Source organism: Scomber japonicus, chromosome 17 (genome assembly GCF_027409825.1).
Source record: "Scomber japonicus isolate fScoJap1 chromosome 17, fScoJap1.pri, whole genome shotgun sequence".
In the NCBI taxonomy this organism is placed as follows: domain Eukaryota; kingdom Metazoa; phylum Chordata; class Actinopteri; order Scombriformes; family Scombridae; genus Scomber; species Scomber japonicus.
In genome coordinates this window covers 23,287,194-23,399,795 of record NC_070594.1, presented here as the reverse complement: position 1 = coordinate 23,399,795, position 112,602 = coordinate 23,287,194, and the positions used below count along the sequence as shown (strand labels likewise).

General features: G+C 39.7%; 1 protein-coding gene across 1 annotated transcript; it reads right to left on the bottom strand.

The window, feature by feature from the left end:
• Positions 1-45,004: 45,004 nt before the first annotated feature.
• jag2b (jagged canonical Notch ligand 2b) lies at positions 45,005-92,944 on the bottom strand. Its single transcript, XM_053336523.1, has 26 exons — positions 92,710-92,944; positions 91,644-91,964; positions 72,581-72,635; positions 67,566-67,823; positions 66,212-66,272; positions 62,963-63,093; positions 60,619-60,738; positions 60,287-60,400; positions 59,815-59,928; positions 57,535-57,648; positions 57,084-57,130; positions 56,797-56,970; positions 53,070-53,232; positions 52,809-52,970; positions 51,963-52,076; positions 51,744-51,857; positions 51,414-51,527; positions 50,474-50,590; positions 49,635-49,662; positions 48,880-48,965; positions 47,669-47,782; positions 47,360-47,475; positions 46,910-47,167; positions 46,652-46,783; positions 45,712-45,862; positions 45,005-45,528 (listed from the first exon to the last, which is right to left on the bottom strand). The coding sequence occupies exons 1-26, from the start codon at positions 92,776-92,778 to the stop codon at positions 45,005-45,007; spliced, it is 3,771 nt and encodes a 1,256-aa protein (XP_053192498.1). The 5' UTR covers positions 92,779-92,944.
• Between the last annotated feature and the right edge of the window lie 19,658 nt (positions 92,945-112,602).

Below are 112,602 nucleotides of genomic sequence, written 5' to 3'. Positions count from 1 at the left end.
GGACAGTCAGGGATTTTGGGGCCCATGAAAAGATATCACATTGGGCCCCACCACCACACACTGGTCATGGCAACCATGCACAATTTCTGTAACCACATCTCTGCCTGTGCAGGCTTGTAAATCTCTTGTAGTCCAATACTAACTGTACAATACAGAGGCTTTGGATGGTTAATTTGGGCCAGAAACAAGGACAAATTAGTTTAATGAGAACATTGTAAATAAAATATTCTATCAAACTATTATTGTCCATTAATGATGATAAATTAATCTAAAAAATAACTAACTTTTCACCCCAATACGGCGTCCCTGTACAAAAACAACAAAGTTACAAAGTGTTACACAATAAAAACAACAGTTACAAAGTATCATTCAATAAAAACAACAAAGTGACAAAGTGTTACACAATAAAATCAACAAACAACAACAACAAAGTTACACAGTGTTACACAATAAAAACAACAAAGTGACAAAGTGTATTGCAATGAAAACAACAGTGACAAAGTGTTACGCAATAAAAACAACAAAGTGACAGTGTTACACAATAAAAACAACAAACAACAACAACAAAGTGACAAAGTGTTACGCAATAAAAACAACAAAGTTACAAAGTGTTACACAATAAAAACATCAAAGTTACAAAGTGTATTGCAATGAAAACAACAGTGACAAAGTGTTACGCAATAAAAACAACAAAGTTACAAAGTGTTACATAATGAAAACAACAGTTACAAAGTATCATTCAATAAAAACAACAAAGTTACAAAGTGTTACACAATGAAAACAACAAAGTTACAAAGTGTTACACATTGAAAACAACAGTTACACATTTTCATACATGTAAAACAACAATAACAATACAATACAATACAATACACAATAAAAAACAACAAAGTTACAGTGTTACACAATAAAAACAACAAAGTTAAAAAGTAGTAACACAAATACCAGCTGTTAAAAAAAAGGTGGACAGTAAAGTAGTTTTTGTGTGATAAACTAAGATAGTGGTCCCATACACACAAGTCACTCACTACTGTGGCTGCAGTTAACTTGTGTATTTCTTGTGCTGACGTTTCAGCAAACAAACCTCCACCAAAGCAAGGGCAAGTGCTTTTAGAGCAACATGTCCAACTAAATAAAGGCTTTCAATATAATTTCTCTCCTTTTTTGCCTAAGAGTGTCTGTAGAATGTTTTCTGTTCTGTAATGTTTTTTCATCTTAAAGAGCACTTAACATTTGCAGGAATGACTGCATGTTAAACTACAGAAGCACCTAATGTAACCCTCATTTTTCTTTAATGTTGTTTGATAATTAGGACTTAAAGATTACCTCCAGACACGTATTAAGACATGTAAAAATACTCTGCTTGAAATAACAGCACGAGTCTGACAGGGTTCAGCTCTTTCTTTCTCACTAAAAAGTCCATCATGCATGAATATGTAAATCTATTTACATTAAAAAGCTTAACTCGTGGACACAAGTCTTCTGCTTCACTGTATTTCATTGGAGGCTTCGAATTTCCACATCACACATTTGTACGTTGAATATTAAACCAGGATTTGCTTCATAGTACCAGGCTGCTGCTGCAGAGTCATGCTGACTGAATTTTTTTTTAAAAAGAGTTAATTATGAGTCAGCTAAGAAGAGCTTATCTGATCTCTTTCAAGATTTCAGATGTTCTCTTTGTCTCCTAATATAATTATCTCAACTGTAAACAATCCAACAATATACTTGAATTACTCCAATTAAAACCAGGACTTAGAATCATGTGCATGTATATATGAGTCTCATGTTGTTTGTACAGGTCTTTCAGTGTGTAAATAGTAAATTCTCATCTTCATTATGAGACTGGAATATTTAAAGTCAGTGCAACAGTACATTTCCTCTCAAAGACAGACATGACATCAGACTATAAATAATATTCACAGTCTCACAATCTTTCATCAAATACTATTATACAACACAGCATCAGACGATTAGACACTGAAGAAAACAGTTTCTATTCATTGCTGTACATTGAAGACAATATGAGGTGCTTTCCCTTGTGCAGTTTCCTGTGAACAACAAAACGAGGTGCAGCTGAAAACCACAGATACGTCCTTCCTCAAATCACACAAGATGAGATGCATCTTGTGCCAAATAAAATGGACCGCATGCAGGCTCTTGCTGGTTGAGACTCTGGTATCTCTTCTGACTGTACATCTTTGATTTTGAGTGGCTGATGTCTGTATAATTAGATATTTTTTGTGTTAATCCTGAGTTGTCTTACAATGAATTGTTATTTTAATTGTCCTGTGTATATTGTCCTGTGTAATTGTAAGGTGTATTTTTATGCTGTTTTTATGCAACAGTGACACCATTAATGCATTATTGACCATGGCCTGTGAATGTCTGCAGTCACTGAGCAGCAGAGCGGAAGTTTGACCCCTACTTTTCTCTGAACTCATTAGAACAGAGAGTACAGAGAGGAAGCTGCTGATGATTCTGCAGCCAAGGAGGCAGCAAACAAACAATGGCTGTGTCCAAAATCACTCCCTCTTTAGTATATAGTGCACTACATTTACCCTCTGCTATTTGATTTAAGTGTCAGAATGATGAGTGTGTAAATATACCCACTATATTGAACCCTCAAATATTCCACCATGGAATGGAAAAGTAGTGTCCATGATATGTACAATAATGTCTGCTAACAATCCCACAATGCAATGCTCCACATTTTAAAGATGTGAAAGCTACTGCTTATTATGTAGGGAGTAGTGAATGAGTGAATAAGGGAGTGATTTCAGACACAGCTAATGTTTCAAGACCTATAAATCAATGTCAGTTTATTCAGTTAACACCACTTCATAATCAGAGTTCTATTGGAGGGTAAAGCCATTTAAAGGATAGTTTCACAATTTTTCAAGGCTGTCTTAAAATAACAATTAGGTGCCCAAGCAAACACTGAGAGATGTTTTTTCTTGCTTTAATCATGTCTCCTGTTCATAATGACCATTAGTCAGTGTTCATGTGGATATCTGACTTTTCAAGACAGACTTGAAAAAATTGTCAACCTGTCCTTTAAAGTCTAGTTGTCCATTGGCTGCATCATTGCAAATAATATCAAAATAAATTGTAGTAATACAGTATGTTTTTAGTAGTTTTAATACCTCTCTGCAGATAAGCACACTTATCTCTATTCTCTCTCTATTATAAATTTGGCTCACTTTTAAAAAGGCTTCTTTTCTTTCCAAGTGTACAAGCCCGAACCTAAAAACACCCACAATATAAAACAGAGAAAAGCATCAAAGTCTTAGATGTAACAATGGAACCAAATCATGTTTGATGAATGACTTAATTTTTCCAAAAGCGACTGATGGAAATCTGCACTAACAACAACGACAAAACAAAATGTAAATGGTAACCAAACTGAATGATGATGATTCACCTGCTTTTACTGCAGGCTTGAAGTGTGTTTGCCTAAAAGCAAAATGGCACATGTTGTTGAGGTCACACAATGCATATTGAGTATATTTATAAAAAGACATACACTTTGTTGGCATTCACTAACTCCTGCATGTTTACATCTTGTATTGTATACTGAGCTTCATTAATGTTCTCAAGCTCTATCAAATAATTGAATAAATACATAAATAATTTGTCTCTACATCCCACTGAAATAAACACTGCACTAAGTGCACTAAGTGCACCATGGCACTCCTACATCATCATGTCAATTTGGTTTTGCTGATCAGCCACTTAAATGGAGCCTCTGCTGTTGATGTACCAGCTCCCTGCAAACTTTGATGCTACAATGACGTAAATCGGTCGGTTCGTCAGTCTTGCAGATCAGATGTAATATCATGAAAAATGATGCAAGAAAATTAACAACTGCTGCAATAAAAGAAGTAATATAGAACATAATGTTCCATTTATTAAGACTGATACCTGGAATACTTTCTCTAGATTCAATCCTCTCTCCACAGCTGCTCTCCCAGGAGGCAGAAGGATGGAGTATGTCTGTGTATGTGTGTCTAAAAAGAACATTTTCATCTTTAAAAAAAAAAAAAAAAAACATCTTTTCCCAGTCATGGACCACCACCACCACACCTGCCGTGATAATCATTCGAAATTGCGATGCGCTCATTTCTCCCCTCTTAAAATCCAATTTACAGCAATTACATTTTGTGGCTGTGCAGTCTATCAGTGCTTCAGAAGCTCATTTGACATTACAAGGTAATGGACTACAGTCTTTACATTATGATCAAACCTAGGTGAGTGCACCACAGGTTACAAAGGGCAGATTGTGCCTGAAGATGCAGCTATGGCTTTACCCATCTCAGTCATTTGGTTTATGGGGAGCTGAAGGAGCAATTTGTCCTTAAAATTGAGCTTTTAACCCTTGGTTGTTATAATGGAACATAACCAACGAGCATCACCCACATTTGGTTCCAGTCATTTCATAACCTTGCCACTTTGCTGCTGAAAGCAGAAATAATTGTTTGGTACCTGAGGTGTATTATATCTCCTTCTATCTTACTTGGTAATGAATCACCCCAGTGAAGGCACTGGAGGGGGTTTAGTGAGCTTTGGGGCGATCACCTTCTTTTATTTGCCGAGTCGGTGGCTCAAGAACTAATCTGCAGGGGTCTGGGCTATGAGCTACACATTGCTTGTTTTTCACATTAGTGTGCAAACAAGTGTAAAAAGATAGAAATCCCAGTTAAGATTTGCATTGATCAGCAGGTATTTTGACAGATTTTGTAAAGAAGTTGTGTCTATAAAGAAATTCAAAATGAGAGAAGGTGTGAAGAAAAATACATTTTTTAGTGGAGTGTAACTTGTCTACTTTCTTCCTGTAATGTAGAGAACATATGCTTCTTTTCCACTACCAAATTATATAATAATCGGTCAAAAGTTACCCAGTCAAACAAACTAATCTAAAGTGGATTTGTATTAAAGTGCAAATCTGTATTTTTTTAAATATAAATATAAATTACACATATACATGCATGAAACTGAATACTTATATTTGTACTGTACTGTTGTATTTTGTGTGTTTCTCTACTTTGTGTTATAAGGAATGTTTGGTTACAGCTGCATTTACTAACGTTACTTTCCACAGCAGAAGGATAAATTACTACTCTGCAGTTCTCGGCCATATCACTTCATCTTCATCAGCAGATGGACTTTGCTCAGTTGAGAAGGAATTGTAGATACAGGGATTCAAATTTCCTTTTGAGCTCTGACTTCTCCCTCCATGAAAGCTAAGGATGAAATTTGTCAGCTGCAGTTTCCCAAGGCGAGAATGAACTTTGAACCTTTTGAGACACCATATACAAGTTCTGAAAGTGCTCAAACATCTGAAAATGTCTATATCTATAATTTCATCACAACTGAGCAAACTAACACATATTAGTCTTGTATTATAACATGATGGTGGAGTGAAACTTTAGTTTACATTCTGATCTGCCTTTAAGTGAACCTATATGTGGAGCATTTCAAATGATGATGAAATAAAGTTCTTACTTTCACTTCTATTGACCACTGCTGACATGGACACTTCTGTGATTGCAATGATTATATTATAAATGCAGTGTTGATGTGAATATATGATGGTGGGAAGATTCTTTTTTCTTTTTTTTCAGTGCGGAAACAGCTGGCACAGAGAAAGGAGAAGTCCTGAGTGCCCTGGGAGAGATGGACCCATCTGTAAGAGGAACATAGAAGGTTATGCCCACTCTTAAATTTGTTACCCCAAAGAATCTGCCCTCCACTTCACTGTTGCTTTCTCTGCAGCTAACATGTTACATTAACTTATAGCTTGTATACATGAGTAAAGCTGGACTATAAGCTCCACTATATGCTTCAGGTCATGTGATCACATATGTAAGCATCATATTCTGTGCAAAACTAATCTCAGCGCCTTTACTGTATACAAACACACACACACACACACACACACACACACACACACACACACACACTAATGCATGTTTTCTCATAACGCTGAGCATCAAAACAGGGAATTAAAACTCCCAGGCAGGCAGGATCTGCTGAAGGTCAGAGGTTCATGTTGACCTCTGCGGCATGGCACAGGGCAACATCACATGCTGGCAGCTTTGTAGAAGTGAGAGTGGGAAGTTGTTGTTCTTACTGTGGCAACCTGGCACATGAGGTGACACTGAGGGCAACTGCTGTGCATTTTGGGTAGCTGGCTTCACACGCTGACCACTGTGGGAAAAATGTATTTACTGTCATGTAATTGTGGTGGAGAAGAAGAGTCAGGGAGAATGAATTGATTGAGCTGGTGTTGATAGCATTATGGTTTAAGGTAGAATGATGCTGTGTGGCCAGTTAGACTTAAAAGAGGACTGAAAATACTTTTAGTTAATCGCAACTTATCCTCTTAAAAGGCCTGTTTGCCTTCTTCAACTAGAGTACTTCCACTGACTCTGAACTAAAATAGAATAGATCCTAGTTGATCATCTGATGAAAAGCCTTAATTAATCTACTGACAGAAAATGCACCAACTATTAAATCATTCTATCAGCGACTATAGTAATAATGGAATTATCATTTTAGTCAATTTAGTCATTTTTTTAATGGTTAAAAGGTTTTTTTCTTTTCTATGACTGATAAACACCATGTTCACCAGTTTGTCACTAACTTTGTCTGTCTGTCTTGTCTGTTGGTCTCGTAGCACACACTGGGTTTATCCAAGCAACAACTTTTAATGAAAAAGCTCTGATGAGTGGAGCATTTAGCAGCTAAAGAATCAGAGATTTCTCTCAGGAGTTAGTGGAGAACAAAACACAGCTAAAAGGAGAGAGAGTTTTGGTTTTAGATTTGTCAGATGGCCAGAAAGAAACACAAGTCCAAATGCATGGTCATATTGCTCCAGCTGGTTCTGCTAAAACCAAAACAATGAGCTAAAAGACACTAAAACCCTTCATAGAGCTGATTATTCTCTGTGGGTTTGTCGCTATGGGTAACATATCAAATCACGTCACATTCATATAAAAGTATTGATTAGTGCACATTGCAGCATGATGATAGTGTCAAACAGCTTGAATCAGCATAGAAAAAACAGTAATGACGGAAAGCTTTGCTAAGCCGAACATTTGCACACAGCTGCAGACGGCTACACACTGAAAAGTGATTTTACCCTCAAAAACAAAAACAACAAGCAATAAAAAGCAAAGAGGATACATAAATCTGGTAGAGACAGAGCAATACGAAGAAGAGAGAGAGAGAGAGAGAGAGAGAGAGAGAGAGAGAGAGAGAGAGAGAGAGAGAGAGAGAGAGAGAGAGAGAGAGAGAGAGAGAGAGAGAGAGAGAGAGAGAGAGAGAGAGAGAGAGAGAGAGAGAGAGAGAGAGAGAGAGAGAGAGAGAGAGAGAGAGGAAGAACTCTTTCAATCAGAGGAGTCAAGGCCAGACAAGACTGGAATCTACAGCTGGTTCATGACTGAATCTATGAGTCTTCTGTGTTTTATTCATTCAAATGGATAAAGGACACATAAAACAAGAAGTATTTTGCTGGTTAGATGAACTAGAGAGCTCAGTGCCAAATAATCTTTTCTCAATGAAATATTCACCCAAAAGCTTTCTGGTTTCTGTCCATCTTTAGGATTTGCATTTATATCAGTGAAGAATTGTAGCTGTTTTCATGAGATTTTGAGGAATCAACACAATGGGTTAATAATGTGCTTCAAGTTCAAACGTATATCAAGAATTGGCATGTGATGCATGCACAAATAAAGTTATATTATGAATATGTTGTCATTGAAAGACAACTGGAACAAAGTCCCATCTCACTTATCAACCACGTTGGTTGGCTTGGTTTCAGCAGATCTGTGCTACGCTGTTCATATTCTGAGACTTATAAATAAAATGTCAATATGCCACTGTGTTATTTTAAATGTAGGAATGTTAAATGTTATATCCAGCATTCAAAAACAATAAGCGGATGTTGTTGGCTAAAAGCTCCTCACAAGCTCCTAGTTTCTAGTTGACTGATTGCACCTGCATCAGTGTTTGGCAGCAGCAGTGTCTGTCTTCATGGCACAAAGCTGCAAAGGGACAATGCACAGGAGACATAACAAGTTTGTTTTTGTACTAAAAGGGACATGCTGTGTCTTTTGTTTTTTGTGATATTATTTGTGATATTTTTTACAAATATATATGTAGAAATGTTCCTGTAAGTCAAAAATCAGGGCTTTAACCTGGTCAGAATATAATTACAATATTACCTCTACAGTATTCCTCCTCACTATAATGTCAGATTGTTTGCACATGTCCAAAAAGGCCGTCCAGTCCATGAACAAGCAGTGGAACAAACAACACTGGTTGTTCATGTGGTCCACTTTCATATGTCAGATTGGACTCGTGCTCAGATGTACAGATGTATTTGAGAGATATGAGGAACATTCTGTCTCACTTACTGCTGGAATGCTTATTAAATCCCAAAGGTCTGTCCCGTACCCGACGAAGGTCCTGATGAAGGCAAATACCTGATGATGGTTGGACAGACAGAAATGTTGTTAGGTAATAAATATTCCAGCAGTAAGTGAGACAGTGTGTGGGAGTTCTTCTCATTGTTTTCATAGTGCATCAGATGCACCTGTCTCCATGGCCGGATCTATCATATGGGCAATCTGGGCAAGTTCCCCAGGGGCCCCTGAGCAGAAAGGGGCCTTCCATGATGGGAGAAAAAATATGTGTGTGCTTTTTTTTTGTTAAGCTCCACAGAAATACAACACAAGGCTTGATCCATTCTTTTGATGATGATAATTATTGTCACTTTTTGAAACCTAGTATGTCCTAAATAAAATATGGAGTTTCATGACAGCAGTGCAATTATCCAGTTATTGTCAAGAAAATAAAATGCCATGATTTGTCAATTTGACGGTAGGGGCCACTGTGATTACGTTGTATTAATGAGAGTGTGGGTAAAAAATTATAAAGTTGGGGGAATTGGACAGGGCCGGCAGCACAAAGTCAAGCAGGGCACATGAGCCCCTAATGGCACTAATCCAGCCTTTTGTACAGATTTTTGTATTGTTTTTATTTCTTCATAAACAGACATAATCTGACCTCTGGAATCGGTGGCAGTCTGCTGAGGGGCAGCATCCAATGGCCAATCAGGACAGAGTGGGCTCATCGGGAGGGGGGCGCTTAAAGAGACAGGAGCTAAAAAACAACCTTATCCAAGAACTTCCACAGTATTTTCCCCATACTGTAACTTTTTCAGTGTTCAGCGTTCATCCTTTAGCTAACACTCAAACTGTTAACACTGAAAATACTGTGTGTGAAACTGTTAGCATGGATCACTGGATTGATCACAAATGATTAGACATCAATAATCAGCCATCTATGGATCATTTTCACCTAATTTTCCCAAAACTTAATACACAACTTTTTAGTATTCTGCTTAATTTATGTATTATTTTCAGATCTCAATATCCCAAATATGTTATGTCTAACATCAGGCATTTTGGAGCTACTTGCAGACGGACTCAACGTTCTTTTGGCAGCAGTGTGGAGCAGACTGTGTGGCTGCCGCTAGACTGAAGGGTTTTTGATGTAGAGTTAGAGAATAACAGAAGAAAATGTCAAAGGAAGTAATAATGGAGCAAGACGACGGGTCTGAAAGACAAAACGGAGGAGTGTGTGTGCGGGAAACTGCAGGTGTGTGTATGAGAGGAGGGTTGTAATGTGGTGTGTGTCAGTTCTTTGGGGCTTTTTTTTTGCGGCTGCTGGTTTCCTGTAATAGGCTGAAGAGGTTATTTATTGCTGGAGAGAGCCGTACCTCGCATTCTCTCTCGGTACATGTTGTGATGTGGGAGTAATGCTCTACCGAAAAGCAATTAAAACCATCCGGGGGGAGAGAAGAAAAAAAAAAAAAAAAGCCCGCACCATTATTCAAGTTTGAATTCAGGAAAATGTTTTTCGGCTTTTTGAGTTCATGGTAAACAGGCTCGGCTGGTTTTGTTAGATCATTCTGGCTCCATGTGCATTGGCAGAAAATCAATGACGTCATTTCATCTTTAACTCTATGTGCTGTTCATCTCCTTTTCAGGAAAGTCACATCTGTCCATCTCCTTCTTTCCATTTCCAGTGAAAGACTTTAATGAGAGTTGGTACCTAAGCAACACAGTCTTCTGGGTTCAGATCAGATCCACCTGAAGCACAGATGTATTTTCCTCTATTACACAAGCTATCCTGTTTGTTTGCCTTTCCCTCTGAGAAAAGCTGTTTAATGGTTTTTAATTTGTTAATGAGATAGGTTTTTTTGCATGATTTGATAGATTAAAAGCTTGCTGGCCACAGTTGAGTCTGTTTCATACTCGAGTTAACACAAGACATGATTCAGCAGCTTCAAACAAACAACATATCATATTATCAATGTATTCTGTTCATGTCCTCATGTTCCAAAGGTGTAATATGGTCACTGGTGCATTTTTAGACCCCTGACCTGACACTGAATATGAACAGCTTATTACCAGACTGACTACACTGTCATAAATTAACCTCTGCTCATGACTAGAAAGTGCCACTATAACACACTCCTCAAAAACAGTTAAAAAAAAAAAAAATCAAGATAGTGATTTGTAGAGCCATTCAAAATGCTGAAGTATTGTCTGAAATGGAAGTGAAACCCTTCAATTTCTACCTAAATGACACTCTGTGCCTCTGTCCAATATGAATGAGCTGCTGTGTCATAAAAGTCATTCAATTCAAAGATTCGAGACAGAGAAATGTAGCTGTTAAACAGTTGGACTGTTTAACTCTGTCAGCACCTCCTCACTGTGTAAGTACAATGGAGGTTAAATCTTTATTTGTAAATTATAAACTTTTTAAAAAAAATTGATAATAATATATATTAGCTGATTAAGGCTCAGCAATGTGGCTACAAAATTAAAAAATAATCTCCATGTTTTCCATGCTCGGGGTCAATTCCTCATTTTAATAGTTTAGCTGTAGCAGCTAGCATCTACATTACCTTTTGATTAAAAATACTTCATAAAAATAAAACTACTGACTTTTATGCATATTCTAATATTTTACACAGTCAAAAGTGAACATTTTAATTTTTGTGAGATCACCCAGCCAATACAACTGATTAAAAAAAAGCACAAAATAAAATCCTTACAAATAAACAAAGACAGAATTGGGAACAAGCAGTGACGTGCGGTCAGGGGAGGCAGGTGAGGCCGTGCCTCACCTTAAAAATGAAAAAAATAATAAATGGTTATATTTGTCCAGTGATTTGCACTATAACGTTATTTTCTATCTAACTTTACCAGTTTCGGATTATTTTTAATTCAAAATCGCTGAATTTTCACATGTACTGATCAAACACTGAAAAGAGACGGGCGGTGAGGCAGCAGCGAGACGAGCCTCACCATGGATTGCGCAATGACTCGGTTTACTGCGCTGGCATGCTATGCAGTGAGACAGTACAGCTGTACAGCTGTCTCTCTGTATGTCGCTATTAACTTGTTCAAACACTTTTACTATATGAACTAAATTTCCATAGTTTAGCTGATGATATAATGTACAGTGTTTGTAGTGTGTTTCGTGTACTGAGCAGCATAAAACGGCTGCAAAAAGTCACTAAGTGAGGCACGCAGTTCTCCGGCCTCATGGCAGGGGGCGCTCCTGATCCCAGTGATTCTTATTACGACTCATTAGCTGCAGAATAAGTGACAGTGAGCTACAAGTATGGAAGATTACATAGCAAAATTAAAACAGTTTTGTAAACTGGATTTTCAAGCGAAGCAGGAGGTCATAATTAAAGGAAGACCAACGCCGGAGCTAAAGGGTTTGCTTCAGACCGTGAGACAGAAGACCCGCTCTTTTCAGACGGAGTGGTACACACGAAAAGGCTGGCTGTGTGGATGTCCAGCAAGAAACCGCCTTTTCTGCTTTTCCTGCCTTCTTTTCTCAACTTCTGACAATGTCTGGACTCAGATGGGATATTGTGACCTGAAAAATTTGCAAAGAAGCCTCATCAAACATGAGCGATCAGCCACTCACATTCAAAGCCAGATTATGCTAAAAACTTTCGGGATGTCTAGGATAGACTTGGCTTTGGACGAACAGCACAACATCAGCATCCACAACGCTAAGGTAAAGGAGAACCGAGAGATTCTAAAAGATCTCATCAATGCCACCTGCTTCCTTGCCAAACAGCAGCTGGCTTTTCGTGGAAATGATGAAAGTACAGGCTCTGCTAATCGTGGCAACTATGTGGAACTCTTACATGCTTTTGCTGAGAAAGATGACAGGCTAGCTAGACATTTGGCGACATCCACTGTATTTTCTGGCTTGTCAAATAGAATTCAAAACGATTTAATCGAAGCAGTCGCTGATGTCATTAGAAATGACATTAAAAAGGAGATCAGTGCAACCCCATTTGTTGCTGTAGAAGTAGACGAGACCACAGATGTCACAAACCAAGCTCAGATTTCTGTCATATTGCGGTATGTGGCTAACACTGAAACAGACTGTGAGGTAAAGGAGGCATTTTTGGGTTTTGATGACGTGAGTGAGAACAGACGTGCTCCTGCCATCGCTGCATATGTCCTGAGAGTGTTGGAGAAGTATGACTGTGTTGAAAAGCTTGTAGCTCAGACATATGATGGGGCCGCTGTGATGGCCTCAGAGCTTAATGGCGTGCAAGCTAAAATTAAAGAAAAAGTGCCCGAAGCCATGTTTACCCACTGTTACGCACACAAGCTGAATTTTGCATTGCATTCAGCAAAGTGCATGCCCGAGTGTCACATATTTTTTAAGGGCGTATTCACACCTGCCTTGTTTGGTTCGGACCAAACCAAAAAATCGCTGGTGCGGACCTTTTGGGCTGGTGTGAACACAAACCATCAAACTCTGGAGCGGACCAAACAGTCGGACCGAGACCCAGTCGGAGAGGTGGTCTCGGTTCGCTTCCAAACGGACCCTGGAACCTGGAGCTTTTTGTCCAATGATTGAACGATCTTTGCACACATGTGGGTTTGTTGACAAATTCTGGTCCACTTGCGAAAAGCGCAATGTGAACAGGAACCGCACCAAACCAAAAAAGAAACATTGTATTTTCTTTGTATATTAAATAAGCAGACCAAAGGACTTTCCTGGTGTGAATATGCCCTAAAACAGCTGAGGGACTAGCGTAATTTTTCAGCAAGTCCACAAAGCGCACTCACTTGCTGGATGATGTTGTCAAGCGCCGTTTACCAAGAGCAGCTCCTACAAGATGGAGCTCTAACTCCAGGCTGCTGCAGACAATAAGCATGCACCAAAGTGATCTGCGAGCGTTATTTCAGATCATTACAGAAAATCCTGACAGCTGGGATAATGACACGCAGATGATGGCAGCAGGATACGATCGCTGGCTGTCAAAAGCATCAACCTGCTTTCTCCTTATGGTATATGAGGACATTTTCAATGAAACAAACACACTTTTTAGAGTGCTCCAAAACAAAGTGATGGACATTGAATATTGTCTTGCATGCATCCGCGACACCGTTGCAGCTCTTGAGCGCATGAGACTGGAGGTCGACAGTTTCTATGACCGATTTGAGAAGAAATGCAGTGCACTTGGCCTGACAGATGGTGGAGCCAGAGAAGAACAAAAACGACTGTTCAGTAACATTCTGGAGAACACAAGCCATCAAATGAAGGCCAGGTTTGATCATTTTGGGGAGCTGGCTTTCCTTGGTTTGGTGGATTGTGCAAAATTCAGTGAAATGTCACAACATTTTGATGACACGAAACTGCAGAGCCTGTCAAAATATGCCAAATTTTTTGACTTTGTGAGACTAAAGGCGGATCTCGTTGGACTGTATAGCTCACAAACAGTGAGGGATGAATGCAAGTCTCCTGGACAGCTTCTCAGCTTTTTGGCCCAGAAGGATCTCATTCAAACTGTTCCTGAGGCCACAAAGTTGCTCCAGCTAGTGCTAACTGTTCCAGCTACTACAGCATCAGTGGAGCGGTCATTCTCAGCACTGAAAAGACTGAAAACATACAGTCGGAACAGGACTGATCAAGGACGACTTTCTTCCCTGGCACTTCATTTATAAGTAAAGGTAAGACCATAATAACGTTTTTTAAATTAAATGTGTTTTTTTGTGTGCTACAGTTTGTATGTGTAAAGAAAGCTGATATGAGATTTTAAACATAACCTGTTAACTGTTGCCAATCAAATGGTGAATAAGCTACTCTGTAGGGTTCATATGTTTGTAAATCTGATTGTGATGAAGTCAGTGCCTCACCAGACATGAACCTCACCGCACAACACTGGGAACAAGATATGTACAGAGCAAAGTATTTAGAGTAAGTGACTCAAATGATGACACAAAGCCACCACACAGCCACCACACATTGTGAAGACGTTCTATGCACTCTCACGGGTCACGTTGTGGTTGTATTCACTAAATGAGTCAGTCTTTTTCTTTTTTTAATTAGCATCCGCTGTAGTCATTCCTGTTTGATAAACAAGAACTAGTAGAGGTACTTCTCTGAGAGGGAGCAGAGCAGAACTAAAATAGTGCCCGCTGTAAAAGAACTTTCAAAAAATATATAAGCACTATGAAAAGAAACGGTTGATGACGTCCTTATACTTGAGTTATCCACTACGGAAGAGGACCTGTCATCATTTCCAAGCAGTAAAATGTATTTGTGAATGTATTTCTAATCTATCAGTGTGACTAACTCCCTGAAAAAGTTTCTGCAGCACTTGTATGGCTTTTTTCTTTTCTTTTTTTTCTTTAGTCCTTTCATATCTAACACAGCAAGTCAAAGCAGAAACATGATTTTGCTTTGTATGATGTCAACTACAAGTCCATGGAGTTTTTATGGTCCTACTCCTGAATGAATAATGATGATTTTAACAATTTATATAGTTTTATTTTATTTACTTATGGTCATTATGCTGACTGCAAGTGTACTGACAGTCTTTTTATAGATTGTATAATGTATTATTTGTCCTGAAATCTTCAACTTAATATGTTTGTAATACAGTATAACGTGATAATTGACACTGGAGACAATTATGAGCCTGTTATCAAGTTTGCTCATATTGTGGTATATTGTAGCATTAATTACTGTAAACCTTTCATAAATATTGTAGTTTGAAAATCATCACTTTACCTTTATACTTGTGATGTAACATACTGGAGTCACATTTAATCAGGTAACATATTTTAGATCCTAAAAACATACATCATGGCCTATATTGAATGGATTGAGAAAAAAAAACATTTTTAAATTATTTTTTCATTAATATTTGAAACATGATCATATGCTGTAGATGAGTGTATAAATACACTATTTAATCATCAATAAGCATCAGTAGTGTCAGAATGTGTTTAATGGCTTTTTCTTTATGGGGCAAGTAACCATATTTAGCCCTCCCCCTGCCTCCATGTGGAGTTGTAGAGTCATGTGGGTTTCTCTCAGCCAATCAGGGGAGATCAAGCTATCTGACAGATATTGACATCAAGGCATCTGACCAATCAGCAGTGGTCTGGAGCACCTCAAACACAGTCATCTTGCAGAAATCATAAATATTGCTTTTTTGAACCTGGCTTCTCCCACAGCTATAGTAATAACATCATAACTAAACATGGTAAGTTCATGTAACTCACAAATTATTTGGTTGAATAGTTGTGTTAAAGATTGAGATTGTTGTTATTTGCATAGCATTTGTAAAAATTAGCTTAATGTTTGGCTGAAAACTAAATGCACCATTTTTGATCATATGCCCCGTTCACCTAGACTAGCATGAATGGCACAAGTGTCCATTTTTAGACATATGCCTTATGAATGTATGTTTTTTATTATAGTTAAATGGCATACACAGGTGCTTATTGTTAGTGTGAGGCCTAGTACTGTGTGAATTTTAATGACTGAATATTGGTTTGTGATAAAACAAAATTATGAGCAAATATAAGTGGTACTAACAGTAATTATAATTGTATTTTCTGTTTTTACTGTGTTTATATATTTTCTATGTCAATACTCTTTTTTCCCATTAGATCTACATTACACTGTTACTGTTTTACTCAACAAATAAATCAGAGTTGGTTTATTATTGACTTAAAAGCATATTCCTTTTGCAGCTGTCTGCTCGGCTCTTTTATGGGAAGAGGGATACCGTTGTTGTTCCCGTAAACCCTGCCATCAGCGATGATGATAGCTCAGAGGAAGAAGACAATGATGTGGCAGATCCTGACCTCCTTCCACTCACCCACAACCTGGACATTGATGGCCCTTCTGCCAAAAGGAAGTGTGTGCGGCCTGCAGTGGAGGTGCTTGTAGATGAGGACTTGGATGAAAATGAGGACCTGGGCGAAAATTATGAAAATCAAGAGCCGGCACTAACAGCAAAGAGGCCAGCCAACAAAACGAAGCCAGAACCCCGGCGAACCCTCTGGAAGAAGGTTGACCTGGACAACCCACCCCTGCCTGAATACCAGCACATTCCCCCTCACTTCATCCAAAGTCCATTTGATTATTTCAGCAGGTACTTCAGTCACGAAGTAATCTCGCACATAACATATCAAACCAATTTATATGCCACCCAGATGAACATCAACACCACCTTTGCCACAACTGAGGATGAAATTATGAACTTTGTGGCTATACTCATCTACATGGGGATTGCTGAGCTGCCCTCCGTTGATGATTACTGGGCAATGGAGACCAGGGTCTCGCAAGTTGCAAACCTGATGTCATCCAAGCGCTTCAAGTTATTGAAGAGGCTTGTCCACTTCAATAACAATGCTCAGATCCCTGGTAACAATGATCGCTTCTTCAAAGTCCGGCCATTGTTCAACTATCTGGTTACTGCCTTCAGAAAAGAGCCAGAGACCCCCAAGCAGTCTGTTGATGAGGTGATGGTTGCCTACAAAGGCAAGACTGCTGGCAACCTGAGGCAGTACATAAAATCCAAGCCAGACAAATGGGGTTTTAAATTATTTGCCAGGGCTTCTCAGGATGGCTTCATTCATGACTTGATCCTATACCAAGGGCAGACTACACTTGAGGCCCACGGTGTCCCACTGACACCTGAACAACAAGCCATGGGTGTCACCAGCCAGACAGTCTCTGTCTTGGCAAGCACCATGTCCTCCTCCAGCCCAAAAACCATCTTTGCAGACAATTACTTTAGTGGCCAAGATATTGTGCGATACCTCAAGAGCAAGAACTGCAGGTACACAGGAACAGCCAGGGACAACAGGACTGGCAATGCTCCTCTCAGGCCCATCAAAGAGATGATGAAGAAGGCTGTCCCTCGTGGTACCTGTGACTACATCACTAGTGATGATGGGATCCTGATTGTCAGGTGGAAAGACAACAAGGTTGTCACTCTGATGTCAACAGACATGGGGGTAGAGCCTTGGTCCTCAGTCTACAGGTACTGCAGTGACACCAAGAGAAAGGAACAAGTGAGCTGTCCATATCTCATCAAGAGCTATAATGCAAACATGGGAGGGATTGACAAGAGTGACATGCTGGTCCACCTCTACCGCACTCCCTTGAGAGCCAAGAGATGGTACATGCGGCTCTTTGCATACGCCATTGATGTCAGCCTCACTAATGCCTGGATAATGTATAGGCGTGACAGCAAGGCTCTTGGTGTGAATGATGGCCTGTCACTGAAGAACTTCAGGATCCAGGTGTTCAAGACGGCCAGTAGCTCAAAGTCAATGACATCTCGACCCCGCAGGAGCTCAGCACCACTGCAAGGCAGTTCCAGCACCTCTGCTGATATTCCCAAGCCTATCCGGGGACACCGCAGTCACGTGCCACACTACTCTGTGCGGTTTGATGTGTCACTGTTCCATGCCCCTGTCTACAGCAACAGCCGCCAGACCTGCAAGCAATGCAGCAGGAAGGGTAACATCATGAGGTCAAACCTTGTCTGCAGGGTATGCCAGCTCCATCTGTGCGTCAATGCTGAGCGCAACTGCTTTGTCAAGTACCATGAAGCAGTTGCCTAAGTGACTGAAATGGCCTGAACTGGACTGACACGAGAAGAAATGAGTTCATTATGCAATGTTCCTAAATGGTCTATGACAGTGGCCAGTATTTGTTCCTCAGGAGAAAACATTTTCTTATAGTTCTTATACATGCACTTTTTTACAACAAAACAAAATGTTTTTTTATTTTTAACCATGAATTATTTTGTGTTCATCAAGTATTTATTTCTTTGCCAATTTTATTATTTCTTATTTGCCAATATTTTGACTGTTACTGTTGTAACAAGTGGTATTGCTATCGGTTCCAGAAACGGTTCTGAACTGAATGTTATGTGTATGTGTATTTGTTGAATGTGTTTTTCTTGTATGACAGTCAAGCTAGTATCAGTACCTCAAGACAGAGATGTCTCTAAATAAATGTTCCTTGCAGTTTGTGTGTGTTTTTCTCATATTTTTTCAAACACACTCTAGGTAATTTCTTTTACCGTAGACGGGCAAGTGCTCATATATGGTAACTTCATTGACCTTAATTTGCAATGCAAAGATGAAAAAAATTGATAACATTTTTTTTTTTACAAATGTCCTGTAACATCCACCATTAGCATTCTGAGGTTAAAACTTAGAATTTCCAAATATTTCAATGAGTGCCCTATAAAGGGTTAACACAAGTCATGATTCAGCAGCTTCGAACAAACAACATATATTATCAATGTATTCTGTTCATGTCCTCATGTTCAAAAGGTGTAATATGGTCACTGGTGCACTTTTAGACCCCTGACCTGACACTGAATATGAACAGCTTATTATCAGACTGAAACTGCCACAGAGCAAAGTATTTAGAGTAAATGACTCAAATGATGACACAGAGCCACCACACAGCCACCACACATTGTGAAGACGTTTTGTATGTGTAGGGACCGGCTCACGTTGTGGTTGTATTCACTAAATGAGTCAGTCTTTCTTTTTTTCCCTTTTTTTTAAATTAGCATCCGCTGTAGTCATTCCTGTTTGATAAACAAGAACTAGTAGAGGTACTTCTCTGAGAGGGAGCAGAGCAGAACTAAAATAGTGCCCGCTGTAAAAGAACTTTCAAAAAATATATAAGCACTATGAAAAGAAACAGTTGATGACATCCTTATACTTGAGTTATCCACTACGGAAGAGGACCTGTCAGTCACTTGTCACCAAGCAGTAAAATGTATTTGTGAATGTATTTCTAATCTATCAGTGTGACTAACTCCCTGAAAAAGTTTCTGCAGCACTTGTATGGCTTTTTTCTTTTCTTTTTTTTCCTTTAGTCCTTTCATATCTAACACAGCAAGTCAAAGCAGAAACATGATTTTGCTTTGTATGATGTCAACTACAAGTCTATGGAGTTTTTATGGTCCTACTCCTGAATGAATAATGATGATTTTAACAATTTATATAGTTTTATTTTATTTACTTACTTATGGTCATTATGCTGACTGCAAGTGTACTGACAGTCTTTTTATAGATTGTATAATGTATTATTTGTCCTGAAATCTTCAACTTAATATGTTTGTAATACAGTATAACGTGATAATTGACACTGGAGACAATTATGAGCCTGTTATCAAGTTTGCTCATATTGTGGTATATTGTAGCATTAATTACTGTAAACCTTTCATAAATATTGTAGTTTGAAAATCATCACTTTACCTTTATACTTGTGATGTAACATACTGGAGTCACATTTAATCAGGTTTATTTAAAACATATTTTAGATCCTAAAAACATACATCATGGCCTATATTGAATGGATTGAGAAAAAAAAAACATTTTAAATTATTTTTTCATTAATATTTGAAACATGATCATATGCTGTAGATGAGTGTATAAATAGACTATTTAATCATCAATAAGCATCCGTAGCCTATTATTTAAACTGAGATCATAATTTTGCCATGCTGTTCATCACACTTATGGCATGATAGTTATTACATGTTTTTATGTAGCATGACAGTGCGCCCTAGTGGTACATTTCCTCACTAACACCAACTAAGGACCACAGTAATAATGATGAGGTCGACTTTCCAGCTGTTATTCTTTGTCTCATCATACAAACTGCAATCCTCTGTATATGTGCATCAAAATATTTAACCACACAAGGGTATTTTTGTCTAAGTGGGAGAGCATTTTTCACTGATGATAAATGACATTTCTGTCTGTGTTAGGGCAGCCACAAAGTGACTGAGTATTATGTTTTATGACACATTTTTATGTATTTTATAATTCGAAAATTTTATTAAAGTAGAAAACCTTCAATTCAGACTAGTATCCATCATGCTGCACCACACTCCATTTATTTTAATTCACTACTAAAACTTTACAGGCAGAAAACTGCTGTCGCACCAGCTTTCTGCTACATTAACTCTTCAGTCACGCTCTTATTTTGAAGGGAGACGATGCCTTGTTTCAGCTTGCCAAAGTGCAACACAGAAAGTTTTACTGTTGCCTGCAGTTCCAGATCTGCATGTTTAATGTTAATCTTGACAAAAAACAAACTAACTTTGACAATACATATTTTTGGGAGTAAAGTGGTGAATGTGGTTGACCCTCTAATAATAAAGGACTGTTCTGTATTTAATCAGAATTCAAAAGGAAAATGTTGCCTGGCTCCAGATGTCTGAATCACTGCCAAATTCTCTATTTTTTCAGCACTTTAAATAAAATGAATGAATAATAAAGTGAAAATGGTGAATCAGTCAGTGATTGGTTCTTGATTGAAATTTTTTTTTAAAAGAAGAAGTTTAAAATGAACACAAGCTATCCTGGGTGTTTGCCTTTCCCTCTGAGAAAAGCCGTTTAATGGTTTTTAATTTGTTTATGAGATGTTTTTTTGCATGATTTGATAGATTTAAAAGCTTGCTGGCCACAGTTGAGTCTGTTTCATACTCAAGTTAATGGAAGACACAATTCAGCAGCTTCAAACACACAACATCATATTATCCATGTATTCTAAATAATTTTACTGCCAGGTTTAAAATGAATACTTAAAAAAACTGAAATAGAACTATTCAAAAACAATTGTAAGAAAAATAAATACATGATTTTTATTCTGCATGTGGGGCGCACACACACACACACACACGCATGCACACGCACGTACGCACACACAGGACGTTGATACAAAGGGAGGAGTTCAGTGAACTGTAAAAACACTAATGGGATCCCTGACAATTTCATGAACTAATGAGGCTGATGGAAATGACAGCTCTCTGTCATCAGACACCCACACACTCCCCGTCCTTTAATTATCCCCCCCGCCCACCCACCCACCCCTGCCCGCCGACTGGACGCTCTCTCCTCACATCTGCTGCTGGTCCCCTCCATTTTCAGCTGCAGTCCTCAACAATCCTCTCATATGCCGAATCAGTATTTTATCACTTGACTTGAACTAAAAGAGGATGGTTTTTATGTTTATTGCATAAAGCAGCTCAGCTCTTCTGATGCTTTTGATTGTCAGTTCATTTTGGTGCTTTATCTTTTGACAGTGTACCTGTTTCTAGCCTATATGAGGCCACATACAACTGCAGGAACACACTGTTGTTGCTCTTCTAAGACATTTATGTAGCAGGAATAACTATAAAAATTCAAGTTTCCCCAAAATAGCTGAAATTATTCTTTTTTTTTTATTTAATTGTTTTATTTTGAAAAAGTGAGAGAATAGTGAAGACTGCCTACACAGCACACATTTCCTTAGATGAACTTTATGTCTAAATATTGTTTATTTTCTCAGTCTGAACCCAAAATGTACAATAATATAACCAAAAAACATCAAGTCACTACATTTGGGAAGCAGAATCCAAGAGAATATTTGACATTTTACTGACTTAAATACCTTATTTTGATTAATTTGGTGCTGATCAACCAATTAATCAATTTATAGATTCATTCACTGGTTTGGATCTGAGCCATAACATCATATAGACCTTTCATGATACAGTGTTTAGTGTGATGTTTGGAGCAAGCATTGAATACATACAACATGCTTTACATCAACTGAAATGCATCAGTCAGATTTCTTTCTTGATCACACTCTCAGCCTTTAAACCAGCTGGGAGATTTCATCTGCTGCTGTCACCTGTTTGATTTCCATGTTTTTAACCACCTGCCTGTTCTGATTACAACAACAACACATGGCACAGAGACGGGCCTGCTGTGGGTGCATAGGCGTGCCTTAGTGCGCTTTATTCCCCCTCTGAGGCTTAAACTGCAGGTGCACAACTTAATGGAAACCTAATTACATTTCTCATCTGTTCAGTAAACAACATTTAGTTTAAAATATTTCACAGGGGCTCTACCTGTCTCTAGTTTTTTTTAAACTTCTATAGGTCAAATAGGGAAATCACACACAGGTCTCACTACAAGGCTGTTGGATGATTGTATATCACTGCTGGTTAACAGTTAACCTCCCTCCACCTCCATTTGTTGTTTCATGCTACATCCCTAAATAGGCGTGAACTAAGGAGGTCAGAAATGTATGATGCTGAAGTCGCCAGCGTGGCTCTGACCACTACAGCAACATCACTGTTACATTGTGTTGAAGTGTCACCGACTGACTGCAGCTGTTGATTTATTGCTGAGCCACAAAGGGAATTCCTTTGTATCCCGGCATTAAAGCCAGGAATGTTGGACGCTCCATTAATTAGGCAGGTTGTTGTTGCAGCTTTTGCATAGGGACATTGGTAATGATTAAGCAACCCTGCAGCCACACACACACACACACACACACACACACACACACACACACACTCAAAGTATAACAGCCTTTTCTCATCTTTAGTTTTTTAATATAATATACAATGATATTATATTCATATTATTTCCATTAGAAACAAACTGGTGTATTTTGATCATCACAAAACCACTTCCGTCATTGTTCAAGCAAAAAGGTCAAATACTGTCAGGTGTGAAGATTTGATGCTTTTCTTTATAATATGTGAAAGTAAATTAGAAGTCTTTAGGTTTTGGACTGTTGGTCGGAAAAATATTGCAATTTGAAGACATTATTAAAAGGTACAGTGTGTAGAATTTAGGCATCAAGCGTAATTGGATGGATCTACATAGCGAGCGAGGGGGAGGGGGGGGGGTCCTCGTCAACAGAGCCCATCATGTTGCACCACTATGTTTCTACAGTTGCCCAGAATGGACAAACCAAACACTGAGCCCAGAGAGGACCTGTCACATTTGTTTGCACATTTTTCGTGAGTATTCAGTATGTTGTAATCTGCAAACTCACTGCTATAGATGCTACTAAATCTTACATGCTGGTCCTTTGAAGGCAACTCTTCCTTCTTTGTGAAAAAAACTGTAGGAACAATAGTTCAACAGTAGGGTTCAGTATAATCACGTGCAGCTGCAACATATTCTAGCACAGAGCCAAGTGCATGCCATGTAAATGAAATATAATGCCTCTTAACACACTGTCTACAGTACATCTCTCTCTCTCACACACACACACACACACACACACACACACACACACACACACACACACACACACACACACACACACACACACACACACACACACACACACACACACACACATATCAGTACATGACTACATGTTGACAGTGATCTCTATCTTCCCATTAGTATTTTTCACAGCTGTTTGCTCCTCAGTGTGTGATGATTAGTAGTAGTGGTGTTGGCCAGCCTGCCATTATCTGGCATTTGCTGGACAATGGAGGTATAGTCTAATGTAAACTGTGATAGTGAGCACATAAACTAACCTAATACGTTAAGTGATATCCACTATCCACAAAGTAGAGCCTTAAAGGATGGATTGACAATTTTTCAAAGGAGTCCAAATGATCATTGAATCAGGTTTTACAAATTGTAGAAATGACTCCAGTTCAAAAGATCCATTCCTAATGTAGGTATGTGTATTGTATTATGTATATAAATGGTAAATATGAGGCTTTAACAGTCTGAGTTAGTCAAATCAAGTCTTTTTAGTATAAAATTCATGCTGCAGTGAAGGAATAGAAATAGAAACTAAAAAGGATTGTTTGGAAAATATCATCTTGGCTTGATTAACTAAGACTGCTAAAGCCCCATATAGGCTTCAGTTACTTAAAAATTGTGAACTTGTCCTTTTATACTTTAGACTAATGTACGGACTGCCCATATATAGTGCTTCAAAGCATGGTTATTCTTATTCACCCCCACACACACAAAGACACTCATCAATGGTAGTGGAACTACTAAACAAGTTGTTGGCCTAGGCATCAGGAGACATTGGGGTTCATTCAAGGTAAATAATTGGCAGGTTGATTGATGATACAATTAATTGTTAGTTGTAGCTCTAGCATTGAGGGAATGATTGAAGACAGGCACATTACTGTTGTACAATACAGCTAACAGAAACTACAAAGCATGCTTGATTACTAATTTATATGTGCAGCAGCATTACTACTTGTGTTAAGGATTTAGAAATGAAACATACATAAAACATAAATGTGTTGAGTGATCACATTATGTTCCATCATTTGTATCTATTGTGTGATTGTATTTGCATGTATTTTGTGGCATGGACTACTCTTTTCTTGTGATGGATTGGTATACTCTGATTGGCTAAACTGCCACAGGTTTTGTTAAAGATTACTTAGGTTTTGCTCTTTTACTTTGTCATTTTCATTAGATAGCAGTTACTGATCCATTGCAGTCATTCAAAAGCATTGTATCTGTTTATTTATCCACACTAGTCTTAGATCCAAGCACTATGGTCCCGACTGAAATATCTCAACAAATATTGGAAGGATTACAATTAAATTGGGTACAGATATCCACAGTTAGGGTTAGGGTTAAGGAATGAATCCAAATAACCCCTTGACTTTTCCTCTAGTGCCACCATGAGGTTGATATTTATGGTTTTAGGTGAAATGTCTCAACACGTATCGCGTGGATTGCCATAAAATTTGATACACACCCTCACTTTAATAACTTAATGATCCTTTAATACCTCTTTCAGTGCCATATTCAGGTCAAAAGTTGCTATCAAGTTGTTATTTAAATAGCATTTTATCATGTGGACAGGAGCATTTATCTCAAAGCAAACCCCTAATCGCCCTAATGAGAGAATCCAATAGTCAGGTTTCCTTTTAAACCATCTATTCTGCATCACCAAACACTCACAATCACATCAATATCTTCACTACAGCCCAAAAAACACAGATATTACCATATTTTAAAATGTTATCTCAGGTCGCTGATTAAAAATAAAATCGGCTTCAGATGAGAGAGACCCTTGGCTTCTTGCCTCCTCTTCTCTTTCTTCTCTCCTCTGTGCGTAGTAGAAATCCCTCCCTGTGGCTGTAAACTTACTGACCCTCTTTGCTGCAGCGGTGCTCATCTCTGCTTTGACTCCTTCTGTGGAGAAAGACAAAAAAAATCAATAAGCAAGGGTCAAAACAGGCACTGAAGGAGGAAGGAGTATTGGTAACACCATAAAACCATCAGCACAGGATTTATTGAGAATACAATCATGGTCTCAGCAACAAAGTATTGTGCATTGTGTTTGTGTGTTAGCTTTAATATAAGTAAATGTATTAGCCTGATACTGAATAATAATGATAATTCTGATGTCATACATTAAATAGCTTGATTAAAACAGGTAGATGTTGAGGAAAAAAGATGCAGAAAGACTTGAACTGCATTTAGTTTCATTAACATTTTGAACATACTGAACACACACAAACATGCTTGACACACACACACACACACACACACACACACACACACACACACACACACACACACACACACACACACACACAAAGAAACGTCTGCTAGGTCTAATGTGAAGACATAAGCCTTTTCTCCTTTCCACACATGCCTCTCACCTCTCAGCACTCTCAGCCCTCATCATGAATGTGCCGCCACCGAGTATCTTTGGCTCCGCGCCTGCTGGTGTCCATGCCGTGCTCGAACTCCTTATCAGGTGTCAGATGTGGACTTTGGTGTCACTGAAGGCCTGTTCATTTCCCTTCACACCCTGCTTTTTGAGCTTTATTACACGGACCAAAGCATGGCGCTCGTCACTAATCACCAGAGGAAGTGGATCAGGTTTGTCATCACAGTATATAGGTTTAAAATGCATTTAGATTTAGAAATGTGGGAGGTTTATTTTAATCAGTTTTCCCATTCCCTGTTTTTGTTTTGTACTTATTTTACTTTTTCTACACTTCGATCGCAGTGTGACCTCGACTTCCTCCTCGTAATGACTTCAGATTGTTTGCACATGCCATCCGTTTCATAGTCTTTGTTGCTAAAGTTCTTCCACGGGTTGTTTGTGTTGTCCAGTCGCATATTTCAGATAGGAATCGGGCTTGAACATGTACAGATGCATTTACAAAGTTTCCATTTCAAGTTTCTATTTTGAGTAAAGATAGAGAAAAAGAGTTTGTAGCCTCCGGGTCACCAGAGTCTGAACTGAACTGGGCTGCATAAAGCACGAACTTACGCAAAGATAAACCAGTAGAGACCCTGAGGGAAAATATAGACCTGGAATTGTGCATGATGTGTCACCTTTAGGCGCTGTAATGCTGGTAGGTGGGCAGCTGCAATGCTTTGCTTTTGAGGCTAATGCTAGTGTGGTTCAGCTGCACTGTCCTGAACTGTCTGCCGAGTTTGGAAAGTCCCATAGCCAACCGTGGGAATACAGGACATGAAAGCCAGGATAAGTGAATGAACAGCTCAACATTATTGGCAATTAGTGGCTGATAAGTAGGCAGGAAAAGCAGCAGACAGTGTGAATGTCACCAGAGAGCTTGGAGATAAACAGACATACGTCTTCTGAGAACATGAGGATCAAGTGCTGATGCTCTTGAAGAATGGGTAGAAGGGGTGCATGGGGTCACGTACAAGTAAAAAGAACCAGAAGACAAAAAGACAAATAAAAAGACAACTGTGGACAAATAAATATATGCTGCACACACAAAAGGTTAGTAGTCTTTGATATAAAAACACTGATAAAATTGGAGAATATCCAGTGGAGTTGTAGATAATTGATGCAGCTCAAATACCTGGTGCTTATTTGGAAATATCTAAACATTCCTTGGAACCAGAAGTTCTAACATTGTCACTGCCGATCAGCTCATGACTGACAAGTGCTGGGATAAAAAGTCTTCAAATGTCTTCTATATGGCACAAAACACATTAAAGACAGACATATGTCCTACTGTATTTAAAATATATTGAGAGTGAAAGTGATGGAAGATTGTGGAACTGTACAGAAGCCTGCCTGTGGAGGGCAACAGAGCCTCAAGTTTAAACCCGTATTTGACCCCCTTCTATAGAACCTTTTTTATTATGACTGTATGAGTAATATGAAATTTTATTGGACCTATGACAACTCTGTCTTTCATCCAGCTGAATGCATGACTTCGTATGAGCGGAAGATGAATGGAGTTCGCTTTTGCAAGAACGGCTCTGTGAATAACAAATCTTCACTTCCTCTGAGGATTTGTCAAGGTGTTCTAACTGCCAATGTGGCTTACAGTAGATGGATGACAGACTTAGTGCTCACATTGTTTAGAAGTTGTTTTTCTGTGTTACTGTTCTCATTAACTGTATTGGAGGGTTTGTCGAGCTATTTTTATTAAGAGCAGATTCATTTTGAATAATAACATCGACACGTAAACGTCATTGAGGCTGGAAATCGTGATCATCTAGTGGAATTTTCTCCCTCCCTTTGATGTTTCTCCAAGGGTGACTATTTATACAGCCACCACCACTTGTTGTCTGGAAAGTGCAAGCCTCTGCTGCTCTGTAGATCCCTGCTGTACACAAGCATATAAACACGGCCGAGCTCACAACGCTGCCCTCCTTATCGACAGGAACCCAAAGTTCCTCCAGTGGAAATGTCTTTGTTCCCCCTCGGCTGCCACACAATGAGCGCGACTCTCTGGAGTCGGCTGAAGGCACTGCTAGCGAAGGCCTTTACTCATTCCACACATAGCACAGCGAAGGCGCTGACCTTGGCAAGAAGCTATTAAAATTGTTCTCCAAGCGAACACGCATATGAAAAGTCACCTTGGCAGTGGCACATGAAAACACTCTCTCTTGGGTGCAACAAAACACGTTTCAGGAATAGCTTCAAGCTTAAAAACAAAAAGGCGGTTCAGTAGAAAGATCAGAAGTACTAACAGTATCTATTCATCCATCTATCTACAGTATGTATTCCTCTGCTGACCACATAGAGTGGCATCCACCTATGATATCATACTGTATCATATCTACAGTATCTATCATTTCATATCCACCAATCTATCTCCCTCTATATGGTTTCCTTTCTATCTATTTATCATGCAGTAACTACGACTACTACGTTTTGACCCTTGCAATGACTACAGTATTTACCTCTCTATTGACTAGGAATAGACCAATTACAAATGCTGGTTTCCGCCCTCAGTTGAATTCATTTAGTCATGGCGAGTTGCTGACTCAATTTTTTTTATGCCACAGAGATCTCTGCTCTCATGTTACCAAATTAATCTGATGAGTTCCAAGCAGTGGAGTATACTATTTTTTTTTTAAGATGAATCAGTTAATTGTTTGGTCCATAAAATGTCTGAACATGGCGAAAAATGTTCATCATTGTTCCCAAAGCCCAACCCTAACCTCAAATATTTTCTTTGGTCCCAACCAACAGTCCACAACCCAAATATTCTGAGTTTACTATGATAGAACGCTAAAAATCAGTTATCAAAAGAGTTGGTGATTCAATTATTACTGGGCAACTCATCAATTAACCAATTGTTGCATCTCTATCCAGTATTGTGAATCAAATCTGTCTACCACATCTATCAATCTACTCATCCATCTACCATATTGTATCTCACATATAGACAGATACATCCAACTATCGACCGTATTATACCGATATGGACTGTACGGTATGGATGCAAATAATTATTTTCATTATCAATAAATCTGACAATTATTTTCTCAATTCATTGATTAGTTGTTTGGACCATAAAATGTCAGATAATGGTGAAAAATGTTGGTCACTGTTTCCCAAAGCCCAATGACATCCTCAAATGTCTTATTTTGTCCTGACCAACTTTCCACAAGACATTCAGTTTACTAAGGAAAAAAAGAAGAGCAAAATATTCATATTTGAGAAGTCAGAATCAAAGTATTTGGATTTCTTTCGTTAAAAAATACTTTAAATTATTAATTGTTTATCAAAATAGTTAGTGATCAATTTAAGAGTTGGCAACTGATTTATTACACTAACCAGCTGCAGCTCTACTGTATTGTATCTATTTATCAACCATACATCTACATATCCACCATATTGTATCTATTTATCCATCCTCTTTATCTATAGTTTCTTCTGCAGTATGGCATGACTGAGCGTTTGTTCGGACTTGTATGACCCTCCACCAAATACAAGGCTGCATAGCTGCATGACAGATTCAGCGACTCAGGCCCTAGAGAATGTTTAACCTCCTACATACAGTACAGTATCAGCACAGTCAGAAACACACGCACACAGATTTTCCCTAATGACTTGCCTCACGGCAGCAGTCAGTCGGAGCTCCACAAAGGATGAAATCCTGTTACAGCTGGCTTTTCATGATGCCTTTAACAGCATTACACTCCCCTCTCAAGTCTAGATCCAATTTCCCTATCAAACGAGGTACAACACACAGACAGAGCTACACTGTGACAAGTCTGCCTGCCTTTAATGTCGACAAAAAAACAAAAAAAAACAAAGTATGTTTTTCTTTATCTGGATCTCCAGTGGCCGGACTCTCTGAGTAGATGGGGACAGGAACTTAGTCAGACAGACGGGGGAGAAGGAGGGGGGAGCATTGGGTGAGTGGATAACTCATTTGACTCTGGTGTGATGTTTACGTGTTTGTTCTCGTAATAGCAGTAAAATGATGAGGACAATCCTCCTGAGTGAGAACGTTTTGTCACCTCATCTGTTCAATTAGTATGTGTAAGATCAGGGCTTGGGTTCCGTTGAGAGAACTGCATGTGAATAAGAAAAAATATGTTAAACGTGAAGATTTCACCTGGAATGAAAGAGTTAAAAGGACAAAACACTTTAAAACACTTTAATCATGCTTTAAGTACATCAACTGACAGTTTAATTTATCATGTCAAGTTTTATTACACGAAATGCAGCTGGTTCCAGCTTCTCAAACATGAGCCATTTTTTTACTGTTTGTTTTTTCCTCAAGTGCTTTGCCACAATTATCGAATGAAAGTCCAGATTCTCAACACACTGTGTGCAACTATCAAATTTGTCCTCTGGAAACATTAAATGCATTTCTTGTTGCTTGACCCAGTGCAGCAACCTTGGTGCACCTTGGTAACCAAAGTTACAACACTTTTCTAATGGTTTGTATTACTCTGAAGCACCTTTACCAACATGTTCATTGTGAAAATCCTCATGCAAAATTCTGCATCCAGTTACCATAACCTTGCACACATAACTGATACATATAATCTGGCATTGTATTAATGTCTCAAGAACTGATGACAGGTGAATCTCAGGGACTCAGCAGGGGCTTCTGAAACCAGCAGAATTTTTGGCATTTTTGTTCAAATATTTACTGAAACAATTATTTGATTATCCAAATACTTGCCTTGTAATTTTCAGTCAATAAATCAATCTATGAATTGAAATATTGTTGAAGCTCTAATACAGGAGCATCCGCAACTGGTCAGGAACCTTGGTTACATGTCATTGCCCATCTACTTCTCAACATCTTCCTATTTGGCTATCAAGAAAGAGGAAGAGATACCAACTCCATTACCAATTTAAAGCACCAACAATTGTAATACAATAATATTACATAATATAATAATTCAATTTAAAGCCACTGAGCTGGGGAAAGTGGTTGAAATCAATGTCTAAATATCAATAACAACTTTTTTCAATATCAATATAACTTACATTATGACAAATGTATCCACTATTAACCATTATACAAAAGTCTTTTGTAGTACTGGTACATGTAATATTTTTGGTTGATTTGGACATCAAAATTTTGAAAAGTGATGAGTTTGATCATATCTCAATGAGATTCCTTGTAAAAAATCATTAAATGTTAAGACTGAATTATAATTGTCCAACAGATGTTTTACTGTTGCTGCTAATAATAAACTATAAACTGAGGAACATGGGAGTAAAATTAGAGATCCCTTAGATTCTTTTTGATTCTACCTATTCTATGCTGTTTATCATTAATGAACCTACATCAACAAATGCTATTGACCAAGTTTCAATCAAGTATCCACCAACAAAAACCTCAGTTATCTGCAGTTAGATGCATTTTTCTTCCACAAGCCCCCAGCATCTAATAATTATCGAAATAGCAAAATCTGTTTTTCTGAGAGCCAGTGATCTTTCAGGGGAGTTGGGTCTACAGCAGGTCACATTACCCCACCCATCTGGTCCCAGCAGCAAAGAAACCGTCTGTCTGTTGGCGAGGTAGCTGTAGCATCGGCCACATGTTCATCTGCAGGATAAAAGGCCTTCCTTATCAAGTCAGCTGTCACATCAGGCACCTTGCCAAGCAGTAACATCCATCCACTCGCTATTCCCAGCTGTGTCCTTAATGCTCAATGCCAACGTAAAGTCCTCTCATGACCTCCTACGACCTCAGTTTAGATATTTCCTCCAGGATCTGATGCCTACAAACACAAATGCACAAAATCTGGACTAATCAGTTTGAACAAAAGTCAAATTCATGAGGATCTCTAATGGGTCCTTACACGAAGGAATGAAAGTAGCTGTAATCAAAACCAAGGCCCATGATCCAATAAAGCCTTAATGAATGAAAGGGATCACTGGCCTTAAAGAAGGCAATCAATAGTCTTCACATGTGACATTCCCTGTAACTTTCCATTATCCTTTTACTTAGTCATTGTAATTGAATTGATTGACTACAGATGGAGTTGACCCCTGATCAGCTGTCAAAGGTCATGTCTGTCAAGTGTCAAGTTGAGAAAATTGATTAAAGGATCGGATGGATTTCTGATTAATTGATTTTTTTTCTTCGGAAGAGGAATCTCTTTCACCACCTCCCCTAAAACACAGAATGAGGTAACATTTAAAACATTAATCAGCTGGTGAATGCATTGCTTTTTGAAGTCAGGACCTTAATATATTTTGTGATAAAGTTTGAAATAAAAGTGCCTTACATAAAACATAAAGGGCATCCAGATGGAATGCAGAAGCAAAACAAGGCACTATAAAATGACATTTAAATACAATTAAGTGTTAAATTGGAATTAAAAATAAGATAAAATAGAATGAGACATATCACATGAGTAAAGGCTACATTGCAGTGTGACATATGAATCAAAAACCTGATATTTGATAGAAAAAGAGGCAGCAGCAAACAGAAATGTCTTCAACCTTCCAGACATTTGGAGCTTAACAGAAAGCAAACCTGTCCCAGATGATCTGAGAGTGTAGCAGATGATTAAAAATGTATATTGGCACTAAACCATTCAGTGCTTTACAAACCAACAGTAGTATTTAAAAGAAACATTCTTTTACAGACAGGAAGCCAGTGTGAAGATCTGAGAAGTGGAGTGATATGAGCCACTTTCTTGGTCTTAGTGACTCAAGCAGCAACGTTCTGAGTCAGCTGCAGTTGTCCAATTGAATTTTTTTAGGGATACGTGTGAAGACGCTGTCACAGTACTGTACTGACTTTTAATCATTCTGCCTTGGCTCCAAAAAACATTACTTCTGTGTTATCTTTGTTTAATTGAAGAAAATTCTGCCACACCCAATTGTCGATTTGTTCAATAGACTTACTCAGCACTGGACCAGAGCCCCCTGTTGACATGGTGTGTATCGTCAGCATAACTATGGTAACATATTTTGTTTGAGCTAAACACAACAAGCGCCAAAGAGTCGATATGGGTTTCGGTAAAATTCTAATGGGCCTTTTTGTCAATTCTTTGTCAGTGTATAGACCATGAAATTAATTGAAAAACAATCAGCAGATTCATTGTTCATTGATGTTCATTGATAATAACAATAATACATAATGTAATCTATGAGCCAATGCTGGTTAACTAAACATTTAAGAAATACTGTAAGACTGTGTAAGAGAAACACTGGAAGTTCAATCAAGCATTTTGCTCCTAATAAAATGCCCTTGAGCAGGGCATCAAGCCCATACACGCTGCAGTTAAGCTGCTAATAAAAAGACAATTCTGGGCATGACTGCATTAAACTGTTAAAATGTGAACAAAGCTGCTTCTGGAAAACATTTCTTCCATGTTCTCTTTATTGTGGAATCAAGTTGCATTAACTGTGTGGATCAGAGCAATAGAAGAGACATCAGGCAAACTTAAAGCATATATCCTCACTCACTTTCTCTCCAACATTAGTTTTTGAACATAATGGCTCACCTTTAATTGACATGGCTTAAGGCAACATATTTCTGTGACAAGCCCAAACCAACAAAGGAATGTATGATGTTACAAAATCACTCATTCATTATTTGCCGATTCATTATGAGTCAAGTGAGTCAAGGCCGAGTCACACAGTGGGGGTGCTGTTATAAAAAAAAATCAAACTCAATGGCTTACATAGACCATTCTAAAAAAAAATGACTATTTTACTTTATAAACTTGACTAGCATTCACACGACTATGGACATTTACCATACAATTTCCACTGAAAGTTGCTTGCTCTGGAGCTTTTAATGGTATCACAAGGTCTTTGATCAAATTTCCATCAAATTTCCATAGTACTAGATTCATGGTCCATTTTAGTAGTTGTTCCTGACCAGGGATGCCAGTTTTGGTTAATTTTGTTTTGACAACCAAAAACAGGTAACTAACTAATTCATTTTAAAGAAAGGTTTAAGAAAATATAGCTTTCATTTGTGAGAGCTACCCAGCAGTCGGTGGTTAGAGCTAGCTTGTCTGCCCTGCTTAGCTTGACTTTTCACTCATACTTCTTCATTTTAAAGTGTTTTCAATGCGTTTAATCACATTAGCTCTCGATGGTATAATGTACTTGGGCTTGAGGTATTGAACTAGCTCTTTCAATCCCTTGCCCTCCACCACCTTGATGGGCAGCATATCAGTCTCAATCATTCGGCACACCAACTGCTCACTCAGAGACCCTCATGGCACCGAAATTTGGCACCAACTAATCCAATGTGACAAATGTGAAGTAACGCTAAGGGTTCAGTACTCAAAACTATAGACCAACATGTGTAACCGGTTGAAAAAATATTCTTGGCAGTTAACCAATTAACGGTTAACCATAGACATCCCTATTCCTGACCTTTGCATGATCTTTCAACCAACATGAACAAGTTCATGTGTGATTTCCAACCAGTCTTCCAAATTAAATGACAAAATACATGTTGACCTCCAGAACCAAACTATAAGTGCTTTCTGATCTAATGCCCCATTTCAATGGGAAGATGAAATTAAAATGTGTTCTGATCTTAAATGTTTATGGTTTGGATAGGTTCAAGCTAAATCAAGTTGGTTAGGGTTAGGGAAACATCACAGTTTGGGTTAAGATTGACACTTCATTGTCACGGTTACAATAATAGCAACTTTGTGAAGGAATAATCACGGTCACGTATGAAAGAAACAGCAGTTCTCAATGAAAGGAAAGTACAATGTTTTGTTACCCATCCATTCATTACAGGCATATTAAATCTCTTATACACGTTTTTTATCCATCAGTTTTTGCAGTGTATATATTTTTATTTTGTGACATATAAGAAAATGCTTGGGACATAATGGGTTTGTGGTTTGTGGCTTATTGTAAAGCACTTCGTCATTGCTTCCTTGGAAAACTAGGCAAATGTACACAATGTTACACTAATATTATCACCAATGGAGTTAAAGAGCAAAAAAAAGTCCAATAAACATAAGGTTTCCATGGCAGTCTGTCAAAATCAAAACAGCAACAAATTATGCTGCTATGACAATCCGCCTACATGTCAACTACAAAACAAGATGGAGCAAGTTGTCCATTTTCTTTGGAATATTTTAAGCTGAGTTAGCAAACAGACTCCAAAGACGGCAATGTTTCTTTCAAACATTCGAAAGCGAATTTCAGTGTTTCCGTGGTAATGGAACAGTACATTTCTTATATACTGGTCTGTTTTTGATTGAGGATGTGAAAATATACCAATACCAGTTCACCCAATAACAAAATACTTATATCCATAATAAAGATATGAGTGTACCTCTACAGTACATCTACAGCATGTAATGAAATCAGTGGCCTGTGGTAACTAGATAAATGACAAACAGCAAATATTTCCAGATATGAGTACAGTAGAGGTGTAAACCACAGAACGGGAGCCAAATGTGATTAAATTCTTCAATGTGTTATGAAGGCTCATATTTCTTTGAGTTGTGATATTTCTGTAATGCCTAGTTCAATAAATTGTTAACAGAGATAGTGAAATGTGACAACCTATGCTATGTGTAAAAAAAACATGACGTTGATACAGTCACAATGACACCAGTATGACAGCTAAATAATTATATGAAGGGGTACAGTGCACTATAACAGCCATGTTTGCATCTCTAAAGTCAACATACATTATTAGATATCTGGTTTACAGCATGCTGATAGGAAAAACCCTAAAACAAGACAAATAACAAGGAAAATATGCTGCAAAAGTGTTAGATAAACACACTGCTTTAAGGTGGAATATGTCATGCAATTCAGATGTTAGACTTTCTGACTTGATTTCATTTAAGCATTCATTTGTGCATTATTGTATTTGTATTTTTGTGTGAATTTGGCTATAATTTTGTTTGCTGTAGTAGTAATAGTTGTTTCATTTTTGTTATTCAGCTTATCAAAGTTTCGGCTATTGAAGTGTAATTTTTCAGCACTAATCAATGTCATCATTGCTTTTACAGCAACAAATCCTGCATAGAGTACCTTTAAGTGTTTTGTGTATTATGTTATGCATGAATTGCTATATCAACAGTACCACCTGCACTCATCTCACAGAGTAGACACAGAAATACCTGAGGTGAAATGCACTATGTTATTGCACTCAACCATGTAATTCAATAAAAAGAGAGATTTGTGAGACATCTTTCAATGTGCAGAAACTTTTTATTTATTTTTTTAATTAGCACGGTCCCTTAAGGCAATATAAAATGTTAGAAACCTGGTTTAGAGTATGCTAATAGGAAAACATCCATAACAAGAGCAACAAATTTGGGGAAACATGCTTCAAAATAAAAAATATATACTAAACTATACACTATACTAACCCTAACCCTATAAATCAACAGCCTGAGAGCACTATAATGCACCTGCCAATTCACAACCAGTGGAGAAATAAGCTCAGCCACCACTACATTTGCAATGGTGTCACAATTAATACAAAATACAAATGCTGACCACAATAGAGAAGCAATAAAACTGCTAAAATAGGCAGCAGAGACAGAAGCACAACTGCCAGAGAGCAACAGTCATTGTTAGCTACAGACATTAGCTCACTGATATTTCCGAGCCCATAAACACGACAGAGCACGGCCAAGACATTAACTTTGACATTGAAGAGAGCACAAGCAGCGTTACTTACATTTAGAGAAGTAGGTGAAGTGAAGTGAAGTGAAGCAGCTCAGCGGGTAGTAAATCCACCAGGACAGGCAACACAATGGATAGTAAGCTACCTAACAGCACATTAGCATACTTTTAAGAAGCAGTGTTTGCAGCATTAATACTTTTTGCTGTAATTTTACAGAATAATTAGCAAGGAGTTAGCATAGCAGCACAATAGAGTGGAGAGGAGTCTGACAGTTTAAACAGGCCGCCCTTTAACAAAGGGTGCGTTTGTTTTATTAGTTGCCGGAGTTCAGTGTGTCACATGTGAGGGTAGCGGTTACCTTTATGACCTGGCTAATAGGCAAGCTACATCAAATTTAACAAAGAAAATGACACACCTTCATAAGCAGGGTTCTGTCCTAACTGAAGACCATATTTGTAGTTTTTACAAATAGTTTTTGTACTGTTGGCAAAGAATGAATTTGTGTTTTTGCAATGATTCAATGATAAATTGATGAATTACCAACTATTCATTATTTTGATAATTTATTATTCTATTGGAGTCATTCTAGTACCAGCTATCAAATATAAATATGTTCTGCTTTCGATCTAGGAAACTGAAGATCTTGTTGAGTTGGTCAGGACAAAAGAAGACATCTTTTTGAGCTTTTGAAACAGTGATTTTTCATAATCTTCTATACAAGCAACTAGTCAATTAATCAAGAGTAATAAACAGATTAACTAATAATGATGAAAATACTATATGAATGCACATAAATGAAAAAACAATGCAATATTTACCTTCATATTGCAGATAATGTGACTATCTCAGAGTTACTGCACACTATACAGTATATGACAGTGTTTCCAGGAACACAGATGTCGCTCTATCACTTCACACAAGATACATTTTTCATTGTTTTTTTTGTTTTTTTTTGTTCTATACATACTGTAACATGTTACAGAGTAGTTCCTGAGGGTATTTTACACTCCCTAATGTCACTCAGGCTGGGAGAGGTGCAAATTGACCTTGCATATCACTGTGCAGGGTGTTGGGTTGCACTGCACACTGTCACTTGAGCGTGTACAAACAGACATGCATGGAATATGTAGCAGCGCACATAGCGAGGAAAACTACACCTTTAGATCTCAAAAAGGCCCAGTTTCAAACACACCATCCTTCCATGTGTTTGAATGTAAACATAGGCTATTTATATGTGTGTGTGTGTGTGTGTGTGTGTGTGTGTGTGTGTGTGTGTGTGTGTGTGTGTGTGTGTGGGTGTGTGTGTGTGTATTATATGCAGAATATACAGTATGAGCTTCATGAATATGTGTACGTGTACAAGTGTGCATGCATGGACAAGAATTCCTGAAAGTAGATACAAATGAGTTTGTTTACCCTCCTTTCCACTTTGACCTTTCTTGGTGTTTTGCAAAATCCAACCTGTGAGTTTTGAATGACTGGCTATGAGCTCCTTGTGTTATTGCAAGATGGGAGGGGACAAAATCCCACCCTGTTAAAGGTGACATTTACATCTTTATTTAACATCAATATGTCATTTTTAGGTTAATTTTGATTATTTGGAATAATTTCCCTGAAATCATGGTAGAAATGATTTGTAATGTCTATTTAAGAAGCGATATTTACTGTTCCATGTATCATATTACTGTTATGTATATCTGATATAAGAACAATCACAATAAATGGCATTAACTGTACAATTTAAAGCTTTACATAGTTTCTTAGGGAACCCAAAACCCCAACATCTATTAAAAATAAAGTAGCCACCCCACTTGCTACTGTAGGTATGGTCATGACTATTGTTAAGGGTTACATTTACATGCATATGTTCTGATGATAAATATTAAATTAACATTCATTCAATCCTGTAAACACAATGCTATCTGCACCCTCTCCACACATTATCTGCAGATATAAATATGCATTTCTACATTTATCTCTATGTTTTCTTTGCTTTCCAGTTATTCTTCATGGTGCAACATCTCAGCTTATCGACACAGATCATTTAAGTGTTTATTTAGAAACACACACACACACACACACACACACACACACACACACACACACACACAGACACTCACTAAGCAGTTGTCCCAGAAAACCTGTCATGACATTGTTTCACTCCCCCCTCCTGCACCAGCCACCAACCATACCCTCCCCTCTGCCAAGTTAGTGCCCACCCCTGCAGCGCCAGCCAACACCCCGCTCCTCCAGCACACACACACACACACACACACACACACACACACACACACAGCCAGTACACCGTGGCTTGTTCCACTGCTTCAGTGAGCCCACAGTACCAGCTGCAGCCCGCTGTCCACCAGCACGTACAAGCCTGATGTCCCATAAGGGGTCTGTTTGGTGAGTGTGTATGTGTGTGTGTATGTGTGTGTGTGTGTGTGTGTGTGTGTGTGTGTGTGGTTAAAGCGACAGAGGGCTTAGCCTAAAATCCTGTCACCCAGCTGCTTCCACTGTCAGATGGTCCCAAAGACCCACATCAACAGATGTACAGAGCAGCCACAGAGAGCAGGGGAACACACAAAACACCATCTCACTCAGTCAGTGTACCGCAGTCTGCTTGTGTGTGCAGGAAATGCACGCGTACCAAAGACACTGCAGCTTTTTCTCCGCTTCGATCAAACAAATGAAGTCGTCACATCCTCTACGTTTCTACCTGTTTACCCCCAATCTCCCCCCACCCTCGCCGTGAATGCTTTCAGCCATTTCGAGGTCAGCGTAGTAGTACTACGTGTTTACAAATGCAGTGTACCGAGATGTCCTTGGCTGTTGTGAGGAGCCACTTCTGGAATCTGGTGTCAGTTTACTGATGCAGTCTGGGATCAGTGGGTGGGTGGCGGGGATGCTGACAGGCACAAAGGCAACTTGGCATCACACCTCACCGACTCCCTCACCAAGGAATATATAAATAAATAAATGGTTTTATCTTTCGTGATTAGATGTAGCAGGGGAACTGAAAACCTAAATGTTAACTTAAGATACATGATTGATGGGGCTTAAAATAAAAATAGGTTAAATGTATGTCAAGTCAAATCAAAGAACGTGTTTCATTACCCGAATCAAAGACTGTAAAACCTCTTAAAAGCAAATTTGAGGTTTGACACGCAATTAAGTAAGGATTTTGGAATGTGAGAGGAAACTAGAGCAACCACAGGAAACCACAGATGAAAGCAAGTAGGAAATGCTAGCACCATAAACCAACGCCAAGATATCAACTTTAATCTATCCTGCTTGACGAACATAGTCTTCACCATACGTTTTTTTAAACTTTTGTCGGAGGCGTTTTGTGAAATGAATAAAAATATCAAACCTTACACTAATTGTCTTTGTGTGTAAACCCAAAAATCTCTTTAACTCACTTGAAATTGACTGAAAATACCTCTAACTCTTGATCCAGGACTCTGCACTCTATGACCAAAAGTATGTAGACACCCAAACATTTCTCCTCCACTCTTCTGTGAAGGCTTCCCATCAGATTTTGGAACCTGGCTGCGGGGATTTGTTCCCATTCAACCACAAGCACAATAATGAGGTCATCCACTAACGTTGGTTGATAAGGCCTGACTCGCAGTCAGCGTTTCCACTAATCCCAAAGGTGTTGGATGTGGTTGAGGTCAGGACTCTGTGCAGGCCAGTCAAGTCCTTCCACACATTTAATTGAGGACTTTGAACCAAAAAACACAGAGTAGATTCCCAAATGGTAACCCCAGACAAATAATCACACTTTTGTTTAAATGATCATTGTAAACTACAGTATATTTCCTTTATTGGAACTAGGGGTCCAGCCCAAATTACCAAAAACAACCTAATACCAAAAGAACATAACTTATTGTACAGCATATCCAAATAATTTGGTTCAGAATAAGAAGCAGCACAACAAAATTAACTTAATTTCTAAATAGTATAGCCTTTGGTGCCACAATCTGACCAGTTAAATCACCAATAAATGTTGGACACTTAATATTATAACTATCATTAGTCAGGGACTGGACCTCCATCCTATATGAGCAGTGACACCTGTTATATTAATGTGGATATGAGACCAGACCAGAAGTATTTCTACAGGGACAAAACATAATATTCATTTTCATTATATCTCTATCAGTATCAAATGATGCTCAGACTATATGACGAGGCCTTCTTACTGCAAATCATTTTACAGTCATCATCATATGCAGTTAATATCCGTAAATGTTATCAGCTCCTCTCCCCTCCACCACTTCCACAATGCTGTGTAAGTCGATCCGGTCTTTCCGACAAGGGAAGGTCCCATTAGCGCCAGTCAGGAGCACCCATGGGAGCCAGAGGGAAAAATGTCCCTCCCCACTCCACCCGGCATCAGAACATTACTCATGAAACATTCACATCTTTATGTGGCCAGGATGATCACGCCAGCCTCTCATTGGAGGAGACCAGATCGGCCCAGAACAGGAGATGAGGTTCTTATTGGTGTGGTGGGAGGGAGAATGATGGCAGGACGGCGGGGAGGCTGGCGAGGTTATTGGATCGATCGATCCAGCCCGTCCTCGGCCCACAAAGACGAGGGCAAGGGCACGTACTGCAGGCTTTCACAGGTTTGTTATTCTTTAAGAGGTTGAGAGTTCAATATGAGATTTGATGTGTGGACACATATAAGACTCAACATTAATACATTTATAAGAAAGCTATTAAGCTGAGTAGAGCTACATTTCACTGCCCTTTCACTTTTACTGTGCAGGAAAAGTGTTTAAAGAGTCATTTCACTCAAATTCCCACTTTTTTTCACTTAGTAGTCTTGGTGGTTTTGCTTTGTTACCTCTTTACTTACTAGTCAGGTTTAGAGTTTATTTTAAAGGTGACATACCATGCACATATTCAGGTCCATATCTTTATTCTGGGAGTTGGAATATCTTTGCAGTTCAAAAACTCCTTATTCATGTTTCACTGGCTCTTTCTGTAGCCCCACAGTTCAGCCTCTGTCTGAAACAGGCCGTTTTAGCTGCTGTCTCTTTAAGACCCACCTCCTGATGAGCCCACTCTGTTTTGATTGGCCAACTGTCCCTTGGCAGATTTCTGGAGGCTCGTGAGGCCTGACCAGAAGTTGTAGGATTATTATCAATTATAATATGTGAGTGGATAATGTGAACGGCCCATAGAACAACTTTAGCAACCAAGGCTATGGAAAGGACAGTTGTTTGGGCATCTGCATGAACAATGTAACATCATCATGAGGAGGAAGTAGTGGTAACTTTTCAAATTAAGTGTTTAGAGCAGGCTTAAGTGCTGGATTTTGACTTGCAGGTAGCATTTTTACATAGGTTCACCTCAAGTTTTAGAAGTGTAAAAGTACAATATAAAAGTAACCAAAAAAAGCATATGTGCGTTTCAGGATTCAACTGATTACAACTAAGGCAATTCTTGGATTTGTTTTATTGCTGAATTATTGCTCTCCTACAAGTCAGAACAGTTTCAGATCTTCAGGCAGAACTCTGGCCCTTTATGAGTCCTGGCTCAAGGCTTTTAAGCTATAGAAGTGTGAACCACTCAAACACTAACCCTGTCTGAAGAGGCCTGCACAATCTTAAAACTTACCTTTTTAAAGCAGCCTTTTATTTATTACTTACTCCAAAGTTATATGTTTTCAGTTCCACAATGTTTCATATGTTTTATTATTTGATTGTATTTTCTATTCCTGTAATTGCTGAATTTAACTGAAGTGTATTGATGAATTGTTTTAACTTTTGCCTTTTCCTATATAAAGCACTACATATAAGGTTCTTTTGATAGGGTGCTTTATAAATAAAGTTTATTATTAAAATTAGTATTACAATAGAGGTGAATGGAGTTTCATTTTTGCACCACCGCTCAATTTTTAAACCTTAAAAAACACTTAAAAATACTTACTTACTTACTAAAATAATGCTTAGTTTGAACATATACTATTCCAGGACATCTGAGCAAGTATCACCTGCTTATGAAGGCTGTGTGACATGGTTGAAAGCTCCAGAACAAGTCATTCAGTGGAACTCGAGTTAAAATTCTTGTGTGAATTGAGATTTCTTCTCATAATGCCTGTCATAATGTTTTAGTATGGATGTCCAGCACACCAGCCTCGGGTTGGCTGATGCTTCTTGTAGATTACCATGTCAGCAGTGACAATGCTCCCCCCCCCCCCCCCCCCCCATAGTTACTGTACTGTAAACCAAATATTACAAGCATGATCAAGATGTGTCAAAACTGCTTTAATAAATAACTGGGATGATTATTTAGAACAATGAAACATCCACTAAAAGAATGAAAACCGTTTCTATTTGTACAAAATGAACTTATGTCCCTTGTAGAATAAAATGTATACAATATGCAGTATTCAGCTTTTAACACCAGCAGTGATGCATCTTTAATTCTTTATTTTGCTGTGTCCCATTTACAGAAAATATGATGGTGTAAAATTGTGAGACAAGTCATTTTGAACTGAGTTGGTAACTTAAAATAAACAACAACAAAACAAAAGAAAACAAAAACACACCTGCATGAGGCACCTGAAAAGGAAAAAGGAGGGTTTGTGACAGGTCTAGAAATGGTCGCGGGGAAAACTTTTTTTTTTTTTTAAGGCTGTAACGTTGGCAGCTTTTACAACACTGCCCCAAAAAAAGCTGCTGTTGAATCTTTGACTCAATCATGATTGATCAACCAAAACTGATGCTCCTAATAGAAAGTTAAAAAAAAGATTAAAGCATAAAAGGGTAACTAATAATTGGATCAAATATGGTAGAAATAGACAGCTATGCCACTTTCTATGGTCAAAAACACCCCCAATTTGTTCCATTACAGCAGGTGGCAAAACAGCAACATATTTGAAAGTTTAGGCATACAGAGAGCAGGGCAGCAGCAACCTGACTTTTGTAATACATCTTATCCCCCCTGATACCGTTCTCGGAATGGATTTATTCGCAAAAAACACAGATTTTGACTGTCTAGCCACTGCCGTTTGAGACAAATGTGCTTAATTTAACCAAGCTGATAGAAGAAATACACAATTTCAAGCATGAAAAGAGCTGAAGACTGGAGCCCAGATCTATTAAATGTTGGTGTGAAGACTGTTTAATCATTAAAATTGTGCCTAAGGGCAAAAATGTGCATCACAGATTTACTTTAGCGTAACTAAAAAGCGCTAGAGGAATAGTCACAACTGTGAGTGATGTGACTCCCTGTCCCATTTATAAACCCTTCAGAAATTCCTTTGTAGGTGGTACCTCATTGTGAAGGTTTCTTAACTGTGAAACTTTGGATATGAAGTGTTATAAAACCTGCCTATTTCGACTGGCATAAATAAAAGGAATGGCATTGTAAAAAAAATAAAAATAATATTAATCATAATAACAATAATAATAATAATAATAATAATAATAATAATAATAATAATAAAAAATGTGTGACTTGTCTTTAAGTTACTTATTTCAAATATACACAGCGACTCCTTTAGTATTTACACATATGTACAGAGTATTCATTTCTGTTTTGATCAAATACCTTGAATGGCGTTGCTGTGAAATTGAACTCTTTAAATGTACACTTATATCCCTTTGAGATTTGAGAACAAGGAGGTCAAACTGGGCAGCGCGACTTGGAGCCTCCACGGGGCTCTTAGAAAGGCACTTGCTACCAACTCAAATACTGCAAAAAATCCTCAAACAGAGCTTTCAGCCGAGACAACTGAGAGACAGGAGAAGAAAAAAATAAAATAAATGGAAGGCCACATAGTAGGCACTGGGGTCTCTGTCCCCCTCTCCCCTCCAGGCCAATTGTTTTGGTAAGGCTGGCGCATGACGGCCACAGGTATCGGTGGGCAAAGCCGGAAAGAGACAGAGCGATGGGAGGGTTTTTGTCTGTTACTGTGGCTGCAACAGTCCATTTCCCTCAAAACCCTTCCTCTACTGTCCCTTTATTTTGTATCTGCCCCCACCCCCCCACCCCCCTCTCTCTGCACAGACACTGAACAGGAGCCCGCTGACAATTTTAACAAAATCATAATCATCTGTAAACAAACAAAATCTTTATACAGGTTGTCTTTTTTTTCTCCTTTTCGATGATTCATCGTTTCTTAAATGGTACAATTCCATAAACACAAAAAACTGTGGAGAGCTTCTTTTGCCTCCTGAAAAAAATGTTACATTTCAGCTCCTTCTGTACATAATTAAAGAAAAATAAGTGAACAGAAGAAAGAAAAGAAAAAAAAAAAAGGATGTTCACTGTGCTCTAGCCTCCTGAATTTAAAAAAATTCATTTCAGGTGACAGTAACGAAAACATGAAAACAAAGCAAAGAATGGCTTATTAAAGCACAAAGCCTTTTTTTTTCTTTCCAAAAGTAGTCCAAAAAAAAAAAAAAAAAAAGAAAAAAGAGTAGCGACAGCCTTGCAGCTTTTATCGCTTCCACATCGCAAGTCCTTTATTTTAATTTCTTATACACAATGGTCTCCTAGGTCTTTTTGACCAGTCAAGACGGCACTGACATTTTTCCAGCGGTTGTCTTTGGGGCTGTAGCCTGGGGTCCGGTGGGGCGCTTTGAGGGGTGAACTGGAGCTGTGCATGGTACAGATCACTCCCCCACTGGACTGCACTGCAGTCTGAGAGTACTTATAAACTGGCTGCTTTCCTGCCTCTGCTCCACCACTCTCCTCCTCGAGCTCAAGCTCGCCTTCCGTCTCCTCCTCCTCCTCCCCTTCACCACACGTCCGATAGGAGGGGTCCATGAGCTTTTTGCGCTCCTGTTCGGCCTCCCTGTTGCTTTCTTTCAGCTGCTGTTGCTGCTGACGTCCCACAATGAGCCGCAGCGGCTCCCACTGGTTGTTCACACTGTCGTCGGCAGCAGATCGCACGTTCCTCTCACGCTCTTTTCTCCGTTTACGCGTCCACCAAACACATACGATGATGCAGAAGAGAAAGAGCAAGCAGAAGACAACACATAGTAGAGGCACCAGGTAATCTGTAAAAATCAAGATGTACAGGAGGAGAGGTTAGGGAGGGAGAAATATAACTTCCATAACATGTACACTATGACTATGACACATTTTTTTATTGCACATTAGCTTGTAGTAAGTCACTAATCAGGAACTGAAAGAGGCCCATGATTAATTCTTGCAGGACACCTTTATTAAATATTACTCACCCACTGAAGGGGGCATGACTTGTGTTTCCACTTTGACCTCAATGACTGCCAGCATTATGGTGCTGTTGTGCCGCTTCGACAAGGTGCCCACTATAGTTTTGGCTGTCTCCTGGATTAGGTTGTGGTCTGGTAGGTCCTCTGGCTGGAAAGACTAAGAACCACATCAGAGAAGAAGGAGGAGATGAGACATAACATCCAGGATAAGGCATTGAGTTGACTCCCAACATCAGAACATGCTATTACATCTTATTCATCTCTATTGTTTCAGCTGTGTATGCTTTGCTTATGTCTACAGAGCCAGTCACGCAATTAAAAAAGGAGAAACAAAAGACTACACTACAAGTTCAGCAGAAGTCCATCAAAGGCATAGTCTGAGTATGAAATACATGTGTTAATCTTCCTGCCAATCATTTGCAGATTAAATACGGAGCTGGTGTCAATATGCTTGGCTTAACACAAAGAATGGATGCAGCTAGCCTGGCTTCGTCAAAAGTTGTCAAAACTTCCAGTATCTGTAAAGCTCAGCAATAAATATGTTGTATCTTGTTTGTTTAATATGTAAACAAGTAGGAATGTGAAAATGTTTTGTGTGCCATTCAAAAGAATGAGCTACATTCTTTAACAGTTTCCCCTTGCTACCAATTTTTTTGTTAAGCTAGGCTAACAGTTTCCCCCTACTAGCAGATGTTGCGCTAAGCTAACTGCTCCAGCTCCTTTTTTGGCGCACAGACACGCATTAGACATCAATCTTCTCATCTAAGCCTGAGCAAGAATGGGAATAAATGTATTTTCCAAAGTGTCAAACTATGTCCCAACTAACTAAAACTGTGCCAACCAAACTGGGATGAAAAACTTCCTGCAACACTGTATTTTTTTAGATTAAATTGAGTAGTGTTTGGTGATACTGCATAAGAGTACAAAGTTTGAATCATTCACTTACTATAGCCACTTCTACAGCATCTTGATTGGAATGAGAAAGGTCACAGAGCAGGAGAAGGGCGTGGTCTTTTGCCAAGCCTCGGGTGTCAGGAAGATACCTCAGCTCAAAGCAGATATTCTCCACGGTTGTTCCCTGAGGACAAACACACAAACACACACATATCTATTACTGATCAGCAATAATATGAAAAGCACTCGTGGACAACTGACAAGACTGCAAGACTGGAACAAAAATAAACAGTGCGAAGAGATGACTCACAGGTGGTACTTTGTCTCTGTTGAAAACAAGTGTTATGCGGCCACAACTGTTGTCCAGATGCCCACTGTTTGGCTGGCACTTGGTGGTTGCTTGTGGGGGTGCGGTTCTGGCCATGGAGCAAACCCCCCAGTGATGGCAAGGAGGAGAAAAGCATGTGAGGTAGCTGTGCTCCATACACTGCCGTCCAGCCGGGCAGGAATGCTGTCTCTGGTCCTGGCTTGATGATTGGAGTCGACAGAGACGACGACCACAGACCACCTGGTGTCACAGAGGCCAAAATAGTCACATGTAACCTCACATAACATTTATGATTGCATTATCCTGCATGTGTCATTATCTCCTCTATCTGAGCAATGTTACGGCTCAATTGTTGTTTTTCTTCACTCAGACAATAAACTGTGTGTATGTGAAGAGCATCAGATATTTACTGGTTTAGAAGTGCCATCTTACCTTTGAACAGTCCACTTTGCCGTTGATGCAATGGCAGCTGTTGCACTCCTCCTCCCAGCGGCTGCCGTGGGGAAGCTGCAGCCCAGCGTAATGACAAGTCTTCCCTATGCCTATGACTACAAAGAGAAACAGAAGAGACATGTTGGACTTTTGTGGCAGGAAGTCTGCAGTAATAATGGTGAATCAATTCTGAAATTCTTTAATGAGACAGTGAGTCCAAATTTCTATACAAAAACCACAGGATGGAATGAATTAATGAGTAAGTCTGAAGACTTGAATGAGCAAGGCAGAGGATAGAGATGTATTTACACTCTTGGCATCGGGTTCCTGTTCTTCCAAGCGGACAAATGCAGCGGAAACCATTGATCTCGTCCACACAGGTGGCTCCGTAGGCACAGGGTGAAGACTGGCATTCGTTTATGTCTGTGAGAGGAAGATTTGAGTTTAGAGAGATAGATTTACCGTTTTTAGCGTATGACCATTTATAGCTAAGTAATTCCTACTTGCGACCCCTTGTCACTAGTTGCACATGTGGAGTAGGTTTCTAAAGTCATGACGGGATAAAACACCTTAAATTTGAGAACAAATGAGCCACATTTTCTTTGGTAGTACTATTTTTTCTTTCCATTTTGTTCCTTCTTCTGTATTTTGTCAATCGTCTCATCATCCTTTTGATTTCTTGTGATCCCTTTGGTTTAACCTGACGCTCAAAATGGTCACACAGAACCATCTGAGACATTGTCCATGGGAAAAGGGCACGTTTTCACCCAATCACCTGCCAAGTCTTTTTTCAGTCCATCATCGAAGAAATCAACTTAAAGCCTGAGAAGAAGGATTCCCCTGGTGATCTTGCCAATCCAGTTGCATCGCAAAGTAACCTTTGGTCCAGTTTGGGCAAAAATAAAATCACTAAACCAATTAGTGGATGAAACCAGGTGCTGTACGGCTTTAATCACATCTAATTTCTTCAATACATGAATAAGAAAATTGTAAGTGTTTATCTACCACACCCATCTATTTGCACAGCTCTTTGAACAACTCTCTCCTCATCGAAATCACAGGGAACCGCGCTCATTGTCATCCTAGATTTCACACGAGCGCAGTCTGGATGAGAATACTCAAATTCGAGCTTGACAGAAAAGGTGAATGCTATCCGGCCAAAACAAAAGAGCAGAGAAGAAGAATTTGAGGGTCACTGGGTAATTTGTCTTCCGTATGTTTGTGTGACTGCTTGAGTATGGAGGAGGGACGACCTCTGACCCCTGAGGCGTTAAAGGACCTAGAAAAAGGGAGAGGGCGGTGTCCCGGTCTCGCATTTGTCAATGTGTCCATCTCCTTCTCGCCCCCCCCCCAACCCATTTTCCTTTGCTCCATCCTTCCCTCCACCTATCCATCCTCTTATAATCATAAAAGGTTCCCATGGCTACGTTGTGGTTAGGGTTAGGTGAAGCGGGATTTTGATTTGGAATGTTTTTTTGGGGTGTGTTATACAACAAAGTATACCTCGTGTCATTACTCACTTATTCGACAGTCTGGTCCGGCAAATCCTGGAGCGCACTCACAGCGGAACCAGTTGACTCCATCCACGCATATACCGCCGTTGTAACTGAGAAAAAGAAAGAAAGAAAAGACCAAAAAAAAAAAACGATTAGATGAGGCTGTACAAGAACCACATCCTTTCCAGCTGCAACAAAGCACATTGTGTGTGTATGTGTGTGTGTGTATGTGTGTGTGTGTGTATGTGAGTGTATGTGGGAGCGGGGGGTCACAAAGCTCAATTCAACTCATCAATATAAGCCTCCACCTTTCAGATGCTAATAGGCGTGTCCAGTCCCTCCCCTCCCCTCCTCATGCCTCTCTTCCATTACTCCTCAAAGCCAAACCGCTCCCCCCCAGGTCGCACAGGAAGAATGGACACGTATGCCCCCCCCCTCCATTTCCCTCCTGCCACTCCACCCCCCACCTGCATTCACCATGGGGTAGGTGGAACTCTTGTCCTCCTCCCCCCTAAAACTCCTACTCCCTTCTCTGTCCTATTCAATATCCAAACCTCCTCCCTATAAGAGATGCCCCCTTTAAGGCTTGATTTAAGGACAACTTCCACTGCCTTTAGCGGCCCTTCACCCGTCCACCCCCCCCCCCCCCCGTCCCTCACCTCGAGCCAGCGAGGTCTGTGTGAAGTGTGTAGAGGAGGGAGGCAGGGAGATGCTGGATAAAAGAGGGGGAAAGGTTTGGCTACGCCACAGGAGTGTGTGAGGCAGGAAGCGGTACATACCATGGATGAGGGTTGCAGTCGTTTGTATCTGTTGAAAAGAACAAAAAAAAAAAAAAAAGACATTTAGTGTTGAGCTGTTACAGTGCCATAGATGTGTGATTTTTCAATTGCCTAACTTAAATTTAAATTATTTAAGAGAACATATTAACTGTTAACTTAAAAAAACCTAATACAAGTTTCCATTTTGCTACTTTTTAATGTTACCTGCCTTTAACCCATCATTCATACAGTGCATGCTCAGATGTTGGTGAATTCCTTTAGTTAGATAAGTGTTCACATAACATGTTGAACCTTTGACATCTGTAGATTTTCTCAGTATTTTCTATTAAAATGAACATACATTCCTATTTTATTACATCTAGCCAAGATAGGAAACTGGTAATATAAGGCTTTAAATAATCACATACTGAATGGACCACTCAGCTTTGGCCTGATTAGAAAATGATGATGGTTGTCACAACATTTACTAAGTCTCTGATTTATAATCATACTGCAGTCACATAACAGAAAAATAAATCCTGGACAAATACAGGAATTTACCGAACTTGTGATACTGTGAGAAAAGCTCCTGATCTTGGTGATACACAGTCAGAATCAACACACACTCTTAAAAGTAATCGCAGAATATGACAAGAATGAAAATGACTCAAACTAGTCAATAAGGAAAACAAACTTTTCCTCTGTCACAATGTTGAAGTTGCGTTTTCAGAGAGAGTTTGAGGAGCTGACTCTAACTGATGATCACTGTTACATCACATCAAACACAGAAGATGTGGGCCTTAAAAGGCATCATAAGCAGATAGCTGAGGGAGATTTTTGTGTTACATAGAGAAACCTACTTTGGTCACAGGTGGGGCCTTCCCAGCCCTCTTTGCAGATGCAGGTGAAGGTGTCTCCTCCTCCCACACACGTTCCACCGTTCAAACAAGGACTGGAGGCGCATGTGCTGTTCTTGGCTGTGGGAAGAGAGAGGAGGAGGATCACAGAGGTGCACCATCAAAAATAGCTTACACATCCACATACCAAACTGACACAATAAATCTAATATGATAATGTTCATACTTTTTGCAGCAACAACATGATACTGTAACCATACCTGACCTTTTAATTTAGATAGGAAGAGTAATTTATTAATCTCAAACGAAAATAAATATATTAATACCTGAGGGCAGACACCTGTTTGAAATAGTGATAGTTACAGCTGCATGGCAGTGTGTTTCTCAGGAACTGATCTAAAAGCCTAATTCAATCTGTATGAGTATGATTGAATATGAACTATTACTGACTATTATTCTGGATTTCAGTGGAGTTTTAGTCTGAATTAGTCCGGTCACAGATCTCTGAAATCTTGTTCAGTGATTCAAACAAGTCTGGTGCTGTGCCAGCCGATGAGTGTTTCAGCCAGCTGGAGAATTAGTTGCAGCAAGATATTGAAACTGAACACAATGTCAGATGATTTGTCAAATCACCGACTGTGATAGAAAGCTTGTATTCTGAAATTAATTTATGGTTTTATATTAAGTGTGCAGGTGTTCATCATCGATAAATCATCAATGTGGATTTCTGTGATGAATGTACGACTGCACTCTCTCTTTTGAATTACCTAAATTAAAGTTAAATGCCCAGAGGCTTTTGATTCCAACCTGCCAAAAAAGTATTAAGAAACACTACAATAATTTTTAGGAATCTTCCTACAGTAATAAAGTATTTTACACCAAGCAACTCCTGCAACAAGCATGGGCACCTACAATCTTAATATACGCCATCCCGAGGTCTCACCTGTGTTGCATGTGTTTCCTCCCCACCCAGGTGGGCAGGCACAGCGGAAGGCATCCCCATGGTCGTAGCAGGTTCCTCCATTACTGCAGGTGGTTGCGTCACACTGGCTCTCACCTGACCGGGATAAGAAAGAAACACTGAGGTCAGAGAAACACAATCTTCATATCACTAACTTTTTGTAGCACTAGTTGATACAAAAAAGGTTAGCTTTACCCATATGAAGATGTTTTACTTGTCAAAACATATGGAGATGTATAGCATGGTGAAGCTGGGGCCACTGCAAACTATGAACATAAACACACACATTAACACACAGTCGCCATAACTCACGGGAATGGCAGGTCTTGCCCTTCCAGTTGTCGGCACACTCGCAGTAGAAGTCGTTCACCAGGTCGACGCAGCGGCCGTTGTTCTTACACGGGTTGTGTCTGCACTCGTTGACATCTGGGGGACGGCAAGCAGAGGGACGTTTACATGATTTGAACTTTACTGAACTATGTTCTCAAAATGAGTAACTGCACTGAATCATGACAGGGGTGTGGAACTTACTGAGGTCACAGAGTTTCCCCTCCCAGCCGTCAGGACAGAAGCACTGAAAGGAGTTCACTCCATCGATGCAGGTCCCTCCACTTCTACATGGGCTGCTGATGCAGTCGTTAATATCTGAAACAGAAAGGAAGAAAGTTAGGTCAGCGGGACTGTGCTCAGTTAGAATATACAACTTTGAGGAGTGAAGACCAGAAGGAATATATCACTAGAGCTGGGTATCATTTAAAAACGTATAATACCAGTAACCTCAAAGTGAGACCAATACCAATCGAATACTCAATTTTTTTCTACTACATTCGATACCCATCATATGAATGGAAGCCTTCAGTTGTGTCAAATGCCATCACTCCTCCCCATCCAAATGATTTTTACATATATTATATACAAATACAAAAATGTTCAAATGAGTAAAATATGTATTAAATAACTGTACAAAACTGTACAATTAAGTATTATTACCACAGACTGTATGGGTTGTAGCTGCTAAGGTAGTTGTCAATCACACATTTTAGTGAATGGAAGAACACTTGCAGTGATTGGCAACAAGCAAAACCATAAAAATAGTACTAAGTAATAGTGTTTAAAGAATCAAAAGCAGGTATCATTTGACTGCAGAAGTTTCAATACTACTTGGTTCTGGGTTATTTTCATCAATACCTTAAATGGTAAATGTACTGTACTTATACACTTTTCTAGTCTTTGGACCACTTAAAGCGCTTTTACACTACAAGTAAAACATATCTAGTACACAAGATCACAATGTGAAAAAACCTTTTACATTCTTATTTATACAACATAATGGACTTCAGCTGTAGGTGTCATCTCAAACCAGGTGTCTCTACGTACTCTCATGACAGTAGATGCCGCTGAAACCTGGATCACAGACGCAGGTGAAGTTTCCCGCTGGTTGGCTGATGCAGCGTCCTCGAGGGCCACAGACGTTTGAAGAAATGTGCCGCACTCCAGCCGAGTCGTTGGTCGCTACAGCAACAGTGCAGCTGTCGATCGCTGCCACGAAATAAATGAAAAAGGTTAAAATTCTTCACTTTTCTTTGTCATGGTGCAGTAGTTTCATAGTATTTCATCATTGCAGTTGTCTCCAGTCACCTTGACAAGGGGTGGTTAGGCAGTTCTCCTTGAGCTGATCACAGGTCTTTCCCTCGTAGCCTTCGGGACAGGCGCAGTAGAAGTCCTCGTCCATGCTGTGGCACGTGGCCTCGTTCTCACAAGGGTTTGAATCACAAGCATCGGAAGGGGACCAGCTAGGGATCTAATGAAATCAAGAGGTGAGGAAAATAAGGTTTACAATTGAGGCAATAAACAACATGAAATTTAAGATTCCACTAAATATTAAGAGTTAGCAAATTGTTTGTGCAGTGTATTGATGGTGATCCCATTCTGTAGTCATTACAATTAAAGTTATTTTCATTGTTCCTGAGAAAATCCAATAATTTTGTCCTGAAATCGGCCTCAAAAATCTATTATGTTTGCTTGGACACCATGCTGTCGAATTGCATGGCAACACCCCTCAAATAAGACTAACCCTACCCTAACCCTCCACATATCCCCAACATGAATACAGAAATCAATTGTCATCAGTTTGGACAATAGGAATATTAATTATGGAGAACTTGGAGAGACTGATAGCATCCAACTGAGTGGAAGCAGTAGAAATACACCTACCACTAATACTTAGTGTACAGCATTGATCTTTGTTATAGAGTCAGTGGCAAATTGGCATCTTCCGAATTTGTGATGGGAGTTTTCAAGCTAAAATAAGTTCTCCTTTCACTAAGTATATTATAACTCAGATTTAATGGCAAAGTAAGCTTATTTTCTTATTAATACAGAGAAGGGTTGATTTTGGGCTGGGCATCACCTTTTGCCATTAGTCTACATCTGTACTACACTACCACACACTATCACTGCACTAAACTGTTACTTTCAGGGATTATTATGACAGCGAAACAAGCGAGGCCAAATGATCAATGGAGAAAGGAGAGCTAAAGTCTGTGTGTAGGTGAGCAGCTTAGCTTGGCTCACGCCAGCGCTACTGTTCAGAACAAATCAAAGGTAAGTGGACGAGCAAAGTAAGCCTCAGAAACCTTCCCTAAGCTCATCAAGGGAATCCACGCTTTTGGTTTTACATCTCTGCGCTGCTTAATCTTAGAAGATTATTCTGAGACAGACGGGTGGCAGAGGAGAGAGTGAGAAGCTGAGCAGGCAGGAGAAAGATAAACGCATTGTGAGGGCAAATACTGACTCCGGTCCAACATAACGCAGAGCCACAGTGAATATAATAAAGATAAATCGTCTCTCATGCAACTGGGACACAGAGAGAGCCACACGACTGCAGGCTGCAGTGACATCTTTTGCCATTTCTACTTGCTGCGGAGTGAAAATCATCCAGTTGATGTAAACAGAAGCCTACTGTGCATAAACTCTGGGCTGCACCCCTTTGCCATTTAAGGTGCTGAAGAAGAGAGTTAGAGTAGGGCAGCAGGCTGGGTGAAAGTCTGTGGTCACACAGTTTATTTTAAGTGTCATGGCCAGATACATTTTTTCTACACCATTTGCATGTGTGTGGTCAGGGGATCTTGTCTGAGTGAATTGGGTCTATAAATCTTTGGCACATTATTACAGATGTTTGCATAGTTCGTAGCATGAGACTCAGTTTTCATTGTAGCAGACAGGCTGAGAATGTGTTTGTGGTGGAAACCCACAAGGGAAAGTCAGTCAAAACTTGATTTATTGTGCTGTTTAAGAGAAGCTTACTTGTCTTGCATGACATACATGTCCCAGAATATATAAAAAAGCATGAATAGCTGAAATGTAAAACAACTACTAAACTCAGGTTTTACTGCCTTGTTAAACGACAGAGCTCAAATTGCATGCTGGAGCTCTTTTTTGAGCTTCATTTTTAAGAAAAGCTCATCCAAAGCTCTTTGGTACCTCTGTTTTATTGACCTTAGTAAAGCTTAAAACATAAGGTTAAAAGTTGAGTCTTGAGCCCGGGGAAACAGCAGTTGATCATCAAATCATCAGCTATTCTGGAGCTTTTTATAATATCACATGAGCCTCAGCAGATGGAGTTTGTAAATGCTAACATTAGCATGCCAACACACTCAGAACAACACGCTAATGTTATGCAGGTAGAATAGTTTGCTTTTCCTCTCTTCCTCTTTATATTGGTCTCTCAACCATCACTCCTATTCATCCACTTTGCATGTATATTAGTGTAATTTTTAACATGCTCATGTTAGCATGCTAACGTTTGCTAATTAGCCCTAAACATTAGTATTTATCCAGTAATTTATCAATGTTTGAACCCAATTTGATGGCTACATGTCCAATAGTTGTTGGCCTATTTCTGGAAAAAGGCATTTAACAACATTTCCATTCAAGTCTTGTTTTTGGCTGTCTCCCTGTATAAACTTTATAAGATGGACTTCAAAATGTATACTTTTTTATAGCATGATGAAGACAAACATGTCTACTAAGTGAGTAAATGCTGTGACTCTTTATGTTGTGGCCATTCCACTGTGATTCAACTTGTCCTCATTTCCTCTGAAGACATCATGCAGATCAGGGATGGGCAAAAACACTATTACACAATCAAACTTTCAGACTTAAACATAGATACTAATCAGAGAAATATGACGCTGCAGGCGTTGTAGTTTTGGCACCGTGGGGCAGGATGTACACTGTGCCATAGCAGGCATCAGACTTCTGTAGTATGCGGGCAGTAATCCAGCGTCACCTCATTCAGCGAGGCTCATATTTATAGTAGAGATGCTAAATCAGGATTGGCTCCTGACCAGCAATGTCCTCCATTCAGGGCCCAAGAGATGAAGTGAAGTGTCAGTTTCCTCACTGCTAACCTACATTAGCTTCAAACACAGACTTCAAATATAACAGACTGCAGCAAGGACACTGATATGTAAGGTTTGTAGGAAATAAAACTATAAATTACTACAGAACTTTGCAATGAAAGGTGGGTCTGATTCGTAGGGTTGGGAATATACTGTGTTAGGGAGATCATAGTCATGATTTGGCACATTGGGGAGTGTGCAATGGACAGTTGGCTCAGATGACAGTGTTGTAAGGGTGAGTGCAGTTAGTGCATTTGCATGGCATTAAAAACCACTTTGTGTATATTTTCCAAAATCCAAATGGCTATCAAGCAAGTACTCATTTTCTTTTCACCATTACATTATGATCTTCATGGCTTGCCAAGACACTTGACAACTTTTTTTTCAGATTGGATGGTTTTATTGGCACACAATCATGCCATGGCAGCTTATACAGCTTTGTGGTTCCAGGAAGATTTTACAACAGCTGCCTCACGGTCCTCATCCAGGGGAACATCCTCTGCTGTAAAGTGTATCTACACCTGCTGCATAACATTACCTCTTCCCTCTCCGTGATAGTCTACCGTATCGTTGGCAACTGGATTCATATTTTCTATTTATTTCAAGTCAACATTTACGACTACTAAAACTTCTAAATTTAATTTTCGCCTGCAGATTTCCAGCAACAGGACTTTTCTTTTTAATCTTATTTATACTGTATAAATATTATACTTTGTGCAGTTAACAGTTTGATAAATCCAACTCTGTAAATTCTGAAGAAACCAGGAATGTGACACACAATTGGTCACTTGTACTACATAATGAAGTTACCATGTCTTAAATAAGCTCTACCAGGACATGTGATGTTTGCCCACTTTAGTTTAACAGCTGCAAATAAAAAAGGAAAAAGAAACACCTGCCAATATTCTATCTCTGCATCCACCACCGTTATCCAGTACTGGGAACTCCAAAACTGGACTCACCTCACACAGCTGTCCTGAGAACTCCTGTGGGCATTCACACACAAAGCCATCCAACAATGTGTGGCACTGGCCTCCATTCTGACAAGGTCTGCTGTCGCACTTGTTCCTCTGGATTTCACAGTGAGTACCAACGAAACCTGGTGGGCACAGGCAGTGGTAACCCCTCGGAACCTCCTGACAAAAACAAAAAGAAACAAAAAAATCGGTTAAAGAGTCAAGTCACTGTCCAGCTGAAATAATATTCAACTTTTCTAATCACACTAAGTTGAAAATTCAAACATCCATACCTTGCATGTTGCTCCATTCTGACACTGACCATGGCAGCCATTGATCTCTGAAAAGAGAGCAGACACTATTAAAACATTCAAATTTGCCACATAGAGATCAGGTCTTGGGCCATAAATGACCTATCCATTCTAAAGTGCAATCTACAACTTGATATGTGCACATTGAGTAAAAGTTTGGAAACTAGTGAAGCCAACAGAGTGTTAGATAGACCTTGTATAGACTGTAACTGGGCATGCATTGGATCCAGAGAGGAACTGGGCATGCAAGTTCAGTCATGATGGCAGAGCAGGAGCTTCAGTTTGCCAAGACGAGAAAGGAACAGGTTACCGCATGCGACACCTATGTGATGTGTCCAGGGAAGTGAGAGGAGGCGTTTGAAAATAGCCAGGAAAGGAGGTCGCCAGTGGAGAGAGAGAAATTTAGAAGTGACTTTGAGAAAGAAATACTGACTGATGTCACAGTTTTGTCCAGACCATCCCTGGAAACAGTTGCAGTGATATCCACCAATCAAATTTTTGCAAGAGTTAGCGTTCACACAGGGTTTTCCCTCGCACTCATTTGCATCTGTGAAGGTAGGACGCAGAAGAACACACAGTCCATCAAAAGGTACAAACCAAAGAAAAAGACAGGGAGACAGAAAAGTACCCAGAAATCTAATATTTGAAGCCCAGGTAACCAAAAAATGAAAGAACTGGCGGCAGCAGTGATAATGTCTGTCATTTTTTACTTAACTATTAAATGTGGTGGCGTGTGTTTGAGCTCTTTGAACTTGATTAAGATAACCCTGATGACATCACAAAGGGCTATCAGTGCTTGGGCTTAAAGTCTCCAAACTTATAACAGAAAGCCTGTGTTACTAACTGGGACTTTAAAAGATGTGGGTGTTTACCAGGTAGGGAGGGTCTAATGAAAAGATGCTATTGGTTTCATTAAAGCAGAATGTATAATACAGTATATTTAATACAAATCACATGCTAGGAACAATTTAAATCCATCAGCCTGAATCTATTTCAGTTTTTATTTGTTTTTTTAACCAATTCTAACAAATCCCCTGACTTTAACTTTACTGTCCATTCAATCCTATTTAAGAATTAAGCATATGCCCAATAAAGAAAATTTACTGCATTTATTTCCTTTGACTTTTTTATGAACTGTTTAATCTGTAAAATGTCAATAAAATACTCAAAAATGGTCCCAGGTGTCTGACCAAACATTCATAAACCCCAAATATCCATTTACAACACTATAAAAACACAGAAAAGCAGCATATATACACATTTGAGACGCTGGAACCAGTGAAGTTTTGCGTGAGTGAATGTTAGCCCTAATGAAATTACATTTTCTTTTTTTTGTCTACTACAGCATACATATCTGCTCTAGTAATCCCTTATCCTGTGTTCTTTGTTGTGAAAGAACATTCTATAACCAAAAATGAAGAAATATAGTTAGGTTTACATTGTTTCAATTAAATGTGAGTTGGACTTGAATGATCTGGAGGTCAAGCTGTATATCATTGTGACTGGCTGTGGACCTTTGTTGCATGTCATACCCCTTTTTCCTCTTACCACATATTTCTTGTCTACTGGACAGTTTACAGTACAGACATAAAGATAACTGTTTCATTATTAACAGCCATATTATCATACACATTGACACAAAATGAACACAATATAATATATAATTTCAGTTAAAAATAAGAAAAGTATATCAGATTAAAACTGATTTTCTTAATGACCCATATTCTCCATTTTTGAGAATATGGGTCACTAAGAAATCCAAGTTCTGTATGCAAAACCCAAACATAAAACGACTTTGATAAAGTTCCTCCTGACGCATCCTAAAAAGCCTCGAGGAAACAACAGCTGACAGATGACAGTTTGTGTTCTCGTCGCTCCTCTTCGGATGAAACGAGTGTAAACAGCACAGTTTCACTCACAAATATTCACCACAGACATCAAAAGTGTTACAACAAAGAAAAGCACTGCTGCTCAAATATTCAGAGGAGGGGGAAGGCAGTCCGCAGGGAGTCCTGCTGTGCTCACTCACACACACACACACACCTGTCTTCTCTCTGAAACCCAACACTCCACACACACACACCCATCTCCAGGTAAGACAGGAGGCCAATTGCCGCCTGTAAGCTGAGATCTGATCTAGTAAGATGACACTGAACTCTTGGGATCTCTTTCCTGCCTTCAACCCCTCCCTCCCTCTCCCTTCCAACACACACCCCAACTTTGTTTACCGGTCGTAATCCATTTCCTGGCTTCACGCCGGTCACGTCCGCTTGTCAGGATGGGAGCGATATAGAAACGAATGCCACCGCCAGCGACAAACAAACAGCCGGATATAGACACGCTAGTAGCTCATAAAGTCATTGACAAAAAAAAAAAAAAGGCAGAGCTGTGGGCAGCTGCGCGCTCACACAGGATATTGACAGCTTGTACTCTGGCCATGGGGCTCAGGTTGCTGGTTGCCAATTTTAATCCAAAAATACAGTTAACCAGAGCAGTGAGAAATGCTGCCTGTGTCTCAGAGGCCATTTATTTGTTTTAGGAAGTGGTACAAACAGGAAAGAACTGGCAGTAGAATAAATCTCTAGGTGGAAATAAGAGCTTATTTGCCAAAAAAAAATGAAATCATAAAACACTTTCATAACCTCTGGTGTGATAGGTACATAATAGGTGTATGTGTATGTGTGTTTTCTTGGGCTGAACACCTGAATCTTACCTCTCTGGCAGGTCTTTCCTTCCCACTGTGGAGGGCACACACACTCGAAGCCATCTTCCAGGTCGACACAGGTTCCACCCTGAGCACACGGACTGGAGGAACACTCGTCGAAATCTGAGAAAACACACGTGAAAACTCACTCTCTGCTTATGAAAACTCACTCTGCCTCTATCCAACATGTCACATTTGAAGAAGTGTTGGGACTTTAATCAGACTTAATACTGTAAGATGGTCGATAACAATGAGAGAGGATGAGAGGGAGAAAGCTGAGGTAAGCAGTTCTAACTCCAAATGAAGGTTGCTGGATGAAGAGGTGATTAGTAAATACCACGAACAAAGACTCAGTAGGAAAGGGAAGAAGAATCCTTTAATGGCTGAGGAGTTATAGATGCAACTTTACAAAGGACGAGCATGATGGTGCATGTGTATTAACAAAAGAGAGAAGATGATTCAAAGTAGCACAGCGACTCACTGTTTGCACAGGTCGGACCTTCCCAGCCCGGCGGACACTGGCACTCGAACCCAGTGGGAACTTCGTGGCACGTACCACCGTTGGCGCAGGGATTGGAAACACAGGCGTGCTCGGCTGATGGAGGGATGAGATGGGGGCGTGGTTACACAATGAAAAGTAAAATTTCACAAATTCAGGTAATAGGTTACAACTGCCAATACAGTCTTAATGGCATCTTTTCACATCAGGCATGTCTTAGTATCGTGTGTTATTGAAAAATCTCTCATTTCTTTGTATCTCTTTACATGAATCCCCCCCCTACAGTGGGTGTCCACTTTGGGGTTCTCGCTCACCTATGTGACAGGTCTTGCCAGAGTAGCCCTGAGGACAGGCGCAGTAGTACTCATCTGGCTCGGTGTTCATGCAGGTCCCTCCGTTGACACAAGGCTGGTGGCGACCACAGTAATTCAGATCTGGAGGAGACCAGGAGGCAAAAGCACACATTTAGAGACACTAAAATACAAATAACCAAATGTACAGATATATCAACTTATAGAAACAGCACTAAATGAATCAATCGATCTTGCCTTAACTAGAGGTCAAGTACTTTCATCTCTGCCGCCTTACTTAACTACCCCTGCATCAATGTAGGCGTCACGCTCCAAAATATGCAGCTTCCTTCGCCTGCCTACATACTGTGATTACCATTTATTGTGTGATACATTATACTGATGTCTGTCAATATGCACAGCTGCTGAAACTGAATTGAGGTATCTATATTGATGGCAAACAGCCGTCCTGGTTCAAAATCTCAAAAACTCCATTATCATTTTATAAAATCTAATTCGATAAACTTAATTGATTGTTAGGGTGAAGCTGAGAGTTTTGAAGTCAAACCCTCTAAAAATTAAAGCTGTGTCCTCAATCACTCTATCTAGGGATGGGTGACATGGATGAAAATCAAATATCATGTATTTTTGACCTAATACCTTGATATCGATATTGCGATAATATTGTAGATACACGATACAATATGAATATAGAGTAATGTGGGCTTAATAACTAAGTGGGTAAAGGCAAATGACATATTTACTGTAATGCAGCCTTTAAAACCAGCAAAAGACAGCAATTATGCCATATCACAATTTTACGATATCCAAAATCTAAGATCATATCTAGTCTCATATCACGATATCGATATAATATTGATATATTGCTCAACTCTAATTCTATCTACGGTTAAATGGTAGCTTGATACTGATTGTTAGGGTGGTTTAATTTAAATGAAAACCTGTGCATGCTAAATAAAATAGCAATATCAAAAATAATCAGGTAATTAAAAGACCACAACTGAAAAACTGACACTATTGTACAGGTGTCATTTGAAAGGACATGAGTGAAGACTTTACTTCAACATTTTAAAACGGTCGGAACAATGTCAGCTACAACTCTGCAATCAGATTTTGCTAATTGGATCGACCGAGTCAGACAGCTCTTTGCTTGTTTTGCCATTTATCCTGTTGGTGCCGGGAGTTCCCAGGAAGCTTGTTGGAGTCTTTGCTCGGTATAGAGCACCAACTGTCAGCTTTAACAGGAAGCGCAGTGTTTTCTCAACCACTCTGCTGCACTGGATCATGATAGAGGTTTTACAGTATTTACTGGATATGGTCAAGTGGTGAGCAAACAAACCAGTTTCTGTTTCACTTATTATTTAGTCCTTTAGTAGTTATTGAGTCCTAGCTATATGAAATTTGGTGTCAGGAAAAACAATTTACATATAAAAAAAGCCATGGCAGATGATTAAGATACACAATTCAAACAAACACAAGCTCCAAATATGCAATTTGGCAGGCTAAGAAAGCTTTCCATTCTTTTTTCCATGTACAAAACAAACTCCACTAAACCCCATTTGATCCCTGCACACTATCCTTAGGCTACAGGACAGGTCGCCCTAAAGGCTGGTAAATAAATGAGCAGGGATCTGTCTCCACTGGGGTTCTTAGGACCCATTCTCATCCCCCGAAGAGCCCTCAGTGACGAAGGGATGTGCAGGGATCGAGTGTCCCTGCTGCTGCTCAGATCACACAGGCAGTAAAACTATCCAGCTGCTGTTCTGCAGTCAAAGAGAATGGGGAGTAAAGACCATTCTGACCTTATAACAAGGTAGATTTATGCTGTAACACATAACAACTGACATATCAATGAATTGATGTCTCTGAGATATAAATGAAGAGAAAGACAAATCATTTGCTTCCAATGTTCTAATTTGAGGAGATTTCAGGTGTTTGAATCAATTGTCAAAGGACTGTGGAGCATATAATATTCTAAAATCACCAGTAAAAATGAGCTTTTGTGTGACAGGACAATTCAAATGTATAAGCCATTAAAGTAAAATATTGTCCCACTGCAATTTAAAAACACAAAACAAACCTATTCCACCTGCTTTCTACATGTTTAAAACAGCTCAATAACAGGAAAGTGCTCCAGGCAAGTGATCACCATCAACCTACCAAACTAATTAGAAGCCAACAAAGCTAATGACTGTTGCATCTCCACTCTGACTGCATCGCTTCATCATGACTCATGAGGAATACAGTCAACTGCAGCTTGAGGTTGCGTGCAGGATGAGGGTGGGGACTGTGCCAGCATCTTGCGTGGGAGGTGGTGAAATCAGAACAAAACAGAACTTTTCCATACCTTTATCACACAGCAGGCCACCCCAGTTCCTCTCGCAGTTGCACTGCCAGGGGTTGTTGCAGGTCCCGTGAACACATCCAGGATAAACCACACATTCATCACAGAACTGGCCCTGCCAGCCGTAGTTACACCTGTCAAACAGAGAAGTCAAAACATGAACATAAATTATTTCCCCTTTTCTAATGCATGATCTTTCTCTCTAATCAAGAATATTTCCATATGCTAGATTTATTTATCTATTTTAAATAAAGAGAAAACATAATTGATATCTTTTTAAATGTTCCTTTTAATCCAGGTTGTAATTAAACATTGTTTATCATTTATAATTGAGCACAGCTTCAGTTTCAATAAATGAAAACAATCTGCAGCAGCTTTATACTAAGCTTACATTAAAGTTAGACATATCTATGAAAAAAGGTCCTACTTCTGCTGTGGATGTAGCCAAGAAAAATAAAGTCAATAAAACCTGAAGGAAGATATTTGAAATGCAGAGATGTCCCATTTCCCTTCTCTCAAAGACAAATAAGTTCAAAGAGAACTTGAGTATATGACAGCTTGTCACACATATCGGATCTCCACCGAGATGACTGTGTGCACGTAACCTGCTCTGAGCTGACAGCGTGTCACTGGTTACTGAGCACGCTCAATACTGAATGAGTTAGAAAAAAGTGAATAAAGGGAGAAGGTGAAGCTCATGATGCTGCTGCACATGTGTCTGCCACTGCCATGCCTCTGATAAGAGCTGTGGAGGAGGACAAAACTCCCGTACCGAGGGAATGAATACCCGGTTCTTTTCTAATGTTATGTTGTTCTGCAGACTTAGAGAATGCATTTAATTAAAAAATGTAATCAATATTATATCTTATATTTATATCTTTGCTGCAGTTCATCATTTAGTTTTAGCATGGGAGTGTGGGATTGTGACATGTAAATATGACCAGCAAAAAAAAATAGATATATGATACTGATTGGAGCGAGTCCTGGCCGATCCATCAGTGGTTAATCATCTTTAGAGGGGTTAATCTGTCACTTTCTTTTTAACAGTGACACATATACACTAGCCTGTGAGTCTCCTACTCTCTAAGAGTTTATTATCCTGGTTTTTGAAAGTCTAAATAGCTGTTTACACCAAGCGAGAGGCTGCCACTAAATGCCAAGTTTCTCAGATATTGAGGCCAACACTAAATTTGTTTTATGCATGATAATAAATCATGATAATGTCATATAAATTGAATCTGCGGACGCCTATTTGCGGGGGGGGGGGGGATTCTGAAGGTGTGAAAGAGACGACTGGCGTTGAGGGTGAAGCCCCTCGAGTGCAACCTGCCCGGCATTGGAAACAAACCTAATACTCTATCTTACTCTTGCGTCAACCTGTCCCAAGGCCTCCTGCCAACTAATCTTAGTGGAGGGTGACATTCCAGGGCAGGAGGGGTTAAGAATACTTCCAGCAGCTCCCGTGCTCGGGTTAGAGTCTGGGGCTGAGGAGGGTAGGTGGGGGCTACAAGGGTGGCACAGTGGTTCTGCGAGCGAGTGGCTGGAGACAACTGTGTGTATACAGAGCGTACGTGCACGCGCCTGCAGCTTCACGACAGCGCTCGGCTGTTCCAAGGCTGCGGTGTCGTCGAGCCAGCTGTCTTGTCAATTGACTGCTATTTTGAGCTGGCGATCTCCTGCAGACGGCACCGCTGCCTCTCCGAGAGACGATGCCTTTGAAAGTCTCTGCCATTCTCAGGCTCGGGGAGGGTTGGGAGGGGTTGGTAGGGGGTCCAGAATACTTGCCATGTTTCTTTCACTGTATATGATTAGCTTCACAGGGTCTGACAGCAATGAAGCAATAACACTAACAGAACTTTGGCAGGCAGACACAGCCACAGCTTCTTAAAGCTTTGAAGGTATCAAAAGGCTCATTCTGTGGTTTCATGCTTGGCCGTATTGAGATCATTAGGACTCATCAAACCCCCTCTAAGGGCGTGGGCGTGAGGTGGAATCCAACACCTTTTGCATTTGGACATGTCAAAAGGTTGCAAAACAATCGGAGTGGTGAAAAATGTGTTAAGAGTGCGTGCCCGAGTGATTCTTGGGACGCGGCAAGCCTCCGAAAATATGTCAGAACAAGCCTAATGTGTGCAAATAAAAATCCCTCAATGCAGGGCAGCGTAACAACAGGCATGTACCGGCTTTTGTGTTTCTCAAAAGCCTGTGGCAAACGAGGCAAAGCTTTGCAAAGCCCATAAAACTGTGATGAAATAAAAGGGGGGTTGGAGGGGGAATGAAAAGGGCATGAGATCGCGAGGGATTTAATGGCAGCTTTTCTGTGACCTGAGGCTTCATTAAATTCATGCCTCTGCAGGACGATTCTTTCATCGCCGCTCTCTCCTATTCATGTCACTTTTCCTGTTGACTTGGAAGTGACATTTCTTAGGAATGAGACGCTTCCCTCTGTTGTTCGTCTGCTAGTTGGAATAAGGATGCGAGCCTGCTGATCAAGTCAGCCACAAAAAAATGCAAAGCAGTTTCCGAAAAAGCTGGTCATCCCCTATTCTTCTTGAGCCAAATGCTTTCCTTTCCTAATAATGTGAGGTAAGTGTCTCCTTCATCCGGCAGGTGGGGGCAGGAGGGGGTTTTTCTTTTTCTTTTTTTACAAATGACGACGGGATGTACCGCATCCTGGAAGTGTGGACCTATGGGGGCCATTCCACGTCACTTTATCTCACTGTCATTTCCACTTTGGGAAACGTACACAACACAGTGGGATGTTCATTTCCTCTACTGCCCCCCCCCCCGGCCCTTCAAGGAGGACTGCATTGCGGATGGGAAGGGGGATATGACAATTCCCGGCACGTTTACAGTGGTCAAATTCACACACGCCGGCGACTCCTTTTCTTCGGGGCCCCGGGTGGCAAGAGAGAGCTGATGAGATGCTTGGTATTCTGCGGAGGATTTCGGGCGGCTAAAAATACAAGAAAGGCAGGCGCGCCCGTTGCCCTTTTCTTCTGAACCGAGGTGGAGATGTGGCCCGAGGGGAAGTGAAAAGCTGACGCGATAATATAACGGCTTGGATTTGAAGGTGCCTCTGTTTTGGCGTCTGACATCATAATTTTTTCACACTTTATAAGCTTCTGTGTTGGTCTAATCTGGAAGAAGTCTATTTTCTTCTCCTTCTATTACACACACTCCTGTCTCTGTGTCAGATATTCAAATTGATTCCAAAGAAATAAAGACCCTCTGTACATTAAATCATCTTACTTGCATTCCCCTGGGACAGTGCAGCTGCCAAGTAACAGGTTGCAGCCTTGCTTGCAGATCGCTGAAAAGAAGGCATAAAAGAAGAACAAATTAAAAAAGGTGACATTATGATTCATGTAAGAGAAATGCACCGCCACACTTTCTCCCATACAGATATTTTTTTAAGCAAGGGGGAACACAACATGGAGACATGGGAGGAGGAGACCATCTTTCTAACAAGTGCAACAAGACGTGAGAATTCATGGCACCCTGACCAGGGCTTGGAGGGGGGGTGGGGGGCGAAGAAGGGACAACTTTATAGCCTGCATGTACAACACTACCCCCCTCTTAAAAAACAACCCCAGCACCCTCTCTCCTCCTCGCCCCTCCTCTTTTTCAACCCTTCGTCTTCTAAGGTCAGTTGGGTGATTTATTGAGGCCCCCCACTCTCTCTCCGACACCACCCACAGGCACGACTCCTAACGCTGCTACATTCTCACACACACACACACACACACACACACACACACACACACACACACACACACACACACACACACACACACACACACACACACACACACACACACACACACACACACACACACACACACACACACACACACACACACACACACACACACACACACACACACACGGGACTGAATGAGTGGATTTACTGAGGATGGGTAGAAGTTATGTTGCCTTTAAGGATGCAATATGTACAGAAGACCTAATGTGACGAGTTGATAGGTGTAATGGATCAAAAAAGTATGAATATTGAATTTAAGCTTACTTATCATATGTAGTCTAAGCTGATTGCATTTTTATAGAATCAAAACTAAAGTAGACCTTTAATATTTTTTGTAACAGCAAAATGATTAAATACCAAACCAGAAATTGTTCAAAATGAATATACGGTATCCAAAATACTAATTACTGTCTAAGTTATAAGCTCAATAGCTAGAAAGCTTACCAAAATGTAAATAATGTATATGCAAAACAGTTTAATTAGCAAACTGACTACCTACCAGTTTGCTGCTACTCATTAAAAGACCCTCCTCTTTTCACTAGCTATATATGGTTGATAACATCTGCAGACTGTGGCAGATTAGCCTGTACCTGACTAAACCCCCGATGAACTCCAAAATGAACACAAATAGTAACAGAGACGGCTGACGCTCACGCCATTCTACACATAGTAAAATAAGCATCGGTACACAGGACACAGGATGTGGAATGCTTACACAATCCCACTTGGCACTCCTACAAAGGCTTGGAAGACTAAGTATAGATAATATGATGTCACATTTTCTTTATTAAGCACCGTCATTAGTAGTTAGAGTCAACAGTTGCAGAGAAGCTGACAGCTCACCTGTCCTGCAGTCGTCACCCATCCAGCCCTCAAGGCAAACCTGAGCCCCGGACTGCTCACATCGATAGTGTCCGAAGTAGTCGTCGCGAGGGACACAGAGCTTGTTGCACTTGTTGCTGTAGTAGTTGTCGTCACATCGCACACGGATACGGTAGGTGAGTCTAGCAACGGGGCCGTCGGTCATAATGGTCTGCCAGTGGTCTCCGGGGTTGATCATACCGGTGTGAATGCTGCGCTCGATTAGCAGCTCGTCCTCATCTGAAAGGTAAACCACATGAAGATAAATCAGTCATGTCAGCTGCAGCTATTAAAATATCCTCTCATTACTTCAACCCGTGTCTCAGCTATTCATTCTTTGTTTACAAATGAAAAACACATAGTAACTCACAGTAACCCCACTTCATTTCACACAGCAAATGTCTATTTAATGAGTGTGCATTGTCCAGGCTGTTGTCTACCGGCTATATTGATTGTTGGCAAGATGAATCGGGATTTAAGTGGCTTATCACCTCGGTTGCAATCAGAGCTCAACACACAAGCTGTGAGAGTTAACACTGCATTGCTGCAAAACACAGTCAATCTCTGACTGAAGTGCAAGTGTGTGTTAATTGGCAACAATTTGGATGATAGATAAATCATTTGTTATTTTTTATAGCAGAAATGACAAGTATTTGCTTGTTTCAGCTTCTCAAATGTGATGATTTCATGCTTTTCTTTGTAGTATCTTTGGGATGATGAGCATAGAAATGAAGGAAACAAGACATTCAAAGATGTAACCTTTGCCCCTGGAAAATTCTAATTATATAAATTGATAATGAAAGTAATCATTAGTTGAAAGCAGCCATAAGTCCATCTTTCCCAAAGTTCTAAATCAATTAAGTCAAACATAAGTCAACTCATTAGGCACCTTTCATCTATGGATTTTAGTACAGTCTTATTTGAAGCAGTGACAGCAGAAAATGATGGGGAATCTCTTTTATTCATCGCCCTCAATGGAAGAAAACAAAAAAAAGCAGCACATTCTTATTCAGCAGACAGCCAGACTGTGATATCACATTGTGCGTCCGTGCGTCTTGCGTGTAAGCAAAGCACTCACTGAATTTTAAGTACGCAATTGAAATTCATTGTGTGTAAATTGATCCATTTTCTGGCGACGGCACAAAACGCCACCGGCCTCGGAGCCCAGCGCGTGTCGTCATGAAGCGCCTGTGTGTTGGAGGTTGCTACTGTGTAGCTTCTAGCGCGCCGACACTCGCGTTAAACATTGTTCGCCTCCATAGGGGCTCACGACAGCGTCAGCTTCCAGAAAGAAAGCAATCTTTATCACAGTGGGATCGACGCTGGCAAACAATCTCTGTGGAAATAGGGGGTCTGCTATTTCCTTTTTCTCCATGGCTTTTAGGCTGCAATGCACCATAGACATTTAGAAGTGAGCAAGCAGGGACACACACACACACACACACACACACACACACACACACACACACCTTCCTCTGCTGGGGACTGACACAATGTCAGACAGAATTAAGCAACAATAACAGAAATAACCCCCGGCAGTTGCCAGATAGAGAACAATGGGCTCCGGGCCCAAGCCGGGCTCTGCTACCTCAGTGTCTAAACAGTGCGCCCGGCCGCCCAGTCCACTCCACTTCCTGCTCGATAAACACAAGGAAAACAGCCGGCTGCCTTTCCTGAGGACACAGGGGGAAGGGGAGAGAGGCACACTGGAGGACGTGACGCTGGAGGAGAGGAATCTCACTGACAGACCAATGCACCGGTGGGCTCTTACGTAGGACAAGACATGATGAGGCCGCTGCTGCTGACTCAGGACAGACAAGTTCAACTCTCATGTCTCACAGATACAGACCGTCATGTGTTTCAAGGTGTTATTTACAGTGCTCTTTATTGTTCTGTGCCCATACTGACAATTTCTCACCCACTTTCTTTGCCCCACTTAAATTCTTCTTCATTTCTTTAATGAGTAACAAGGGTGAACAAATGAACACCAGTAACAAAGAATAATGATGTAGAAGCTGCAGGATTCACGACTAAATTATGGCTTCACTTAATCATTTCTAATATCAATTAACTTGCAGATTTTTTTCTCAATTGATGAATTTGACATTTTAATTGATTGTAGTCTAAAACTCAGATATTCAGTTTACTATTATGAAAATGAGCAAAATGTATTATTTCAAGAGCTGGAACCTGAGTTTGTTGGCAAAAAATGACTTAAATAGTTAAGCAATTAATATTAACAATTTGGATGCAACTATTGACTACTTTCATTATCGATTAATCTGCTGATTCTTTTCTCATAATCAATGATTGGGTTTATAAAAACATCAGAAAACTGTGAAAAATGCCGTTTAAATGTCTTGTTTCATCTGACCAACAGTCCAAAAATCAATATAATGGGAAACCCAAAACTGCAGGAAATTCATCAAATAGTTGACATTTTTTATTCAAAAAATTACAATTAATCAGTTATAAAAAAAAGCATTTTTAATTTTCTGTTGATCGATGAATTGACTAATTGTTGCAGCTCTAGATAACAGTATGAATTAGTCCATAGCACACATATAAATATAAATTGAAGTATGTAAATGGCTGCCAGGAGGTCAATACAAAAAAACAGCAGTCAAGGGAATTTGATGGTACCCCTCTAGAAGCCACTAAATGTAACATTAATCTAAACTTCTCCAATTAAAAAGCACATGCATGGTTTTTCAAAATATGCTCAATGTTTGTCAGGATGAGATAGAATCTGAGCATGCACTAATGACTCATTCTGAAATCATGTTTTGTACAAACTGAACTAAAGGAAATTGGTGGACATCCCGTCTTCAGTTGTTCTAGATACTTAACCAACACACACGTCAGTGAGGTTGTCAGGCTTCAACAGGAAGATATACCGGAGTGTTGTCTGCATAACAATGAGATGAATGCCATTTCTACAATGTGACCAAGGGAAACATAAAAAAGCCACAGAGCCTGCAGCTCATTGGAGCTTCTCACTTAATCCTACAGACACTCCAACACCCCAATCTACACCACTACCACATTTACATAACATCTAAAACAGCTAAATTCCAATGGCTCTGCTTTTTTTCAGCCAAATCAGCATCCCAGCTGTTTTTTCAGTGACTGAACATGACATCAGTGTCTTTACAGCATCAGATAAATGGTGTTCAGTATCACTATGTGGGCTGTAGAAAGTGATTTTAGAGTTCTGTAAATCTAGATTAAGTGTGTGATGTTAGAAGTACTGATGAATGGTGTCTTAGTCTGACTGACTTGGGTATAGAGCTGCAATGAGAAGTCAATTACTCGTCTATTTGATCAATAGAAAATGAATCGTCAACTACCGAGTGATCATTTTGAGACATTTTTAACATAAAAAATATATAATTTATTATACATAAAAACCAAGCCTTGACTTCTATTAATGAAATGTTTGAATGGGGTGAAGCACCTGCAATGATATTATAATCATTGTGAAAACAGATGAAGGTAGACATAATGAGTGCGACCAATCCTACCAACCTGCAAACCAAAGGCCACTAACTATTGTGACTAAGGCCCAGTTCAGACCAATCACATAAACCTGCCAGTTTACACCAATGCCACAAGACAAGACAGGGTATCATCTCCATAGCAACGACGTTCTGTACTTCTGTTCTAACTCCTGTTTTCAGCCCCCCCCCCCCCCCCCCCGTAGCAGGATATAATTTATAGCGTCTTAAAATATAAATGAGGATAGTGATCGTAATGAAATGGCGAAAACATGAGCATTACATCTGTTTGTGTGTGTTTAGGTTCATTATTATTTAACAGTAAAAAAGAATTCTCAGAGCCATGCACCCTCTCCGCTGTGACCTCACACAAGTTTGCCACTACAAGCAGACTCCTTTGTGATCTTCCAGAAAATGTCCCAGTTGAAAGGAGCATTTGTTCCACACGTTTGTGTTTCTTGAACCCATGACATTAAGGGTGAAGTCAGCTGATGTCTGTGGCCTAACAGCAAGCTCCATTCAGCTTTTGAACAGCATGCAACACAAACCTGCCAGGGCTTAAGAAAAGCTAGTTTTATCAAAGTCCTTCTACATTTTTTCCTCAACGTATATAAATCCATCTGGAATGCTTCTTATATCTGGCATCCTGAGACCAAACAATACAAACATCATTTGCTCCTTTGTAGCAATTTGGCCGGGACTAAAGTGTTAGTAGCTGGCAGGAAATCAATTGGACGGTTTCTCAAGCAGCGTTTACTGTAGGCCTTACATCCATCAGAAAACACCGGAACTAATCACTGTAAATGTACACAATCACTGGAGGCCCACATGCAGAAACTAGAGACTACACAAGGCATGAAACAGTCTAATCAAAGAGCTATGATGTCAAATTCTATTTATTCTCCATTGTCTGCATACATGAGTGGAAGTGTGTTTGATGTTATGGACAAAACAGGATGCAATGAGCTCATATAAATAAGGCCCAAGTTTAGACAAGAGAGAAATGGTTCAGTATATAAATGCAGTTTTGTTCATGCTTTCATGTGTAGAAAAGGTATGAGAGACTCGTGAAAAATGCCACTGTCTCCAGATCAAAGCTACATCCATATACAGACATAGTCCTCAATGGGTCCTCTTCCTCCCAGACTGGGCTACTGCTCAGACGGGAAAAAGGGGTTGTACAGGAGTCCACACAACGGACATAACCAAAGGAAAACAGGATACAGCTGGTCAGCGCTGACCGCCAGAGCCGACATAGCTGAGAAGAAGCAAGACCTGTATTCTATATGGAGGCGTCTTGGGAGGCTAAAGTGTAGAGCACACCTTGTTTTCAACCTGCTATGAAATTAATGTTTCTATTCATGAAACCAAACAGAAAATATGCTTGTGATCATGTCTTGACGTTGTACTGAAAAGCTGTTTTAACCGCCAACCTTATCCACTTCCAGCAGCAGAGTATGGAAGCCACAGCATTGAGATGGATGTGAAGTTTAGACTTACGGTTACGTGTGGCGTTGTCCCAGTCCCAGGCCTCTACAATCAGCGTGTATGTCCGCTGGAGAAAAGAGGAAAAAGAGAGTAAGTCAGGTGACATTTTTTTTCTGGAGAAAATCACATCTCTTTCCTTTATACAGAGGTTGTGGAGTTTGTTTCATTCTTCCAGGCTGACCTGAATTGTGGAAAACACCCGATAAAACTGCTGACTGATACAGGATCATATCATCTGCATAACTGCATCTCAAACAAATGTGACAACTCAGTCATAGGTGAAATGAACAGCTGTGTTCATATGCTGCTACAAGATAATATTTCAAACAAATGAGACACCTCAGTCATAGGTGAAATGAACAGCTGTGTTCATATACTGCTACAAGATAATATTACAGCAAACGTTTCCTGAAAAAGATTTGAGCAAGCACATTCAGAAAATTGTTTTTTGCAATCAAAAATAAATACATTTCCAGTAAATGATGTTCTCTGAAGTTCTCCTGCTGCAATAGAGAACTTTTGATAGTACATCTGCTTTATTATCAAATGTTCTCTAATTAAAGTTCCTCTTTCTTTCTCTGACTATTGTTATAAGACAGAGCTCACTTGTATTCCAACATTTCTATTTCACATGAGCTTGGCTGTGTTAGACATTCAGGCATTTGATTGGCCTGAATGTCAAAAAGAATAGAGAACATTTGTAAATATTAGAATATTACAATATCAAAATAACAAAAAGAAAATACCAGACAATATTTGAAATCTGCTGCATCTCAAATCATTATGGGTAATGAGCCCATGATGTCTTTGTCTACTCTGTTACAAAAGAGGAACAATTTACAGAAGGCCTTTGTCCTTTTGTTCCCAAATTCACTGAGAAATAAACCAATAATTACAATGTGTTTATAGTACAGATAGAATAATGGGAGTTAACTTTAGCCACAGTCATGCAGGTCCACCACAAACACCAGTTTATAAGCACACACACACACGCGATGCAACGATTGATTTCATTGCTACTACAGAGTCTCGTTCGCAACTTGGCCTCGTTACCCGGAGGTGCGCTTGAGTTACACTGCCAATGAAACCCAATGATTCAGAGATGACGGTGCGCCATTGGGTAAGTACAACTGTGGGAAGAAGCCAAGAGAAGCTGCAGGAATGAGATGTGGGAGAGAGGGAAGGACACGGGGAGAGTAGTAATTCAAACCGGGATGAGCCAACGATCCCTCTGTCCAGAATGCAATGTAGTAGTATGAACCCACTGGCCTTAGAGCAGTCCTGGACAAGTTACAATTTTACAAATTACTAATTGACAAAGCAATCACATTACTGTTATACCAAGCTTGACATTGCCAGACTAGAACCAGTCCGGCACCTTACCATTCATTTTTCATTTCCAAGCGGTGTTATCATGAGGAAGACGAAAATACCTCTGGAGGGTTCTACGTAGGCGATTGGGTAGACCTACGTAGAACCCATCAGATCAACGACACATGTCATAGCACTAAAGCATGCAAGTTGGGCTGTGATTGGTTTTAGTTTGTCTTTATTCATGAACATGGCACCCAGGTCACAAACTTTCTCAAATTGTAGCAAAAGAGGACACAGAAGTACGTTTCTGAAAACATTCCAGTCCAAAAATTGGCATCGTCTCATGAGCCTTTTTATTACCCTCAACTTCATTGACAACATTCAATCTCAAACAATGGACAGACTTGTCAGTCATCATATCAAACAATATTAGATAAACAGTTGTGATTGGCCTGTTGAGTTCCAGACTGGGTAGATATCTGTCTGAACGGGAGGGGGACCAGACGCATCTGCCAAGGCAAATAAAACATGAGCTCGGCGGATTCGTCGGGTGCCTAGACTGTTACACATGTAACTGCTCAAAATTCCAGCTAACCACGGCTGGTGTTATCTTGGAGGTCACCTGAGGAACTGGCCACATACACACCTGACTGAATTATACCAGAAACCCCAGAAGAAGCATTGCCAGACACCGAATAGTCAGGACTTAAACACAGGATTTGATAGGTTCTAATCAGCATAAGAAACAGCTACCTCTACCATTCCCTTAATGGTTGATAGGAATATTCATATTAATATACAACTATTACTAGCTCTATGTAATGTTCTGTGTTCTTAACATCAATAATATGTTGCCTAAAATAGATTTGAATTATTGATCCTTTTTCTGTTATTCTTTCACCAACTAAAGGCCTTTGTGCTGCTTGAAACCCACCTTGACTTTTTCCCTTTTCTTCTACTATACAAAACGATTCAAGCTTTCTTCTAACTAAATCAATACATAACACAGATCGAAACATATTAAAGGCAAAGTGTTTTCAAGGAAAAAAAGGATGAGCAGGTATGATGTCCATTAAGAAGGTCACTTTGCCAATATTAGCAGTGGGAGATGAACTCTGCCTGGCTTTGTCCTTGGTTATCAGACAGTGAGGTAAATCAGCAGCTAAGGGGATTAGCTTGTTTCACACACAAGTTATGCTTTACAGTTGATCACTGAAGACATCATGCGATGGACTTATTGTCTTGGGCCCGCTATGTTGAATCCTTATATTTCTTTTAAAGTAGCTAACATGCATATAATGAAAGAGATGAAGTAAAAAGATGAGTGAAAGCAATACCTTTAATCATCATCATATTTATCTCTTAACATAAACTCATATACTACAAAACCAGACAAATATATTCTATGTATTATCCTTAAGACTACAAAAACTACCAAATATACAAATTTGCGGCGCTAGAGTTGGTAATTTTTGTCATTTTTGCTTAAGAAAGAGAGAACAATAAATTGGAATTCATTATATGTCAATTGAACTGACTCATTTATTTATCGACTAAATGTTTTAACTCTATTTGTTTAACTGTCAGACAAATAGTTTAATAAGACATCATTTGGTTTCACATTTTGCAGATGTCAGGGTGGTTATTATAAAACTGTTGCTCGTAATTTAACAGTGATCAAGCAAAAACCTTGTGCACAGCTGATACCTGTGGGAGTAAACATGATCGTGCACACATACACACACACACACACACACACACACACATAAATGGAAACTAACCAAGCTAACCAGCATCACAGGAGTAATCTAGCTGGTGTGCTGCAGGGCAAACTGCTAGGCAACCAGCTGACCTAAATAGCACTCATTACGTCACCACTACTGACAGTTGTAGTAGCCACAGAGTGACTGCTGTGACCTCTACTGTAATGTCACTGATAGGACGTCAACCCTGAGGGGTGAGGGAGGGGAGGGGAAAAAAAAAAAGAATCATAAGGCGAGGATTTGAGGGACTTGGTAGTTGGTTGAATGAAGGAAAAAAAGAGAAATCACAGGGAAGGGGCGGGGGGGACGGGACTGTAAAACGTGTGTGTGTGTGTGTGTGTGTGTGTGTGTGTGTGTGTGTGTGTGTGTGTGTGTGTGTGTGTGTGTGTGTGTGTGTGTCAGTCTGTGTTGTTGATCTAGAGGACCAACAAGCTGGTAGGCTGGTTGCTGCTGGGCTGTGGGATTAAGTGGGCTTGTCTGGCTGTGGGTGGTGGCGGGAGGAAGGGGAGGGGAGTGTTATTGTGGAAGACCACGGGTGACAAGACAAGAGGATGGAAGATGACGGGAGAGGGGTGAGCTAAAGGGCTGGGGTCGGAGTTTGGACACGGGGTGTGTGGGATTGGTGGGGGGGTGGGTGGGGGGGATGTACAGCTGTATGAGCTGCTGAGGGAGTCGAAGAAGCGCTGTAGTTACAGGAGAGGTGTAGGAGGAAGAAAGAGGAGGGTCTGCGGGGGGTTTTGGTGAAATATGGCGGTCGGCGGGCGACGCTCGTGCTGCTGTTGCCGGAAGCTCTGCCAACCCGACCAACCCGACCAACCGCAGACGCACAACAGATGCGGCCTCAAAGATGGATTATTTGACATGAACGTGGATCATCCCACGACATATAGCTCGGCTTCTGACCTTTTCCACCCATCCCCCCCCGCCCCCCCCCCCTCCCACTACCACAAAAGGGTGGGCTGGCTGCCCCAGTCTGAGCATGTGGGTGGGTGGGTGCGTATGCCGATGCATACAAGAGGAACTGTGAGTGGCAGCGCATGCATTACTGACAGGAGATCTTCGGTGGTGCTTCTACTGGTTCGTGAGACTATGTGAGCGTCCTCTTATTGGACAAAATGCTCGTCATTAGACAGAATCAAGAGATCAAATGAAAGAACAGGTGGCCGCGTTGTGACCTGCGCCTTTTGGGTTCGCCTGAAATGCAGACCCGCTTGCATGCCTGTGTGTTGTAAACGTTTGAGTAAATAGTCCCCTGAGTCAGTGTTTGTGTGTGTGTGTGTGTGTGTGTGTGTGTGTGTGTGTGTGTGTGTGTGTGAGTGTGTGAGTGTGTGAGTGTGTGTGTGTCGGGGGCAAGAGCAAAGCCACGGACTAGTCTGGTTTCCCACAGACCATCCCAGTCTGTGATTAGCTGGATTAAGTGACAGCTGCCCAAATGGTTGGAACAAGATAGATGGATGGGCAGGGGGATAAAGGGGAGGAGTGGGGGGAGGGAAGGGGGAAAGGCTACTGAACAAAGACCCTTGTCCCAACACCGTAACTCACCCCCATCCCAATCAAAACCATTGTCCACGAAGAGACACAGTCAGCACGAGGACAATTAGTGTCAGCATGTGTGCTACTGAGCCTGGGCAGGACTGTTGCACGGGTGAAGTCAAAAAAAAAAAAAAAAAAAAGAGCTGCCAGTGGTTCTCGCACAAGTCCTGATCATCCATTCAACTTTAAAAAAAAAATTTTTCAATAATCCTCAACTCAGAGAAAACACATAAATAAATAAATATATATTTATTTATTTATTTATTTATGACTGTGTGAAATACTTCATCCGAGACTGTGAAGCATCCGCTGTCAGTCAAATCTCCAAAACCCTACCCGGCCCTTCCCCTAATGGATTACAGGATTTACTCAGAGAAATCCTAGTTTTCAAGTCAAGAAGGGGGGGCATGGAGCAAATAAATTTTTTTTTAAAAAAGAATAAGAATTGGATGTTTATGTGTCATGTACTCTGTGAATCTGTATATGCTTTGAAATGATGTAACACCATCTATGTATTGCATGATAAAAAAAAAACCCACCCCCAAACTAAAACAAACATTGCTTGATCCAGGTAGAGTCTTTCAAACTGCTCTCTACTAATGAAGGCAGAGGATGTGGTACTAGTGATGGTCTGGGGAGAGCCACAGGTGTAGGTTCCCACGCCAGATGAGGGCTGGATGGGTGAGTGGATGAGTTGGCCATTTAAATAAAAAGGGGATGGGGTGGAGGGTAGGGAGGGGACACAGAGAGTTGGCAGTGGGAAGTGGAAGCCGGGGCAGGTTGGGGGTCACTAAGCATGGGATCTTGCACGCTTCTTTTTCTAAAGATGGGGTCAGTGCTCTGCATGCAGGGGTTGGTGTGCAGGGTTTTGCATTCAAAGGATACTAAGAATGTGAGATCCGGGGCCTTGGTGTGTAATCCTGTGCGAGATGCCCAGTTTCGGATCTGGAATGTTAGATTGAGCTTTGAGAGTTATTCCAAAGTGGCTGGTTTCTTTAGATTTTCATGCAACAAACTCCAATGTATTAAAAAAAAAAAAAAAAAAAAAACCTCAGTAACTTCAAGCTATTTCTGCTTCCCATGTCATTGAGAGGTGACCTGGATGCCCACCTCACTGTTCCCGGCTCCTCCACGGAGAGTTTTCCACTGACATTTCCTGATTTATTGCCTTCTGATGGGACATGAGGTCATCATGATTCATCCCATGGCCAGTAATCGCTGCATGTAATCTTCATTAATCTGTGATGTCAATCCCAGCTTTTGGTTTTACTAGGGCTGAGTCTACACTATTCTAGCGAGGGCACTGAGCTACACCAGATAGAAAGGCTGGGTTGGACACAAAAGCATGTGATGTATCTTGGCCCTAGAAACTAGTGCTGAAAATATGAATGAATAATTATCATCATAATGGACATAAATGGATCAAATCCACCCGAAAATGGAAGAAGAATACAATGAAGATAGTCCTATACACTATGTGCTGCATCTTCTATTCTAATTAGTCATTAGGACTAACTGGAAATGAAAGATTTTGGTATGATTAACTCTTAATGAATAAGGGTCATTAGTGATGGGCCACAGCAAACCCATGCTGTTTCACACTGGAGAGGAGCTTGTAGAGGTTTGGGGGTTGGTGGGGAGTAGTAGTAGCAGCTTCTTCTTGTATAAAGTAGATGTATATGTGTGAAACCGACATCCTGCCTGGTCAGTGAATGAGTCTAGCTCCTGAATCTGATCAGAGGTTCAGAGATGAAAGACCTCCAGTGGTAAAATCCTTGCAAACGTGGCGATGATGTTGGCAGCCAGAGAGAGTATATGATGGATGGTTTTTGACTCTTGCTGAAAGTCACACTGAACATGCCTTTGTTTTTCCCTGAGCTGCAATTGGACAAAATTTGAGCTCCAGGTGATGTCCCAACACTTGGATCAAAAATCTCAATGTAAACCTCTTAAGGACTCACGTAGGGCTACTATATTTGTGATCAGGTGTTTTTTCCGAAGTTGATGAAATGCGAGAAAATAGAGTCCAAGGTGAATTTCTTTTGTCCAACTACTAGTCAAAAACCAAAAAGCTATTTATTTTACAATGACACACAAACAAAAGAAGCAGAACCTGTCAATCTTTGGTGTTTTCACTCAATCAATTATTAATTAATTGATTTTACAGTCTGCAACCTGGAACATCAACTGCTCTGACCAATAGTTGTGCTGCTTCACAAACAATAAAGTCCTATCAAGCCCGTCGATCCAAATATTGGTAATCAACAAGTACCATCAAGATATCAAGATACTTCCTCTTGTACAATACTGCCTTGCACTTACAGTAAGTTGCGTCCCACCTCAGAATTAAACACGAAGAGGCCTGTGATGCTTCTTAAGAACTAGACAACCTCCAGCCAGTGTGCCAACCTCTTTCCACAAACATATACAAAGGAAAATGTCTGCAATTATGTGCTAAACTAAACCCTGTCCTACTTGACGCCATGTGCCAGGTCCACAAGAGAAGTAAGGCACCACTGACATGAGACTCAAGGAATTTTAAAAAGACATTAATATACACTCCTACGACTAAAACGAGGGCTTGAGAAAGCAGGTTACACACTCACTCTCTCTCTAACAGTCATATCTCTGCTGGTGTAGAGAGGTGGAGGGCTGCGAAGCTCTGCGTGTGAGTCGCCTGCCAAAGTCGTGTGCCAAGAGATGTCGCACTGAAGGCAAGGCATTTTGGCTGGCTGGTGTACGCCGGCTGTGCACACACACACACGGCCCATTGAGCATGCTGCTACTATGCCAACAGGGTCATTAGCCATGCACTTCCAATACAACAAACCCCTCCCCTCCCGGTGCTAATTAACCAGCGTGATCCGAGACTATGCGACACGTTAAACAAACACCGACGCATGCACGCTTGAAAAATGGGAATGACTTGACATAGATATCATAAATATGCCCACGTATTTACTTACTGTAGAGAGGTTAGAGATGGAGAAAATGGAAGTATCAGTCAAAATTTGCATGATAAAAAGCTTCAAAAGTAGTTTTTAAATTACTAAAGGTAAGTCAGCTTTCTTGTGCATCATCATGTGCCAAAGCTCAACTCTGCTGCGCTCTTGGATATCTGTCAAGTACATAATCAGGTGTTAATTTGCCCGGAGAAGAAGTCGTCTAAGAAGTACTAAAGCAACAGACGTGCTTCAGAAACATTAACGGGCTAATTCCTGATCCAAAGCAACAGGGCGCCTGACTGGAGAGCGATACAGCACCGCCTCCAGCCGAGCCCCATTATCATTTCAAACAGGTTCAACAGTACAGTGACAATTTAACTGCCCGTGTAATGACATGCTTTAATTACCCCCGCAAGGAGCCCCTAGCACCTGCACACCATTCATTTAACAAGAGGCAGGGGACGCGGTGGGCCACGGCAACACGCTACTTTACAACAGACGAATCAATGCCGAGCGACAATGGAAATACACACACATGCTGAGACACAACTCACAACTGCTCACTAATGCACCTGAGAGTTACGCCACATGTGCTGGATACCCGGCGTGGCTGCTGCTGCTGCTTCATCAGTCATTTACTGGAAGCTGAATCATTGTTCCAGATAAACAAGGTGTTGTCCGCAGACTCCAAACCCCCCTAACAGCAGTCTATATGCATTTATAAAGAGTGAGTTAAGATGTTTGAACTGTGCTCTTACAACGCTGCACCTGTCATAGAGTTATTGGCCTTATTTTAAAAGGAAATCTTTGGTCAGACAGATTTCCTGCCAAACCAACTGTGTGGCAAATCAAATTTTAATGATATTATAGACTTAAATATGGATGTGTCAGGAGCAGGTGTCCCAGGGGTTCCTTCAAGCCGCCTAACTCAACCCACAAAGTACCCAGTTTAAGTCCAATGTTGTAGCATTGCACGTTCCTCTTCATTTCCTGTCATCTCTATACTGTCAGCAATTTAATAAATGCATATAATGCCCCCAAAAAAGTACAAAATGATCCCAACACATTTGATTCCTGCAAAGCTAGTGCTGGGCCATGTAGCGGAAAAAATTATCACGATAAAATACTTGACTGATAATTTTTGAAGGCCTCTTTTTTTAATACAGACCAGGATGAAAAGGCTGAACTTAAACCACTTTATTTTAAACTGAACCCAAAAAAACTGCCATTCTTTTTTAAATCAACAATTATCACCAACATACCTGTTAAATGGTTGGCTGTTTGCATGTAGCACGCTCCATTATCAAGGGATATGATAGGCTGTTTATGAGCCAGGTAGGAAGTACTGTCCACTTGGTCTTGGTTTGTCCAGTCAACCAAACTTTGTGTATTTGCTACGTGTCTTCATGGTGTTTTACATTTACTGCAAACCGCCATTAAGTTCCACTGAACTATTTTTTTGCACATCGCTATGGTTTTATTGTCTAGGCCTAACATCGGCTCAATTTTGGCCTCAGATATTACAGAGATGAACCTACTCAGGCAGGCATCTTTGACATACTTATGAATGTACCATCACCTGCAACATCACAACCACTCCTAATGAACATCCTTTTTACTATACCAGTCAACACATGTGATCAGCTTCAAAATACAGAATCTATACAAAATCAGCTCAAAGTTATCTGCAATTTAAATTTGTTTGCTTCATTTTGCATAAAAGTGGGAGCATATTCCCTGCATTGACCGTATTGACATATTGTGGGTTTCCCTGCAGAGGATACAGTACTGTGGTTATTATGGTATAGTTCCTCAGCTTCTTTACACAAGGTCATCATGCACCTGTTTTAATAACTCTACTGAAACTATAATATAAATGTGACAATAGCCCCTCAGACTTCCTTTCTTGAACCGGCTGTTAAGCTACATCCAACTTACTATAGGAAGTGCATTGTATTTCTGTTGGGACGGTTTCCATGACAGCCCATAACCACTCTGAATGCTGGTTTACACATTCAAAAATGATGAAGCCACTTGGTCCATGATGGTTTGCACTTAGCCATCGACCTGAGCAAGAATAGAGAGTCTATTTCCATACACTGCGGCTACAGGATACGTCACATCCATTTAGCTTTTGAATGCCTCAGCCGGTAGCATGCAAAAAAAAAAAAAAGGGGGTGGGGGGGGTGCTATCATGAATTGCTGGCCTCAATTCACAATCGCTTTCATCTAAAATTAGATACTTAACAATGAGTGATTACTGTATTGTGATAGCTGCTGGTTAGCTGGAAGGCTAAAAAGACACTAACAAAAGTTGGAGTTGTAAATGCCTAACCTCAGAACAACTGTTGAACTAAATGAACAACCAGATATAGGATGGACTGGCAGCTTCGCAAGCTAACTAGGTAAGGAGGACAGTTGCACAGGGAAACTGGTGCATTTTGGCACAGGCAGAAATGTGCCCAAAATTAGTAGAAAGTCACTGGAACTGCTGACACATGGAGCAGTGTTAATAAGTCTTTCACAAGATCACAGAAAGTCAAAAATGGAAATATATATAAAAAGAATTTGATTTGATGTTGTGAAACTTGACCAACATTTATGAAAAACAGTGAAAATACTTGAAGCCAACAATAAGAAACAGATTCCTCAACAAAACAGCTGATTCATTGACCCCTCCCTCACCCCCAACAACAACCAAAAAACCAAGATTCATCACTGGACTGATCTGTCCAACATTAATGGACACAATACAAACTAAAAACATCCTCCTGAGGCAGCCTTTGAATGTTATAAATCCTAAAAGCAGTTATTAACCACTTAGATAATACAAAATCCACTTGTGTACCCTTCTTGTGAGATCCTAGAAACAACAAAACAAAATGTTCTCAGAGGAAATCCCTGTAGTCTCCTCCTCCACACAGTAACACAGATCCATTTAATATTAAGAATGTAGTCAGAGTCAGATGGCGATGACAGAGGGCTTCCACAGGGCAGCTGTCCATATCACACAGTCAATACTACACTGCATCTTTGTTGATGAGCAAAGTGACAACACAGATGTCAGACTTGTAAAAGTCTCTGACGACAGGCAGCGGTACGCAAGACTTGTAAAACACAATGTGCAGTGTCTGAAGGGGAGGGCCTGGTTAGGGAGAAATCAGGGCAAGAGTGATGATGATTATTTCAATTCCGTTACCTTCTCTGACTACACACATACTGGTGGATATGAGAGACAATTAATCTGGAACAGAAGTTAATGAGTGAAAGGGGGCATTAAAGAGACAGGAGCTAAAACGGCCTGTTTCAGACATAGGCTGAACTAATGGGCTACATAAAGAGACAGTATAAGATTTTTTATTTTTTTTTTAACTGTTAATTATGCAAAGATATTCCATTAAAGCCTCAGAATAAGAAGGAATAAGAAGCCAAAATATATTTTATTGTTCATGACTAATCATTTCTATCATCACATAACACAAATGACAAAGATTGGAAACTTCACTGGGAATGTAATAATTAAGAATTACTATAAAAAAAATTAAAAACACATACAATTAAAAAACATATGGACATATATTAAACTTGAATTAAGAGAGGATCAAATCTACATAAAATATTGCCTACATAACTTCAAACTTTTTTTTTTTTTAAATATTGGTGCATATCGGCTGAGCAATATATCTTAAGGGCTCCAATTTCTTCATGGCTTTGTGTAATAAAGAGGCAGTTTTAATAAGTTATCAGTAGTGAAAAAACAAATTCGAACATGTATTTCATATAAAATCTGAACAATAAAAAAAAATAAAAATCTTAGAAGGAGGCGTACCACAATAATAAGTTCAGACATGTTTCATACAGTCTTTCTTATTGAAGCTATCAGATAGCTGTTTCTGTCTCTGAGCACGCTAACCCTAACCACAGTTCATCCCAGAGGATTCCTCTCACATGTTGCTTAATTAGGGAGCTGAAAACAATCTCGAGAAATCAAAAATGGCTGAAATACATTTACAGAGCCTAAGCAGCACTTTTGGAGAACAGAGGGCTCTTGGAAAAAGCTGACATTTCACCTTGGGAGTTCTGGCTGACTGACTAATTGCATAATCAATACAGAGCTGGGCTGAATCACAGGTGAGACTCGTGTGAGTGGCTTTACCACAAAAGAGGATGGATGGGGGAGGGAGTCACAGCAAGGAAGGATAATTGTTTACTAGAGGCCTATGTAGCCGTCTCCTAGCAACAGCTCTGACAAGCTCTGTATCAGGTGTGGCGAACCACGGCAGCCTCTGTTAGCCTTTGGTACTGTGAGTGTGTATTCATCCGAAATATAGCTACTTAACTGCTGTCTCAGGCGGAGACGAGAGGAGAGGGAGGAAGGGGGAAAGACACACTAAAGCCACTACTAAAGCGTCTGTCCTACTTCTTTCTAATATTAAGCACTACACTGTGTCTGTACAGTGTCCCAATTCTTATTTCGCCCCCCCCTCTTCACACAGAGCTCAGATCTTGTTTTCTCATTAGCATGAAGTGCAAGCGTTAGCATGGAAGACAACCAGAAACAACAATAACACGAGACAGAGACAGCTGACTTGATACGCTTTTGTGAAAATTTCCGAAATTTAGTAAAATCTCAAAGGGTACAGCACGCACACATATGAAAAAGAGCTTAAAAACAAGCACCCTGTAGGTCGTCTTTTGTTACCATTAGAACGTTTGACACTAAATAAGCATTCAAGCCTGATGTATTTATGAACATGTTAATCAAATAGAAAAAAAGTCCTACCTGAAGACAGAGCTCTGGACCAACTTTCTGTCATTCATGCTAAATTGCTGCCTGGATCAACATACAGGGTGGGTGATACTGGTGAATGTTCTCAGCTACTTCAGCACAAACATAGATGTTCTGCAACATTTAGCACATTCAAATAACTGTACTCTTAAATCTATAGACGGACAATATCCCCATTACAGCAAAGGTCATCCATCTGACGTATCCCTGCAAACTAAGGGCTGGATAGTCAGTCAGCCTTTTCACCGAAATCTTTCCAAAGTCAAAAATGAGACCCTAAGAGTCAGTTCTTGCAACCAACTATCTGACTCACTTAACACACTAACTGGCCAGGTGTGCTAAATTGAGAAAATAAGCCAGTGTTTGAACTTCAACTTGAATCTGAAGCCCTCATTTTTCATGCTTCAGACAGCTACTTTCATTACTTTTTGCATGTACAACAGGGCAAAACACCACGAAGGCCTTGACGAAAGACTGTCCCGATGTGTTCAAGGTTATTCCCATTTATACAATACGTTGTTAAGACAAGAAAGACACAAAAAAGGACAGAACTTTTGTAGAGAGATCAGAAAAGCAGTGTGAAGCAGCCAGGAGGAGGTTATGATAGACTTTCTGTGTGCCTGTTTGAAAGTGGCCTTAAACACTGTTGTCTTCTGAATTGGGCGAACAGCACATTGTACAAACCGGTTCAGTCCAAGAATACTAAACCCTTAACACACATCCACCCACCCAGTCCAATCACAGTGATTCTTGGAAGTGATTTAAGATTGTTCCACATTTCCAAAAAAAAGGCATACATGGATTTAATACAAGAACAACATTAAAGGTAGACCTTTGTGTCAGACCTGGGTGGTCCCACACACGCACTCCAAGAACTTATAGCACTTGTACTTGACTTAATGCCAGGAGTATACATGCCTGACAGTAGCACAAAAAAACATGACAATAACACTGCGGGCGTATGACTTGCACGTGGCGAGCAAGAGCAGTGAGCCAAAACCATTCAAATTATTTGGGTTTGTTCCAGGAAAAACAATCTCGAAGATCCCCTCCAGACATGTTTTAAGATGTATATAAAATACTCTATTTTGAGTCAGGGTTAGGGTTTTTTCCACCAAAAAAAAAAAAAAGTATCTTGTTAAAATCCTTTAAATGGCTTCTACCTCTTCTACTTCATTAAGAATTCTATAAATATGCAATTATTTTTTATTTCTGAAGTGTTCCTGCTGGACACAAGATGTCTTTTACTTCACTGTAAAGTCCATTCTCTGCACTTGAGGCTTCAAGTTTCCACATCTCACTTTTGTAAATTGAATACTGAACGAGGATTGGTTCCACACTAGTTGTGATGTCATAAATCATGCTCGTAGGCTCGTCCCTTTAAGTTAGATTTACAATAAGCTAAGGGAAACTTTCCATCTTCAGTAGATGAAAGTGAAAAAGCCTTCTGGTGTCAAACTCTGCACATACATCATTCAACACAGTAAATCTTAATTATCCAACTGTATGAACAAGAAGAAAAACATTTGAGGGGGACTTTAAGCAAGTCTGTGCAGATTGAGACATAATGAAACACACAAAGGCGTGCATGAGCAGCAGACCAAACTAACCAACTTGATACACATTACATCCCTTGATAAAGATGTTTAAATTTCCATGACTGAGTTTTTTTTTTTTTTTTTTTGAGAAACTAATGTAATCTACAACTCCACAAGCTCCTGAAACAACCATTAAGCTTCTTAATCTTAATGTAGTCAGTGGCTGCTGCAGATCAACTACAGATCTGGCTAACTACATGCATCCATTTACTAGCTGAGTGAGAAAGGAGCTCTCATACATATCCAAGTTCAGACAGATACAGTTACAGGCAGGCTCACATCAAACGGACGTCCGGCTGATGTAGCTGGGGGGTGGGGAGGGACAGGGAGAGGCAGAGAAATTCCACCGGCAATTTCATTAGTGATCAAATGGAAGTAAGACGTGTCTCTCTCCCTCTTGCTCTCTCAGCTAAAGTGCAGACACAGCATGGGCCAACAAAATGGAAACTCAATCAGACGGTCAAACGAGGCCTTAACTTGGTCAGCTGGCTGCTCAACCGAGTGTTTGACGTCTGTTCCATAAGGACACCAGTGACTTTAAAAAGGGCTGCAACTAATGGTTATTTTCATTACCAATTAAATCAGATTAATTTCTTTTTAGTCGATCAATAGTTTAGTCCATGAAATGTTACCAAATGGTATTCATAATGTCACAGAAGCCTTCTTTTGTCTGACTAACAGTCTAAAATGTTTAGATATTCAATTTACTGTTATATATGAAAAGGAAAAACTCAAATTTTCAAACCATCAAATACTTTGCAACTTTGCTTGACAATTATCCAGATTCATTTTCTGACAATTGACTGATTAAATTACTTATCATTGCAGCTCTAATAGTTCAACATTTTAATATATATATATTTCTTACTTTCTGCCCAAGAGTTGAATGAATGTCGTGTCTGCATGATGAATACAGAGCTGGAGCAAGGACGTGGTTAGCTTAGCTTAGCATAAACACTGGAAAAGGGGGAAACAGCAAGCCTGGCTATGACCCAAAAATGAATAAGCCCACCAAAACCTAACCTACTTTACCAAATGCATCTTGTCTGTCTCATTAATACATTTACAGAAATGTAAAAACCATTCATCATTTTAGAGGAGTTTAACGCTATAAGTATTTCTTGCCGAATAGCGTATCCATCCACACACAACTTCCGTGCTGTATTTCCAGTAACTACAAACAAGTTGCCAAACATAATGAATGTTGGCTAATATTTACCTAGATATAGTTACAGCATGCGCCCCCTTAAACCACAAATTGTTTAGACATTTCTCTTTTTTATGTGTGGGTTTAAAAAAAAAAAAAAAAGATTCAGTGAGTTTTAGAGGTATTGGTAGGCATAGTTTCAAACTTTGGAGAGAACAAGGCTAGCTGTTTCCCCATTTTCTAGGCTTTACGCTATGCTAGGCTAATAAAGTTCCACACCACTTTCAAAGAAAGAAAGCAAATACGCTTTATTTCCCAAAATAAACTATTCCTTAAAACCTAAATACAAGTGTGAAGCCGGTAGACTAAAGCATTAGAGGAGAAAAATAATGACTAGTTAACAATTATTCCAGCAGTTCTGCTAAATTATTTCAAGAGTAAATACTCAAGCTAGTACATTCTTTAAGTTTACTCAAATCTCCTGTCTTTCTCACTAGCCAAAAAAATAGCTAAAAAATCCATTTCCTTTACTTAAAATAATTGAAATGAGTGAAATACAAAACAAACAACACCTTAACAAAATACTCAAACCCATAAGCAGAGAAAACTCCACTAGCAGAGTGCATTTACTGTAAATTTAAACATGTAAAAAGGAAGACAGAGTGTAGGCTGAGCTCAGGGGTGGCAGCAGCATCAGTCAGTCTCTTTACTGGCCTGCTGGCAAGAAAATCCATCACTAAGAATCATTGGAAGATTTCCAAAGAATGGATAAGCATCATGCAATCTGAGTAAAATCAGCCATTAGCAAGTGCATCACACTGGTGTGATGATAACTGAACCAGCGTCTCTCTCTCTCTCCCTCTCTTCACAGAATAAGCAGCTCTTCCCAGAAACGTGGGATGATTTTCATTGTCACGGCCCAACTGCACCACAACTAGACAGGGAGATGAAAAGTGTTCTTTGAGAACAGGCTCGAGTGTCAATTGAGAAAATTCAATTTGAGGCTCCAAAGAGTATTTTTCACATCTCAGCATTTCAAGGTCAATTTAAAAATCACTGCATGTGTCTGATTTTTCGAGGAAAATGGTTCAATATGGACTGCATTGATCTTGGAAGAACACATATGCCTTCAAAGCTGAATTTCTTGAGAACATTTGGTAAAAATAAAGAGTCTTACAGTCCTGAGTCGAACTTTCAAGTCAACTAACTTGCAAAGACTGGCACAACTAAGCTGCCATGTACAACAGAATTGATCAGAAACATAATTTTTTCAGGAAAACGACACATATAGACTGCATGTCTCATGATTTTTGGCACCTAATAGAAATTTTTACAGCTCTAAATAACATAATACATCTCACAAACTTTATGCTAAATAATTATGAAATAATCCATGACTTTCATTTTCAGACTGCTGAAGCCGGGTTCGGGGGATGACAGAAGAGTAAAGCCCACATTGGTTTCCATTGGACTTAAAATGGGCAGTTTGCCAGATGACACAGCCATATAGTACACTGAATCTTTGTTTCTTCGACAACGCCACAGCTAGTGACCCCGCCGGCTCGTTGTGACATCTGGCACTGGAATAAGTGTACCGTTATCAGCCCGGACCACTTAACAGAAAGACAACACACCAGAATAACCCTCTTCACCTCTGCCTTGAGGTGTCAGTCAATGCTTTGAATAAAGAGACTCCCAGAGCTCTATATCTGATGTGTTGGTGATTGTTAGATGTGTGATCTTCTATGCGTGTCATGTCAAATTAAATCCAGAAAATGTATTAGCTAACATGTTATGTGTTGCACCCACCTCAACACCTGATGGTCTACACAATAGTCTTACTCATTAAAGATAGCATATGTCCTTTACGGGGTGAAATCGCACCTTTGCCATTTTACCCTGAAGCTTTAAATTGTCAACACAGGCAGCTGTTGGGTGGACCGCCTCTAATGGCTGCGGGAAACCCTGAAATCATTAAGTACACAAAGACAAAACCTGGATCAAACCCATGAGGTCTTACACAAAAGACCACAACCCATATACTAGCACACAGATTTGCTACTTATCAGAACCGACCAGTGACAGAAATATAGTTTACTTCAACCTTTTACTGCTCAGTTTTCCCAAAAAAAGCAGCTAAACTTTTCTTATAAAACAGGACTGCATGTAACAAATGATTAACTTCCATTATTAATTGATGTACTGATTATTTTCTCAATTCATGAATTGAGAAAGGCCCCAATAACTAACTTCCACAGCCAATGGTGATACCCTCATATTACTTGTTATGTCTGACCTACAATCCAAATAGAAATATAATTATGATATTTAGTTTTTTATCATAAGGAATCATTCAGAGATTTGTTTTGCTTTCATCAATCATTCTACTTATAATTTTCTACTTATGCTAATTAATTTCCTGTACATCAATCAACCAATCACTCCAGCTGTACTTTAAAATACAATGTGCTGGTTTGTACAATAGTCCAGTTCCTTTAACACACTAGAGCATGACCACTAAATTAAAAATCTGCATGAAAACATTCAATTAAAAACAGACTCAACAGCATAATGTCAAACACCACAAGTGCATCCCTAAAATAAGAAAAACTAAAAGCGTGTTCAGTGCTACTGTACAAGCATTTTTAACAGCGTGGCAGTGGAAACATGCACGCGTTATTCATGTACCTAATCCACCAGCTATCACTCATCTACAGTCAGACGAGCTTAATTGCCCTGGAGGGGCCACCAGGGGCCACCTGGCACCCACAGCAGGAGAGGGGAAGCTGTGGGGTGCAGAAAAAGGGGGGGGGGGGGTGTAGAGAGAGGTGTACGGCCAGCAGTACCAAAACCATTGCCCGCAGGCACCATTCATTTCAGCTGAAGGCATGCTTCACACTCGCAGCATGTCACTCATTCATCGTCATTATGGAGAATTAATTGGGAGCATCCATCCATCACATAAAACCAGGCTACACTCCCAAATACAGTACATCCCATTCTAGTATAAAGAGAATATCACACATGTCTCCTGTGTGTGACATGAAAGCAAAGTTAAACCATTATAATTGCTTATGATAAACACACTATGTTCAACTTTTGCAGCTGATTTTTCTGCTACTTCTCACAATCATCTTCCAACTAAACTGGCAGCATTGAGCAGTGAGAACCCATCCTAAAAACATACATCTCATTACACCAAACGTCACTTGATGGATCATATGAATTTGCCCTTAACGCCCTCATGAATCAGCAAATGTCATGTTCTCAGGTAAACAGTGTCGCCATAACCGTCTCTCCCATGTGAGAAGTAGCAGAGTTCCCCCTCTAGGGTCTACATATCAAAGCATTTCCCCCAGTCTAATTACTCTATCATGGCCTTGGCAGGTGCAAGCTGGTTGACTGGAACAAAGCCAACCCTCATATATCAGGGCAACTTTAAAAGATGACCCAGACGACACTGCGAACCACTGTAGCTGCAACCGGATCCTTGTGAAGCATGCAGTCGTTTAACCGTGATAAGTGTCAAATCTTATAAAAAAGGACAGGATGCTACTAAGAAGCCGGTTTTTCGTGGGGTGCATCTCCTCTGCAAAGGCACAAACGCATCACCCAAATCCTAAGGAGTCCAATATGTTCTAATAGATATCAGCTTTTATGCATTAAAGCAGCAGTAACATCACACCTTTTATATCAGCTTCTTACTGTCAACCCTTGTTGAGCTTTTTACTGCAAAGACGACAAAAAGTATGAACTTTTATCCAGAAACAAGTGCTACTTGTAGTGCACTGGATGTATGCAGAATGGGAGAGTGGCTCCAAATCATCCATATATGGTTTTATGATGTGTCCCCCAAATATACACCAGAAGATGGACTTTACCTTGTCCAAATATTAAACATGGTTTAGTGCTGTGCTCTCCTGAGAGGAGAAGGGGGTCAGGAAACCCTTCTGTAAGGTATAACTGAAGCAATGAATCACACTCACCGGCCACGCAAACTGGAATGGGATCAAAATCTTGCCAGCCTCGTCGAATTTATTGGGGTTGTTCTTTGCGCCTTTAAAAGAAATCATATTTCCACCGAGAACTTGCGTAGATCCAGCTCCAAACCTGCAGGGGCCGGTGGTGGTGACCTCCACCTGGTACTCCTTCAGGCACACTTTAAAGTAAGTGTCGCACTCGTCTCGGGTGCAGCGCAGGTCCTGGGAGCTCCTGGATCCGTCGCAGCACTCCCCTACCGCCAACTCGCCGTTTACATTCTCCACAGAGATCAGCTGCAGCTCGAAATAGCCGGTTGACTGGGACACCTAGAAACAACATTTTTAAAAAGAGCAACATTATTTATACACTCATATTAAAAGCCTGGACGCTGCTTCAATCGGTGCGTAAAAATGGACAAGTGGCCAAACATTACGCTCAATTAAACCTCCATAATAAAGAAGACATTTAAAGATGGGAGGTGGATATTCCTTAAAAAAAATGATTTGTTGCACCATGAATGGACCACGTGAATACCCTACAGTTGGCAGGCTTGAGGTGGTGGTGGTGGTGGTGTATGTGTGTGTGTGTGTGTTGGGGGGGGCTTTCAGACAATCAGGTTACTCTCAGACGGGAGCAAAATGAACCGCTGCAGCAGCCCAATTGATGCAATGCAACTTACAACTTCTTGTTAGGGTTCAGGCCTCATGCCCTAAATATTAAAAAAAAAACAAAAAAAAAACGCACGCACGCACACACACATACACACACGCACACACCACTCAGCATTGTAACCAAAATGGAGAGAGTATATAGCTCAATTCCTCTGACTTCCAAACCTTGTCATGGTAACGTGATCACATGCTCCACAACTGACGGCTACGTAATTCAATTATCGATTAATGTGATGCGAATTTGCAACGCAGGAGAGCAAATCTACATCTGCCCACGCCCACCAACTTTTGACATTGCTCATTTTAAACATTTAATTTTTTTAATTTTTTTTTTTTTTTTTACGCATGCGGTGCGTAATTTCAAAATGATCTGTTTGAAATGAAAGAGGAGCCTTCTTACCTTCGTCCATAACGTCAACAGCAGGCACACTATTGGGAAGCAATTCCTAATCCCGGTGCGATTCCACATGCCTCCGATTAATTAGAGTGACATAGGAGGGGGGGGGGGAAGCGATAAGAAAAGACAAACAGCCGCGGAACCGGCGACTAGTTCCTCCTCTCCTGACATGCAAAAATACAATATTCACATGCGTGTTTTCTACGTCCGGATTTCACCGAGGCATTACATGCGTGTGTGTGTGAGCAGGCGGCGGATTGCAGCGCAGTGATGGTCCATGTACAGGAGTGTCCCTCCGTCAAATCTCTCCACACAGCAACTGATGTTTCGTAGCCACAGCCTGAGGAGAGGATGTCTGCTTTGATTGGCAGCTCCGCAAACCACTTACAAATTGGCCTGCGGGCAGTCTCTGAGCCAACCGGATTAAGGGGCGGACAATAGTATAATACCCCCAGCAACCCTCCTCCTCCTCCACCTCCTCCTCCTCTTATTCGTCCTCCTCCCCAAAACTTGAATTATATAGGCTTTCTATTGAGCTTCATTTGAACAAACCGCATTACAGCATGCAAACAAAAGCAGGGGTCCACTTTAATTAAACGCGCCCGCAAAGATATTATAATGAGCCGGGGCTATTATTTCAAATAAAGACCTTATCAGGGGTGTCTTGAATTTAATTATAGTCTTTAATGGGCGCATGGATGAATTTGAATGACAGTTTTTTTTGGGGGGGTGATCATTTATTCCAAGCATTAAAATATAATTTGTGACCAAAACTTTCCTGAATATTGCCTAAATGTACGTGGCCTAATGGCTGGTGACTGACATGTAATTGGGTTATTATAATGATAATGTGATTATAGTTTGCATTACCAGTTTGGATGTAAAACTGGTTCTGAATGCCTCCTAATGTGTTTATCTAGTTGTTTTTCATTATAATGAGGTTGAAAAACTACAATAATTACTAATGTACCAATTATCTAAATCTATTTACTAATAAATATGTTTCTATCTATCTTTTTTTTTTGCAGCATGACTTGCTATTATAAGTAAAACTGCACCTTAAACGCAGCACTTGTTCAGTAACAAGACTAGAATTTGTAAAGCAGCAGTTTTACCAAAGTGATCTCCTCAGTTCAATCCCATGTATTGCAGTAGTTTAGAGCGCCCTCTACTGTTTGTATCCGTCACCAGTTAACCTGATTCCCTAAAAAAACTGCCAATATGAAGGATTTAGATGGGCACATTTTGAATTAGATGTTATATATCACATTTCAACTGTTCATAAATGGATATTGTATAATTTGTTAGATTTTACATGGAGTTTGGTACTGCTCATACTGATATTTAGTTTCCCTTTGAAGACATTTATTAATATATTCAACACCTTGATATTCAGTTTGTCTCTATTGTATCCTGTTTAATTCACATTCTACTTCATCTTATCTGCTCTGGTAGGGATCTTTCTAGATGCCAGCAGTTGCACTTTGTCTTACTTTAGGGTATTTGCATCTGACAGCGCGGCCAAGTGATCCGGTTCCTGTTGACAGGTGGCCAATGGTGACTGCGGTTTTACATTTGAAGGTCTAAACCAGTATTTTTGCATATGTTAGATCACAATTAGCTTTTAAAAGTGATAACCATTGTGTTTCTTTCACCTTGGAAGCATAAATTTCTTTTCATTTTCCTCTGGTACAAGAATCAATGTGTAGATAATAGAAGTCACAGTGAACAGCATGAGTGTTTTCTTTGTTAAGTTGAAGCATTGCATGGTATAAAATGCCATTGTAAAAGTTGACTGGTGTGAAAATGATGTTCTTGTTATATTACAGAAATATTGCAGCTACATGACAAAAATAAACAATGTTCCACAAGCAGGTTTTAAGCTGATTGACATACTGTATGGTAATAAATGGAAACTAATGGCAGCTTGAAGGGGAAGGAAACCATAATACCTTTTTTATAGCTGGATCCTAATACCCAGACTACTAGACTTTTATTTGATGATTATTTCTGAATACTTTTCAACAATTATAGTATTTTACAACCAGTCTTCCAGCCATACATTATACTCATTAGAGCTCCACTAAACATCTTTAAACTGGAACATGACAGTGGTGAGTACAATGTAATGCTGACTACTAGTGTCGAAAACAACAACTGAAAATATCTATCCCTGCTACTTCACTTCCTTTTGGCTAAAAGAGAGAAGCTGTCAGTCAAAGTGTCTGTGACAGCCCCCCCCCCCCCCTCCTCCCTCCATGTCTCTGTCTCCTTCTCATCAGGCGACTGCCAGGCCGTCAGATAGGCCTTGAAGGAGACTGCCGATAGCCTGAGCTGCCAACATTTCACACGCTGTCACAAGTACATGTGAGTGCCTTAAGTTGGATCACACCTGGTAAAGGGCTTCGAGTGGTGAAGGAGCAATGTGTAAGAGTATATATGTGTGGACATGTGTGGGCCTTCTGTAGTGTCTGACCAGTGTGGGGGGGTGTAACCATGCTAGCAGTGTGATTTAGAGATATGTTGATCTGTCACTACACCACTTTGGTCCAGACTGAAATATCACAATGACTGGAATGGGTTCTCATGACAATACATTCATCATTGGTGCCACAATGCAGTTAACATTTGAGTTTTTAAGAGAAATATCTCAACAAGTATTGGGTGGACAGTCATTCAATTCAGTACAGACATTCATGGCCCTCAGACGATGATTTCTAATGGCTTGATGGTCCCATGACTGTTCCTCTAACCCCCAATAGCAGCAATTCTTTTATTTATCCAGTGAAATAGCTACAAGATGCATTGGCACCAAATCTTCTATGGACAAACAATCTTCCCCTTCGACTTCGGTCATCCCCTGAGTTTTAGTGTCACCACGAGGTTCACGTGTGTTACTTTGAGAGTATTGTCTTAACAACTATTCAATGGATTTCTGTCAAATTTGGTACAAACATTCATGCTCTCCTAAGGATTGATTGGTAATCCCTTAACTCTTCATGTAATGCTAACATCAGGTCACATTGTTAACTATTGTTCTTGATGACCAAACACCTTGTTCAGTGCTAAATAGCAATGTTAGCATGCTCACATGTTATATGAAGATGTTAAACATTATCCCTGTTAAACATCAGCATGTTAGCAATGTCATTGTGTGCCTGTTAGCTGCTGATGCACAGCCTCACATAATTGGTTGTAGACTCTCAGCCTCCTTGAAATATGCTGTTTGATAACCAATTTTTTGTGCTCTCTATATATTTTTTTTTTCGTATCCATAAAATCGAAATCATTCAGTGCTTCCTCCAGACTTGCTTTCTTTTCAGAGTGGAAATGTATCTTTAAAAGCTTTTAGACCGTAATGATTCACTAATATGAGCCTCTCCATTAAAACCATGACTAATTAAATTAGTTAAGCATCTCCTTAAGCCAGAGTGATCCACAGGCTACATTTTGCCTGCACATAAAAAATTAATTGACCAAAACCCTACCTGAAAATCTAAGCAACAAAAAAAGCAATATAATAACTGAAGATAGTCATTTTTAGATTTTAGGCTGCTTTATGAGGCTATGCTTTTTTACATTAGCTGTGGATAGCATACAATATGTCATTAAAGACTCATATATATATATATAGGCCAATATAGCACCAAACTGTAGTATCTCCCAAATACTAGTACCTACCAAAGGGCTTCGGGTGGTGTGTGCCTACCTTGTCTTCCTGTTTGCATACACCACATGCATGTGTGTGAGGCACAGAGAGACGAGTGTGTGTGTGCAGGAGGAGAAGGGATTATGAGTAGAAGCGCTGTGGGGGGTTTGCCAGCCTCCAGGGGGGAGGTGAAGTGGATTTCTTCTCTCATCCATTTTTCATGGCTTTTCTCCTTTCAGATCTCCAGTCTCTGTACATACGGCTGACGGGTCGATTCTCTTTTATCTTTAAGCATCTTTTGGGGACTCGGTGTGTGTGTCTGGTGGTGTTTGGGAGGGAGGGGGGCTTTGGTGACAGAACGGGTCAAGGTTGAGACATGCTGGGTTTTTTTTTTTTTCATCAAGCTATAATGACTGTCTCACCCCACTGGATACTAAGATGATGCTCATTTACTGATGTCTTCACAGTTTTTAATTGTGGTAGGAAGCCTCAGTATCTTTAATGGTTGACTAAAATCTAAATATTCAGTGAGGAGGATGAGAGCCTTTATCTTTGAACGTGATGGAGCCTCATCTCAAAGGAAAGATATGGAGGTCAGTCTACATGGACCATATATAAACAGACTGTTTAATAGCAGTTTATTTCCCCCGTGGATTAATTCAAACACATATGTCTTTTAAAATGGGCTTTGAATAATTAATGTCCTCGACTGATGACCTCTAGGATTCAGCGTCTTTGACATGTGTTTCCTGGCGCTTATCCTTGAGCTACGACAGGAAGTCTAGAGCAAAAATACCCATGTTTTCTTGTTTTTTATTTAGCATACTAGTGTGAAGGCTTTTTTTAGACTTCATATGACGTATCCATGCTAAAGAAGATCAATCACACAGTGTCTTTCATTTTAAGAAAGTGACAACCATCTAACATTGTGTTTTCAGGTACATTTTGAAATATAATAAGCACTAAAACAACAGAAAAACACTCAATTCTTCTTCTTCTTTCCGGTTGGATTGGTGCATGACTTCCATCATCTGTATGGAGTTTGAAAACTTGGCCTCAACCTCACTGATGGTTTCGTATTTTGCCTTTCATTTGGGCATTTGTATAGAAAAGCTTACATATCAGAATGTATCATGACAATATGGTTTACTGATCCTGTTAGATTTAAGTGTCAAAAAATCCAGAGAAACAGTTAGGTACTCAAACAGAACATAACCTAATATACCCTAATATAAGTTTTATTATAAATCATATTTTTCTATAAGGAGCATGCTCAGTGAGGTCCTCATCTGCGTGCCGACCGTATTTATGTGAAATTCTGTTCTGCTCTAACCAATGTCTCCTTGTTTATTTTAACACCTTCCTGTACTCAGCATGTTTGTTTGGTCTAGTCTGTCATTTTTGCTTTTCTTTGATTGCAAGCAGTATGGAGTGAAAGGAAACACGGTGAGAGAAAACAAAGTCTGTGGCCGGAATTGAAATCATCACAGTTACCTCTCTATCTTCTGCCATTTTAACAAATCAAAATATTGGGCAACAGTCAGAGCAGTTAAAAGTATACATTTCCTCACACAGAAATCATGTTTGCATTCCTTACCTCCCACACTACTGAAGTGGAAAAATGTTCTGCGGCAGTACAGTTTCAGTTGCATGTTAGAGTTTAAACTTTGGTGGAGATCATGGGGAAATACAATGCTGAACTGCACCAAGGCTGCTAGAGGAATGCAGCTTTTCCGGCACAACGCCTGTCATAAACCATAACATTATATGGCGGTTAGACACAGTGGTTGGCTAGGCACAATAGCCAGGACACAACTTTTAGGAAGAAAGGTCTCTTCTATTATATTCCGGTGGTAGCAGTGCCCCAATGTTGACAGTGTTACAGTCAGTGAGTGGAAAGGATATCCTGTAGGATCTTTGATTTTGCAAGATTTGTATAGACTTACACGGAAGAGACCTCTCTTGGTTAAGTTGAACTAATATTTTTTGTTACTTTCAATCCACCTGATAAGTTGCTAAGAACAGCGTTTACTTTCCTGTGGGTTTATGTTTTTAGCCTAGTGAATTTCATGAGTAAACTAAATTAAATTTAAACTAAAATGTAGGAGAGAGGAGGAGAGAGTGGCTGATTAGTCCTTCCAGGAAATTGTGACCTTGCAATTGTGATAATTAACAAATCTTATTTTATCTATATTTGCAGGGGCTTGTAATTTTGGAAAACTCCTGTGATTTCTCTGCATTAAACAGTGCCTCAAAGAAATTTTCTCAAAGAAAATATTTCCACATGAATTGGACAATCTGTCGCATTCCGTGTTGTGCTGACTTCACAGCGCACGGGAAGTGATTACATGTGACTCTTCATTGAGAGTACCAGATTTTACTACAACAAGAGCACAGAAAATATTGCAAACTGTATCATAATTTTTTAGATTATATCCTCAAATCCTGTAGGGACTAGCTAATAGACTGTAAACTCTCAGTACAATTAAGAAAGGGTGTGTTCACTCTGTTCATTTAGTTTAAATGACTCTGATATGGTTTTCATGACTTCATAAGTCTGCTATTGTAGTTCAGAGCTCCTACTATAATAACATGACCTAGTTAGAATGGTTGTGAAGTACCCAACGAACTAGCAAAACAGACTGAAGAGTGTAACTAGCTCCTCAGGTAGCAGAACTACTGTAAATATGATCTTGGGTGAGGTATTTAGCCATGGTGCCCAACAGAAGATAAAGTAGAATGCATATCTTACACTCAACTTCCCATGTCAAAAAACAAGCTCAGATATTTTATTTGGCAGCATTTTTCACAGTTATCAACAATCATTGCTTCTAGTCTTCATATGTTTACCTGCCTCATTTTACCTGTGAACTACTATACAGGAGGGTTAAAATAGTTATTTAAAGGCCCCCTAAAAACTTTTTTTTCTTAAATGACTTCTTATAGTCAGTGGTGGAATCTGACATAAACACACTATTTTCTACAGTTTTAGTTATATTCACATCATATTTCTGTTTTTCTCTGTGACTCACTCACAGCTTTAAAGTGGGTGGGGCAAAATATGATGTCACATACTTCTATGCACCAATCACAATTTGACTCCAAGTGCCAAATGTTCATGAAAAGGTGATGATGTGTGTGTGGTTGGGAGGATTAACAGTTAAAGCTGATCAAACCACACACACACTCCTGCTCTGACGAAGCAGATCTTCAGGTTCTTTTTCTTTTAAACTCCTAATAAATGAATAGCTAAAGGTGTTTCTTTTTCAACTCTGATTGTTGTTTATATAATCGGCAATATTTCATGTCTTTTTTTTAGTTTTCGGGTGCTTTAATAATTCAAAACACTACGTAAACCAAGCTGTATCTCAACAAGAATGAATGCAAATTAGGAAGCTGAAATCAAGCACTCCCTGGTGTCTCAGTGACTTCAAATGGATGACTGAGCTATTAAGTGTGTGGAAAGGGCACTTCCGCTGCGATAAGAGGAGACGTGTAGTCACCGCTGACACTGAGGCGTATCTCTCTCATACCCTCATGTTCTGCTCTGCTGATAGCACTGTATGTATTTGTGTTTTCTCATTCGGAGAGCTCAGATTTTTTTTTAAACAGTACATGCCAGTTTGTGTGACATGTTACATGAACTGTTGAGAGGAGAGGAAAAGTGAATGGCAGATCTTTCCAAACAAACTGGAAATGCATATTTGGCAAAAAACACTGGGCGAACAGGAAAACACTTTGCCCCAACTCACATTCAGTACAGTACAAACACACAGTAAAACCACAGTTACTATGTTAACCAGTCAGGCAAGTTAAAGACACTTCATTGTATGTCTTGCTTTTCCTGCTCATTCAGTAGATGTCCCTATTTAACCTTTTGGATATTACACACATGACCACAAAATGAACTTCAACAGAATGCTAAATATTGTTTAGGTGCTGTTGTCCAAACATGCAAATCATCTCCAATACTGAGCAGGATGATGATGAGAAAAAAAAACATGCATGGGCTACATCCTAAAACCCTTTTCAACCTAAATTATTGTGTCTTTTGCTTCCCCTCCTCCGCTATCACCCATCTGTAAGAGATGAGATATGATGCTCAGATTACCTAACTGCTGCCCGTCTTACTGTAAATCACTGATTAGAAAAACATGATTAAAGAGGATATGTGGTATGTTGTGTTTATGCTGTGATTTCTATCCTGTCAGTGTTAACACAGCAGATAAGACTTTACCATTTGCCTCTATCCACATATGGAGACATGTAAAGACAGACTTGCTCTAAACCCTCCAATCCATCCCAGCATGCCCAGCCGAGGACCTCGTAAATATACCTCACCGATAAGCCCGAGCAGACGCTGCACATGGTTGCAAAAAATAGCAGAGAAACCTTTATGGCCGGGTCAGTGTGAGCCCCTGAAAGCAGAAACAGGTTGTCTGCAGTCACCTGGTTCCTATCTAGGACTGTTTGGACCAGTCGCCACTCTGTTCTTCCTCAAAGCATGATGCCAAGTTAATCCAAGGTCCTGACCTGCCTGCTTCAGAGCTGAAGGAGGAAGAGCAGCACATCTTGTAGTAATTTTTGGTACAGGTTGGGTGAAAAAGTAGATAAGAAAAGAAAATGATGGATTACTTGATCTGATCAGGAGATGTAACTGTGTTTGAAGAGATTATGAACTAGAAATAAGAAAACAAACACACTCTTCTACATTTTTCTCTTATGTTAGCTTGTGATTAGTGATTATGAAATACTATGTAGTTTCCTCCACTCTCATATTAAGAGAGGAACATCACTTTTTGGTTGAACCTCTCAAAGAGTTAAAGGCCAAAATGTTGTGAACCACCAGTTTGAAGGATATTTTGTTTGCTAGTTCCAACTGCAACCATACTACAGTAAACATGTCTACACTTTACAACCGTCACAATGATTCTGTATTGTACATTGTACATTTCTCAAAGAACTTCAATACAAAGTCAAGACATTGTGATGTGTAACACAACAAGTCCGAAAAGCTCTGTAAACAGAACAGCTTTGGATACACACACACAATACGTGTATATCGGATCAGTTTATTGTTGGTTCGGTCCTGCAAATGAGATTTGTCGTGAGATTACTAACAAGACTGGAAATAAAGAAGCAAACTGCTGATTTCTCTCTTATTTTATCTTGTGATTATTGGATTACTGGATAGTTTTCCCTCCATGCTTCTAAAAAAACACTTTTTGGCTGAACTACTTTGAACCTGTGGCAAAGTCAAGAGGTCACATGTAGATATAGTTTTTATATTAAAGGATAAAAAGCCAGAATGGTTGTGAATTTGCATGGGTCAAAAACTATTCCCAAAACACATCCACAGCTATGCCCTAAACTGTTAAAAACTATAGTGCAAGGCATTTATCCTAAAATGGCTCCATCAACGCCAGTAGAAATAGTAAAAAGTGACCTGAACTCTTAAATTGATGTTTAAAAAAAAGCATAGGTCTGTTAAAGAGAAACTAGAGGATTTTCAACATGGTATTTTCCAAGCTTCCTAGTCTAAAAGTGACTAATGAGACAACCATTTTTGAAATTGGTCCAGTTTAGAGTGCTGTAGCCTACAATGTAATCCAATGGAGCAATAGCAGCTTGTCAATGTGAATTGATATGGGGGGGAGGGGCAACAATGGGAACAGCAATTTCAAAAATGATTGCCAGTTAGACCCAAAAATATGGGAATATAAAGTCCAGGTGGAAAAATACTGACGTTTCCCTTTAAGATACCTGACAAAGGTTAAAAAACACACCCCTTTCCTATATGTAGAAGGTCTCATTTGCATACAGATGGAGAGTGTCAGTGTGCTGGAATCAGGCTTTGTGCACCTTGAAGTGTCCTCTAACTGCAGTGGTGGATCTTGTCTTTCGATCAAAGGGCAGGTTTTAGCTCCCACCTGTGCATGGACTGCATTCAGAGAAAGGTGGTAATCCATCTGCTGTGGTAACACACATCCAGATGGTCTCTGGAGAACCGAGACATCCCATGTGTCCAGTTACAACATGAAAGCAACAGGAATGCAATTTAAGCACCCATCTATCCACCCCTCCCCACCATGCTTCCAGGAGGTTGAATTTACAGAATCTTTGGTGTTACATATACACTGTGTATAGGATGTATTTCATTAGGATTGTGATTACAGAAGGCTCATAGACAGACATACTGTACTGAACATGTTTACCAGGAAGTTGCGTGTTGAGCTCTTGGATGTATGAAGGACTGGATTCTGTGCTCAAAAATGGCACCCATTCATTCCTATGAAAGTTGCTCAGTGGTGCACGAAGCCAAAAAAAAGTCTGCCATGTTTCCACTAGCTTCCTCAAGCCTTAGATTTTTTTGGCCTGTAGAGCATGCTCACAAGAGTCCTTCTCCAGCCCAACTGAGACTTCCTTTAATCAAATGAGTCATTCTGAAGGGTTTGTGATTGAGAATGTCAGATAAATGTGTCATAGTTTTACAGCCACTTAATTTTTCAATAATTATGCACAGCGAATTTGGCCAGTCTACTCACCAATTTGAAGAAAGCAGAAACTACTGTATATTACTAGTCATAGTCTCGCCCTATGATTGAACCAATATGGAACAGCTGTTAGTGTTTGTAAGATTTTTTTGATGGGAAGACCTTTCAGGATGGGCTGTTTTGTTTGCTTGCTCTACGTGGGCAACTAACTGAGTAAATAATTTAATTGATTGACGAGTTCTTTGAGAAGAATGACGTGGATGTGAGCAAAACTGTATCTGCTGTCACTGATGGGCCTCTATCGAAGGTGGGACAAGACAAGGGCTTGACAAGAAAGCTTGCCTCTGTTAACCCAGCACTCTTGATATTTCAAAAACTGTGTGGGGGAATGAAAGAGATGATGGATACTGTGATGACACTTCTTTGTGAGAGTTCTAATCTGCAACATCACCTTTTCAGAGCATTGCTAGAGGAAATATCAGCATAGCACAAGGATCCTTTGCTGCATAATGATGGTGTGTTGAGGAGGGTGTGAGATGAGCTTGTGTCCTTTTTATCCAGCCTGCACTTTTTTATCTACACCACCTTGACCTGCAGTAACAAAACAAGAACCACACTGATGTGGACATGTATGAAGTGGTTGAAGTTTTCCACTCAAAGCTGAACCTTTTGGAGAACATTGCACTTTCCAAATGTGCGGGAGTTTTGCGAGAAGAACGAAATGGGGAAGGATCTAGCAATGAAGGATTTCGTGACGAGGATAGAAGAAAAGGAATGATATGAAAGCTTCCCTAAACTCTCAGGTGACATTCTCCTCTTCCTGAGACAGCCATTGTCAATTTCGGCTGACACCCAGTGGACTGGTGCCTTCCATAGATGTGGCACAAAGTCGGTGGTGGCTATTGGGCATGGGTGGGCTCAGTCCCTCCAAAGTTGTGTCCACCCAATCAAAAGTTAAGGACAGGTTTTTCTTCAGACAATGGAAAAATGGCACAGAAAATACCGGTACCGTTCAAACTTCTGATTGGGTGTGCAGACTTACAGCTCACCTCCAAAGTCATCCACTGCCCACCCCTCTTCTCATTGTGCACAAACACACAGAGCTCTGAAGTAGACCCGTCCACTGCACAGTGTCTCTCGGAGCATGCCGAGGGGGAGGGTTGTTGCTATGACAACCATGAACTCTGATGGCTCAGACTACACACACACACACAGGGCAAGGACAAGTAAAAAAACACACAGGCCCACTGCTTGTAAAAAAAAATGACACACTCAAACACATAACCTGCCATAACTCATGTATGGAACAAACAAATGCGCTAATTGTAAGGTTAACTTTTGTTGTCTGTTGTGTTCATTTTTGTGAAGGAATGGCATCAACTCAATTTTATTCAATAATGGAGAGGCACAGACTAAGTTGGTAAAATGTTTGAATATACCTTAGAGAAGGATAACAAGCTAGGTGACATTGTTAACATGTCTAAAAATGCCAAGTATACCTCTTAGGATATTCAAAATGAGACTATTGAAACACTGGCAAACATTGTTCTTGGAGAGATCAGGAAAAGGTATGGAAATGCTGACTCTGCAGGGTTCTGAATGAAAAGTGATAGGACTAGGGATAGGTGTCATGTTGAGAGACTGTCCATAATGATTTGGTTTGTATGTAATTTACATACCATAGGAGAAATTGATAATCAGCATTTTTGTACATTAGTTAACTTCACAACAATTCCACAAATAAGTCGCCAGTTAAAGAATCATCTACCAACAGAAGCACTGAGAAGCAGAAGCCACTTGAGGAGTGAGCAAAGTGAAATAAGGTTAAAAGCTTTACAGGAAAATGAAATAAAAACCTCTCATGTACTTAGTCTGGTGTGCATAATGGACTTCTTTTCAACAGTGACATTACCAGAGACGCCTGTTTTGATACTAAAGTGGGAGTTAGTGCAAGCGTGACCTGATGCCATCTTGTTCCCAAGCAACATGCTTTTAAAAGAGAGCAATAGGTGTGTAGTATAGAAGAAAAAAGAAAGTGATATAGGATGAGTCACGCTGTGGAGGAACAAGTTGTGGAAAGAAATATAAGACTGTTAAAGAAGCTGTTTAATGTGCAGACTGGAATTCTTAACCATGAATGAATGAAAGAGCAATTTTTAACCATGTAACAATGACTCTACAAGAAAAGGCTCTTCCTGTTGCACACCTCTGCTGAATCACCTCAGATAAAATAATCTCCACAGTACAGCAGTTTATACGTTTCCTCTGGTTGAATGTGAGGACAATGCTTTCATTTCTGGGAAACCTATCATTGATAACTATCAAGATCAAGTGTTGAGAACTTACATTAGCGCTGGCTTATCTCCTCGAGAGTATTCTTTGCATAAATGTGTCATCCCATTTCCTGGTCTTCATTTACAGTAGTTCGGTCTTATCGGGACGAGCTTGTTCAAGAGAGATAATGTATATCAAGAGGTAGTGTGAAGACCGCTGACAGATCTATGTACGCAGATTTTTGAAGTTCATCACAGAATACTTGCTGTAACCTACTGCATTCTTTCAGTTTACGGAGGAAGTGAGGGAAAGTGTTTCACAATTTCTTACGAACAAATCTTGCATGTGTGAGATTCAAGCCAGATAAAGTATGGGTTCAAATCAAACGAACGAAAAGATATTGTTGAAAACCATGAATAGATATAAAAGGGAGTGAATGTTTTACATTGTGAACCACTAACCTTACTCTGCAAGAATTATTGCACCATATAAATTTCAGTAAAGGTTTAAAACATTGAAATTATGTGTTAAGGGAATTTGTGGCTGTAGATTTTCTTCATTTTCCTTCACAGATCTCATGTGCAGAGTCAACCAACCATGAATGTATCTATTTGTAGCCAAAGCCTGATATATTGTATTCCTTTGTGCTGTTGTTGTCCAGAAACTATTAAAAACACATCCTTGAGCCAAACTGCTGTAAAGAGTGACATGTTCCTTTATCACAAAGATTACAATTACGTTAATGTGTTAAGAAATGGCTCCAAAGCCTTATAACAGCAATCACATCTTCAGTCTCCTGAGAGTAGTTCCATGTAAGGCAGACACCATTGCACATGTGTAGGAACGTAATGCCCTTTCCAGAGCTTCGTTAGCTTGTTGTGCAAAGAAGCAAGAAATGAACAATGTAGCTCAATGTTAAGAGGTTGTGAAACACTGTAAAGAGAACCACACTTCCAGCTCAGTGGTGTCTGCCTTACACAAAACTACTATACGGAAATAGAAAACGTCATGACTTTTATTAGAACTTGGAGCCGGTTCTAAACAAACTAATGTGACTGTAATCTTTTTGATAAAGGGACATGTCATCCAGTGTAACCATGTGGCTCACTGATGTGTTTTTAATAGTTTTTGGACAACAACAGAGGTCTACAGCACAGAGGTCTACAATATAAAATATATCAGGGTTTCAATACATACACAATACTTGTAAGTATATCAGTTATTTGTTGGTTTGGCTCTGCACATGAGATTTGTTAACAATAAGAAAAATATAGAAAATCAGCAGCCTCATTCTTTAAGGCTTTTAAAGGTTGCATGGATGCTATGAATACTGTAGGTGTATTCACTTGCATTGTTTAACCACTTACACCTGTCAGTATTTCATAATGTGAGGAATATAACAAGGAAAAATAATTAAACCCCTAAACCAAAAGACAGAAAGGTTACCATTGTAGAAACCATAGCAGTCACCTTGTCAAAACTATGTGATACACAGTCTCTTAGTTCCTTTAAGAGCAATATCCTCATTGCTTTTCAAATCATTCCTAAATGGCTTAAGAGGTTAAGATGCCGGTCCAGCTGGGGACCGATGCTGCGTGTCGTTCCCAATCTCTGTCTCCCACATTTCCTGTCATCTCTCCCCTGCCACTATCTAATAAAGCCCCCCCCCTTGACTGCAAAAGAGAAATTGCATTACTAGTGCAAACACATGCAATGTTCTAGTAAACACTACACATCATCCTCATCCCACACACTCACGATTGTGACATTCTGCTGAGTGAATAACGGCAAGATAAAAAAAAAAAAGAAAAGTGATGTTTCGGGCATCCAACCCATTTTATTTCAACTTAATGCAGTTTTAATCCAACACAGTTAGTGCACATGCAAAGTATCATATTTAAATATATACTGTATGTTTGTACCAAGTGTCATGTTTTAAAAGTTTTAATATTTCAACATTTAGGTAATAAATTAACAAAATCCAAACATTACTGAAAACACTGCCCACAATGAGTAAACACTTTGAATAAAGCATAAAATACATGAAAAAACTGCAATGTTCATAATTGTACTTTTTTTTCCTCAGAAAATATTTGTTTAAAAACACAAATTCCGTGTAACACACTAGAACGAAAAATTAAATCACAATTGGACAAATTTCTTTATGTCTTTACCTTGAGAAAAATCAGAATACTTCTTCTACTTAAAGATAATATGTGTAGGATTTCCAATAAATATTACACTACCTAATAGAATAACATATGTGCTGCACAGTATAGTCACTATGAACTGCTTTATAGCAGCAAATTTGATTATCTTCTGTCCTGCAGACTTCACCCAAAATTAAAAAGTGCTTTTTCCAGGATTCGTGAGCAATTTGAGAATCACTGAATGTTTAAAGAGACAAAGGAACGCAACATCCATTGTCCAAATTATAATTTAACAGTAACAAACCTGTCTTGATTAGAGAATACTACACATAGCACCTTTAAAAAACTGACATTTTCATGATAAACTGTAGCTCAGCTCATGGTCACTGAAAATAAAATACAGTAAGAAATTGTGACACAGTGCACGAACCATTTAACAGAAGAAAAAAACAAAACAATCACAGTTGAAGAAGCAACTACAGCATAGCCATGGGGGCACATCTATAAAAATCTGGTACTGATGAATTACTGTGAGAATTCTGTCACAACCGCAGAGTGTTTCTGATGTGATGCTGAAAAATTTGATATGTCAGCGCCTTTAGAAAAAAAGCAAACGGACACTAAATATTTTTGTCATGTGCCTGAGTGATGGAGGTAGAAATGTCCAATGCTGAGCTAATGTTAATATCCAGCAAAGGCAAGAATGAATTATAGCCATTTATCTAGCTTGAATATTAGTCTCACTGTGTATTTAATAGAAGTACCGTATGGCTTACCAGTGGCACAGTCTGCAACCTCACTCTAAACTGTCAAAAGTGCATTTACTTTTGTCATAGAGGGGAAGGCTAGGCTGACGTCCTCCGAAAACAACACCAATCACCAGTGTTACCGACTTTAACATGGCTTCCATTGGACTGAATTGGACCAATGCTGAGAGTGCAAAGTTTAGCTTTCCACTCAAAGTTCAGTACTTCATAAAGAAAAAAACACACATTTTAAACCAAATAATATTATAAAAACATAACCAGCCACATTTGAACAGCTTATAGAATTAATAAAAAATTGCTGAGTACAAAATAGACTGCAGGTTTGACTCCACAGGCGTAAATAAAATAAAATCTAGGCCTCACATAAGTTGAAATTTCTATCATTTAGTGTATTTAACTGGCTTCTTTCCATACAGAAGCTGGCTGAACCAGCTGAACCTGAAGCACTGTTTGTTTCTTTTGGCTACCAAATTACATCGTTGCACTCGACTCCTCCCGCCTGCAGTTGCTGTTTGTTCTCATGAATGTCGCTTCTGTTTTCGCTGTGTCAATCATAAATGATAATGCGTGTCTGTGGTAACATTCACTTAATGAACCTGTTTTTTTTTTGTTTTTTGTTTTTTTTTAAGATTATAGCTGAAATGAAAAGAGCGAAGGAGTGGAGAAGTTGGCGCCGGTGTTGGTTTCCTTGGCTGACAACGCCCACAGTGTTCCTATTTCAAAGGTTTCTATGTTTGCGGTCATTTTTCACGCAAAATAAACAATAACGATTTCAGCCAAAAGAGAAGTGACATGGCAGCTCCCTACGTTTGACAGGCACATTAAGTTACAGACTGGCCTTAAAAGTTAAAATGGCTTTTTTTTGGGTCACATTTTCCATTAAGCCAACTTCAGTGAACTGAGATTATGTTGATAATACACAGATTGAATACATTTTTTTACTTCTTTGATTATTATGAAAATGATGTCCAACAGATGGGGGCTACAAATATTTCAACACAAAAAGCGAACATCTTCAGCATCTTCGTTATTTTATAATACAAATAAGAACTAGACAATGGAAAACTGTGAGCACCATTGGAAATCTTTCAATGAGGTTCTCCATTAAAACTACTTTCAGTATGTGTTGATATCCACTTGGATTATGACTAAAGAAAAGGTTGTCACACAGAAGAGGGAGTAGACAAAGAAGGTAAGGGACAATAAAAAAAACAACTAACTATATGAAAGCTAGAAAAAAACATTTAAAAGATAATATAGAGGCTGATTATCATGATGATAAGTGAAGTGAAAAAAATTATACATTTAACACAAGTATTTTAATATTAAATGACAGCCTTGTAAGTGTTAAAGTAATAATCTCGAAGATTTTCATCAAATAAATGTCCGTTAAGTTTATTGCTGAATGATGTCATGGTGATCAAGCCTATAGCCTGCTGATGAAAGCCCTTGCATTTTCAGTATTATGAACTGGGTGTCATTCTGGGTGGTGATATTCCTGGGAAAAATCACAAAGGGTGCACAGTTAGTGACCCGGCAGTGATTGGTCCACCAGAGAGGGCAGGCGGAGCTAACGCAACAGATTCACTCGCCTTCAACTCATTTGTGTGTGGAGTGGCGTACTATTTTTTCTGGTTTCTGCTAGCATGACTGATTGAATGACACACCTCACACAGGTGACACTGTGGGATCTCTCTGGGAAGTAAGGTCCAAAAACACACCTGCAATTACTGCTTATCGCCACAGGTGTCACAAAAAAATGGAGATCTTCGAGATTGTAACTTTAAGTTTTCAAGTTTTTCCAAAGGTGCTTTCAACATTTTTCCAATGTGTCCTGAACTAAACATTATCCTCCAATGGTCATTGTTTAGCTAGATACATAGATTGTATATCTTTGAATTTTTTCAGCTATGCCAATGTCAACAAAGCAAAGACAATTAGCCTTTGTCCACGCTATGCTTGCTAAATTCATAAACGCATCTTTTTCTCTCCGTTTTCCACCCATGAAATGGCAGCTGTCATGCGATGCCTTTTCAACCTCTTCTTTGGAAGAGGGAGAAGAAAAGCAATGACATTAACAACGAAGGTGGACAGCTTTATGCAAGTGTTCTCCTTACTGTCTAATTTTATAGCTTGTTTAGGGTTAAACGTAGCTATCTACCACCTTTCTCTCATTCTAATTTTTTTATCTGGCTGCAATTAACAATGTCAGGGAGCCACCTGGATTTACAGAATACAGATATATTGTTGTTTGTTGGTCCACTGTGCATGCCCAGCAGGAGGAGAATTACCTGTTTGGACATGTTAATGTGGTTGGAGGTATTTTCAGAAATAAGTTGAAATGCCTGGTGTGGAAATGTGTCGTTTTTGCACGAAAACGGCCTTTAAGAATTTAGTAGGCTTAATGTAGACTTAGACTACTCTTGGATTTTAATATCTATTACCATTCAGATTGGGTGGCTCAATAATCCTAAAACAGTATGAATCTATTGAAAGTATAACAGTGTCTCTGTCTTTTTTTATAAGGAAATTAATAAAAATAATTCAAGAAATTCCAGCAAATCATACAATCCTGCATCAAGGAATGACTGAAAGACCGTAGCTTGATCAAGCAAAGGGAGCGATAAATATGGCTATAAGGGAAAATGCTTATATATCTATGTGGTTTGGTGGGAAATGTCCTCTCCTGTGAAGTATATTTAGTGTGCCTGTTTGTGCAGGTGAGAATAATGTAATTAGACCTCAGATGGCACCAAATAAATGCACTGAGATGCCTGAAAAAGTGATTTCTTCTCAGAGAATAAGGGAATGATGGAATAACTGAAGGTTTCATAAAAGAGGACAAATGTTGATTGTCAGCTGTTTCTCACACTCAAAAAGCCTTGAAGATCAAAATTAATCCTGGACTAACGCTCATTATTACTCACTTCTTTATCTCGACCACAGAGACATTTTCTGAGTTTACTTTTCATCTTTTTAAGGTGTTACTCACAAATAATATGTTAAACATACAGCATCTTTTTTCATATTGAGGGTCATCACACCACCAAGAAATTAATGAAGGTCAGAAATCACACATTTTCCAACTCAGCAAGAGTAAAACTCTCATTCAGCATAAAGTCATTGTAGCAGAAGACCTGCCGTTGGACTTCCTTTTATTATCTAAGTGTATTAATGTAGAAATAATGAGATGTGAGCAGTCATTTTCTAAAATATCTGCTTTGCTTCTGTAATTGCATATTCTCAGCATAACTACAAAGTGTGTGTGTGTGGGGGGGGGAGGGGGTGATTCTTCCTTTTCACATATTAAATACTAAATGAAGTACCAGCCCTTTTTCAATGAAAAAATACAACATAAAAGTAAGAATTGTAAGAACTTTGTTTGCCTATCAAGCTGAAAATGATTCTGAAACACAATAATATAATAAAATGCTGGTCATCATCATCACATCCAGAGATCCTCCCTGAATATGAATAAGGGTTTTTATCTATTTGGACCTGAGATTTTGGCAAACTGCTGTTGAGATTCACTTTGTGAGATTAGGTTTTTGTGTGATAATGACCAGAACTATTTCAGTTTAACTACACTAAACCTCCAAAATGAATAATGATCAAAGGCAATCTGTTAAATGGTTGAAATGTGCTCCTAAACTTTGATTAGTGTATTTAAAACATGCTGGGCATAAAATGTTAAGAAATGACTTCATGAAAAAACCTTAAGACTGTATCTTCCCTACTCTATTTCCTCTCTGTCTTAATCTATATCTTTCATGCAATAGATGGTAAAAAATAGAATTCCTCCAAAACTCTACAAACTAAATTAATACTCATCTCCATGTCGAAGGGATATCAGAAAAATGGCAATCCACTGCAGCTTTCCACTCCTATCTAAATCTATCAACGCCATTTGAAGCAGATTTGAATCTTCAACTAACAAAAATATAATATGCTCCAAATCAGGACTGTGCTTGAGAACAATGACACACTTAAAACAGAAATTAGGCCCTCGGTGCAGAGGTAGGTGTATGCTTCTTTTTTTTTCTTTTTTTTTCTTCGGTGTAATGAAAGTCTGCTAATATTTCCACTGGTCTGACTTCATAAAAGGATTTCTAAGAGAGTGAGAGTTGATTTCAGTGACACAGAGTGATTGTTTTAGCCTGGGGGGGTGGAGGGGGTGGGTACTGTGATAAGTATTGCTTAAAGGCTGTGGATCGGAAAAATTAATTGAGGCGTGCCTTGAAAAAAGTGGTGGTTAAAACACACCCATCACCTAGATCGGTACAAGGCCCCACCATTGACTAGCATAGTTTTTGCATTACTGGATCACGGCTTATAGGAATACTCCACTGTTTTCAAACCTTATCTCTATGTCTTTAATGGTTGGTGTAATGATCAGTATAAAACACAGCATTGTTTATATGTTGAGTGTCGTCTTAATACATACCATATTCTGCTTGCACACTTTGTCTATGTGGAAGTTTTTTTTTTTGCTTTCATAAAAGCAGTGGAGTATTCCTTTACTCAAGGGCAGGCAAATGAAATCAGTGATATGCAGCCATTTA

Bases quoted from the DNA above. Each gene is read 5' to 3' on its own strand.
- jag2b (XM_053336523.1), bottom strand. From the start codon at position 92,778: ATGTGGAATCGCACCGGGATTAGGAATTGCTTCCCAATAGTGTGCCTG. The intron at 66,273-67,565 runs GTGAGCTGTCAG...CCTTCTTTTCAG, and splicing joins GGGTGACGACTGCAGGACAG to CGATCTGCAAGCAAGGCTGC. The intron at 57,131-57,534 runs GTCAGTATTTCT...CTCTCTTTTCAG, and splicing joins TGGACAAAACTGTGACATCA to AGATCAATGGCTGCCATGGT.